Source organism: Euphorbia lathyris, chromosome 1 (genome assembly GCF_963576675.1).
Source record: "Euphorbia lathyris chromosome 1, ddEupLath1.1, whole genome shotgun sequence".
Lineage (NCBI taxonomy): Eukaryota > Viridiplantae > Streptophyta > Magnoliopsida > Malpighiales > Euphorbiaceae > Euphorbia > Euphorbia lathyris.
In genome coordinates, this window is record NC_088910.1 from 1,018,707 (window position 1) to 1,125,582 (window position 106,876).

Below are 106,876 nucleotides of genomic sequence, written 5' to 3' on the forward strand. Positions count from 1 at the left end.
ATATCTTCATTATGATCTGCAAGAAACTCTAGAAGTTCCAGAAATTTCCATTGATTACTTGAATAACTAGACTCGCCATCCTTGATGTAAAAGAAATCGAATACAATCTATAGTTGCTATTAGATGTATTTTGTATTCCTTTCAAGTTTGAACTGAATAAGTCTCAAAAGATACTCCAATGTGTTGTTTCTGATTCATCAAGTCTTCACATTGCTTCCAAGCTTGGTTATCAACATTATTCTGCATGCCAACATGAGTTTGAAACCTTTCCTTCCTTTTCCAATTTGTAAATCCTTCAACAATAAAACTGTCACGACCCATCCCACGGACCGTGACCAGCGCTAGGGAACGGGTAAGCTCAAGCTACCGGAACCCGTAGCAAGCCTTAATATAATATACAATCAACCTTACCAATAGTCTTAACAAAATTTAATATTAAAACCTTCAAAAATAAACACACGTTAAGTGATAGGGACGTTTTGTCCCAATCTTTTAGCGTGATTTATGGTTTAATTTTGAGCTAAATAATTAAGTTTAATTACAAAAATAGCGTTTTTTTAAATAAATAATAAAATAAAAATAAATTTTGTGTTTTTAGTGAATTTTATTTAATTTTGATTAATTTCAGAAAAATAAAACATTAAGCTAATTCGGGTCTCGAGAGTTATATTTTCCACGCACAGGTTAAAGAATGAACAATTAACAATCCAGTCGGTACGCGAGGCGTGGAACACTACAGGCGGGTCGTGGAGCAATTCCCACTAAGTCACGATAGTCAACCCACGTGTTCCCACACAGTCAACACCTACCACGCGGGGCATATAAAGCATAGCACGCGGGGCGTGCAAGGTGTGAAATAGTGATATTTGTTCCAGGAGCTCAACCACGCGGGGCGTCCCCAAATACACGCGGGGCGTACACGAGAAATGCTTCAATATTAAGTTCCAAGAGCTCAACCATGCAGGGCATACTCCGGTCTACGCGGAGCATGGATAAGTCAACCCTTCTGAATACGGCCCATGCGTAAGAGAAATTATCAACGGAATGGGAAAAATAACAGACACGCGGGGCATCCTTCCTTCCACGTGGGGCGTGTCATGTGAAACCTGCACAAACAATGTGAATTCTTACTTGTAACTTGTGTATTTACGATTTTACCCCCGAACTTGATGTGTATAAATAAGAGTGATTAACACTCATTCTTGCATTCAGATTTTATGTAACCAAACTCTACCACCTTGAGAGCTTGTTCACTTATTCCGCCACTCCGTCGAAGTTCTGTTCCATCCTCTTCCTCCAAGCTCGAGAGTTCCACCTCCAAGACCTAAGAGACGGCCTTGAGTCCGGTTAGCTAGTTCCAAGGGCCGATTCTTTCCTTTCTACTTGCTAATTAGCTTGTACTCTTTCTATGTACTAGGCTTGGTTATATTCCACATTTTCGCGTTCCATATTTATAATATATGATTTGCAATTTCCGTTTCTCTATACGTGTTGATATTTACTACTTGTTTTGATATTTGTAATTGATTATTGTGTAGGGAGACGCGATTACCGGCGCCCTTTTACGAGTTATTTTTAGGGAACCATATAGGTGTTGCCCTACCAGAAGTGACACACCGGAAATTGTAGGAATTGTCAAGCCACAGAACTTACGGGCCCTAGTTTCTGATCCCCAGCATTAGACACGCCTTTAGGAGGAATCACGTAGTCTAAGCACTTCACAGGTCGGTCGGTCTACACGTAGTCGTCTTTGCAAGAGTAAATCATCAATCGTATATATTCGGAGTCTTTGTTTGTTATATTTATAACTTATCGCCACCCGTAGAGTTTCGATTATATAAGTCTGTCTCACCATAGTTTAGGAGTAGTTTGTAGTCATCACCCAAACCAACCTAAAGTATTCACCGCTTAGATAACGAATAGAACTGAGTAGTTTAATACTTGTGGTTATAAATCTCATGGATTCGATACCCGGGCTTAACTGGATTATTACTTGATACGGCGGGGTACACTTGCCCTTATGTAGTAGCATCTAGTAGAGTTTAAGCACACACACGTAACATCTTATACTTATAATATTCTCATCCACATATCCACATATACACCTACTAGGTGCCGCACATCATTAAGCCCAGCCTAACTCAACCCATCTATTAAAGAGTATACAAACCCAAAACTCAAAAGCGGATGGAATGTTCATTGAAGAGTTTTAAATCAAGGATTTAGTGTTTTATGATGGAATAAAGTAAAAGTCGACATTTTATCAAAAAAAAAAGTAAAAGTCGACATTTGAGCCATACGAGTTAGAATCCTTTGTGATTCATTCTAATTCAAAAAAAAGCTTCACGGCTTGGCAAATAGGTATTTGTAACTGATTGAGAATTTTTCTTTTTCAATTAGGAGATCACTGAAGTTTTTTGCTTTTGCTAAAAACAATAACCTCAAAATTGAAAAATTTGAAGACTTAATAATAGTTTAAAGGCAAAAAGCATCATTAAGCTCCTGATCTTTCATTTTTTAGTTCATTAAGCTCTTGATCTTTTATTTGGATACATTAAGCCCTTGATCATTTATTTTTGATCTCATTAAGCCATTCATGATCAAATTAGTAAGTTGTGCGCATCTAATTCTGTTAAAAATATGTTATTAACTTCATCTGTATTTGAAATTATTGAATAAAATATTTTTTACAGTTTGAATCAAGGTTTTTACAGTTCTCCTATAACCACGTTATATATCAAAAACTGCTTTCAAATAGTGAAAAAATACAAATTTCGAATGCAGGTACAATGAATAACAGTCTGATAACCAAATTTTATGTTCAAAATTAATTTTTTTGGTCATGAAGGGTTTGATGAGACCAAAAAAGTTGTTGTATTGACAATAAAATCTTCCATCCAAGTTGGTGGCTTGCTACATCTTCTAGAACATCTAGTAGAAGAAACAACTGATGATGTTGGTAAGACGTAATGGACTTTGTAATGGAATGCCCATTACGTTGGAGGGTCATTACCATGTTTGGTTGCACATTAAAATTATGTTGTAATGGAATGAGAAATCCATAGACTAAATTTTGTTTAACAACTATTGTAATCCCCATTACATAAACAAATGGTTTGAATTCTCATTACATCCAAAGCATGTAATCCTAATTTCTATCTTTAAAGTTTTATCTAACATCTCATTTGTCAAATCTCACTTCTCATCATTCTCAAAAACGTAAAAACTAGAAAAACTGAAAACGAAAAAAAGCAAAAAAAAAAGTGAAAAATGAAAAAGTAAGAAAATGAGAAAATAAGAAAAACGGTGAAAATGGAAAACGAGAAATATATATAAAAAAAATACTACGAAAACACGGAAGACTATATACTAAATTCACATTTTCATGTTTTTTTTTGTTGATTTTAATTATGTAAATAAAATTTGCGATTACATTTAACTAAGCAAACATAAGTATTGTAATTGTAATTACATTTCATCGTATTTTTTTTATTTGTCAACCAAACATGATAATGAAATCACTATTCCATTCCATTACATTACAACTTTGATTACATTACATTGCATTACGGCATACCAAACAGACCCTTAGTTGTTTATATGCAATATCATACCCCTTATAACTTTTTTATCGCATTGATCCTCCTGCCTAAACACTTGTAATTGTTCTAGTAGTAAATTTTATCCTTTTGTGGCACATGGTTAGTAAATAAACTTGCATAACCAAACACTTTTAGTTGATCATAATTTGGCAATTTGTTATAAATCAATTTCATAAGGAAACTTCACCAAGTTAATATCTCAGTAGGATACATGAATTAAAGCATCTCCCTGGAAAAAAAAGTTGTAAACTTGCTTGATGTAACGAGTAAATTACACTAATGGTATCTAAACTTTACTTTAATTCACACTTTGGTACCTAAATTACATTTTGTCTTAAAAATATACCTTAAGTAACGATGACTGGACAATTTGGTATACTTTACGGGTCAACGGCCGGTACATGCGAGTTTGATGAGTAAATTACACTAATGGTACCTGAACTTTATCCTATTCATATTTTGATACCTAGATTTTATTTTGTCCAAAAAATACACCTCAAGTAAAGATGACTCAATATTTTAGTACATTTGACCGATCAGTGATCGGTAAACGAGTTTAAGCATTTTAGATTAAAAAATGAGACTCGTCATACACTCAATTAACATAAAATTACAATACTGTCTACAGTATTGTAATTTTATGTTAATTGAGTGTATGGTGAGTCCCAATATTTATTTCACGATATCCGGTCACTAACCGATCAAATGAACTAAAATTTTCAGACAAACTCGCATTGACTGGTCATTAACCGGTAAAACATACTAAATTGTCCAGTCATCGTTACTTCAGGTATATTTTTGGGACAAAATGTAATGTAGGTATCAAAGTGTAAACTAGATAAAGTTCAGATACCATTGGTGTAATTTACCCTTGATGTAACAAAGCCTTAGAAATAGTTACCAAACTTTTGTGCCTTCTCTCCACCACCCTATTTTGTTGGGGAGTATGTGCACAAGTTTTCTAGTAAACACTTTTGTGCCTTCTATCCACACCTTTTTAATCATAACTTCAAACTGAGTAAACACTAATTTGGTGAATTGATCTTTATACTTGAATAGAATAGTCCAAGTTATTCTTGTAAAATCATCAACCAATGTTAACATAAATATGTCTCTTGTTCATGATTTTCTTTTATAAGGGCCCAACAATCCACATGAAGTAATTCAAAATTTTCCATTAATGAAATTGCACTAATATAGAAGGTTTTAGATAAATAATTATAAAGTCCTTATGTTTTTACATAACACACTAATAAATCCATCATATTATTATAAAGTCCTTATGTTTTGTTTTAATCAACTCTTTAATCCTTTCATTTGTTTTTGTGGATGTGGCCCAGATTGTCATTGTTTATCGAGTTGGGGGAGTGTATCGCTTAAAGGCCCTTACTGGTGAATTCTTATTCGTGATCAAATGAACCCAACTACCATATTCCTTCATCAAACATATCTTCTTATCATGATTTGATCCATGTTTTACTAAAAAGGAAAGACAAAGACACCCTTTTATGCTCCAATTGCCTTACATCTCCACATTTCAAATCAATAGATGCTGGTAATTGAGTGTTTCAAATATCTCTTTGCCTTAATCAAAAGCTAAAGTTTCACAATGACCGTCAGTTGATGGTACCACAAGCCAATGGAATACTCCATTTAAGACTATTGCAAGGGTATTCCAAGACAAGATAACATGTAACAAATGTTGACTTATACGGTAACATTAAAAAAACCAATAGGGAGAAAAGAATTACATACCCTATTACTTTTGAATGTTACCATATAGGTTAGCATTCGTTACATGTTATCCTTCCTTGGAATTCCCTTGCAATAGTTTTAAATAAAATATTCAATTGGCTTGTGGATGGTTGTTGTGAAATTGTAGCTTTTGATGAAAGCAATAAGACATTTAAGAAGCTACAGTTACCAGCATATGTGGATTTGAAATGCGGATATGTAAGAATATTGGAGCATGGATAGTGTATTTGTCTTTCCTTTTCAGCAAAATATATGGATCAACTCGACTCATGATAAGGAGATATGGTTGATGAAGAAATACGATAATTGGGTTCATTTGATTAGAATTAAGAATTCACCATCATATGATTTCATTGATTGGCCATTTTATGCATTTCTACGAGGGTTGAAGTCGTATTTTAGGAATAAAGAGAGAAAAAAATGCATGTTTGATCCTGTGAATTCTATGCCATTATCAATCCTCACCTTTTTAATCATAACTTCAAACGGAGTAAACACTAATTTGGTGAACTGATCAAGCAATATTGGTACTTGATCTTTATACTTGAATAGAATAGTCCAAGTTGTTCTTGTAAAATCATCAACCAATGTTAACATAAATATGTCTCTTGTTAATGATTTTATTTTATAAGGGCCCAACAATCCACATGAAATAATTCAAAATTTTCCATTGATGAAATTGCACTAATATAGAAAGGTTTTGGATAAATAATTATAAAGTCCTTATGTTTTTACATAACACACTAATAAGTCCATGATATTATTATAAGGTCCTTATCTTTTGTTTTAACCAACTCTTTAGTCCTTTCATTTGTTTTTGTGGATGTGGCCCAGATTGCCATTGTTTATCGAGTTGGAGGAGAGTATCGCCTAGAGCCCCCTTACCGGTGAATTCTTAATTATAATCAAATGAACTCAACTAATGTATATTCATCAAACATATCTCCTTATCATGATTTGATACATGTTTTACTAAAAAGGAAAGACAAAGACACCTTCTATGCTCCAATAGTCTTACATCTCCGCATTTCAAATCAATTGATGCTGGTAATTGCAGTTTTTCAAATATCTCTTTATCTTTATCAAAAGCTAAAGTTTCACAATGACCGTCAGTTGATGGTACCACAAGCCAATGGAATACTTTATTTATGACTATTGCAAGAGTATTCCAAGACAGGACAACATGTAACGAATGATGACCCATATTATAACATTCAAAAAACCAATAAGGAGAAAAGAATTACACGCCCTATTGCTTTTGACTGTTACCATATAGGTTAGCATTCGTTACATGTTATACTACCTTGGAATTCCCTCGCAATAGTTTTAAATGAAATATTCCATTGGCTTGTGGACGGTTGTTGTGAAATTGTAGCTTTTGATGAAGGCAATAAGACATTTGAGAAGCTACAGTTACCAGCATATGTGGATTTGAAATGCAGAGATGTAAGAATATTAGAGCATGGATAGTATATTTGTCTTTCCTTTTCAGCAAAATATGGATCAACTCAACTCATGATAAGGCGATATATGGTTGATGAAGAAATATGGTAATTGGTTCATTTGATTAGAATTAAGAATATTCACCGCATTTGATTTTCATTGATTGCCCATTTTATGCATTTCTACGAAGGATGGAGTCCTATTTTAGGAATAAAAAGAGAAAATTTCAGATGAATTGTCTATTTGTTTCGAATGAGCCGAAAATCACTTTTAGAGGCAGACTATTAGAATGTTTTTTCTCAATTAATTTAAAAATTAATTCACTTAATTAGGAACTAATCTTATTCAATTCATTCATGTTACAATTAAAAAAAAACCGCTACAACTATTAAAACATTTTACGAAATTAATAATGAACATTAAATCCATTTGATTCCATTCATGATTTAATTCTTTAATGATGGTTACTATGAATTAAATCATAAATTGAATTAAATAGAATTAATGTTCATTAGTAAGCATATTCAAATTTTATGTATTGGTTTTTAAGTTTTTTTTTTTACACATCAAAAATTTGCAATAACTAAACATGTCGAACGAATTTAATGGGTGAGTGGTGAAAAAAATAGTAAAAAATCTTTAGCTTGCTACGTTATCGATTGCTGATGTCCTATCATGTTGGAAGGTTCAAAAAGTTATGCTTTCATATAGATATATAGATTTATCCCTCCAAAATTTCAAAAACTACCTAGCTACTGCCACTTGGTGTAAACTTCCATATATCCACATCATTTTTGTTAGGGTAAAGTAAATTTTTTTTACGGTTTTCGCCATTTGCAAACAAATCTTCGACGTTTAAAACTGTATAAACAAGGGTATGTGATAAATGTCGTTACTAAATAATAAATCTTTCGTATTTTTTTTACTTTTTTGTAATCTTTTTTTAAAACAACTTAAAAATTCGAAAAATCCTACCACAAACCCTTGTTTGTACAGTTTTAAATTTCAGGAACATGTTTGCAAATGACGAAAACTACAGTTTTTTTATAGCTTACCCTTTTTTTTATTAGTATCTGTTTTGTGTTGCGAGTGTCTAGAGATGGCAACAGAAAGGGTACCCACGCATAGTTTCAATCCCAAACTCTTGCACATTTATTTTTTCATTAACCGTACCCATCTAATTACCCTAACGAGTATACTTCATGAATCTCATGTCTGTCCCATTTAAATCGAGGGTACCCTTATCCGTTAAGGATCAATATATAAAACAAAAATACTACAAATTTAACAAAAAAAATAAATTTATTAAACTATGCATAAATAATTTATCTACAAATTTAATAAAAATATCATATTCAAAACTTATAAATCAACCTTAATCAATCAATTGACTTAGTGGTAAAAATCAATAGATGAAAGTCAAATGTATGGTAGGTACTCGTGTATTCTCATACCCATCATGGGTACTTTTTTTGAGTCATACCCGTTTCTTACCTTTTTTATATAAGGTAAGAATAATCATATTAGAGTCAAGTAATACCGGATACCTATAGATAGCGTACACGTTGCCATCCCTACCAGGGTCGCCCTGCAACTGTGTAGGAAGTGCAATGATACATGATTTTAAATAATGAGAATAAAAAATGATTAAATATTTTACAAGAGTATAATTAGTGATTTTTTTACTTAATTTTTGGTAATTATATTTTAAAAATTTTAATTTTTAATTTTATTTTATTTTATTAGTTGGGCATTTTTTGAACAGGGCATTTATGTGTTTTCAACTATTTTCATTAAAATAAATACTCGTAATTTACAAATAATATATAAATTAATTTTAGTAATAGAAATATATCAATAAAAAAAATATTACATTTTAAAAGAAAAATAAATTCATTTTGAGAAATACGCTGAAATTGGGACGTGATTTCTCAAAACACAAAATAGTTTAATTGGTCTTGTAACAATTGCAAAACATTTTGTGAAGGGATATCGTAAAAATGCCCCTAACATTTAAGGTTATGAGCAATTTTACTTCTAACGTTTAAAATATACAATTTTACCACTAATATTGGCAGTTAAGAGCAATTTTATCACTAACGTTCAGATATTATTATAAACACAAATTTTTTGTTTTTTATTTCGCACCAATTACATATCAATTGGTTCTAAAAAAAAGATTTCAATATTTTTTTGGGACTTAATAATAAAATTGGAGATTAATATTTATAAATTCGATGAAATATTTGAATTTTTTTCCAACTCGTACAAAAGACAGTATATTTTTATAGTTTTTCTTTATAATAGTCTTCACGTCTAATCATATGTTTGTGATCTATTACTAATTAGTGATAAAATGACGTACATGTAAAGTTTAAATGACAAAATTAATGGCCTAAAAAACAATTTGATGAATTATTTCTCTTACAACACAATATTAAAACTCATTAAAGATTTATACTTGACTAGGCTAAGACCTTGTTTGGTAAAAAGCTTTTTTTGAGTAAAATTAGAGGTTTTGACTAGTCAAAACTCTAATAGTGGTATTTGGTGAAGAGATGTTTGAAATAACTTATTAGGTTCAAAAAAACTAATTTTGAAAAAATTGGTTTTAGGAGCTCTTTCAAATAGCTTATTGCTTCATCTCATTTGAATAACATTTTTATTTTAACCCCAAATAAATGATTTATCATGTTCTTATTTGTCATTTTACACAAACAGTTATTACCAATCAGCTAAATTTTACCAAATAAGTTTACACAATCCGTTAGTCAAATCAGCTAACGAAAAAAGTATTTAGTTAACAACTAATGTAATCAGCTAACATCTATTTGCCAAACATTGCTTAAGCTCACCTCCATCCTAGCCCATATGGATTTAGCTCGTGATTGAGCTAAAACATGTGAGCACCATGTGAATGGAATTAGGGAAACTCATGATCAAATATATTAAAATTAAAATCTTAGAAATGGAAGAAGATGGAGATGAAAGAAAATAAGAACTTCAATATAATAGTACTTGAGCACTAAGGTGAATACAAATCAAAGTTTAGCTTTGCAAGGTCTAAACTATGGATTAGGTTAGCCCTTGCTACACTAAGAAAGAACTAAAAATGAAATAAAGAAAATAACTTCTAAGCACAACCGAAACTGAAATCTAAAGAGAATGAAAAAGAGCTAGAAATGGTGTGTAAAAACGGTGTGTGGAACTAAGTAGCAAAGGTCCCTATTTATAGGAGTTTTGGGACTCCTATTTTCTAAAAAACTACCTAAAATGTCTCCATAGTCTTTAATGTTATTGCCTTATCTTGCCTTAATTGATTTGGAATTGAGTAAGGAAGGTTTTGAAGATTTTTTAGGTAGATTTGTGCTTTCCTTTTAATTCTTGAATCACATGTAGCTGATCGAGCTAGCCTTGACTTGGGGAGTTGGCCTTCCCCTGGTGACCATCTCGTGGAGCTTGCCTCCAAGTGGAGAAGGGTTAGCTCCCTGATGGCCAACTCATCGAGCTGGCCTTCCTAGCTTGCCGAGCTGGCTTGCAGCAAAGGCTGACTTGTATTGGCTGGTCAACTGTGCTCAGGTTTTGAATTACCTGAAAATCTCCACCAAATCTCAAACAAAATCACATTAAATGATAACCAATATCCAATTAATTAATTTACCAAAAATCTCGTAAATACTAAGTCAAATTGATTAGTTCTTAGTAAATCAATTAAGTGGAAATTGGATTAAAATAAACTTCAATTTAATTTGGTAATATTTTATTAAAAGTGATATAAATTAAGCAGAAAACAAATGCTATAAAAAAGAATAAAAACTAAAAGTAGACGAAAGTAAGATAAAAACTACAGAATTGACACTAATTGACTCTAAACGATACGAAATAATCCTAAAAATCGTACCAAAAGATAAGGGTAAAATACCTCTATCAAAGAACTTATATGGAAAAAGGTTCATGTAAACCTTATGAACAAGATTTTCCAGAAGGAAGAATAGAAGAAATATTAAGACAAATTTTTCCTATTTGATTTAAGGAGTATAACACTTGGTTGGAATATAGCATTTCTAAAGATGCAACTTTTTGCTTGTGTTGTTATCTTTGTAGATCAGATATTGGAGAGCAAGCAAATAAAGATAGTTTTATTGTTGAAGGACTTACAAATTCGAAAAAGAAGGAAAGGTTCAAACTCATGTTGAGCCCACAATAGTACTCATAACCAAGCTTGGAAGCAATGTGGAGACTTGATGAATCAGAAACAGCACATTGAAGTATCTTTTGAGACTCATTCAGTTCAAACTCGAAAGAAATACAAAGTACATCCAACAAGAACTATAGATTGTATTCGATTTCTTTTACATCAAGGACTAGCATTTCGAGGAAATGACGAGTCTAGTGATTCAAGTAATCAAGGGAATTTTCTGGAACTTCTAGAGTTTCTTGCAGATTATAATGAAGACATCAAAAAGTCAGTTTAGAGAATTCTCTAGGTAACTCTAAACTTGTTGCTCCTGACATCCAAAAGGATGTTGGGTGAACCCACTAAAGTTATCAACAATGATCTTCATGGTGAACTGTTTGCTATTTTAGTTGATGAATCTCGGGATATATCTGTGAAAGAGCAAATGGCAATTATATTGCATTATGTGAACCCAAAAGGATGTGTGATCGAGCATTTTCTTGGTATTTTGCATATCAGTGCTACAATTGCTTTATCACTTAAGTTAGCCATGGAAGGATTATTTTCCAAACATGGTTTAAGTATATAAAGTTTACGTGGGCAAGGTTATGATGGAGCTAGAAATACGAATGGTGAGTTTAATGGCCTAAAGACATTGATCTTGAAAGAAAATCTTTTTTCTTATTATGTCCACTGTTTTGCTCATCAATTGCAGTTAGATGTAGTTGTTGTGGTGAAAAAACATGTCCATATTGCTTTACTGTTTAATGTTGTTTCTAACTTATCAAATATTGTGGGAGTTTCATGCAAGAGAAGAGATATTCTTTGTGAGAAGCAATACGGTAAAGTTATTGAAGCATTATAAAATGGAGAGATACAAAGTGGTACATGATTATATCAAGAAACTTCTCTTCAACAAGATGATGATACACGATGGATTTTACATTATAATTCATTGGTAAGCTTAATCACCATGTTTCCCTCTATGATTGATGTGTTTAATGTGATTCATGAAGATAGGATAAATTCAGAGCAAAAAGCTCAAGTTTGTGCTTTACTTGCTTTGACACAATCATTTGTGTTTGTTTTAACTTGCATTTGATGAAAAAGATATTGGGATTTACAAATGAATTGTCCTAAGAATTACAAAGAAAAGATCAAGACATTTTTTGTGTACTTAATGTTTGAATTAAATTTGAATTAAAAAATAAACTTACAAGTTACAATGTGTTTGTTTTATTTTTATGAGCTGTTTTTTTTTATTGAAATACGGACCTAGCCCAACAGACATGCCAACCAGGTTGGCACCCCCGAAGAGGCAAAGATCCAAGATATATAAATGAAGAGATGAAAAAATATGAATCTAGTATAAAGAATGCTTTAAGAAAGTCTAAACATATCCCTACCAAGGGCATTATCTCTAGCTAAAAGGGAGCAGAAGTCCGGAAGTGTGTTTCACATTTGTAAATCCGAGGCCAGACGTCTGTAATTAGCAAGAGCATCTGCCACCTGATTTCCTTCACGTAACACATGGGAGACAACCACCTGTATATGCATCATTGAATCCAAACAATTTAACCAATCCACTCGCATTGTCTAGGGAATGATCTGCGCACGGGTACGGAAAATTTGAATAGTGTAAGTCGAGTCACTTTCAATCTAGAGACGAGTCTAACCATATGACCTCGCAATCGAAACTGCAAAAATAGCAGCTTGCAATTCCACCATGTGTACCAAAGCACAATCAAGGGGGAAGGCAAATGACCCAAGAGGACGCCCCGTACTATTTCGAAAAACCACACCGCAACCAGCTCTACCCGAGCATCAGTGTTCGCTTTAATCCAAACAGATGGAGGGGGCTGCCATTTAACTTCAATGATTCAAGGGGCCCTATGATGATGAGCGCTTAACCCGAGATTATAGAGAATTGATAACTCCACAACAGCATTCCATACCAAACCCTTACCGATTCTATCAGAGCTACGAATAGCAGACCAAAGAAAGTGTAATGTCTCATGAATGTTTGGAGGCTTGTTCTCAAAAATAGCATCATTTCTTATAGACCAGATCATCCAAACAGCATTGAGAAGTGCGGCCTGCCAAAGGGAAAGGACTTGCGAGCTGAACTTGTGGGAGAAGGTGTGTTGTAAGAGGGTCTGTAGAGAAGAATCAAGTATAAGTCTTCTACCAAATAAAGCCGATATGCTGAACCAGATTTGGGAAGCAAAGGGGCAATGAACAAGCAAGTGGTCACTCGTCTCATAAGCCGTTAAACAAATCGGACAGCGAGAAATTAGAAGTAGACCTTTAGCACGGAGCGTAACATGAGTTGGTAAAGAGCCCCAGTAAGCACGCCAGCAGATCATGGAGTGTGACGGCTGAATGAAAGGTTTCCAAATTGACTGAAAAACCAAAGGCAATGCCGGAGGAGCACATAGCCAGTGATATAATAACTTTACCGTGAAGAGGCCATTGCTTGCAGGTCTCCAAAAACATAAATCATGTTCAGAGCCATTTCCATGCATATTCCGGATGCGTTGGTGCAACGGACTAGCCAGCATTGGAAGATCCCGCCAGTTGCCATTTTCATACAAATCTGAGATTCTATCAGTGAGCTTCAAACGGTCTGACATAGAAATCCCAAGCTGTTCAACCAGGGGCGGAAAAATCCATTCTGAATTCTAGAATGACAACTCCGAAGATGATCCAAATGACCAAAAACAATTCTCCCGTAACTTGAGATAGGCAGACTTGACAGACCACTAAACAGACGATCGTTGCAACCGAATCCTTGGCAAACCAGTCCTGTTTAGAAAACGCGACCTCAATAAATTAAAGCATAAAGAGTTAGAGGAAAGAAAGCCCCATGCTAATTTACCACTCATAGCCAAGTTAAAGGTCGAGAGGTGTTTAATACCCAACCCTCCTTCCTTTAAGGACTTCAAACAAACCTTCCAGGGGACAGTAACAAGCTTTTTGGACAAAACTGAACCCGTCCAAATGAAATTCCTCATGTGTCTATGGAGTCGATTTAGCAAACTCACAGGCCATTTGTAAACCATAAAGGTGTGGATCAGAGAAATAGTGATAACTGAATTAACAAGTGTCAACATACCAGCTATAGAGAGAGACGTCTCCGCCCAGCACGAGAAAGAGAGAATAATTATCAGCACCCGATGTAAGGTATTTAGCTCTAGGGATCCCTTGAAAAAGAGGAACGCCCAAGTAATTAAACGGGAGAGATCCAATTTTGATTCCGATTAGACCCGCTAGTCGGTTCCAACGTCTGAGTAAAACCGAGTCCCCGAAAAAAATCTCAGACTTTTGCCAATTCATCAATTTTCCAGATAGAGAGTCATATAAATCAAAAATACCCATGAGAGCTTGGATATTCGAGATGCTCGCCCTGCAAAAAAACTAAAATATCATCCGCATACAACAAGTGTGAAGGCATTACAGAAAAAGTAGAATAACCCATCGGAGATAGCGACCCATGCAAGGCTTGAGCATTGATAAAACGGCGAAGGAAGTCCTCCGTTAAGCCAAACAGAAGAGGAGAAAGCGGATCTCCCTGTCTTACCCCTCGAGAACAAGAGAAATACTCAGCAGATCCATTAGTAGTGAGAATCGAGATACAAGCCGATGAGTATCGCATGAATCCAATCAATGAATTGAGAGGAAAAACCAAACGACTTTAGAACTTATAGCAGAAATTGCCAGTTTAACGTATCAAAAGCTTTCCTAATGTCCACCTTCAGGCACATGTTACCTCCAAAACATTTTTTATTCAAGAGATTGACACCTTCTAAAGCAATTGCAATGCACTGATGGATTTGATGCCGTTTGATGAATCCAAATTGATTCTCTGTAACAATTCAGTTAGCAATAATGGCAAGCCTATCAACTAAGATCTTTGAGATAATTTTGAATGTGAAATTGCTCATAACAATCGGCCTATACTGCTCAATTATCGAGGCTCCAGGGACTTTGGGGATAAGTGCCATCAAGCTTGAGTTCAGCCCACTAGAGATTTCCCCATGCTGAAAGAACCATTGAACAAGAGCAATACCCAGCAGATCCATTAGTAGTGAGAATCGAGATACGAGCCGATGAGAGTATCGTATGAATCCAATCAATGAATTGAGAGGAAAAACCAAACTAGAACTTATAGCAGAAATTGTCAGTTTAACGTATCAAAAGCTTTCCTAATGTCCACCTTCAGGCACATGTTACCTCCAAAACATTTTTTATTCAAGAGATTGACACCTTCTGAAGCAATTGCAATGCACTGATGGATTTGACGCCCTTTGATAAATCCAAATTGATTCTCTGTAACAATTCGGTTAGCAATAATGGCAAGCCTGTCAGCTAAGATCTTTGAGATAATTTTGAATGTGAAATTGCTCATAACAATCGGCCTATACTGCTCAATTATCGAGGCTCCAGGGACTTTGGGGATAAGTGCCATCAACCATTGGACCATTTTACACGTAAAAAGCCATTGAGCTTGCAGCGTGCACAACACAGATTTATCCCGCCATGTGTTTTTAATTCTACAATTAATGAGGTTGCCAGTTGTTAGACGAGGTGCCGCGGCCTAATCTCCCGGGCGGACCGGGGGGTGGACAACCTCATGGCGATGTAAGCGGTGATTGGCACCGAAAGCAACCAATCGTGGAATCAAGCTGCTCGGCAGGACCGGAGCTCGGAGATATGGAAGAGTCGCCACCCACGAATGGGAAAATGAACACCGATCCCTTGCGGGAGACCGGTGTGGGTTCGGGAAACTTGGGTACGAGCCGAGAAGGCTAGCTCCTTTTCGGAGAAAGGCTACTAGGCACCCCGACATCGCCCGGTTATGAACCACCGGCCTCCTACTCAGCATGTTAGGCGATAACGGACTAATCGCATATTTCTTTAAGTTTAAAATTCATTTGAAACCTTTTCTTTCTCATTTTGGAAACCGTTTTGAGCATATATTATTGAAAAGCCACAGAAGTAAAGAATCACCCATTTACGTTATACATACACAGAAAAAGGGGGAAGAAAGAAGTGATTTATTTACAACTTTAAATGTCATGTTGCGAGTTAATTCTACCCTAACTTATTTCCCCAAAACGAGTTTATTTACATGGTTCGCACCTTAATCGCCGTTGGAACGATTTAGGTGCGTTTTAAAACCCCGTTAGATGAAGTTCACCCGAATCGCCGTTGGAACGACTCGAGTGTTCGAAAGCGTTAAGATAAAAACCTTTAATAAGAAAACGTGATTAAGTCATACAAGTCAATTTATTTTATACAAATCATTTAAGAACATGATTCAAAAACTCTATTATTCACAAAGAAAACGATTTTAATTACGATGTTCACTTAATCCGCCTTTGGAACGGATTAAGGTTTTAAAACGTGGTGTTTTGAAAACGATTTGAAATATTGCAAACAAACAATCCTATTTATTTACATTAGGAACCTCTAAAAATTCATTAGTTTAAATGATTAAGTTGAGAAACTCTCTTTTTGTGTTTTGTTTTCCCCTTTTATTTAATGGACTCTTTACCTATTATAATTACAATAATAAACTCATTTAAACCAAGACTCATACTCAAATAAAACCCATTTGAAACATGGACCCATGAATAGTCCAAAAGAATAAAGAAAATGACTTGAACATATATATATACCTTTAAATCAAAAAGAGAATATGAAAATAAAAGTTAATAAAAGGAAACTATATAATACATATATGAAAATACTATATATAATACATTTTTACTTAAAAGATGTTAAAATAGTAAATAAATCTCATAAATAAAAGAAATAACGTTTATCCAAAATAGTCTCAATTAATAATAACATAATCCAAATATCCCAAAACTATACATACACATAACTAATATAGTTTTTATATATTAAAAATAACATATATCTATATACTAATATCTACTAATTATTTCCCAAAATACCCAAATAAATAACCTTTAAAATAGAATCTAATTTAACTCAAATGAATAACAAAAAGAATATATATATACATATACTTATACTTAAAATTGAATACAAAATGATATACAAACATCCAAAATAATTATATGTACTAAATGTCTAAAATAGTTTGAAAATACATATTACATAACTATATATACATATATTAAGGATTAAAAGCTTAAAAGTTAAAAAAAAGGGGACTGAAATGGCATTTTTTACGTTTTGGCAGATTTACCGACGGAAAATCCGTCGGTAAACAGCAATTAGTGACAGAAATGGCAAATTACAGCAGCACTCCAATTATTTCCAGATTTATTCAAAAGCTTTAAATTAAATCTAATTCAATCGTTTTGGATTTCCGAACTACCAAATATGGATCATAGTCAACAACGGAAATTCCTAAAACGATGTTTTTATTTTAAAACATTATTTGGAAATTACTTTTTAAATCAAAAGCTTATAATTACAACGTTTTCAACACCCGAACTACCTTTTTATAGGATCACGGTTCGTATTGGGATATTAAAACGAGGTTTTTTATTTTAAAATAAAACCGAATTTTATTCAACACGGAACGAAAATCAAATAAATACGCTAATTAAATAAAACGTGATAAAATAGATGAATAACTAAATAAATAAATAAACTATAACATAAAAATAAATAAAAGAAGAGAATAAATAAAATAAAATAAAGAGTCTAGTCCTCGGATAATACCTTAAATTCGGTATCTGACAGTCGAAGCCGATTGATCCCACGAGTTGCGATCTCCCGTTTTTTTTATATTTTTTTAGTAAAAATTCAACTTTAGGAACTTTGGAATTTTTGAGAAAAAAAATATTTTTCTCAAAAAAAAATTCACTTTCTCTCTCTAAAAATGTTTAGAGTGAGAAAGGCTCCAAAGAAAATCCTCCCCTTTTGCATTGGGATCCGTGCCCCTTATATAGGAAACGGGTCCCGGAGACTTTGGGCGACGCCCAAGCAAAATTGGGCGGTCGCCCAACAACGTTGGGCGAGCGCCCAACACGAGGTTGGGCGCGCGCGCCCAACTGCCGTTGGGCGTCCGCCCGACGCGGTTGGGCGCGCGCACCCAACTGCCGTTGGGCGTCCGCCCGACGCGGTTGGGCGCTCGCGCCCGCCTACCGTTGGGCTTCCGCCCGACGCGGTCGGACGCTCGCTCAGAGGCCGCCGGGGCGCGTCTCACGTCGTCGGGCGTGCACGCCCCGCGGCCGTCGAGCTCGCACTCCATGCCGTCGGGCGTTCACGCGTCGTGACCGCCGAACGCACGTTTCGCGCTGCCGGGCGCACGCGTCCCGTGCCGCCAAGCTCGTGTCTTGCTCGGACACCGAGCGCGTTCAACTCATGGTTGGATACGTGCGTCCGACAGACGTCGAGCGCGCGTTTTGCATCGTTGAGCGGGCGTCCGACTGTTAAGCCTTCACGAGCTATCCGATCGACAACTGCGACCAGCCGTAACTTATTTATTTTATTTTTTTGAAACTTTCGGAATCAATCGCTTCAACCGTCTTGTTTCCAGATTTTCGTCACAGGTCCTCTGACTCAGTGTCTACACCAGTGTTGGTCCCTTGTAAGGTTGCAAGTATAGTTCCAAGGGGGGGTTAGGAACTATTTAAACTTTTTCGCAATCAGGGCAGACTTCTTTTTCTAAGGAAAAAGGTTTTAACAGCGGTGCTGAGTAAACAGCAAGATATTGGCTTAGTCAACTGGTGACTAGGTCAGTTTCTTAGCTTGAGTTAGGAGATAGCACTTAGAGTCTATTCTTGAGCTCAGACGTTTAACGCGCACAACTCAACTTGACCTCTTTACTTGGTCAGTTTTTGGTTATTTTAAGCAAGCAATATAAATAAGGAGTTAAAGGTAAGAAATACTTTACTCAGCAGATTTATCCAGGTTCGGCTTCTTCTAAGCATACGTCCTGTCCCCGGAACACGTTCTGAGATTTCAAATCCTCTACTGAGCTCTTTAAAGGTAGAGCCTCAAACCTTTTACAATCTTAGCAACTGAGTATGACAAGAGTACCTTCCTCTATACGTCTACTGTAGACACCGAGTCGGAGGACTTGTGACGAAAACCTGTAAACAAGATGGTCGAAGCGGTTGATTCCGGAAGTTTTAAAATAAAAATATATAATAAGAAAAGAAAAATTAATGTGAGTCGCGGTCGTCAAGTGGATGGCTCGCGAGTGCTCAGCGACGCGGTGCGAGCGCCTAGCGGCAGCCGACGACAGTTGGACGCGCGCCTGGCAGCGCGGGGCGCACGCTCGACGTCAGTTGGGCGCGCATGCCCGGCAGCGCGGAGCGCGCACTCGACGACCGTGGGGGCGCACGTCCGACGGCCGTTGGGCGAGCGCCCAGCGACGTTGGGCGGACGCCCGGTGATTGTCGGGCGAACGCCCAACGTTAGTTGGGCGTTCGCCCAACCATGTTGGGCGTTCGCCCAACCAATGTTGGGCGTCCGCCCAACGAAAGTTGGGCGTTCGCCCAACTAATGTTGGGCGTTCGCCCAACTAATGTTGGGCGTCCGCCCAACGAAAGTTGGGCGTTCGCCCAACATAAATTGGGCGTCCGCCCAACTGACTTTGGGCGACGCCCAATTTTCTTCGGGCGTCGCCCAAAGTTCCGGGGATCCGTTTGCCTATATAAGGCACGGATCCCCATGCATTCATGGGAGGACTTTTTGGGAGGAGCTTCTCACTCTAAACATTTTTAGAGAGAGAAAATCTTTTTTTTGGGAAAAAACATTTTTTTTCCTAAAAATTCCAAATTTCCTAAAAGTTAAAATTTTACCAAAAATACAAAAACACCGAAAAAGCACAATTTGTGGAATCAACCGACTTCAACCGTCAATACCGAACTTGAGGTATTATCCGAGGACTAGACTCGTTTTATTTATTTCATTTATTTTATTTTCTTTATTTATTTTTATGTTATAATTTTATTTATTTAGTTATTCATTTATTTATCGCGTTTTATTTAATTCTTCGTATTTATTTATCCCGTGTTAAATAAAAATTCGGTTTTGTTTTAAAATAAAAAACCTCGTTTTAATATCCCAATACGAACCGTGATCCGATTAAAAGGTAGTTCGGGTATTAAAAACGTTGTAATTATAAGTTTTGAAAAGATATTTCCGAAAAACGCTTTAAAATAAAAACGTCGTTTTAGGAAACTCCGTTATAGACTATGATCCATTTTTGGTAGTTCGGAGATCCAAAACGATTGAATTAGATTTAATTTAAAGCTTTTGAACGAATTTGGAAAGTTTTGGAGTGCTGCTGTAATTCTACCTTTTCTGTCACTAACAGCAGATTGGCGACGGATTTTCCGAAGGTCTTGTACGCTTTGTCGAGACTACTCAGCAGCTTCATCTTGAAGTTGTTCCCGAAGGTCTTCTAGATCCTTCTTTTGCTGAGTTGCGTTTTGTTCAAAACCGCAACGTCTTGACAAACGCGGGCCGAGTTGTACTGAGTTGTTTGACTTGGGCCTTGACTTCCGTATTGGGCTTGGGCCATTTAATTCTTGTGTCTTATAAATAATTTTAACTCAACATTGAACAAACACATTAGTAGAATAAATCAAAGCATTTAAACTTAGTGTGTTTAGAATATGTATCTCAATTATACTTAAACAATTTTGTCAAATCAAAATTATGTGGAAAGGTGTTTCAACAAACTCCCCCATTTTGATGTTGGCAAAACTATTCAGCAAGGAACTCAGTATGAGCTCCCCCATGATAGTTGACCTAGTATAATTTAGCAAACTCCCCCGTAAGGGTTGAGCTACTGACTTAGTTTTACTCTTAAACATTTAAAGGATTAATTGAGTAAGTCTAAGGTCAGTTTTTAGATATAGGTCAGCTTTTTAAACATATTCTATTTACTCAGTATAAAGCGGAAGGTTTAATCATATAGAGTGCGCTGATAATTTGTTGTTCAATGGATTCTTGACAAGCAATGTTTTATAAGCACATAGGACAATGTCAAACATGTTATCAGCATTCGATTCAGTCAATAAGATTTATAAGTATATTACATAGCTGATTTAATTGAAGATACGTAATGACTCAGTACACAGTAACATGTATTAACATATATCATAACTCAGGAATAAGAATAAAAGATGCAGATATGATATATTGATGGAAGTCAGTGTTTACACAGCAAAACTTATAGATAAGGCATAAAGATTACATCTGACTTAGTCTATACTGAGCTAGCCTATCTATTTCTTTTTCTTGTGTTGCGACTGACTTCGCTCATGCTGAGCTCTAGCTGCTTGTTCTTTCTCCCCCGTTTTGTCAGCATCAGGAGGAGGAAGTCTGAAGGCATCAGTTAAGGCAGCGCGAGTCAGTTCTTGAGACAGCTCCTTAAGTTTCTCAGCGCTTTCATTGACGTCGTCAAAAATTGCAACTCCATCAGTTGATACCTCTGCGGGTATGTTGAGGTCAGCTGCACTGAGCATATTGACGCTAAACGCTTGAGCTTTGCCTTGCCAGATGAGAGCGTTAGTAAGACCAGCAAAGATTTGGTGAAACGTCTTCAAAAGGGTTGTGTCGTAATACTGACGTTGAATATTGTTATGACGAATGTGGTTGAAAGTTTGTTGGATGATCGTCTGCATCTCATGCTGTTTCAGCGCGTCAATATCCATCTCTTGCTTATTCAGATTAAGCAAGCGAATAGCCTCACCTATTTGCTCGATTGAGCACTGATTGTAAGAGACCATTTGCTCATTTGTCTTAAGTTGCTCGGTGTGAAGCTGAGCAAGAAGCATCTTTACTTCAGATGAGGTGGCATAGTCGGTGTTCACAGCTGACAATTTCTGAACTTGTTCTTGTAAGGAGTTCAAGTGTTGCACGGTTGTCAGCTGAATCTCAGCCAGCTTGGCTATTGAATCCTGTTTAGCTTGCTGTGCTTGAAAAGATATGATGACGTTCAGCAAGTCCTTGAGTCCCTTAACTTCGTTGAGAAGCTGAGTGACCTGGGAGAGCTTAGTGGTCTCAATAGATGAAGACCCAGCAGCAGGAGGAGTAGAATGTTGAAGGTCTCTGATTAATGCTTGAATTGAGTCAATGAGCTTTTTGCCGGACTCAGTGGCATGCACATAGCTTTGAGAGCCTTCAGGGACATCAGTGTGACCGGAAGGAAGAGGAGTGAAAGGAGTAACCTGGTCAGTGACTGGCATAGTATTCTCAATCTGCACTTAAGTTTCTGGGATAGTGGATCGATCGGCAGAGAGTTTAGTTGGAGAAGTAGTAATCCGAATACTATCAGTGCTGACGGCAGAAGTGTGTGGAGTCAGCACCATGCTTGAAGAAGTAGCATGAACAGTAATCGGCTCAACCTGACTAGTTGAGGTGGCAGAAGCATTTTGTTCGGCATGTTCCTGTTGAGAAGAAACAGAGGCTTGCTTTTCTAATGGCGCCGATGTAGTGGAAGTTGGTTGACGTTTGAAAAACTTCAGCTTTACTGAGGAAGGGTCCTTAGTTGTCTTTGAAATGGTAAAGTCAGGAAGAGTTGGTGGGGCACAAAATCTTCACTGACAAGCTTTTCACTGGCCTTAACCAACTTTCTTCTCCTACGAGGTGGAGTGATAGTCTGAGTAGGATCTCCTGAGTGAGAAGGAGAGGATTCGTGTTGCTCATCAGCAGGTTGGTCAGTTTGCACTTGGACTTCATCAACATTGTGTTGGTCAAGTACTTGCTCATCTTCAGCATCCAACTCAGTATTAGCCTGCTCAGTTCCATGCTCACTGGCTGTCTCCTCAGAGTCCTCAGCGTCATCCTGACTGCTGACTTCTTCTTCTTCTTCTAACTCAGTACTATCACCATCAAGTTCTTCCTCAACTTGAGAGATGAAGTGGTCATCCAGTTGTACCTCATGTTCGTCAAGCTCAGCTTCTGTACCTTGACACTGGGTGAAGTGAGAGTCACCCGGTACAACGAAGTCTGTAGGTATGGCGTTCAGTGGAGTCAGTGTAGAAGGTTTCTGCTTCTTCTGGGGTTGCTCAGCAGCTTCCTTAGTTCCAGGCTCACCTTGCCTATTTCGTTTCTGAGCTGACTTACCAGCTAACTTTTGTCTTTTTGCTGGAGACTCAACGTTTTGGGAAGGAGCCTCAACAGTTTTTCTTTTGCGGGAAGCTGGGGCCTTAGTCCTTCGCCCTTTCTTTGGCTCAGCAGTTCCCTCAGCTTGGCCAGCAGCAGCAGCAACTTTTCCTTTCTTCAAAGGATGTCCAAATTTTAGAGCTCTCAGCGAGGCCGCTGTGATCTCAGATCCTCGAGTCTTCTCCTCACCTTCGAGATCAACCTTATGGTCAATGAGGATTCTGGTGATGAGTGATCCAAGCCGCATTGTGCCAGTGCTTCGAAGGAAACCAGCAATGAGAAAGACTGGCATGTTGATGGGAGTGTACGTCAGCATATGCCATATAAAGCATTGCTCGAAGTTGGTTGCTGATGTAGTGCAGTTGATCTTTGGGTAGATGAAGTAGGTCAGCAAATAATGAGCCATCTTCTGGTGCTGACCCATTGATGAAGCTGAGACTTCTCCTGAGTGACCCTCGGGTTTGCAGAAGTTTTGTTCATACCCAGTGCCATCCTGATCTCCAGATCTCCTCAGCCTTGCTCCCTCAGTTTTCAACTTGAGCAGATTTCCTATGTAGAGATGGTTGATGAAGATGGTTTTCTCTTTAACCACAGTGCACAGGTAGTCAGTGTTGTCATTTGCAACTTTGAGGTTGTGGTAGAATTCCCTCACAAGGTCAGGATAGGTTTCATCCCTAACCGAAAACAGCTCCGTCCAGCCATTTTTTGAAATCCACTCGCAGAACGGTTGTTCATTTTGCACGAAGTTTTCAGAGACCCATCTTGAGGGCTCAACTTTCCATTCGCGGACATTCTCAAAGGCCTTGGAGTAGGTCCTGACCTTTACGGGTTTTCCCTGACCAGAGGTTTGGCCAGCTTGTCCTTTGCTGGGTGTTGGAGGATTCCTTATAGGTTCATCGGAGCTGGACTTTTGGTGGCCGGCACCGGAGACATTGTAGGAAACCTTAGTCATGGTTTTAGGATGGGAAAACTTAGATGGATTTTTAGAGAGAAGGAATTTTCTTTTCTTGAGAGTTCGATAAGCGTAAAGAATAAAAATGGGGAATTTCCCATTATTTATAGAGGTAATGTGTGGTGTGGATCTTAATCGAATCCATGTGTCAGTTTTGCCTCGGGATTTTGAACCGACAAAGATCCTGGCATTTATGACACATACGGCGTATACGTCATCCTAGGGCTATACGCGTGCTATTGCATTTATTCTAACGGATATAACACTCAGCGTTTAGAATACTAATCGTTTGATATTCTGAGTGGTCAGTATTGCATAAAGGGATGATTTCTAAGTTTAAGTTTAAACTAATTTACTCAGTGTGCAAGTTTACTCAGTATTTGATGCTCAGTCAGTTTCGATGAGTTACTCAGCAAACAATCAATCATTCAGCATAATAATTCACTCAGCATGCATATTCATTTAGTTCAGGAATTTACTGAAGAGGATTGAACATACCAATAACTTCTCTCAGTATGCTGAACTGCTCACGAGCCAATGGCTTCGTGAAGATATCTGCAAGTTGTTCGTCCGTTGGGACAAAGGTCAGCTTGATCTCACCCTTGAGTACATGGTCTCTAATGAAGTGATGTCTGATGCTGACATGCTTCATTCTGCTGTGTTGAATTGGGTTCTTTGAAAGATCAATTGCACTTTTGTTGTCACATTTGACTTCAATTGTCTTCGTTTGAACACCATAGTCTTCAAGCTGTTGCTTAATCCATAGGACTTGAGCAACACAATGACCAGCAGCAATGTACTCAGCTTCAGTGGTAGACAAGGCTACTGACGCCTGCTTTTTGCTGAACCAGGATACAAGACAGCTTCCTAAGAAGTGACATCCTCTAGAGGTGCTTTTACATTCCAGCTTATCCCGTCCATAGTCAGCGTCAGTGTATCCGATGAGTGTAAAATCATGAGTATTTGGATACCATAGACCTGCGTTCACTGAGCTTTGCAAATATCTAAGGATTCTTTTTACAGCAATGTAATGAGATTCCTTAGGGTTAGATTGATATCTAGCACAGTAGCATACTGAGAACTGAATGTCCGGTCTACTGGCTGTTAAGTAAAGTAGAGAGTCTATCATATCTCGATATAATTTGCTGTCTACTGACTTACTATTCTCGTCAGCGCAGAGGACAGTGTCAGTGCCCATAGGAGTGGATATTGGCTTGCAATTTTCCAAATCATATTTCTTTAATATCTCCTTGGCATATTTGGCTTGACTGATGAAGATGCCATTCTTTCCTTGTTTAATTTGAAGACCGAGGAAGAAATTAAGTTCTCCCATCATGGACATTTCAAACTCAGTCTGCATTTGTTTGCTAAACTCCTTGCACATTGATTCGTTAGTTGCACCAAATATTATATCATCAACATAAATTTGGGCCAGCAGGGTATCTTTACCCTTTCTCTTAATGAATAAGGTTGTATCAGCTTTGCCCCTGACGTAATTTCTAGTCAGCAGGCAACTGGTCAGCCTCTCATACCAAGCACGTGGTGCTTGCTTGAGGCCGTACAGAGCCTTTTTGAGTTTGTAAACATGGTTTGGGAACTTAGGGTCCTCAAAACCTGGAGGTTGATTTACATAAACCTCCTCGTTTATAACTCCATTAAGAAATGCACTTTTGACATCCATTTGGAATAATTTAAAGTTCATGTAAGATGCATATGCACATAGAATTCTAATTGCCTCTAGCCTTGCCACTGGGGCAAAGGTCTCACCGTAGTCAATACCTTCTTGCTGACTGTAGCCCTGAGCTACGAGCCTTGCTTTGTTCCTGACTACATTCCCTTGTTCATCCATCTTGTTTCTGAAGACCCATCTTATTCCAATGGTCTTTTGACTCTTTGGATGAGGCACCAGCTCCCATACATCATTTCTTCTGAATTGATCGAGCTCCTCTTGCATTGCGTTCATCCAGAATTCATCGTACTTAGCTTCAGCGAAATTCTTCGGTTCTTGAACTGAGACGAAAGCAACATTGCTGAGGTACTTCCTGAGTTGATTCCTCGTCATCAGGGTATTCCCAGTAGAATCAAGGATCGCACTCTCTGAGTGCCCTCTTGGGATCCTTATCTCTTTAGGTAGATTCATGTCTTGTGTTGTTTCTGTTTCAACAATCTCTGCAGAAGTAGATGGGTCAGTAAAAGTAATCTTAGGTTCACTCTTACTCTTGGTCAGCCTTTTAGTGAATGACTCAGTAGCTGGTTCTTGGTCAGCGGTGGTTACTAAGTGTGGATCATCTTTGGTCAGCGGCTGGTATCTACCTGCAGGGTCAGTTTTGTCGAACTCTACATGTACTGACTCTTCTAAAACTTGAGTTCGCTTATTAAAAACTCTGTATGCTTTGCTGTTTGTTGAGTAGCCCAAAAAGATAGCCTCATCAGCTTTTGAATCAAACTTTGCTAAGCTATCTTTGGTATTTAAAATAAAACATCTACAGCCAAAGGCACGAAAGTATCCAATATTGGGCTTTCGTCCTTTCCAAAGTTCATAGGGGGTTTTCTTTAATATAGGTCTAACTAGAGCCCTATTAAGAATGTAGCATGCTGTGTTAACAGCCTCTCCCCAAAAGTACTTTGGAAGCCTATGCTCATCCAGCATTGTCCTGGCTATTTCAACCAGAGTTCTGTTCTTCCTTTCTACAACCCCATTTTGCTGAGGTGTTCTAGGAGCAGAAAAATTGTGGTCAATGCCGCTGGCTTCACAGAATTCAACAAACTTTTGGTTTTTGAATTCTCCACCATTATCACTACGGATGTGAGCTAATTTTAGGTCTTTTTCATTTTCAATTTTTCTAACCAAATTTGAAAATGTCTCAAAGGTTTCATCCTTGCTAGTCAGTAAGATGACCCACGTATACCGAGAGAAGTCATCTACAATGACCAAGGAAAATCTTCTTCCACCCAGACTCAGCGGCTGGACTGGACCAAAAAGATCCAAGTGTAGTAACTTTAACGGATGCTTAGTTGAGACAACATTTTTGCTGTGAAAAGATTGTTTGGTTTGTTTTCCAGCTTGGCAAGCGTGGCATAATTGATCTTTTTCAAATTTAAGTTCGGGCAGTCCCTCAACCAATTGCTTTCTTGCTAATTTGGCCAGGAGGTCCATGCTTACATGACCAAGTCTCCTGTGCCATAGCCAGGAATTCTCTTCCTTTGATACTAAACACACAGTTTTTGAAAACTTTTTCTCTAAGTCTAGCATAAAGACATTATCTATGCGAGGGGCAGTTAAAATTAACTCATTTGTATTACCCTCGTATATTTTACATCCAGTAGCATCAAATATAACTTTTCTCCCATTGTCACATAGCTGAGCTACGCTGAGTAAGTTATATTTGAGTCCGCTGACTAGGGAGACAGATTCAATAGTAGGATTACCTCCAATGGTTCATGACCCTACTATCTTACCCTTCTTGTTGTCTCCAAAACTTACACTTCCTCCTCGTTTACGCTCAAACGTGATGAACTGAGTTTCATCACCCGTCATATGCCTTGAGCATGCGCTGTCAATATACCACATCTTTGACTTCTCGGCACATCTCAGGCTTACCTGCATTGTAACTAGTTACTTTTAGGTACCCAATTCTTTTTGGGTCCTTGCTTGTTAGGTGCAACAGGTAAAGCATCATATTTTATTTTATGGCGACATACATGGACAGTATGGCCATTCTTTCCACATAAGTCACAACTGACCTTCTGTTTAGGATGTCTCACTGACTTGTCAGCACCCCAGTGCTGAGCGTGCCAGCACACCTTAGTGGTGTGTCCTAACTTCCCACAAAAGTCACACTGGACTTTTCGCTGGGGATTCCATCTCTGCTGAGTACCTTGGTACTGAGTTCTCAGAGGACTGTTTCTTTTATTTGGAACCTTTAGTTGGTTCTTGATAGTTGTGACGTCCTTTCTCAGTTTCTTTGAAACTGACTGGACTTCAGAGACAGACTCATGTATGATCTTCATGTTATCATGCAGAGTTGAATTGTCCTGAAGAAGGAATCTGAGGTCACTCAGTTTGACCTCTTCCACTTCGTCACAGCGCCTGCTGAGTGCTCTAACTTTCTTATTACACTTCTTGACAAGTGTATAGAGATCACTCAGGGCATTAACCATATCGTTTCTGAGCTGGGGAAGAGAGATTACCTCATTTGATTGCTCCTCATCATCTGATAGGTCAGCATGCTCAGAGACGCATGGCTCAGCAAGTTCGTCAGCCATGAAGCATATCTTCGCTGACTCGGTGGCCTCAATTTCTGTAGATGAAGACTCATCACTGTCGCTCCAAGTAGCCACCATTGCCTTTTTCCCACTCTTCTTGTCTTTCCTCAGTGTGGGGCAGTTTGACTTAATATGGCCAGTTTGATGGCACCCAAAGCATGTAATGGGCTTTGAGCTGTCCTTTTTGTATTTGCTGTCACTTGAGTCAGCCTTATACTTATCAAACTTTCTGTAAGGCTTTTTAGAGTATTTGTCATTCTTCCTGAATAGCCTTTTCATCTTCCTTGTGAACATAGCCATCTCCTCATCGTCAGTTGAGCTCCCGTCAGTGGAGTCAGCTTTCATGACAAGGGATTTCTGCTTCTTGTCTTCAGATTTTTCCTTCACCTCAAAGTTTTTCATGGATATCTCATGGGTCAGCAAAGAACCGATGAGTTCGTCATATTTGTAGGTGGTTAAATCCTGAGCTTCCTCAACTGCTGTCTTCTTTGCTTGCCAGTCTTTAGGAAAGACTCCTGGGTATCTTTTTGACTTGTTCTTCCTCAGTGAAGATTTTCCCAAGTCTCTTGAGCTCATTAATGATGTTGGTAAACCTTGCATTCATGTCTGAGATGCCTTCATCATTGTTCATCTCGAACAGCTCGTACAGTCTCATCTGCTGATTCACCTTGGACTCCTTTACTTTATTGGTTCCCTCGTAGGTGACTTCCAGCTTTTTCCAGATCTCTTGTGCCGACTCACAACCTGAGATTTTATTATATTCTGCAGCATCGAGCGCACAGTGAAGCATATTGATAGCCGAAGCGTGATTTTGAAGCTTCTTAAGATCATCCTCTGTCCATTTGGCCTCAGCTTTTACAACTGTTAGGCCAGCCACAACTTCGACAGGTACAAATGGGCCTTGGACTATAGATAGCCAGGCACTCATGTTTGTAGCCTGAATGAAATTTTTCATCCTATTCTTCTAGAAGGTATAGTTTGACCCGAAGAATAGGGGAGGCCTAGTAATGGACAGCCCCTCAGGCAGTATCTGAGTTGTTTGGTTTCCAGGAGAAACCGAGTGTTGTTTTCGCCCATAGTAGGGATCAGCTCAAGGTTGTTAGACCTTTTACAGTGAGCTTTTAAGCTCTGATACCACTTGTTGGTCCCTTGTAAGGTTGCAAGTATAGTTCCAAGGGGGGGGTTAGGAACTATTTAAACTTTTTCGCAATTAGGGCAGACTTCTTTTTCTAAGGAAAAAGGTTTTAACAGCGGCGCTGAGTAAACAGCAAGATACTGGCTTAGTCAACTGGTGACTAGGTCAGTTTCTTAGCTTGAGTCAGGAGATAGCACTTAGAGTCTATTCCTGAGCTCAGACGTTTAACGCGCACAACTCAACTTGACCTCTTTACTTGGTCAGTTTTTGGTTATTTTAAGCAAGCAATATAAATAAGGAGTTAAAGGTAATAAATACTTTACTCAGCAGATTTATCCAGGTTCGGCTTCTTCTAAGCCCACGTCCTGTCCCCGGAACACGTTCCGAGATTTCAAATCCTCTACTGAGCTCTTTAAAGGTAGAGCCTCAAACCTTTTACAATCTTAGCAACTGAGTATGACAAGAGTACCTTCCTCTATACCTCTACTCAATCCTAATCTCACGCTGAGTACTAAAACCGAGTACTCAGCCTCTCCTTTCTATCTCTAGAAATGATAAGTATTTTGTCCTATACAAAGATTTGCTAAGACACTTTAGACGATTGAAATAATCACTCTAGACTTTTACACAGATATAAGAATTGTAGTGTAAGATTTTGCTTTGCTTCTTGCTTGCAGAACTTGTGTAGAAATTTGGTCAGCGTAATGGCTTGATCAAGTTCTGTGTTGAGTGAAGCTTCTGATGGCACTATTTATAGAGACGTCTGGGCATCGGTCATTTCGAATTTCGAAATAACCGTTGGAGGGAAACGGCTACATGTCGTTGTCATCCTGACTTGCTCAGAGCTCTCGGCCAATCAGAATTGTGTATCTTCTGTCCTCGGTCAGCTCAACAGACTGTCTCTCCTTTTATGGTAAAGTCAACTGGACAGCATACTGTGTCGTCTGAACTTTACCCAAAGTAGAAATACTTTGTCTGGAAGTTTTCATTTGCCAGCTGCTGTCTTCTACGCTTTGTCGAGACTACTCAGCAGCTTCATCTTGAAGTTGTTCCCGAAGGTCTTCTAGATCCTTCTTTTGCTGAGTTGCGTTTTGTTCAAAACGGCAACGTCTTGACAAACGCGGGCCGAGTTGTACTGAGTTGTTTGACTTGGGCCTTGACTTCCGTATTGGGCTTGGGCCATTTAATTCTTGTGTCTTATAAACAATTTTAACTCAACATTGAACAAACACATTAGTAGAATAAATCAAAGCATTTAAACTTAGTGTGTTTAGAATATGTATCTCAATTATACTTAAACAATTTTGTCAAATCAAAATTATGTGGAAAGGTGTTTCAATAGCCAGGACTTAATCTCTCGACCCTTTGGTCCAAAAGGCTCTAATACTATGTCATGGAACCGATTTAACCTACAGCTCAAACTCATAGTTAAGTCCCTACCATATATCCTATATTAATCTCTAGGGGCTAAATACAAAAATACCCCTAACATTGGCAGCCAAGAGCAATTTTACCGCTAACGTTTAAAATGGTGCAATTTTTCCCTTAATGTTGGCAGCGAAGAGCAATTTTACCTCTAAGGTTAGTAAGTTGGATCAATTTTAGATATTATTATAAAACACAGATATTTTGTTCCTTATTCTGCACCAATTACATATATGTTGGTTCTAAAAAAAGTTTTCATAATTTCTATCATTTAATAATAGAATTGGAGATTAATATTTATAAATTCGGCAAAATATATGATTTTTTATCCAATTCGTACAAAAGACAGTATATTTTTTTTAAAAAAAACTTCACTTTTTTTATCTGTCACTAATAGGTGGCATACACACATGTGAAGTATAGATGACAAGGTTCATGACCGATAAGACGTATTGATGAATTACTTCTCAAATTTACCCAATTTATCAACGTTAAGGATAAAATTGCTCCTGGCTGACAATGTTAAGGGTAAAATTGTACCATTTTAAACGTTAAGGTTAAAATTGTTCATGACTATAAACATTAAGGATATTTTTTCACCTTATCCCTTAATCAGAGGTTCGCGTTTCAGCCCCGTGCTCACAATAACATAATTGGTGTTATTACAATTGAATTAGTGATAATGACACATAAAAGTATTGTGAACTAGTTACAAAATGGTATACATCATTATTAGGGCCCAAATTCCACAATGTTAAGAAAAAATATGAAACATTTCAATTAATTTTAATAACTCATAAATGTATGGACAACATGGATTTATAAAGAAAAGGGTGAGCTAACATGTGAAGTGGAGAATGGGGAATTTCTCAAAGGCCAAATACAAAAATTACTCATGGACCGTACAATGGGTCAACCCCTTGTCCAATCTTTAGGTGTCCCTAGTTATTAATTACATAATTACATCCTAATCCTAATGTTTCATTAATTTTAAAAGGCAAAAAGCAATCTTTCACTGTTTGGTGCATTAAGCCATCGATTTTTCGTTTAGATACATTGAGTCTCTGATCTTTCATTGTTTAGTATATTAAATATGAATGAACTTGTTTACCTCGAGTTAAACTTACTCTATTTGTATTATGTTAAGATGTAGAAGACGATTATAGATTGTGGAGCAGGGTAGGCCATGTGTCTCTTGTTGATATGAGGGAGTGAGCCCATATATCAGAGCCTGCTATCCCTCAAGGTCATTTGACAGTGATTCCCGGAATCAGGAGTGATTATGGTAACACGTGGATTCTTGATTGGGTTTAGCAAGGCTTCCCGAATCAAGTTTCTAGTACGCCGTTGTTTGCCGTTGTTTTAGATGAGGAGAAGCTACACATTATATCTTGTAGAAGGTAAGTTCGAGCGTCTGTGGTTCCACGTGGCAAAGTTATATTTGTCTGATATCATATGTCCCCCACATGTCTAATTTATCGTTCTTTAGATGAAAAATCCTTTGGCTTTGGAAAGCTTGTACATGTCATTTCTTGATAAGTTGTAGTTATGCAGACTCCCGATGGTTGTTTGCCCTTTATCCAGCCTCATAAATGCACCTATTTGGGGTTGTTTCTTTATATACTTTAGCGTCTTTTCGGTTGACTGCAGTTCCCATTTGTCTTGCCATCTACCATTATTTTTATATTTTTGAAGAGGTATTAATATCCCTCAAGATCATTTGGCCCGTGATTCCTGTGATCGTGAGTGATTATGGCAACAGCTGGATTCTTCACTGGTGTAGTGAGACTTCTTGAATTAAGCTTCTAACTCGGTGTCATTTGGTTATGTTTTACATGAGGAGAAGCTACACATTTTATCTTTTAGTGTGTATGTTCGAACGTGTGGTTCCATGTGACTAAATTATATTTGTCTAATATCAATATGAAATAGTATGAATTTAATCCTAATGTTTTCAAGCAAGATCAATTTTAACTCTATATTACTTAATATTTGAAAAGACTAGTTTGATTATTATTTAACTGTCATATCCAACATTCTAAACAAATTTTTTAATAAACTGAAATAGTTTTTATATATATTTTAATTGATTAGAGTTAAAGGGAAAATTATAAAACTGGTCAAATAGGATGCCCATTTACATATTTAACCCATTTACTCAACCTACTACATATCTAGACTGTTTTTGTGTGACTTTTCCATAATACCCTCAATATTTACGGCGCGGCTATCTCCCTCACGTCTGACTTTGCAGATTCCATCATATGCGAATCCTGCGAAGCTAATGTTTGGTTTAGTTGATGATTTTAATTAGCATATGCGAAGTCTGAATGTGTTTTGAACAAAATTCGCTAAGTGGTATATAACAAAAAATGCCAAACAACAATGGATTCTAATATTAAAATCATAACATTATCAAAATTTACAACAAGATTGCCACAATAACAACATTAAAATCATAACATTATCAAAATTTACAACAAGATTGCCACAATAAACTCCTAACAAATCACTTCAAAGTGAACCTGATTAATCTGGACAGAAATTTCTCCCTTTACAGGAAGTCCAGACTTTTTGGGATGAGAAATAAAAGTCCAAACTTTTTGGGATGGACATGTCCAATGGTGCACACCAAGATTGGCACAATCTCTCCTAACGAATCACTTTAAAGTGAATGTGGCAATCTTGAGGGAAGTTAATTCCTATGAAGGAAGGAAAGTCATCTCCTCTACATCCAATACGTCGCCTTCCAGAAAGGGATGTTATGTATTCAACCACCTTCAGGAAAAATTAATCGTGTTAGGCAGGAAAAATGACGATTTGGCTTCACGAAATGAGGATTAGTGAAGCATGTGAATGTAAATGTGCAGGGAAGATGATGATTTTACTTAGCGAATCGATGTTTTCGCGAAGTTTGCGAGGTTTGAAACGTGACGATCTATGTCACATATCGATCCTTTCGCGAAGTCTGCGAGTGAAATCATGAACTTTTCTACTCGCAGACTTCGCAAAATAATCGATTCGCGAAGTAGATCGTCACGTTTTAGGCTCTTTCTCATCGCAAATCTTTATTACGCGAAGTGATTTCATGGAAAAATATAGAGAAAACAGTAGATACTTACATTTTTCGCGCCTTTCACCCTTAAAAGCAATAATAATAATATGATAAACTAGGAAAAACGATGGAAATAACGTAGAATAACCATTTCTTTGATGGTAACAAGAAGAAAGAAACCAAGTAACGAGCAGGAACAGGAAGATGAAGAACCATGGCTTCTTTTTCTAGGATTATGAAGATGAAGAATCAAGAGATGAAGAGAGGAAGAAGAGAAATACATTGTGATTTGAAGAAATGGTGCAGATTTCGTTAAAGGAAGATAGGAAGATCAAAAGTCTGGGAATCATTAATGGAGGAGCTGCCAACCGTTTCGCGTAACCAAGGAGAAGGGGGGCGTGACCGTTCGCGTAAGGGGAAAGAGGAAATGTTAGGGGTATTATGGGAAAGTCACACAAAAACAGTCTAAATATGTAGAAGGTTGAATTGAGCTTTGATTTGTTCATACTTAGCTTAGTAGAAAATGGACAAGTTCGAGCTCAATATTCGATTCATTAAAAAAAGTATTTGATCATGAGCTGCTCGCGAGCACCTCATTGATTATGTTTGTAAATTTTGCTTACGAACAACTCATTAATTATGTTCGTAACTACGTAGTTTTAAACCTGCAAAACTACTTAATTTTATTTTCACATTTTATAGAAATAATATTATTAAAAAAATAATTGAACCAATCTTACTCTTGAGCCTGTTTAATGAACATTATTATCGAAATTATTTACGAACAAATAACCGAGCATGCTCGCGAGTTTCACCGTGTTAAAGTTCGACCTGTTTACTAATCGAGCCTCAAAATCATACTCAAACTCAGTTCGTTTATAAATCGAGTCAAACACAATCGAGCTTTTATGTAGCCGACCTTTCTCTATGACTAAAATGAAAAATGCATATCCAAAATTCTTAATTACAAGCATTGATTATAATTAGGAGTTTGATTGATTTAGTTACTAAAAAAAAGTATAATCCAAAAAATTGCATTGAAAATCTCATTCACTTGAGTACTTGAGAATTTGTTATCGAAGAGTAGACATGTTTATGAGTTTGTTAGTTTGCTTAGTCCGCTCAAACCTGTTTTTTATGGGTTGGATTTGGATATGTAAATTTAAGAATTGATATTATGTCCCAATCCATTCACTTCCACATATAGAATGAGTTGGGTTTAAAATTGGGTCAAATACATGAATATCAATAATTAAGTACAAAATTACAACTAAATCATATCACCAAACTTAATTCTTAATATGTCATTATTCTCTATATATTATGATTTTACATCATAGTTTAAAAATTCTAAACTCTAATTCATAAATCATAAACCCTAGAAAATATATTCTAGGCTTCTAATTTATAAATTCTAATCCTTAAAATATATTAAAAGTACTGAATTTACTGGTTTGATATAATCCGAAATTATAATTTGACATACTTGTAAATAGTTATTAAAAGATGAATTTATGTGTAATTTTCCCTTTAAAATTTGTTTAAAAGTCCAAACTCAACTCAGCCCAACCGGCTCTTGTATTATATATATTTTTTATTTTTTCATTTTTTTCTCACTTTGTTAAATATTTTTTGGTATATGAAATTATTTTTATTGAGTTTCAGTTAATTAGTTAACTAAAATTTTGGGTAAATTACACTCATGGCCACTGAACTTTATCCATTTTCACATTATGGCCACTCAACTTCATTTCTTCCCGGTATGACCATTGAACTTTACACTTCTTAACACCGGTAGCCACTCAATTTTAACTAACTTCTCTAAATGACCGTTAATGATCGTTAACGATCTCAAAATGAAAATATTCAAGAATTAAAGTTGTTCAGAACGACATTTATCACGAAACCACATTTTTTATTTTCAAAAATCACAATTTTTGGAGCTTTCTCTCTCTTAAAATTCATTTTCTCTCTCATAACAAAACAATACCTGAATGATCTCAAAACGAAAATTTTCAAGAATTAAAGTTCTTTAGAATATTATTAACGTTTTGGATTTTTTATTTTTAGCCGTCAATGGTCGTTTTGAGGCGTTAAGTGGCACCGGTGTTAAAAAGTATAAAGTTGAGTGGCCATACCGAGAAGAAATGAAGTTGAGTGGCCATAATATGAAAATGGGTAAAGTTCACTGGCCATGGGTGTAATTTACCCCTAAAATTTTAATTTGTTGTATTTTTATTGTTCATATCTATAGTTTAATATATTTTTAAATATAAATATATATTAATTAAATAGGCTGATCAGTTTATCTTGACTCAGCTTGATCCAGGCCCAATATAATACTAGCTGTGTTGAACTTGGATAATATAGTTTTGTGTAAAATCCGATTAAACTAAGCCCAGCCTAACCCAGCCCGTCTATTAAAGAGTATACAAACCCAAAACTCAGAAGAGGATGGAATGTTCATTGAAGAGTTTTAAAAAGAGGATTAGCGTTTTATGCTGGAATTAGGGGTGGGCAAAAAAAACCGGACAAACCGGTCAACGAACCAAAAACCGATTAAATGAACCGGAAAAGGCAGTTAACAAACCAGCGATTTTGCTATAGGATTGAAAAAATAGTCTAAGTTCGGTTTTAGTTTTGGTTTCAGTTTCAGTTTGGAGTGTACAAAAACCACGGTTGACCGAACCGTTTAATATATATGTATTTAATATATATTTATTTACTTTGTAATTACATATAAAATAAATATTAATTATATACTTTAATTTAATTGTATGTTTGAAATAAATATTAATTATATACTTTATTTTAAAATAAATATTTACTTTGCATTTTTGAAATTATCTGTATTTTAATATTATTTAAAAATTTAAGTTTGGATAAAAAAAATATGGTTAACCATTGACTTTTGGTTAACCAGTAAGAATTGATTAAAAATCGTTAGCCGAAATTAATGGTTAACCATTCATAAGATTAACCGATATGCATGGATCGCTTTCAGTTTCAATGGTTAAAAAACTAATAGTTTTAGTTCGATTAATTTTTTTCACCTCATGGATCGGTTAACCGAACAGGGTCCACCCCTAGTTAGAATAAAGTTAAAGATAGACATTTGAGTCATACAGACCATGAATATTTCATCTTTGACCGTCCTACATCGATCAGAGTTTGATTTTTTTTAATTATTATATATATTATTGAATTTTTATTTTATATATATTTTTGATCCATCCACAAATGAAACTAAAAAAAAGTACTAAAAGAGTTTTTGACCTTTAACTAGAAGATTAAGTTTTCATGAAAAAAAATAAATAAATAAATTTTATAGCACTAGAACCTCAACCACACAGACAATAAAGTTAACACCTGTGAATTTATTGATTTCATCATAAGTAACATCAAATACTTTTAAATCCACAATAACATAACATGTTATATATATTTTTTTACTAGGATCAACCATTTATCTCTCAATAGGATTCGAACCCAGATAAAGTTCTGACAATCTATCAAAGAAAAAAGAACGAATGGATCTTGTAGGATTCCCAAGAAATTCTTCAATTTCTTAACCATGTATAATAAATTCGATTAAAACTCGATTTGAAATACTAACGAGCCAATATTGATCCTACATAGGCTCGGTCTCGGCTCATTAACAAACCCACCTGCAAACCACATGGATCAAACAAATATATCTATCCATTTGCTTAAAATTAAAATAAAGGATTAAACCCATATTGACTATGTGGTATCTAAAATTTTGTCATTTCCTCTTTATGGTATCATTTGGTAATATTTGTCTCTTGAAGTATTCTCATAAGTGACATTTCACCTATTTTGGATAGGAAATTAACAGATTTGTTAAAAAAAATTGTCACATGTCAAAAATTGTGTCATGTAGCAACAAATTTAACAAATCAGTTAATTTTCATTCAAAACGAGTTAATTTTCACCCATGAAAAGCTCCAGGGACAAACTTTATCAAATAATACCACATCGATTAAAATGATAAAATTTTGAATACCACGTGGACTAAACAAGGGTTTAATCCTAGAACAAATATAGTGTTATTTACGTCTAATACAAATGACCTTTTTATTTTTTATTTTTGGTAAGAAATGAAAGGAAAAAAACAAAACCAACAAAAAACCTACACCGGGATCAGTCTAGGAAGGCTGACCCCAATCCTATCCTCTAGGAGAGAAGGCAAAAGAAAAGAAGGAGGAACAGAGAGGGTAGAAACACCTAACATTCTCCCATGCCCAGCAGCTGCTAAGCGATCCGTCACGCGGTTTTGCTCCCTAAAAATATGGGAGAAATTAAGATACTCAAAGGCAGGACGAAGCCTCAAAATAGCTTTGATGAGATTCTGGCTCTTCAGACAAACAGCTTGGCTATCTGAAATCCTGTTAATAGCCTCCAGATTATCAGATTCCACCGAGCGCTTTTTAACACCCATGCGAATGGCGAGTTTAATACCTGACAAGATACCCCAGAGCTCCGCAAAAAAGGAGGAGCCCGTCCCCAAGTTATGGGTAAACCCCGCCATCCAATTGCCACCAGCATCCCGAAGAACTCCTCCAGCAGCAATTCTGCCATTGCTAAGGCAGGAGCCATCAGTATTCAACTTAGCAAACCCTTCTCTAGGCTTACTCCAGCCAACTAGCAGGATCTCTTTATCCGGGGAGGGGCGAACAAATGACCTTTTTATGATACACAAACACTAGGAAACTATTATTCCTCTCCCATCAATAAACTTGTAAGCAAATTCATCATCATTTTTATCCAGCATATCTTTTAAACTACATTCCTCATTCATTCTCTTCGGTACCCAGAATCTCGGCTTTATCTTCTTCTCCAATGAATAGCTGAAATACAGCAGATATTCGACTATTTCCTTCACCGGATTTTCCATTGTATTCATCGAGAATTCATGCTTCGGTCTCAAACCTCATCAATACTGTAGCCTAGTAAAGGCAAGAACTTACGCACCATGAATGCAATCTCATTCTTTAACAGTCCTAGATCCATCGAGTTTGAATATTTTTAATTCCTATATATATTTCATTAAATTTTTATTTTACATATATATATTTTTCATCCAACATGAAAAGGTACTAAAAAAGTTTTAGCTGGAAATTCAAGTTTTGATAAAAAAATAAATAAATATAAAATACATTACAAACCTATATGAAAGTTTAGCAATCTCAACTCACACATAAACCTTTCCATCTACACCCGCTAAACCACACCGACAACAAAGTTATCACATTCTATGAATTTATATTTTCCAACCATAAATAGCATTTACTATTTTTGAATCTCGACAATAACATAATTTTTATTTAAGACACTTTAAACTCATGTAGAGATGTTATAATGTTTTTTTTTCTTCTACTACGCTACTTATTATATATTATATGCATGTATAATGAATCTGGTTAAAGTTCAATCAAAGCTCAATTCGAGAAGGTTCGAATCGAAATACTAATGAGCCAATACTAAACCTACTTAGGCTCGGACTCTGCTCGTTAACACACCCACTTTGCAAACCACACGGATCAAGCAAATATATCTACCCATTACCTTAAAACAAAGGATTAAACCCGTATTGGCCCATATAATATCCAAAATTTTATCTTTTGCCTTTTGTGGTATCATTTGGTAACATTTGCCCATTGAAGTATTCTCGTAAGTATCATTTAATCCATTTTAAATGGAAAATTAACCGACTTGTTAAAATTTTTGTCACATTAAATCAATTTTCACGTGTATATGTCACGTATCAAAAATTGTGTCACATGGCAAAAAATTTAACCAATGGGCTTAATTCCCATCCAGAATGGGTTAAAAGTCACCTATCAGAAACTCCAGGGACAAACGTTATCAAATAAAACCACATCGATTAAATGATAAAATTTTGGATACCACGTGACCAAACACGGGTTTAATCCTAAAACAAATAGTGCTATTTACATCAAATACAAATGACATTTTATGACCTATCAGTAAATTTGCAAGCAAATTCATCATCATTTTTATCCAGCATTTCTTTCAAACTACATTCCTCATTCATTCTCTTCAGTACCCAGAATCTCGGCTTTATCTTCTTCTCCAATGAATAACTGAAATACCGTGGGTATTCGACTACTTCTTTCACTGGTTTTTCCATTGTATTCACCAAGAATTCGTACTTCGGTCTCAACACCTCATCAATGCTGTAGCCTAGTAAAGGCGAGAACTTACGGACCATGAATGCAATCTCGTTCTTTGATAGTCCTACTTCCATTAAGTACTTCATCCTGCCATCATATACCAACATTACGTTAGAAACACAAATTAAAACAATGCTGTACCCTCTGCACAGTCAAGTTCAACACGAAATGTTTTCGGTTCCAACTTAGGCGTTACTATACACATAAACAGCAATATACTTCATCCTGCTGTCATATACCCACATTATGTCAAAAACACGAATCAAAACAATGCTGGTACCTTTTCCACAGTCAAGTTCAACACGAAATGTTTTGTTTCGATCCAAACTTACGTGTTACTTAGGGATGTAAATGAGCCAAGCCGCTCAGTGTTCGGCTAGATAAAAGCTCGATCATGTTCGGCTCGGTTTATAAACGAGCCGAGCTTGATCATGGTGAAGCACGGCTCGAAAGCTCCATATAAGCTCGATTATAGGTTCATAAACAAGCTTGATTATAATGTTTATGAACAGGCTCGTAAACAAACTTGGTTCGCTTATTTTTTTAATAATAATTTTCTATAAAAGGGAAGTGTAAAACAACATAGTTTTGTGTAAATTTTAGTTTTGTAGATTTCAAAACTATGTAGTTTTGTGTTAAATAAATTTCAAATCAATATAATTAATGAACATAATTAACGAGTTGTTTGCGAGCGAAGTTCATTAAATGAATTAATGAGCTTCTCACGAGTAAAGCTCATTAATGAATGCTCGCGGGCAGCTCACGAATAAAATGTTGAGCTCGAGCTCGTCAATTTTCTAACGAGCCGAGCATGAGCAAGTCAACGCTACGCCCGGCTCGATTACGGCCCTACTATACACATAAACAGCAATACTTGGTCTCTCTTATCTTTGGAGATGAAAAAGAAATCTAGATTTTTGGTTCTCAAGTTACTTCAAAGCAATTCTTCTGAAGTTTTTTACTTTATGGCTTGAGGGCATTCAAAAGGTTAATTCTTTTTGATATATCTAAACCTTGTTTTTCCCTAAAATCTCACTTTTCGTATTATCTAACTTATAAACACTTCGATATGTGCATGGGTAAAACGCACCCACGGTCATTAAAGTGGAGGGTATTTACGCTGATGGTCACTCAAGTAGGTTTTGAGAGAATAAAGTCACTAAGTAGCACATCTTCATCAATAAAGTCACTACCTCGAATCCGGCTGACTTGCTCCACCAGAATGCTTAGTTCAGTGACACCTCATCGACACGCCATAAACATGATTGGAGCAGCCGTCATGTGGCAGCCATGTGTTGTGCATGTGGCTGCCAAGTATCAGTTAGTGTGATTTTCTTTTCGTTTTTGGACAGTTAGTAGCCGCCAATGTGGACCAGGACCACACGTGAATGACACGTGGCTACTCCTCTAATCATGTTTATGACATGTCGTTGACGTCAGCATTCGGGTGGAGCAAGTCGCCTGATTCGGTCGTAGTGACCTTATTGACGGAGATGTGCTAGTTTAGAGACTTTTTTAACAAAAGAATCTACCTTAGTGACCACCAGTGTAAATACCCTCTACTTTAGCTGGTACCTTCTGCACAGTCAAGTTCAACACGAAATGTTTTGTTTCAGTCCAAATTTAGGCATTACTATACACGTCAACAGCAATGCTTGGTACATCTATCAAGATGAAAAAGAAATCTAGATTTTTGGTTCTCAAGTTATTTCAAAGTAATTCTTCTGAAGTTTTTACTTTATGGATTGAGGGCATTCAAAAGGTTAATTCTTTCTATATCTAACGCTTGTTTATCTCTAAAGTCTCATTTTTCGTATTATCTAACTTATAGACACTTGATCTGGCATGGGTAAAAAGCACCCACAGTCATTAAAGTAGAGGGTATTTACGCCGATGGTCACTCAAGAAGATTTTGAGACAATAAAGTCACTGAAGTAGCACATCTCCATCAATAAAGTCACTACCTCGAATCCGGCCGACTTGCTCCACCAGAATGCTTAAGTGACACATCATCGATACGTCATAAACATGATTGGAGCAGCAGTCATGTGGCAGCCAAATGTTGTGCACGTGGCTGCCAAGTGTCAGTTAGTGTGATTTTCTTTTCATTTTTTGACACGTGGCAGCCATGTGGACGGCACATGAATGACGCGTGGCTACTCCTCTAATCATGTTTATGACATGCCGTTGACATCAGCATTCGGGTGGAGCAAGTCACCTGATTCGGTCGTGGAGGAGATGTGCTAGTTTAGTGACTTCATTGACATAGAATCTACTTTAGTGACCACTGGTGTAAATATCCTCTACTTTAGCTAGTACCTTCTGCACAGTCAAGTTCAACAGGAAATGTTTTGTTTCGGTCCAAGCTTAGGCGTTACTATATACATAAACAGGAATTACTTGCTATCTCTATCTTTGGAGATGACAAAGAAATATAGATTTTTGGTTCTCAAGTTACTTCAAACCAATTCTTCTGAAGTTTTTTATTATATGGCTTAAGGACATTCAAAAGGTTAATTCTTTCAATATCTAAATGTAGCCTAGTAAAGGCGAGAACCTATGGACCATGAATGCAATTTTGTTCTTTGACAGCCCTACCTACCTCCATTAAGTACTTCATCCTGGCGTCATATACCCACATTATGTTAGAAACACACCTGTACCCTACGTTGCATGGAAACTCTTCTTCATTAGCATTTCATATCCGTTTCAGTTTCTTTTCCGTTTCCATCACCGTCTCCTAGCTATATTTATTTAGAAAGAACATTTCCTCGCTGTCCATTTCCTTTTCTGTTTCTGTGCAACATAGCTGGTACCTTATACACAGTCAAGTTCAACACGAAATGTTTTGTTTCGGTCCCAAAGTAGGCGTTACTATACACATAAACAGCAACACTTGCTATCTCTATCTTTGGAGAAGGAAAAGAAATCTAGACTATTGGTTCTCAAGTTACTTCAAAACAATTCTTCTGAAGTTTTTACTTTATGGCTTGAGGCACTGTTATTAGAATGTTACAATTCGATTCGATTCAGCTCTATTTCGAGCGAGGTCTATAAGGCGAATCTAAATTATAACAGAATCTTATGATTCGATTCTATTCAGCTCTATTTCGAACCGGATCTTCATCACCGTTCATCAAAAACTTCAACAACACTAACTACTAAACTCACTCTACTCTAATCAGATTGTTATTTATCAAGTTATCAACTCAAAGCAGATCCATTCCATCATTATCAGATTGACATAAAGGCAAAAAAACAAAGTCAGAAACTCAAATTCTCCATCTCCATTAAGTTATTAAACAGAGTTCGATTTGTGAATTAGTTTATTAGGATTTCATTTGCATTAGATTTGAATTTTCAGTACTGGGTTGATTTCTTTTTTGACATTAAAATTGCATTTCTAGACGACTAATATTTGATAATATTTTGAGTTCAACGCAGTAAATATTTTATTTTTTATAATTTTATGAATTTAACATAATCTTACTATTCGATTCACGAGTCGAATCTTGATTTGACAACTATGCTTTGGAGATGAAAACAAAATCTAGATTTTTGGTTCTCAAGTTACTTCAAAGCAAAATGGTACCTGGACTAATGTTTAGACCTTGTTTTTCAGTAAAATTTCATTTTCTGTATTATCTAACTTATAAGCACTTGATCTGGCTGGGTATAAAACAATTTTACCAAATTTCTTAGGATGAATGAAAATCAAAAGCTAAACACACACGTCGGCTATATTTTAGCACATTTGTCAAAGTTTCAAAATTGATAGTACCAATTAAGCAATTATGTAAGTGAATAAAAATATTACCGAGGACTTAGCGTTCTGTTGATGTCAGTTAGAAGAAGCTCTGGATACTTTTTAATAGTCCGAGGGAGATGGTCTTCGGAAACACCAATAGAAGCAAGAAACTCGACTTTTCTCCGGAGTGTTTTCTCTACACTTGCGCCAAATATCTGAGGACACCTGAGAAGTATCTTCCCAACGGTTTCTTCATCGAATCCTAGTTCCCTCAGAAATGAAACCACCTGCAAATTTGTCCATTAGCAATTTCTGTTATGCACACTGTTATTAGAATGTTATGATTCACGATTGGAGTTGATTCAGCTCTATTTCGAGCCGGATCATAGGGCGAATCTAAATTATCACAGAATCTTACAATTCACGTGAATCATACTATTCAAGTCGATTCAGCTTTATTTCAAGCCCGATCTATAGGGCGAATCTAAATTATCACAGATTCCAGATTATTATTTAGGAAAACTATAACTTTAATTGAGGAAGGAGATAAATTAGTGGAAAAAGAACCAATAAGAAATTTAAAGAATAAGAAATAAGATTATTATAATTAATTAATAAATCAAAACTTAACATGATTTTCCAATTTCAATACGCAAGTCCCATCCCATCTAGGGATAACAACGGGTACTTTACCCGTGGGTACCCGGCACTACCCGTGCCCTGTATAAAAGGGTATGGGGTGGGTATGAGAATACCCCAGGGCACCCGTTACCTGTCATAAATCTTTTATATATTAAAAATATTATTGTTTTTTAGATATAAGATGTGGGATTCAAACCCCAACCTTTTGTTACCATTGGGTGATACCATTAACCTATGTTATTCTTATCGATTAAGGTTCAAATTTTAGATGGATGATATATTAAATTTATACTTTGTTAAATTTGTAATATTTTTTGTTTTATGTATTAATTCTTAACGGGTAAGGGTACCTGCGGGTACCCGTGAATTAAATGGGACGGGGATGGGATGCTAAAAGTATACCTGTTAGAGTAGTGAGACGGGTACAATTAATTAAAAAATAAACGCTAAGGGTTTGGGATTGGCACTACCCGCGGGTACCCTACCTCTCACCATCCCTAATCCCATCCCATTTAGAAAACGTCTTATACTTTGTCCTGGTGTAACAACAGCTGATCAGAACCAAATTATCTTCATCGTCACTCATCAAAAACTTCAACAACAGAAACTACTAAGCTCACTCTAGACTAATATTTGATAATATTTTAAGTTCAACATGGTAAATGTTTTAACTTTTATAATATTCTGAATTTGATTAAATTCATGAGTCTCGATTCACAAAATGAGGATATTGATTGATGAGTCGAATCTCGATTTGACAACTATGGTTATGCATAACAAAAACTTTAAGAAAACAAAGAGATTTGGGTTGCCATTAATGAAAAAAAAATCTTGTCAAAATAGGCTACATACATTACATACCTGGAAGAATTCTTGAGGTTTTCTTAGCAGCAATTGAGGGCTCCTGGAAATTACGCGTCCCAACTTCTTGTTTTTTATACCTAAAGCTCCAAAATTTTCTACCATTACCTTCAGCTTGCTAGTTGAGCATCCCAGTAAATGAGGCCAACTTCTGATTGCTTTGTCAATCATCACTTTCGGAATCTGACAAACAAAATAACCCGTTTCATATATAAAACCGACATAATTAGAGGAGAAAAGTAAGAACAAATCAAAAATTTGTTAAGCTCCACTTTAGCTCAAACCAAAATGAAATCAATTTCATGTGTGAATACTGAAGTAAAACAAGGTCAAGCTATATTGCACGGAAACTCTTCTTCATTAGAATTTCCATTTCAGTTTCTTTTCCGTTTCCACTACCGTTTCCTAGTTATGTTTTTTTAGAAATAAACCGGTGTCCGTTTCCATTTCCGTGCAAGCATAGAAGTCAAGCATATAACATAACCATTGGAAATAGTTACCTTCTCCACATGACACATGGAAAGAATCTCCTTGTAATTATCTTGAATGCTCGCCGAGAGAATCCAAGGATATTTTAGTAGCATTTTCGCAAAATCTTCATCAACAACACCTATCTAAAACAAATGCAAGGCAACATATGTCACAGGCCGATATAATAACAACATCAAATCCACTTGCACAACCTGAGAAAGAAAAGGGAAAACACAACCATAGTTGTTAAAGGCGGTAAGGGGTCCTAGAGCCAAAGCGCCAAGTGAACATGAGGCGCAGGAAAAAAAAAATTACAAAATCTAGATCAAGATCTTCCTCAAAAATGATATCGTCCTATCCAAAGTCTCCACTATCATTTTCATCTCCAATTTCCTCCCACTCTTCATATTCTTTTTCTTTTTTTACACTTTTACTTAGATTAGATCAAGGGTTAAAATTAAGTTAACTTAGATTAGATTAGATCAGTGGTTGAGATTAAGCAATCGTTAAAAAAAACCCTAATCAAAACACCAAATGTTACTGAGGCGTGCCTTGATGAGAGGCTCTGAAGCCCGGGCAAGGCGCACAAGGCGAGAGCCTTTTAAATTGTGCCTCGCCTAGAGGAATTAAGGCTCACTACCTTGAGCCTTGCTTTAGGCGCGCCTTTAACAACTATGAACACAACAAGTACAAAAATAGAGTTCCATTGTTTCATAATTGAGAAGTACCTTCTCAAGAGCCAGGAGGTTTCTTTTAATACTGTTGATGCCACCCAAGATAATAGGAGGGAATAATAGGAATATACTACCCATACGTTCTCGGGGCACTCCAATAGTTTCAAGAAGTTCCACCATAGGCTTCAAATGTGCATCTAATGGCAGGGCAAGTACATGTGGAAATGATTCAACTATATACCTAAAAGAGGCATCTGAAACGCCAAGCATATCTAAACCTCCACGTCTTGCTTCCATCTATAAAACAGAACAAGGTTCCTCTTATGACATTTAAAAAGATTTGAATAAAAATAAAATAGCAATTGCATTTCCAATGGAAAAAAGTCGTAAAAAAGGGAAATGCACGCTAAACCTTTTCAAACAGTGACAGAGTCTGTTGCAAATCATCATCGATAGGTATAGATAAGTGCAACATCATACGGCGAGCACTTTTTCCAATGATTCCTTTATCAGCACTGCCAGAAAAGAACAGGTCCTTCATAAACTTGACCTAGAAGCCAGATATAAAATAAGGAACTGTTCGAAACAAAGATCATACGCAAAGAAGAACTGCGTAAGCAATAAGCAGCTTTGATTGCTCCTTTATTATATCAATGAGTTAGATTTCTTAACAGAACTATGATGAGCATAATCCATTAGGCCGAAGCAAGAAGATACCAAAGATAAGAACAAGAGTACAGCGACAAGTGACATCTTATCTTACGGCATGTAGTTTACAAATACAGTAGTACTTTCCCCCCTTTCAACTAGTAACTACAAAGATAAGCATCTAACTTTGATTTAGAATTCCAACTAGCCCGTGTTTAATTGACTACTTCCAGTATCAAGATGTTAAGTTTAAGTACTTGAAAAGTGAGTTTGAGTCGTATACTCGTCAAAGCTTTTGAGTAGAGCTGTAAATGAGCCGAGCGGCTCGGCATTTGGGTCGATAAAAGGTCGACCGTGTTTGGCTCGACTTATAAACAACTCGAGCTTCAGCATGTTTTTGAGGCTCAATTTGTAAACGAGCTGAGCTTGAGTGCCGCAAAATTCGGCTCGAAAGCTCTCTAGGAGGATCAGTTATAGATTCGTGAACAAGCTCGATTAAATGTTCATGAACAGGCTCATGAAGAAGCTCAGTTCGATTATAATATTATTTCTTGGATGATGGAGGGACAAACTTAGGATTTTGTCAAAGTTTAGGATTTGGAGATCATTGATGAATTAAAACATTTACGTTTTTTTATGTATTAAAAATCTAAACTTGACATTATTTCATTTGCTATTAGGTGAGCTCGTTCACAAACACAACAAACGAACTGTTTGTTCGTGAGTAGCATGTTTATTTGTTCACAAGCTTTGCTCGAGAGCTTGCTTATGATTATGAGTTGTTTGCGAACGAAGTTCATAAACAGAATTAACTAGATGCACTCGTTCACAAACACAATAAACAAACTGTTCGCAAGTAGCATGTTTATTCGTTCACAAGCTTTGCTAGTGAGCTTGCTTGTGAACATAATTAATGAGTTGTTTGGCAACAAAGTTCATAAACATAATTAAGGAGATGCTAGTGAGTAGCTCACGAATACGTCATTTCCTTCACAAGTTGAGCTCGAACCAAGCTATCAACTCGAGCTCGAAACTCGTTAATTTTATGCAGAGGCCAGGATCAAAGCTCTGCTCGATTACAGCCTACTTTTGAGTTTATTATATTCATCCACTAATCCAGCAATTACTTTCTCCTACTTCTAATGCTTCCATCCCCCAAAAACGATTAAATTCGTTATCATAAACTATTCATTTCAGAAAAGAAGTTGAATTAATAAATTAATGAATAGAACAGAGGCAGACAACAAAAAATTACGCATAAACGCAAACCTTTTGAACGAGACTCGGAAGTGACTCAGTAGAGAGGTACCGAGCAACATTGATAGCAGAAGACAAACTGAGTCCAAGATTCTCCAGAAGAGCAATCTTACCACAATCACCTTTGTCCTTAGCCATATAAATCACCTTATCCTTAAAACTCAATTGACCAAACTCCTCAGCCGGAGTATCTTTCGTACACGCATTCCACTCCTCCAAATCTTTAACACTATCAATCAACATGAGAGCGTACTTGGGACAATTTGACGAAATCGAATCGGAATCGTCAGCGGAGATTCCGAAATCGAGAAGGAACTTGGAAATGGCTTCTTGTGTATCTTTGAGGTGGCGATTTTGTTGAGGTTGAGGTTGAGGTTGCGGGGCGGGTGGTGATGGATTGCTAGGGTTTTGGCATTGGGGGATTTGGGTTCTGAGGAATTGAGGTCTGCGGTGGGGTGTAGAGGAAGGGAATTTGAGAGAGAATAGGAATTGAAGGTGAGATTGGGGGAAATGAGAAGATTTTGGGGAAGAGAGTGGAAGATTTGGGGGAATTGAGAGGGTTTTGGTGATCATTGTTGAAGAAGGAAGATGAACTTGCTAAAACCCCAGCTAATTCCTGATAACCTAAAACCCTGAAATCCTTTTTCCATGTCAATTTTAGAATTAAAGTTCAAAATGGTACCTGAAGTTAGCATGGAGATTCGATTTAGCCCAAAATCGAAATTTAGTATCAATTCAGTTCTGAAATTGGTAAAAATTAACGAATTAGTCCAAAAACAATGGGATAAAGATCAAATTTAACCCTAACGTTTGGGATAAGGTACCAAAATAGGTCTATCGTCTTTGAGAAAGTATCAATTGAGGTTCCACATGCAAAATAACACCAATATATGCTTAACATTTAAAAAATGGTATCAATTTAGACCTCGAGAATGGAACGTGACACGTCATTCATATTACTCCGTTAAGTTAAGTTCAACTTAACGGAGTAATATGAATGACGTGTCATGTTCTGTTTTCAATGCCTAAATCATTTTTTAAACGTTAAGCATATGTTGGTGCTATTTTGTACGTCGAGCTTAAATTGATACTTTCGTAAGAACCATAGGCCTGTTTGGTACCTTATCCCCCCTAACATTTTAAGAAAAGTGCAAATTTAACCTTAACGTATGAAATTGTTCAAATTTAACCCTGATATTTCCAAACAAGGGCAATTTTAGCCTTACATTATCGAAAATTAAAAAAACCCGATTTGACTCGTATTTAACCGTCAGTTCATACCTTCCAAATATCAATTATATCTAAAATATTGAGTGCATTACTAATAAAATTACAAAAACTCTGTTAAAATCCTAAAAACTAAATCTGCTACAGTTAATCTTTTTTTTGTCAAATTATCTAAAATATTTACTGTGTTATTAATATAGTTAACAAAAGTGCGAAACTGCTTCAATTTATTGATAAATTTGTTTGGAAAATCTGATGTAACTGTTAAATAATAGTCAAATCAGTCTTTCCAAATTTTCGATAGCCCATGCCTAAAATTGATTTTGCTTGGAAACGATATGGTTAAATTTGCACAATACGTTAGCGCTAAATTTGCATTTCGCTTGAAACGTTAGTGTTAAATTTGACCATTATCACAAAAACAATCCGTTTTTTTATACCCAAAAGTTTATCAAATTTGGGTTAGTTTGTCAAATTTTGCCAACTTCTAGATAAAATTGATACATAAACTTTGATTTGGATAAGCTGGTCCTAACTATCAATTTTAGAAATCATTTTAACCCTTTATTCATCAATTTTAATACAAGCTCTAAATTGTACCGTTTTAATATATCCGCTCAGTGAAAAAATAAAAAGCATGTCACTTCATTAGAAAATGATCGATAAAAAAAAATGGATGAAGACTAAATTTGACAATAACGTTTATTTGAGCCTAACGTATGAAATTGAATAAATTTATTTTTAATATTTTCAAACAAGATTAATCTAACGTTATAAAAATTTTGAAAAAGTTGGTTTAACTGTTATTCAACTGGCATATCGAACCTTAAAAATATCAATTATGTTTAAGATATTTAGTGGGTTACTAACATAGTTAAAAAAAATATTTGTTAAAATGTTAAGAACTAAGTTCGTCATATATAAATTAATCACAATTGTTTTTATCAAATTGTCTAAAATATTTACTGTGTTGCTAATATAGGTATAAACTAGTTTTTGACCCGTGCGATGCATGGATTCATCTTAATATATAAATATTAACAAAAATATAATTAATAATTACAATTAATGATATAAAAAAAGGAAGAAGTGACACCTCAGCTCCATCGTTACTGTTTTATATTATATATAGATATGCAAATAAATAGAGAGATTTTAGGGACTAATTTAAATTATGTAGAACTTTTAGATATAGATATGAAGAGAATTAGAGAGATTTTAGGGATTAATTTAAATTCTGTAGAACTCTTAGATATAGTACGGATAAAATAATCTTTTTATAAATAAATATAATAATATAACTAAAGTTAATATATTATATTTTTTATTATATTTTTTATCAGTAAAAAATGAGGAAGTAACACCTCAGCTCCATCGTTACTGTTTTATATTATATATAGATAGATATGTAGAGAATTAGATGGATTTTAGGGACTAATTTAAATTATGTAGAACTTTTAGATATAGATATGAAGAGAATTAGAGAGATTTTAGGGATTAATTTAAATTCTGTAGAACTCTTAGATATAGTACGGATAAAATAATCTTTTTATAAATAAATATAATAATATAACTAAAGTTAATATATTATATTTTTTTATTAATTATTTTAACATTGTAAAATAAATATATTTTCATGTAATCATTAATTAATTTATACTTATAATATGCTAAAAATATTATTTCAGTATCCAATAATTATTTAATTAATTCCAAAAATTAATGATATAATTCTGAAACTTATTTTAATAGTTATAAAAATTAATTAAAATAACTCTAAAAATTAACTAAAAATAAATATTTTTTCCAATTTATTTTATCACTATAAAAAATATAAATTTAAAATCTATCCTTTAATAACCAATCTTGACAGGTGAATAATTTTATATCAAAATACTTCATACTACTCTAGGTTTTGATATTTGATATTTGATATTTAAAATAAAACAAACTTTGATTTATTTGATATTTGTTTTTATTCATTATTAATTAACTTAAATATTTTTTTAATTTAAATATTTGTTGTTATACATTATTAATTAATTTAAATATTTTTTCTCTTTTTGAATTCAATTTTTTCAAAATTAGTTTTTTTAGTTTTAAGACTATAAAGATAAGATATTAAAATAGACCTTTGGTTTTTGGACAGCATCAATTTAGGCTTCATTTACAAAATAGCACCAATATAGGCTTAAACGTTTAAAAAAAGTTTAGGTCTAAATAACAAAACATGACACATTATTTATATTACGCCGTCTGTGGGAATCGAACCCACGACCACATGGTTAAAAGCCATGCGCTCTACCAGCTGAGCTAAGACGGCTACACATTATAATAACATTCAAAACATATACGACGAATTTAATAAATAACATATTAATTTATTAGCATCATCAGCAACAAAAACAAAAACAAAATGGTTGGTGTGTTGTGTCCTAATAGATTCCATTGCTAAGACCACTACACATTATAATAGAATTCAACAAAGTTTTTCATATTCCGAATTTTTTAGTATTTAAATCAACGTTAAGAACAATGTATAACCTCTTCTTATTATCTCTACTCATACGATCATTCATCAACTTGATCTTCATTTCATGGAAAAATCCAAACAAAGTAAATCGCAAATAAAGATGGGCAAGACCATCAGTGACCTATAATCAGATTGAAAATAGATAGATTAAGTTAGTGTATATGTAAGTAATCAACCTATAAATTCATCATATGAGTAGTTGGATAGATCTTTAGTTTCGTTAATTGTTGTGAGATTTGAATCTCATATATAGTTGGCATGCTTCTCATAAATATTTTTATGAATTCTTCATATTTATATTATCTTCCAAGATTCTTTAGACTATTCACTAGAGTCGTGAAGCTTGAATTCATATCTAATATGGATTCATTTAGCTCCATCTTGAATAACTCATATTCTCCTATAAGAATATTGACTTTAATATTCTTCAGTTTTGTGTTCCTTCATAGCTTATCTCATATTTCTTTTGCATTATCACAGTTTGAAATACAATTATATTCACTAGAATTTAAAGCACAATGCAATATGTTTATAACTTTAGCATTTAAAGAAATTTATCCCAGTTAAATCAAAATCATTTTGTGATTTTAAAACAATTTTTCCATCAATAAAAATTGATGGAATATAATGTCCATCTTTGATTAATCTCGTACACGTAATAGATACAACAATTCATCCTAGTTTTCCATAAATATAAATTGCCCCACAAAACAAATAAGGTTTTGCAATAGATTGACCATTTGGAAAAACACTAGGAACGCAACCTGAAATATTGTCCATATTTGGATCTATCTTTTAGGTGGTCAAAGATTTGGGTAATGGACAAGCTTTATTGGTCTCAAATTTTGTAACTGGTCTTTCAATAAGCGTGAACCAAGCCTCTTTTAAGTTTATGGATGCTTCACAAACCTTATTTTACTTTTTACAAGTTTAATTCTGAAATTTAGTTTAATAATTATAAAAATTAATTAAAATAATTCCAAAAACTAATTAAATTAATTTTTTTTGTTTTCGATTTATTTTAGGGGTTTTCATGAAAACTATAATTAGTTATAAAATTACAATTAAATCATACTACTAAAAATTAATTCTTAATATGTTGCTAATTTTTATATATCACAAATAAAGTATGCTTGATACCCTAATTTAAACCATATATCCTAAATTAATTCTAAACCCTAAAAAGTATACCCTAAACTCTTAATTTATAAACTCTATTCCTTAAACTATATTTAAAATATTAATTTACTCATTTTGACATAATTCAAACTATTATTTAAGATAATTGTAAATAATTTTTTAAACTGAATTTCCATGTAATTTTCCTATATTTTATGTGTGTAAAAAAAATATAACTTTACTAACAAACCTTTAATAATAAATCTTGATAGAGGGATCAAAATACCAAATGTACAACCTTATAGGAAAATGACCAATGCGACAATGATTAAAATACCCCTAAATGATTTTCACGCATAAATAATGTAATTTACTCGATATTTGTTGCTATAAATATAGTAAAAGAGTAAATAAACACCGTCTGTGGGAATCAAACCCAATTTGATAAATCACGTATTGATTTACTGGCATCATCAGCAACAATAAAACAAGGCTTGGTATGTTGTATCCTAATAGATTTCATTGTTAAGACGACTACCTATTATAATAGCATTGAAGAGAGCTTTTTCATATTTCGATTTTGTAGTATTTGAATGAATTTTAAGGGGATGTTTGGTTAGCTAAAATTAAACTATGGAATGGGAATGAGATTGAATTATTCCATTTGTTAATGTTTTTTTTTTGTGAATGGAAGGGCTAGACGCCCCAAGACATCCGAAAGGCAGAACAAAAGAAAACAAAAAACTCAGCTAGTTTCTAGTAGGACGGACGACCCCAATGGCGCCTTTATCCGCAAGTAAGATGTCATGAAGGCCTGCAGGCGGCGCATCACACTCGTGATGACCCAGAGGAAACGTTCCTGCGAAATTCGCCAACCAGTCAGCTGCTATATTCCCCTCACGAAGGGTATGAACAACTCTGACTTCCCACTCTTGCTTAATTAAGCGCTGACACTCCTCAATCAGCCAATAATACCCGTGATAAGATCTTCCTTTATTATGTATCAGCTTGACTAAGGAGAGGGAATCCACTTCAAGTTCAACCTTTCTGATGCCAAGCTTCCAAGCCAAAACTAACCCATAATACAGACCCCAACACTCCGCCAGGAGGGCGGTGCTTATTCCCAAGTTACAGACAAAACCACCTGCCCAGTCTCTCGTACTATTTCGTATCAGCCCACCGCACGTCGCGGCTCCCGGATCCCCTTTGCTTCCTCCGTCGCAATTAACTTTCATCCAGCAATCAACTGGTTTAATCCAGATCACGATCTTTTCCCCGGTCTCCCTTGCGTCTCCTCGTCTCCTACCAGTTCCTACCCCCGCAAGCGAGGTCTCCTTAGCTTGACTGATAACGAGATCCCATTTATCCGAAGCCCTCGTATCTGTTCCGTTGAAGATTCTCTCATTTCTCCAGCGCCAGAGCCACCAGCACCTAGTGATGAAGATTATTGGCCACCTAATCCCCTTCCAAGATTTCCGGACGGTAAGGTTCATTTGAATCCACTCCCGAGCATTCCCTGCATAAAAATTACTCCTCCACTGCGTTGGAACGAAGAAATTCCAGAAAACCTGTGCCTCCTGACAGTCGCGGAGCAGATGTATTGCTGTCTCCGGCAGTTTACACGAGGGACACTCGTCACTCTGGCTGATATGTCGCCTCATCCTATTCTTATTAGTGAGGATTGCATCATGGTAAACAAGCCATATAAAAACCCGCATTCGTTCAGATCCCATGGCTTTCCAGATCTCCTTCCAATCCTTCATCTCGTTTTCTTCGACATCTCCCTCATCCATTCGGATCTTCTCATACGCAGAGCGAACCGAGAACTGGCCTGTATCAGAAAGGCTCCACGACCAAACATCCTCCTCGTCATCCTTCGGAAAAAGTACAACCGCCGCTAGCTTCATCATCTCTTCTGTACGAAGGAACTGATTCAGGCACAGCCAATCCCATCCGCCTTGGTCTAGCCAGTAATCTGCTACCGTTTTCTTAAGCTCCGCCTCAGGAACCACAGACCTCGTCTTATCACAAAGTTTTATGTTATCTAACCAGCAATCCTTCCAAAATAAAGTTTCCTTACCGTTCTTCACCAGTCGGTTCAGCCCGACTTTTAGCACCTTCACTCATTGCATTATACTCCGCCAACCATAACTCTTCTTACTTCTATTCCTAAACATCTCCAGCCCCTTCCTGCCGCTCGAATATCTACTTTTGAGGATCTGGACCCATTTCGTTTGCGGTTCACTTAGCATCCGCCACCCGAGCTTTGCAATATTCGCCAGATTAGCCTGCCGTGCTCGTCGAATTCCGAGACCTCCCTGAGCTTTTGTTCGACAGATCACATCCCACCTGACCAGGTGCATCTTCCGCCCCCTATCCGAGCTGCCCCATAGGAAGTTTCTGCTAATGGAGTCGAGCCTGCGGCAAATGCTAACCGGAAACACAGTGGTTTGCATTAAGTAGCTAGGCATGGCTGAAAGGACCGATTTGATCAGCGTTGTTCGTCCTGCAAGTGATAAGCTACGTTCTTTCCATCCTGCTAGCCTTTCCTTCGTGCGATCAATAACATACCCATAAGTGTCTTTATTAACTTTCTCATGAATGAGCCTGACCCCAAGGTACTTCCCAAGGTTTGTTGTGCTTTTGATTCCTAGCTCCCTTTCAATTATGCCTTTCTCTCTTGTGCTGGTATTAGCTGAGAAAAAAACACAAGATTTATCCAAACTGACCTTCTGGCCAGAGCAATCACAGAAGTATGTAAGGATTTCTTTTATTAGTGCCGCTTGTTGCCAGAAAGCCTCAGCTAAGAGAACAATATCGTCTGCGAAAAAGCAGTGAGAAACCTCCGATCCATTTCTAGATAAAACAATCGGCTTCCATGAGCCCCTCTCAAATGCATCAAGGATGAGGTGACTGAGCCGTTCAAGACAGAGAATGAACAGATAGGGGGATAGGGGATCCCCTTGTCGAAGCCCACGTGAGGGCTTAAAGCCAGAATCCTTCTCTCCATTCCACAAGACATGCATGAAGGTAGTGGAAACACATGCCATAATAACCGATATCATCCCTGGGGGTAGCCCTAGCACTTTCAAAGTGTCATGTAAGAAACTCCAGCTGATGCGATCATAGGCTTTTTCTAAGTCTAATTTAAGCAGCATAAGCTTCTTCTTCCCTTTTTGCTGACTAAAAGAGAACACAGCTTCCTGAATAAGAATAACATTGTCCGTGATCTGCCTTCCTGGTACAAAGCTGCATTGCATTGGGCTCACAAGAGAGGAGCGGTTTCAGCCGACCAACTATGCACTTCGTAATCATTTTGTAGCTGACGTTGCATAAACTGATAGGCCTGAATTGGGATAAGTTCTCGGGGTTCTTGACCTTTGGAATAAGGGTGATGAGAGTCGTGTTCAGCTCTTCCTCTAGGATCCCTTCATTAAGCCCTTGTAAGACATGTTTGCAAATGCTCGGCTCAACTATTTCCCAAAAATTCTGATAGAATCCCGCTTGAAGACCATTCGGTCCCGGTGCTTTCCAGGGGGACATGGTTTTGATTGCCTCTCTCACCTCCTCAGAGCAGTATGGTTTCCCTAGATCCTCCAAATCCACATCACTAATCGACGGGAACCCATGCACAGTTTGGAGCTGAATACGGGTGGGCATGTCCTCCTGATACAGATTCCTAAAGAATTCAGTGGCCATGTCTTTCAGTTGGTCCGTGTTCCAAATCCAAACTCCATCTTTATCCCGTAAGCCTGCAATTTTATTCCTTCTGGTTCTGATAACCGTTGAGGTGTGAAAAAAGGACGTGTTCCGGTCACCTTCTTGTAACCACTGGACCCGAGACTTCTATTTCCAGTACAGCTCCTCCTGGGCAAGAGTCCTAGTCAGTTCTGCAGATAGTTTCCTTTCGAGCCGTAGCAATCCCTTATTGCAATTGATAGCCAAAGCCCTCTGCACTCCGCCCAACCTGGCATAAAGGCGATTTTTCCTACCAAAAATGTTCCCAAACTCATTCTTATTCCAAGTAGTCAGAGCCTTCGTTAGAGCCTTAATGGAAGTATTGAGCGAGTCTGACTGTTGCCATCCTTCTCTAACCTGGTCTCGGATTGCGTCATTTTCTAGCCACGCTGTCATGAATCTGAACGGTACCTTAGGTTTCCTTCCGACGTCCATGAGGTCAATAAGAATCGGAACATGGTCTGACTGATGGCGTTGAAGGTGCTTCACAATGTCTTCGGGAAACTGAATTCTCCAATCCATTGAACACAGACCCCTGTCCAGCCTGCACGCTACCCTTGTGCGAGGAGCGAATCCCCGATACCAGGTAAAACGAGGGCCCACGAACCCCAAGTCCACTAAACTCAGCTGATTAATCCAATCTGCAAACAGAGCACACCTGTCTAAGGTCCTGGCCGAGCCTCCCTGCTTCTCATCCATTGATCTAATGCAGTTGAAGTCCCCATAAATTAACCATGGGCTGTTGATACTGTCACTCAACTGTCTCATATCAGCGAAGAAGGTTCTCTTAAATTGCATCTGTGGCCTGACATAAACAGCAGTGAAAAGGAAGGAGCTGTCCTGTCCAATACCATTCGTGAAATTCACTTGACAGTGAATGAATTGAGGATTTTTTAGAATCACCTCAACCTTAACTAGGTTCTCATCCCAGAAAACCCAAATTCCCCCACTATAACCATCCGCATCCACCAATTCTACATTCGGTAAACCAACCTGCTTGCCAATCGCCATAGCTCGAGACCCGGGGATTCTAGTCTCAAGAAGGCAAAGGATAGTAGGCTGATGAGTTCGAACCATATGCCTGAGCGATCTCTGAAAAGCAGTGCCACCGGCACCGAAGCAATTCCAAGTTATTATCTTCATAGGAGAAAACAGTACCAGGATACACACCCTTTAGGACTACTGCGCTCTAGACTTGGGGTTGTTGCACCCCCTCCTTCGCACCCTTTGTCAAGTCTCTAGCAGTTCTTTCTCGTAGCAATTTGATGAGTCTATCATTCCCTTTTGGTTTCGAGGTTCCCAATGGAGCTCTGTTGGTATCCAACGTGCTCAGAACCACTCGACTATCGGGTTCTAGGCGAGTTCTCTTGCCTCTCCCAGCAGCCATTCCCGAGCTCTCAACATCTCTGGACCCTTCCAATTCCACCTCCATGTCTTCCATCATTAAACCAGCAAACCTGTTAGTATTCGAGGCCCTAGAGTCGCCCCGATTCTCCTTTCCCCAAGCGTTCTGACGGACGATTGATTTCCCCTTCCTTGCATTACCAGTACACACAGCTCTTGTCGATATTACAGAAGCATTCTCAGCTTGAGCCCCGAAACCACTAAATTCAACTCCCTGTGGGCCAACCTGTTTTTGGACTTTGGTAGTGTCGAAAGGGTTCGCCACATTAGGTTTCCAGCCCTCCTCCTTTTCAGGTCTGGTAATAGTTCGCCCTGGAGTCCGCGGATTGAACTTCCTCTTTGGCACAATCATCCATGGACCATACGTATCCAAATCCCATTCATGTGCAATTCCGGCTTTTGGCTCTACGACTTTGGTTATCTCCTCTATGTTCCCTTCTGCAATTGTTGTGTTGGCCTCTTACATTGGAGTGATATTCATAGTTTCCGCCTCTCTCTCAGGTATCGCACTCGGCCATGTGCAATTGGCACGAGTATGTCCATATCTGCCACAATGATTATAAGCAATATGCAGTCCCTCATACTCAACCCGCTGCGTATCTCCTTCTAGATCAAACTGAGCAACCAGTGGCTTCAATAGATGAATTTCAATACACACACGAGCAAAACGGCCCCTCGTTCTCATAGCTGTGTTCTCATCCACACGAATCGGTTTTCCTATGGCAGTTGCCAGACCTAGCAGGACGTCTTCATCATAGTAAAGGAGCGGAAGCTGGGGAAAGCGAACCCAGACCATGGACTTCTCCACACAGGCATCAATTGGATTGAAGGAAGCTGACCAGGTGCGTACCGTTAAATAGTGGCATTGAATCAACCATGGCCCGTCGTTAATTACATGATTCCTGTCCATATCATCGTCAAATTGAACTAGGTGAAATCCTTCCCCCAAGTCCATCATGTTATATTACGCCGTCTGTGGGAATCGAACCCACGACCACATGGTTAAAAGCCATGCGCTCTACCAGCTGAGCTAAGACGGCTACACATTATAATAACATTCAAAACATATACGAGGAATTTAATAAATAACATATTAATTTATCGGCATCATCACCAACAAAAACAAAAGGATTGGTGTGTTGTGTCCTAATAGATTCCATTGCTAAGACGACTACATATAATAGAATTCAAGAGAGCTTTTTCATATTCAAAGTTTTTAGTATTTAAATCAACTTTAAGAACAATGTATTTGATCTTCATCTCATATGTAAGTAATCAACCTATAAATTCATCATATGAATAGTTGGATAGATCTTTAGTTTCGTCAATTGTTGTAAACTTTGAATCTTATATAGTTGGCATGCTTCTCATAAATGTTTTTACGAATTCTTCACCTTTGTATGACCTTCCAAGATTCTTTAGATTATTCACTAGAGTCTTGAAACTTGAATTCATATCTAATATAGATTCATTTGGGTCCATCTTGAATAAATCGTATTTTTCTATGAGAATATTGATTTTAACATCCTTCAGTTTCGTGTTCTTTCATAGGTAGTTTCAAGTTTATCCCATCTTTCTTTTACATTATCATAGCTTGAAATACAATTATATTTATTAGAATCTAAAGCACATGTACAATATGTTTATAGCTTTAACATTTAAAGAAATTTTATCTTGGTTAAATCAAAATCATTTTGTGATTTTAAAACAACTTTTCCATCAATAAAAGTTGAGGGAATATAATGTCCATCTTTGATTAATCTCGTACATGTATATTAAATGAATAGATACAAAAATTCATCTTAATTTTCTAAAAAAAATATATAATTTGTCCCAAAGAACAAAGAAGGTTTTGCAATGGATTGACCATTTGGAAAAACACTAGGAATGCAATCTCAAATATTGTCCATATTTAGATCTATGTGTTGAGTCGTTTATAGAGGTTCAGTAAATAATTTGTAAATAATTTTTTTTAAGTTTATTGATGTTTAAGAAACTTCACCTTACTTTTTACAAGTTACTTAACATAATTGTAAATAATTTTTTTTAAACTGGATTTCTATGTAAATTTCCTTTATTTTATGTCTTCCCATGGTGTGTAAATATAGTAAAAGAGTAAATAAACACCGTCTGTGGGAATCGAACCCACGACCACATGGTTAAAAGCCATGCGCTCTACCAGCTGAGCTAAGACGGCTACACATTATAATAACATTCAAAACATATACGATCAATTTAATAAATCACGTATTGATTTACTGGCATCATCATAAATAATAAAACAAGGATTGGTATGTTGTGTCCTTATAGATTCCATTGCTAAGACGACTACCCATTATAATAACATTGAAGAGAGCTTTTTCATATTTCGATTTTTCAGTATTTGAATAAACTTTAAGAACAATGCATTTTCTCTTCTTGTCTCTAGTCGTGCGATGATTCATCAACTAAATTCATCATATGAGTAGTTGGATAAATCTTTAATTTCGTCGATTGCTGTGAGCTTTGAATCTCATAATCTTTAGTTCGTCAATTACCATGAGATTTGAATCTCGTATAGTTGGTATAGTTCTTATAAGTTTCTTTATGAATTCTTCATCTTTGTACGACCTTTTAAGATTCTCTAGATTATTCACTAGAGTACTAAATCTTGAATTCATCTCTACTATGGATTTATTTGGCTCCATATTGAATAGCTCATATTCTTCTATAAGAATATTGATTTTAATATCCTTTACTTTCTGTGTTTTCTCCAATATAAAAAAAGACTTTTAGGTACAAATAGTTAGGAAATAAAAAGGGGCTGAGTCCTTTCTCTTCCCTTCTAAATACAGTAAAAATACATGAAACAAAGAGAAAGTCTACATTATTATACAGTAAAACCTCTATATAGGAATATACTTGGGATCCGGCTATTTGTATAACAATTGAGAGGTTATTACTAAATGGAGTTTGGTCATAGAGGTTATTACCAAGTTGGGACCGAGTTTTTTTGTATAACAAAATAGAGGTTTTTCCTATACAGAGTATTTCTATATAGAGGCTTTACTGTATTTATATTTTCTTATAATTATTTTTTAGCATAATACCCATTTGGCTCCTCAAAGTAAGGCTTTAAAGTCAATTAGAAATTTAAACTATCAAAATCATCAATTAGGTCATTCAACTAAGGAAAAATCATCAATGAGTCCTTATTTGAAACAAAACCCATTAATTGAGGCCTAATCGAAAATCATTCAGTTCAACAGTTTCAGACTCTATTCCTCAAACCCATTTTGAACCAACATAGAGATTATTACAGTCTATATCAAATAATCACGGTTTCTGATTTTAGGATAGAATGAGGACTCAATTGATGATTTTTATTTAGTTTAAGAGCTTGATTGATGATTTTAATAGTTTAATGTCCTAAATGACTTTGGAGATTTAGTTTAGGAAGCTAAATAGGTGTAATGCCTTATTTTTTTCATAAAATAATTATATTTCCGGAAGATAATATATATATATATGTATTTTGAATCAAAAGAGCAATGAATTAATGAGTCAAATCATAGCAAAATTGTAACAATAAATCAGAAACAGAACTCAGTAATAAATTAAAAAAAGAAGGGCAAGTGGATAAACGAGAAGACTGTGCTAACACATGTGTCATCTCATTCGTTTGCCGCCATATCCATTTGACTGAGTAAGAGTCATTTGATGTTAAAGTCGATCGTATTTGAATAATTCTATCCCCAAATTCAGAATCATCCATAGAACTAGAATTTATTGCATCAATCATTTGTTTAGCATCAGATTCGAAAACAACATTCCTTATTCCTTATTTCAGCCTCACATTCTCGTGTTGCCGAACAACATAACAGACTCGCACATCTCCCCATTACAAACTGTCCATTTGCATCTCGTACTGTTGCTCCCATCCCTGCACGACCATCAGCGTTAAAACATGCTACATCAACACAACACGAGAAAAATATAATAAATAATTAATATATACTTAAAATAAAACTAAAATTATTATTTACAATATAAAAAAATTATTTAATCAAATTCTGAGAAGTAATTATATAATCTCAACTTTGGTTTAATAATTTTGTAGATATTTTGTCTGTAAAAATATTAATTTTGAAAGCAGATTTTTTATTTATATTTTTAACTTTTTTAGAACTTAATTTTCTCGAAATTAAAAAAATATTAATTTTGAAAGCAGATTTTTTATTTATATTTTTAACTTTTTTAGAACTTAATTTTCTCGAAATTAAATTCATGACTGGAAAAAAATGAAATATATATATATATACACATATATATTTAAAATTAAGGGTCAAATACAGGAATACCATAGTTAAGTACAAAATTACAACTAAGTCCTAACACTCAACTTAATTCTTAATATGTCATTATTCTTTATATATTATGATTTTACACCATAATTTAAAAATTATAGACTCCAATTCATAAATCATAAACCCTAAAAAATATATTATAGACTTCTAATTTATAAACTCTAATCCTTAAAATATATTAAAAGTACTGATTTTACTAGTTTAACATAATCTAATAATCCAAAATTATAACTTGACATAGTTGTAAATAGTTTTTGAAATATGAATTTCTATGTAATTTTCCCTAAAATTAATAGCTAAAAATAAATTATAATTTTCAAAACTTAAGTCCAGAAAATAATGTTTTTAACTTAAAATAGAGGGCTGGTAAAATGGGCCGGAGTGGCCTGTGATAGTAATAATAACGAAAAACAGTTAGAAAATGGAAAATTACGCCGTCTGTGGGAATCGAACCCACGACCACATGGTTAAAAGCCATGCGCTCTACCAGCTGAGCTAAGACGGCTGTGCGACATAAAAATCATTCAAATTATATAGAATAAAATAGGAAAGTCATTCCTGCACAAACATGTCCAAGTCAGGATGAAAATAGCACGCCGTCTGTGGGAATCGAACCCACGACCACATGGTTAAAAGCCATGCGCTCTACCAGCTGAGCTAAGACGGCTATTGATTAGGTTAACATTATAAACTGAAATATCTTGTAAGACTCATTCATCCAATAAATAAACAAAAGAACGATAATTCATCAACAACACCAGAAAAAGAAAAAGGGAAATATATTGGTAGAAATCTACGAAGCACTGACTCGGAGGCGGACATGGGTGCAGGTGTAAAAAATGGTATTTCTAAAAATATAACACATGGATATGACGGGACACGACAAATTTTATATAATTAATTTTATATATATTACATATAAAAATATATAAAAAAAAAACTTAGATTAATCACAAATTACTTATAAACCATAAAAATACATCCATAAACAAGTCTGAAATTACATAATAACAAATCATAATTGAACCTATTGTATCATTAAAAAAAATTGATCATTTGTATTATAATTTATAAGCCTGATTTATCATAAACCTAATTTGTATTATAATTTAAAAACCTAATTAATAATTTGTAAAACATAAAGTACCTAATAGATGAAACGCAAACGAAAGAGAGGAATACTTCACAGATGAATAAAACCACAAGGAGTAAGGGAGAGGAAGACATCGCAGATAAAACACAAGGAGCAAGGGAGATGAAATCGCAGACAAGAGCAGCAAAAGAATCACAAACAAGAGCAGCAAAAGAATTGCAAAAGAAAAAGATAGGAAAAGTCGCGATAAAACGCAGGTGCAAATTAGATATATATTAGGGTATTTTGTAAAAATTTTGTAAGTGAACCATTGTTTCTAAATTTTTAGAAAAAGCCCTAAATTTTTATATTTTCCCCCATCAGTCGTGTCTCACCGTGTCCTTGCTGTATTCCTACCTTATCCGAAATCACAAACAAAAAAAGCGCATGGGACACATTTTTGTCGTGTCCCCGACGAGTCCGGCACCTGAGTGGACTCGCTACTCCGACCCCGGGAAAGAGTCTGTGTTTCATAGGTAGAAACATTTCCAAGTGAGATTTTTTTTTACTGTAGAACAAAACCCGTACTGGTCCCACAGGTTGAATGATGCACATCCACCGATAAATAAATGAAGGAAATTTTCTATCAAGAACCACCACTCACATAATGCCACATGTCTCATCATCTGAGTGACGAGTTCTATTAAACCCATGTCCCTCGAAAGAGTGGCTTAGTAGGCAACACTTCTCCCAACATCTATCTATATCATACTTAAAGCAGCTAACATTTTGCTGACATGGCAGCCTCTCAATATTTTGGATTTATTTTCCATTTTTCCAATTATTTTAATTTTATTTTACGCTTTGCTGCAAGTGCTGCTCCATACTCCCTCAAATTGCGCCTCTCTTAGGCTTAACGTGCTTCCTCAACTTCAACTTCAACTTCTCTAACCATTCTCACAACTGCTTATCTATGAAAATCGATTCTAATTCTTATCTCTTCTTTTCTCACCCAAACACTTCATCTCCACCCTCAACCGTTTGCATTTCTTACTCTAAGTCCTTTCTTTTTTCTAGGAAATGGCTTACCCTATTCCTTTGCATGTCAGATGGTTTTCCTCTCCTTCTATTCTCTTTTGGAGCGATTCATCATTGGTTCCTTTCAATCTTTCCTTGCTACCTCTCTTTTCCCAGTGATTTTGTTTTCCCTTTTGTCATGGATTTTTCTGGTTTGCAGCAGGTTTCACTTTTTATGTGCGATTCCTCTTTCTATTCCCTCGCTGCATTATTAATTTATAAATTAGATTCTGATTTAGATTATGAAATTGATTTGTTCAAGGTGCATTTTTTATTGGATTTGGGTTACTCCTACAAGGTAATTTGATGGGTTACTCATTTTCTTTCCTTTTCTTTTCAGTGCGTACATGAATTTCATCTTCTTCTTCAAAGTTATTTGTACCAGTAAAAGCAATTGATGTTGGGGTTTGATCCTGATTTGTTTTGGATTCAATTTTTGTTTCTGGTATTTATATTTTTAATAAATCCATGTTTGGTAATATGATGATGGTTATGGTGTTGGCAAAATTTAGCAGAGGAAGACAAACATTACAGAGAGCCGCAGGTCGGAGTGCCATTTTCAACAATTCCAAGGTGCACTTCTTGCTTTTGCAGATTTAGTTTTCCTTATATAAACAATTCTTTGCAACTGTAAGATATATTGTTTACTCGATCTTATTTCCAAGGTTTGTTTTCACCTAATTAACTCTGAAATTTTTTAATTTTCTGTAAATGTTCTTTTGATTGGGTTTGTTTACCTTCTCTTCCCACTGAGTTTGGCAAATTTCCATGGAGAAGACTTTGTGGATCACAGTGAACCCTAACTGCTCGAATATGATGTCCTCATTTCATCAACTTTTGCTTTAGTTATAGGTTAGATAAATTGCCTTTCCTTGCAAATTTCTATTTGCCAATTTGGTTTTTTTTTTTTATTTATATTCTTTGGCATTTTCTCCTGCTACCTCACATTTTCTCTTTCTATTACTTACAAATCTAGATTTCTCTTTTCTCAGTTTCTAATTTGGATTATGTGTTTGTCATTGAATCTAGCTCTTTCAAGGTAAATGATTATGTTTTATCAAGTTCTTTTTCATTTTACTACTGCGCTTTAGACTCATATTTTTTATTGCTTTCAATCAGTGTGGTGTGTTTCAGGCATTGCTTATCTGCCTATTTCGTGATCGAGCATGTTTAAAGCATCAGGTAATGCTTATCTGCTTGAGTTTCTCCGGTTTTTCCTGTCTCAACATTTCATCGAACAGCTCTCCTGAGTTTGGGCGATTTTTCCTTTCACTGTATGGTATGAGTTCTCATTTTTCGTAGTCTCATTCTGATTTTGTTCAATTAGGATTCTGATTGCTTTTTTTCTTTGTTTTAGAAAATTCTAAATTGCAAAATCTGATGACTTTATTTTATAGTTAGTTGATTTTTATATCTTTGAGTTTGAATGGACTTCTCGGTAGTTGATTTGGTAATGAAACTGATTCAAATAGCCTATATCTCTTACATGTAATTTTAAACTGCCTGCTTAATCATCACTGACTCATCTGCACTTTCTTTGACAAACAAGAACTACTAACCAGTTTCTCTCTCATCCGTTCACCTCCAACCTTTTCACCTCAACTTCTCATCACTGGGTTTCTCATCTTTTATGGTGACCGGTTACCAACTTGCCTCTTATGCAGTGGATCATAGTGTATTAATGATGAATTTTCTCAATCGATTCCACATTCGGTAAGCAATTCTATTCCTCCAAGAAAATACATGTGAATCTTCCATATGTGTCAAATGTTGATTTGCTACAATTTTAGCTATTCTTTTTCTTTTCTTTATCCCATAGATTGGAAGCAAACTCACCAGTGAGGAATCACTCCAAAAGGGAGTAGAGGGAGATGGAACCCGTGACATGGAGGCAGAGGGTAAGAGGTTTTCTATATTAGATAGCGAATATGATTAATCTTTGTTCATAGGTCTTTTAAACGTTAATGTGCATATGGCTTGAATGGTTATCCATGCTCTACGAAATGCTTTTCTCCAGTATCAATTTTGATTTACCCCTTTTGGTTTTTTGTGTTGTGTGTTGGTTTGCATTTACTAATGCTTTGAAATTCAATTTTGTTTCTGCTATTTTCATTACTTTCTCTGAGTTTTTTTTCAATTATTTTATTTTAATGTATGAGTTTCTTCTATTGCCATACATATAATGCACTAAGTTTTTCTTGAGCGTTTCAAAATAGAATATAACCTAACTGATTGTTGATGTTTTTGGACCATACATGTGCAGCTCTCTTTGTACTGCAATACGTTTACTTATCCTTTTCTTCTAGCTTTGAAGCCATGGTTCTTCTTCAATTCGATCAGCAACAACCTGCAGTAGCATGCTGATCTGGCTTTCTACAACAGTTTTGTGGTTTTTCATTGTAACCTCTATTGCTGCAATCCGATACTGGTAGTCAAACTTGGAAAGAAAAAAGGAACCCAAAACTTAGGTTAACTGATATGCAATTGATAAAGAGTTTGGATGTACAACTGATTGAGGGATGAATTTATTTGGTGGAACTATGTAGACATTTTTGGAACTCCTATAAATGAAGTTATGGAATCATATATAGAAACTAATATATATGGATGTGGATTCTCTTCCCTGCTTCTGTTTTTTTTCGTGCTTCACGTATGTTTTCTTTGGGTATATATTTGAATTTGAATTGATACTTTCTTCTATGGTACATTGATCTTATAGGATGGTTCTTTCTCCTGTTTATAGAAGTGCATTTTAAGTCGTTATGTTCTATATTGTATTTTGTAATGTTAATTATTGAGTTGTATTTTGTCATTTTAATTACTGAGTTAGTACATGAATTATTGACAACTATAGATTTTTTTAGGTATTTGAAGGATTAAAAAGGTTTCTTTTCTTATGATTTTACAAGATCACATTTGATTAATAGGTATCATGCTGATAGGCATGAATTCTTATTCAACCGGCCATGAGGAAATTATAAGTTATAACTAAAAGACTTTCTTAAGGCAAGCAATATCTAAAATGGAAATGATTCTTCTCCATTTTTAGCAAAATGGCATGTAAGATATTTAATGTTCTGTGGGTGAAGTTGGAGAAGAATATTCTTACGGTGTAATTGATGAAAAGAAATGACAAATCAATGTATAAAGAATTAGAATTTCAGTTAAAATGGTTATCACATCCATTCCAAAGGTAATTGGAAAAAATATATATGTATACAATAGAATTGATTTCTTTATCAATCAACATTTCTGCAATTTTTTGGAATAAAAAGTTATTTGAGATAACTTCATAACTCTACCCATCAATTACAATTTAGCTTATTTTTCAAAGAAATAATAATAATCATTTTATTTATTTATTTTCAAATAATAGATTCATAAAGAAAGAACTAAAGCTATGTAAATTTCTTAAAAAAACCAGAAATTTTAAATGTTTGTTTTTATATTATTTTATATTACATTTGAACTAGCGATTTCATAAATGAAGTTTATATACGTTCCTTATCATGATTAGAATAATTTATTTTTCGATTTAAAACGTAATATAAGCTGAGATAATTAGTTGTAAATAACAAAAACATTTTTTTTATTTCTGCCTTGCTTTAACACCATCAAGAAGGTTACATTTATAATTATCAATAATATAAAAAAATTAACTTTCATATGTGATAGTCAAATACAATTAGAAAGAAAATTGTTTGTCAAATAATTTTAATTTTTATACATTTACTGGTCAAATTTAATTAAAAGAAAAATTGGTATTCAAATTGTTATTTGCCATAATAAAGATAAACTATATAGTTATCTTTATGTGACAAGCTCGGATATAAGCTTTTAAATATTAAAATTCTATTGATTAACCTAGCGTATGTTTTAATTGGGAAATGATCCACCTAAAGGATGTCTGACAATCTTCGACCAAGAAATCAGATAAACTATCTAAAAAACATATTAAACTTTAATTGTATTTTATTATTTATTTATATTTGAACCAATAAAATTAAATTTATGGATGAAAAGAATTTTCAAATATCACGTGCATTGCACGGGTGTTCATGCTAGTTTTTACTAAACCAGAACAAGATGATTTTATCTTCACTTCTAACACCAATCCTTCTTCTATATCATCCGCACCGCCAATATCAACAACAATTCGCACTTTTCATAATTAAGAAAATCCAACGGATCAACAGACCGGAACCATTTCTATCCGAGCAGCTATTCTATTTGCACCGGAAATGTTGCTTTACGCTTATTTCCAAGTCCTCTAAACCTATAATCTATATCCAATTCCAAAATAAAAAATACCAATTTCGGAAATTGAACCCACAACTACATGATTAAAAGGGGTTAAATGCATCATTGGTCACTGAATTTATATGGTTGTCTCAAAATTGTCACTCAATTTCAATTTGTCTCAATAAAATAATTTAACTTTGAGTTTTGTCTCAATTAGGTCACTCTGTCGATTTTAGTGGTTAAAACGCGTCGAAATAATGACATGAGTGACACATCAATATGAGTTAACTCAAAATTTTGACCGAAAAAAATGTGACAGTCACCTATCGGGTATTTTTATGAAAAAGACTAAATTTTAGTTTTTTTCATAAAAATAATCGACACGTGATAGCCAGGTGGCGCATATGTGTATGTCATGTGTCATTTCGGTTAGAAATATAAGTTGTCTCATTTGACGTATCACTTATGTCATCATTCCGATGTTTTTTAATCATTGAAATCGTCATAGTGGCCTAATTGTGACAAAACTCAAAGTTGAATGATTTTATTGAGACAAATTGAAATTGAGTGATCTTTTTAAGATAACCATTTAAATTCAGTGACTAATAATGCATTTAACCCTGATTAAAAGCCATTAAGTACAAAACCATTCCAATCATATTCAACAAAATATAAAATCTCCTAAAACACATTCATAGAAAATATAAACAAAACCTATTAATTTACATATTTTATTAGCAAAAAGAATTATATACTTCATCAGCAACCCCCCAAATAATAAAAAAAAAAATTAGCCTAATTGTCTGATAATAACACTTCTAGATAGACCGAGTCCAATATCACTCGGAGAATGCCACATCAATATTTAAACAAGTGAAAGAGATTCAAATATGTAAACAAGTGAAAAGATTTTCTACTATAAACCCGAACCAATATTCTGCTATAGACCCGAAACAATACTAATCACATCAATCGTATATTTTCTATTATAGATCTGAAAAGAAAAAGATTAAAAAATAAAACAAATTATCGAATCAAAGATTCAAAATTAGAATGACGTAACGACGTCCTTCTTAACCGTATTCAAAAGAAAAGAAAAAGAATAAAAAGATTTGGAAAGAATAAAAAATTTCAGAATTAAAACCAAAAAATTCACAACTAATTTACATATTAATTTACATACGTAACACAAAAAAACCCCCCCAAAAATGGTTAATTTACATATTATAATAACACTAAAAAAACAGAACATGAAAATTGTGTCTTAATATCCTAGTAGAAATATTTCCATATCTGAACTTTTCTACCGTAAAGAAAAACCAAACCAAACCGGTATTACTGATCATATGATACACATCAAAAGTCAAACATAAGTGACACAAAATTTCTATTACAGACCAAAATCAGTACTAATCCCACCACTCAGATAATACCTCGTGTCTGATATGTCATCATCTAAGTGACGGATTCCTTAAACCCATGCCCCTTCAAAGAGTGGCTTAGTAGGTAACGCTTCTCCAAACGTCTCCACCAAATCCGAACAAGACGACGATTCAACCTTCACCTCCAACCCCAACTCTTCTTCTATATCATCCGCAGCAGCTATCAACAACAATTCACACCCTTCGTAATTAAGAAAATCCGGCGGATCAGCAGGCCCAAATCGTCTCTGCCCAAACAACCCTTGTAAGTGCGCCGGAAACATTGCTTTACGCTTATTTCCGAGTCCTCGAAACCTACCGGAGTCAGTGTCGGTAGTAGCTTCCGGGTTCTTAATTTGGATTAGAAATGAAGCTTCGCGTTCAATGTTGAGCGACTCTTGGGGCTCGTTTTGAGCATCTTCGACAGGTAATTCTAGCTTGTAGATCAAGTGAGTGTGCATTCGTTTATTCGGGTTGTGTTTTAGGATGCGGTATACACCTTCGCCTAATGCTCTTGCTGGATCTACGTGTCTGTGTCCTCTTGTGCTTGTTTCGTATTCCTCTGCACGATTTATCATAAATACCAACTTTATTATTAACTAAATATACTAAGAAAAAGATTCACCAAATTATTGTAAAATCAAAGAAAAAGTTTCAAAACTGAAGCTAATAAAAAAGAACAAAATATCTAGAAAAAAATATTCCGAATTGGAATGAATTTTAGATTTTTTGTTTTAAAAATCAAAATTTGACTTTTTATTTATTTATTTTTACTGAACCAAATTTCCAAAAACAAATTCGAAATTGTTCAGTAGCATATTAAAGGGTATGTGTAAATATCCAAAAACAAATTCGAAATTGGTTAGTAGCATATTAAAGGGTAATTACACATATGGCCACTAAACTTTATAATGAATTTCGCATTTTGATACACTCGTGACCACTAAACTTTAATTCACTTCTCAAGATAATCTTTCACGAACTCGAAATGAAAAGTTTCAAGAATTAAAATTGTTCAGAATGACACCATAAAACTATGAAACTATATTTTTTATTTTCCAAAACGTAAATGACGTAAATGGTCTCAAAACAAAAAAAAATCAAGAAATAAATTTGATTAAAAATACCATTAATTCTTGATTTTTTTTTTATTTTGAAATCGTCAACGGTTATTTTGAAACGTTGATTAAAGATTAATGACACAAGTGTAACAAAGTGTAAAGTTGAATAATTTTAATGTTAAATTTTAAAATTCAATGGTCATATACCGTAAAAATTGATAAAGTTCAGTGCTTATAAATGTAACTTAACCACATTAAATAACACATATTTCTTTCTACATGCTTTTAAAGAAAATCTATTATGTACCAGACGGGACCTAGTAGTAGTCGACTTAAGATATTACTTTGTGGCCCTATTTGATAAAGAGTATTTTGAGAAAAAATAGCACTTTAGAAGTTTTGACTAGTCAAACTTCTAATAATGGTATGCGGTGAATAGAGATTTGAAAGAGCTTATTGGATCTAAATAACTAATTTTATGAGTTTTTTAATTAGCTTATTGTTCCATATCTTTTGCCTCTAATTATTAGAGGCTAACACTAAATAACGACTTTATCATATTCTTATTTGTCATTTTACACTAAGAGCTATTAACAATCAACTAAGTTTTAAACAAATTTACACAATCGGTTAGTCAAATCAATTAACCAAAAAGGTAATCAGTTAACAAGAACCTCTTTTCACTTATCTAAGCGAAAAGACCACAAGTGGTACTGGTCTGTATTAAAAGTAGTGATATACTTACGTTGTCCAAGAGCATCTTTGATATCATCAATCTTAGTGGTGACCATATCTACAAAACCCCAATAAGGTTGGGGTCTCTTACTTGGATCCGGAAGGCTTTTCCGTCCCATCACTATCAATCTCAACAACGTCTCCTTCTCGATGTTCACTTCCTGTATTATTAGTTATCCTTTATTAATTAATCCATCCATTTCATATTACATGTCTTTCTAGAGATTTTTTTTATTTCATAATAAATGTTATGTTAATAGGATGAATACACATAAAGTCATTTTCTTTCTGCTATAAAACGTAGATTTATGAAGATTAATTAAAATAATAGACTTATTATAAAAATAAATAAACAGTGAAATTAATAAATAATAGATAACAAAGTTTTTTTCTTTTAATATTTTTAATTTCTATGCAACTTTTTAGAAAGATACGTAATATGAAACGGAATGAGTATTTAATTAATCAATCGGTTGGAGGTTGATTAATATATAAATATACCCGAGTGCCGTGTCCACCGCTAGAAGAACTTGAACCGCCGCCTCCGGCATCATCCTGATTGTGTTTGGCGCCTTCCTTACCAGAGCAAGGGTCTTGCTTCTGCTCGACTGACCGTTCACCAGACTCCGGGCGTAGAACAACGTACAAGCGTTGAACATCTTCGGGACCATAAACTTGTTCTTTCCCAACTTTTGGTCTGTAGAAGAAGAATATCTCCCCCCTTTCCTGTATTAATTAATTACTTATAATTAATTATAGATGTAAATATAATTGTATATATTTATAAAAAGATAGGATTAAAATCAACATATCTCACATTGTCATTCGACTCCTATGATATTACTTGATAAGATTTTTCCTAACAGAACATTTAACTCATTTTTCTCATTTTTAATAAAAAAAATAGCCGATTTAATGTTTTTTTGTCAAATAAACATAATTTTTGCATGTAAAAAGTATAAGAAGTATCATCTAGAATATTTTATTAAAAAAAAAATTTAAATATTGACAAAACACAGATTTCAAAATCGAATTTTAACAATATAAAATAAACTTAAATATCAAATTTAATTCATAAACTATCAAATTAGTAAAAAACATAAAATTTATATTATTTAATTTATGATTTCGATTTAGAAAATCATATTTTGAAGGATTGTGTTTTATCGATGTGTAAAAATAATTTTTTTTAATAAAAATACTATTGTTTGTAATCGGAAATTAATAGTAAAATTTGAAATAATTTGACTTTATTTACAAACTTTTAAAGCACATGTCATAAAATTTTAAATGCATTTCTTTTACTATGAAAAAGAAAATCAATTACAGTGTACATGGATTTTTTTTTAACAAATGGATTATAGAAATACTTCAAAAATTAAAAAGATAGGTTGTAAAAATATCTTAAACGTTTAGAAAAAAACAATTAACATTAGATCAATTTCCAACATTATTGTAAAACACAAAATAAAAAATTATTTCTTATTCTATAAGTTTTATTTTAAAAAGATTTCATATAAGTTTTTTACTAAAAAAGAAGCTATTAATGTTAGATTAATTTCCAACATTATTATATAAAACACACTTAAAAAAAATTTATTTCTTATTCTGTACCAATCATAAAAGATTTCATATAAGTTTATTCTAAATAAATTTCATATATTTTGTGATTTGGAAATGAAATATTTGAATTTTTTTATAACTAGTACAAAAAATACAGTATATGTTTTTTTAATTTTTCACATTTTATCATATAATTATAATTTATGACTGGTAACTGATAAAATGATGAAACTAGATAAAAACACTAGAAAATAGTTTTACACTTCCTAAAATTAAATATTAGGATATAATATCAAAAAAACAACAAATGATAAAATTTCGGCTTAAAACATTATTTGGCCTCTAATTTATCCAAAATTGTATCATTTTACAATTAACCTATTATTTGATTACATTTGACTATTTGGCTCTTGACCTATTCTATTTGGTGAAATTTCACCCAATTTGTATGAATACATAACGAAATCTTTATCTTATTAATAAGTAACGATATTTTAACACTTAAATTTGAAACGTGATATTCCTTAAGGTCTTTTTTCCATATTATATAAAAATAATTAATTAGATTAAAAAACAAAAAACAAAAAAATAAATTCTAAACTAAAATCTATCAAAATTCAAATGCCAAAATATTATTATTTATCAATAAAATAATGATTCGGTAAAAAAAAATCAAAATTTGAGATAGAATGCTTTTAAGCCTGAAATTTCGAATACTTCAAAAATCAAATAGAGGATTAATCCTAAGGAGAGAGATGTAGAGTAGATAACCTGAATCTCAACCTCAGGCTGGCTTCGAGTCTTCACTTCTTCACCTTGTCCCATATTTTCCTGGATTCTAAATTAACCTCTAATGGAAATTATAATAAGATTGTAAATATATAAAAAGCGTACAGGTGGAATATAAAGCTTCAACTAAGCAAATAAATTTACTGACACGTGTCACTACTACAACTTCTCTGCTATACACGTAAGTAACTCTCCCTACGCACGACACGTACTCCAACATAATACTTCTTCCTTTGAGAAAATATACTCTTATCTAAACGGTGTGGTTATGCGAAATTTTTGAGTCATAAAACCAATTCAAGGTTCAACTAATGGTTAAAAATTAGATTTTTTGGTTGGTAAGTGTTTCCACCGCTGATAGCAGTGACCAGTAGTAAATATATGATTATTCGGTCGGGGGGCCGATTTTACATGTATGTTTGGAAAAAAAATTAGAAATTTAGATTTCAACAGACCTAACAAATCTAAAAAAATTAGAAATTTTGATTTAGACAGACCTAACAAGTTTAAAAAAATTAAAAATTTGGATTTATGAATTACCTAATAGGTCTAAAATATTGAAAATTTGAATTTTGGACAAACTTAATACGTAATGAGATATATTTAATTTTTTTTATTAGTTCAATGCTAGTTTCTAAAAAAATTATAACATTTTTACTTTTTTTTTATTTTTATTTTTAAAATTTTAAAATTTAATTAGAAATTCAGTTGTTTGAGTCGCAAAAATAAGAAATTATTTTTTTAATGGAAAAGACATAATAAAAATGAGTTCAAAAGTGTTATGAAAATAAATAAATTAATTAATAATGGTAACATAGTTTTATAATTATGGAAAAATAAAATTTAAATAAATAAAGTAAGTGTTTTTAACCATCTCATCTACCTTTAAACAATGAAATATTACTACATAGAGTCTACATAGACTATTACTAATATTAGGGGGGCCGAAACTACTCATAACCACGGACGTTCCGGCGGGTGGAGGGGCCTGAGCCCCCTGTATCCGCCCATGACAGTGACTATTCACTTTTGCATATGGTTTGCACCTTCAGGACCGATCCTGAGATTTTAGAGGTCCAGGAGCGATTTACCAAGTGGGCCCTTAATAAATAAATACAAGTAAAAAATAAAGTAGAAAAATGAATTGCATAAAAGAAGATTACTTAAAAATGACTTTTTTTTTTGTTATCTAATAAAAACATTTCATATGAAAAAAACATTTTATATTCATTTAAATACCCAATTTCTTATACAAAATTATGTCTATGAGCATTTCTAGATAAAATTCTCAAATTTAATAAATTATGAAATAGTTCTAATGGATTTTATGTTTTTCAGGACACAAAGCATGATAACAGAAAAATAAAAAACCAAATCTGAAAATCATATCAGTTAACGGGCTTTAGCGATTAAGTTCTTGAAATTGGAAGATCTTGATGCGTTTCTCCCAAATTGTTTTTGAAGACCAAGTAAATCAGAATCTGATAGAATTTCTCAAAGACAAAAAAAAGTATTAGCAATTGGAAGTTTCACAGTGAGGTGATTAAAGAACATAATTGATTATATAGCTGATGAATTGATGATGCACCGAAGATGAAGGATGATATTACCGTTTAATATATTTGAGATTGGAGTGTGATTAAAGAAGAGAGTGATAAATTAGAAATTTTATTAGGATTAATGGTGGGAGAGATAATTATAGAAAGACTCTCAGGTAAATTAGAGAATTGATGTCCAATATTTTATTAGGAAATTTAAAAAGAATACGAGGTAAATTAGAGAATTTGGCAACACTACTTAGTAACTGATGCTCATATCTTTAATCAAGTATAATTTTTTTTAATTTAATTTATTATCAACGGTTTTTTTATAATAATAATGCCAACGTTTTTAATTTGGAAAGAATATGATGACAATGTTGTTAATCAAAATATAATTTTTTTTGAATTTAATCAAGTATATTTTAAGGGGAAAAGTACAAAAATAAACCTTGTGGTTACATCCATTAACACACATGTGGTTTAAAAGTTTGCAAAGTGGTACCATGTACTTCATTCCGTTAGCAAACACATACCAAATTGACTAACGGTGTTAAAAGTTAAAGGAAAAAAAGTTAATTTGGTACTTATATTTATTTATTTTTATAAATTAAACCCCCTTATTATTTAATTATCACAAACAAATCAAAAATAAAAAATAAAAATCAAATATACTATATTCTCTGTCTCTTTAATAGATCAGTCTATTAAGACCTGTAACAAGTTATAAATAAATTATTTGATCAGTGAAATCATTTGAAATTAACTGAAACCATTTAAATTAGGTGAAAGCCACAAGTGAAACTAGCTGAGGAAGATACCAGCAAGCTTAGGGAGGGCTCTCCAGCTGCTATGACTATGTTTTTGAATATATTTGACGAGTTTTTTATCTTCTTCAATCAAAGCGAAACGTACCTTAATTTCAATGGAATTCCATCTTAAAAAAGTTCAAAGCAAACATTTTTAAATTTAATTGATTTTAGAGAGAGAAATTAACAAAGATAAGAGAGAAAAGAGAGAAAGAAGACAAAAAAAAAAAAAAAAATTAAAGAGAGGCACAAAAGATGGTATATTTGATTTTTATTTTTTATTTTGAGATTTGTTTGTGATAATTATATATAAGGAAGTCAATTTATAAAAATAAATATATATAAGAACCAAATTAACTCTTTTTCCTTTGACTTTTAACATCGTTAGTCAATTTGGTATGTGTTTGCTAACGGAATGACATGGTACCACTTTGCAAACTTTTAAACCACATGTGTGGTGTTCGAAAATGGGTGTAACCACAATGTTTATTTTTATACTTTTCCCTAGTTTAAAAACCTACAATAGTATTATACATTATTATAATTGGGGCCCTTCTCATACCTGGGCCATGGGCAGACGCCCCTCCTACCCAGGCTCAGAGACGAGTTTGTACACCTTTATGGGTGGGACTGCTGGTCACAAATTTTTTCCATTCCCAAAATTAAAAATTAGATTCTATCTCTGTTAATGTTAATTTCAAATAAATATTCTGTAATTTTATGTTTACTTATGATTTTTTTTTCTTGTTACAAACCTTGTTTAAAAATTTGGATTTTATTTTTATTTGAGGTCTTTATGAGAATTTATTCCTCATAAAGGTCATAATTTAACATATTTTTTTTATTATAAGTCTTTGTTAATTAAGGATCAAACCAGTAATTTTTTTATTAGTTTCATTTTGTAAAAAAAATCGGTAGATAACTACCAGTTTCAAAATTACCAAAAAAAAAAAAATTAAAATCCACTGAAACTGGTAGATAGAGTACCGGTTTCAGTTTTATATCTATATATATATATATATATATATATATATATATATATATAATATAAAACAATAACGATGGAGCTGAGGTGTCAACATCTTAATTTTTGTTGACTAAAAATAATATTCTTCATTTATCTTTTTATCTTTCCATTTTTTGTTGATATTAATTAAACATATTGATTAAAAATAGCATATGTAAAATATTGGATCACGGAAATATTAGATGTAAAATATGATGATGAATATCCAATATCCAATAACCTAAGAGTAAATATAGCCACAAACTCCTTCTCCTACTTTCTCTCCAAATAAATACAAAATGAATATCCAATAACACGATTAATCTCTGTTTATTAAGTTTGAAAAAAGATTAATATGATTCTTCACTTTATCCCTTTCAGCGAGAATTACTCATAACTGATCATCCCTCATTTTCTCAATCTCCACCCTAACGGAATCAATCAATCTATCTTCCTCTTTACAATTTCTTTTCCAATATCTTTTATAATTTCTAATTAATATTATTCTTCAAGTTATCTCTTTCAGCGAAAAGTACTCATAACTGATCCTGAGGTACCGTAAGATTAACATTTGACAAGGAGTACTGTATGGGAAATATGATGATCTGGTAGGAGTAGTGATTTTACATGGTTGGTGACATATAAGAAGTCATTGCAAAGGCAGAGAAAACTATCAAGGAAAATGCTTAAGGACTTGACAGAATTTAAAAAATATATATTATTTTTGAGATGAAAAAATCACTGATTTTATCAATTTAAAAGTTGTTGAACTCTTTGTAGGTTACACTTAGGATAGAAAAATAATGTTATTTCATACTCTCTTCAAACTTCTTTTATTTTTTTGTGCAATAAGAAATGGGTATTCATTTTCTTAATATATTTTCTCATCTTTTATTAACTAAAATTAGCTCTATCTACGTACAAAACAATAAAATTTTAATTTTAAAGCTTACCAAATGGTTCAATTTTAAATCTCATTAACAAAATTGATTTTTTATGTGTAATTTCATGTTTTCGCCACTCTGCAATCTCCAACGCACTGACCAGAGATGAAATACTTTAAATTATATATCTTTTGTTAAAAGAATCATCATTACATGTTTAGTAATTGTATCTCCAGTATGCAAGAATTCATAGAAATACTTTAAATTATATATCTTTTGTCAAAAGAATCATCATTACATGTTTAGTAATTGTATCTCCAGTATGCAAGAATTCATAGAGCTAATTTGTATGTAATTTATAGTATAGAAATATATAATCTTGATAAAACTCCAACCTTAAATCTTCCATAAAGACAAAAGTTGGATGTATTATGTTTTGTTACATATCATAATTTTGGGATTGAGTTTTTGTATCTATTCATCTATAAGCAGTTTTTTTACAAATAACAATAAAGACAAAGTTTCACTTTTTCATTGCAACTTGGTAGAACAAGTAATTAAAATTAACAAACGTTTCAAAACTGAAGGTAAGAAATTTCAATACCCAATTTATATAAGAGCAATCAAAGAGCATGAAATTAAGAAAATATAGTTTAGGGGTGATTTTTAGCAACAATCTTGATTATTACTATTGTAGGTCGATTTAGATAATCCATATTGAATGAGATTAGCTCTGTATTTACCTTTGGGATATTTAACAAAGCAATGTTTGGTTTGAAATAATTTCTCCAAAAGAAACCAATAACATATTACCAATGATATCAGTTAATATTTTAATATTTGATTTGTATTTTAATATTTGATTTGTATTTGAATATTTCAAGATTCTAATATTTCATATTGTAATGGTTTTATGCATTGATATATTCATTTGTGGGAATTCTGTTTCAAGAGAATAATCTTCACATGTCAATAATGAATGAATATTAAAGGAGTGTTTGCTTTCCTAATATGTATCAAATTCAAATGGTTGTTTGCTTTCCTAATATGTACCAACTGCAAATTATATGGTTAAATAGAAAAAATGAAACATGGACATCAAATGAGCATCAAATGAAAGATTTGGCCAGAGCATAAGTATGATCAGTTCACTTTATTCTATAAATCCACATGTATCACATTTATTTATTTTTATTCAATCTGCAAAAACTTTTGTATTCAGACAGACATCTTTAAATTTGAAACACTAAAGAAAAAGCTTATGGTAATTTGTGTACTTTTCCTAATTGCTTACAAAAGAAATGAGTAGTTAGTTGAAGAAGGTTTTTCTACTAGATGTCAAATGGTTGTAACCTGTTATGGTTAGCAATATGCTATTATTTTTTGGGTCTTCAGTGTAGTAGTTTTGAAAGTATTAAATAATATAATTAAATATGAATTTATGTAGAGATATTTATAAGAACTATAAAAAAGGTAGATGAAAACAAATATTAAACTATATCATCATAAAGCTGGGCAAAGATAACGAAAAGATATTATGTGATAATTTGCCTTAATAATTGATATTATATTCCTAGATTATACAACTCTTAATTTTTTAGTTTTTTTAAGGTGAAAATTTGTTCTAAAAGTTGTAGAAAATATTTTAATTCCTTTTTTTAAAAAATTATTTTATTTCTTATTATGAAAAACTCCATTTGTAATTATCAACTCCAATTGCATATATTTACTGGAAAAGACAAAATTAAAGCAAAAGAAAAACAATGAGAAAAATATTATACTTTCATTTTCCAGTACGACTAACTCAAAAAAATATAATAATAATTCATACATTATTTTTTATTGAAGGCCGGTTAGCGAGAAAGTGCAAAAAACAGACATCCCATATATGCTGACACCTCTGAAAATCACAGCAAACCCGAACCAATATTATTAAAGAAAAAAAGAAAAGTTACAAAGAACCAAATACAAAAGTTCAAAACAAAATCATGTCAAGCGAAGCGATAAGAACCACGCCCCACAAGATCATGCAAAAAATTCGGGCAAAAAAAATCAGGAATTAAATCCCACCAATGCAAGCTATCAACCATACGACCAAAAGAGGTAAGAGAATCAGCAACTGCATTTCCTTCACGATAAATGTGAGAAATGACAAATTGCATGGAATCTAATTTTGATAAACAATCAATCCAACTCTGACGAACCACCCAAGGAACAGTAGTCGACTTACTACGCAACAACTGAACAACATAAATGTGACGCTAAAATTGATCCTACTTGAAAACGTTAATTCAAACTGTAATGTGACTATAAAGAAATGGTAAAAGTTTTAATTTAAATTGTAAAAAATATAATCTCAAACTCGCATTTAAAAGAATAAAATATCTTTAACCGAACTAGATGTTCACTATTAACTAATTTGACAAAAAAAAGTTTAATTAATGAGTTTAAAAATAAATAGTTATAGATTGAAGTTAAATTAAAATTTTATAAAACATAAAGAGACTGTTGTACCCCAAAAGGTGTGACTCTAGCAAGTGCACTAGGTACAAGTAATAAAGTGATAGTAAATTATCGTCTCCACAAAGATAGAACAAGCAAAAGTCACTGATATTTAAATAGAACAGACAGATTCTTAGAACGGAGAGTTGGGTGACTTAAAATTGGAGATTGAGTAATTAAAATTAAACGCAGAAAATATAATACACGAATCAGAGTTAATAACAAACATGCAAAGTAATTCTAGGGTAGGTCAGGATAATAGAGAACATGCTGGAAGCACAACCAGACAGCTAGTGAACAAGCAGATTTCTCCCTAATGAACAATATCATGCATATAGATCCAAGGTAACTTTCACTATTCTCACTAAGGTCAGGTCTCCCATGTTCCAGAGATTCTTCTAAAAGCATGCAAACTAGTGTAAAATGTAGGCTCATAAAGACTCTTATGCATTAAGAACAAGAAAGCTTTTTAATGGTGAAGCTAAAAACCCTTGGCACATTAGTTAATCGTGTCTCCATCCTTAAATAATGTGTGTTAGATGGTATTTTATGTCGTCTAACTCGAGTCTCCTCCGCAATTATTCGACTAAAGTATAGGCTAACTAGACCTATAATGAATTAAGCATCCAATCTAACATTCATCTAAAGATATTCTTGCACATAATAAGGAAGAAAACCCACTTACTTCCACCAGCCTAAGACTGACTTCAACCCGTATAGTGACTACTCACTCTTTGTCACCATGTAATACAAGAAGAAATGAAGCTTAAGTTTGGTATATATTAGACCTGCTCTAATTGATGATTCTAAAATTGGATTTCTGATCTTACAATGATAATTGATCAGTACAACAGCCCAAAGTGGGTTTAAATACACAAGAAAACTAATAAAATACTAAAATAAAGACAAACCTATAGAAATTAGCAGCCGAGAACAGTCTGCCGAACAGACAGAACAGTCTGGCACAAGTAGACAAAACAGCTGTTGCACAGAACAATCTACAGCATAAGAGAAAATAGCCTGCAGTAAAGGACAAAACAGCATAAGCAGGCAAGTCTGCCTACAAAAGGACAATGTTCTCTTTTCAATGATCTATTCAAGATGCATGCAAGGACTTTTTGACTTAGAAACTTGTTGTATCAGCATTGTGACTTCTCATTTCTCCTTCCCAAGCCTGCCTCACGTGACCTCTCTTTCTCTCTCCTAGTTTGACTGTCTTGACTCTTTTCGAACAAGCAGAAGCATCAGAGAACAACCTGCACATATAAGGCAATTTATAAGACTTTATGGATAATAATTGGTTCATCTTAGTTCTAATTCGAGTCTAAGTCCCATAAATATATAGGTATAAATTGCACTTATTAGAGACCAATTTTGATATTTTTCTTTAAAATTTTGAAAACCCACAAAGCTCCACGAGTTGAGAGCTTTAATTTACTATATAAAAATGAAACCGGTACTCTAACTACCGGTTTCAGTTGAATTAAAAAAATTAATTATGAAACTGGTTTTTACAAAATGAAACCGGTAGAAAAATTACCGGTTTTGTCCTTAGTTAGCAGAGACCCACAGTAGGAAATATGTTAAATTAGGACCCTTATAAGGAATAAATTCTCATAAAGACCCCAAATGGGATAAAATCCTAAATTTTTCATTTTTTATTGATTTTGTCAAATTTAACTGATAACGATCTTAAAATGAAAATTTTCAAGAATTAAAATCGTTTAGTATCATATTTACTATGGAACCGCATTTTTAATTTTTCAAAATCATCATTTTTGGAATTTTCTGTCTCTAAACATTAACTTCCTCTCTCATAAAAAAACGTCACCTAACTGACCTTAAAACTAAAAAATTGAAGAATTAAATTTACTTAAAATTAATATCATTTAATTTTTGAAAATTTCATTTTGAGGCCGTTATTGGTCAAATTTGGCAAAGTCAACAAAAAAATGAAAATTTTGCAAACAACATATACCAATCTATAAAAACGTGAAACCACATTACATTTATTTGAAATTAACCCTTCTGTTTATTGTTGTTATTAACTATGTTTTTTTATTGTTGCTGATATGTAATAGGTGTTAGTTGATTGTTCTACTGAAAAGAGTTGTTTCGAAATTTTATCAAACATTTATTTTATTTTATTTTTAGACTAAATAGGCAAAAAACACTTCAAAAAATAAAATGGAAACAAACAATTACTCAATTTATATTAATATCTGACACATTCCTACAATTTAATTAATAAAGGCAAAAAACATAATTAAGCCTCTGATGTTTACATGTTTTAAGGATCAAGTCCGGTCCTTATTTAACTTTTCCGTCTAGTTTAGGCAACATGAGCCTTTGAGGGATTCAGCCTATTAACATAGAACATTTTCACTTCCGTGTAGACAAATAAAAAAATAACTTTCTTAACTATAGGGGAGAGAAAGTAAAAAGTAAAAAGAAATTACAGAAATTGATTTCTACTAGGTTCTTTTAAATTGGAAATCGGGTTTGGAAGAACTTGCTAAAACTGGATTTTGGTATTAGGGGAAAAGATCAATTTGGCGTATCTAATGCTGGATATCGCGAAATGATAGAGAGGACGATCGAGCTTGGAAGAACCTACTGGAAATTGATTTATGTAATTTCATTTTACTTTTTACTCTCTATCTATCATAGTCAATAAACTCTTAGTTTTATTTGTCTACGTCAATCAGGCTGAATCCCCTAACAATGTGTGCCGTCAAACTCGATGGAAAACATAAATAAGGGTTGAATCCATAACAAAATCAATGATCAATGACTCAATGTGGAAAAATAATTGATCAGAAGCTTGGCCTTTAAAATAGGTAAAGTTCAGGAGCTTAATTATATTTTTTGCCATTAATACATAAAGTTGTCAGAAATTGAACTTTTAATCAATTGGTAAAAGAAATTTGATACCATGTCATTAAAGTAATTGAACTAAAAGTTTAAACTCATAGTTAAATGTCTATTTCATATTAATATCTGATACACAATCGCTTGAAACGTTCACAATAGAGACCATATTACCATGTCCTGCAATTTAATCAACAAACAAAGTTGTCAAGAATTGAACCCGTATCACTTGGTCAAAATGGGTCTGATACCATATTATGGAATCAATTGAACTTATTAGTGATTTTTTTGTAATTAGTTAAATACACCATTGGTCACTAAACTTTAATGGTTGTCTCAAATCAACTTCAATTGTCTCAATAAAATCATTCAACTTTAAATTTTATCTCAATTAAATCACTATGACGATTTCAAAAGTAAAAAGACACTAGAAAATCGACGTGGATTCATATAAGCAGTAGTGGGCTTTTATCACTAACTTAAAATACACGTTCAACAAGTTTGCCATATTTGGAGGTCAATAAGTCACATTTAGCAGGTTTAGTAGATAAATATGATGTTTTTAAAATATAAGACAATAATTAATTTAAAGGTTGAGGCATCAAGTTTAATGGATAGACATGACTAGATAAACATGATGTTTTTAAAGTATAGTGTATGATTAGGTTAGGATTGACCTTTTCAAACTGTACGATTAAGTTAGGATTGACCTTTTCAAACTGTACGATTAGGTTAGGGCAGCAAGTTTAGAGGGTTAGGGTAGCAAGTTTAGTGGGTAATTATGATTGGGTAAACATGACGCTTTTAAAGTATAATGTACGGTGAGTAAATATGACACTTGTAAAGTATATTGTATGGTTAGGTTGGCTTTGACTTTTAGTGAAAAATGTGCGAGGGTTGTTAGGTCGTTGTTTCGAAGCGGCGCGCCACTCCGGTGCCCGGGGGTGGTTTCAAATGTGTAAGGGCCCCACATAATGGATGGGGTGCAGGTAAATAAGTAAGTCCATGGTAACGGTAATGGTATGGGTAGTAGGTTATGCTTTGGGACATGGAACATATGCTCTTTGACAAGAAGATTAGTTGAAATTGTAGATGCTATGAAGAGGAGGAGAATACATATAATATCCCTACAATGGTAGAAATGGAGTAGGTATTCTCATTGATCAAGAGTATATTGATGAGCCAAGGTTAGAGAGAGAGCTCATTGGGGTTATAAGCTTTGGTACTCAGGAAAGGATAATGGTAGAAATGGAGTAGGTATTTGTTGGTCCCGTGTGATTAGTTCCAAAGGGGGGGGGGGTTAGGAACTAATCTAACTTTTTTCAAATTTAATTTTGCTGACTTAATATAATTTCTTGAGTTTATTAACTCAGGTTTGGTCAGCATGGCCAATTGTAGCGTAAGACAGCTTTAGTCAGATGTTGACTAGAACTGTTTTACATATGAGTTGAGAATTTTTAGTTTTGTGGTCAGCTTCCAACTCAGCACTCTTATTTACTCAGTGTTAGTTTAAACAATTTATATGCCGAGTAAATATAACAAACAACACATACATACATACATATATATATATATATATATATATATATATATATATATATATATATATATATTGAGAGAGAGTTAGAGATTACTCAGCACGACTTATCCTGGTTCGGCCTCTCCGCCTACGTCCAGTCCCCCAAAGTCCCTCCGGGCTTTTTAAATCCAATACTGAGCTCTTTAAAGGTAGAGCACAAACCGTTTACAAGGCATTTGAATATGCAAGAGTACCTTCCTCTATTCGTTTATTCAACTCCTACTAAGTGCTATAACCACACTTAGATTTCTCTACCACTGAGTATTTAAAACCAAACACTCAGCACAACACTCTCAATTTACAATTGATACAAGTTTGTTCTTTTCAGATGAAGAACACCTTAGATGATTACAAAAATCAATCTAGCTTTCACACAAGTATAGAAAATTGGTGTAAGATCTCTTTTTGTTTTGATGTGCTTTGTTTGTATATTTTTCTCTCTTGTTGTATTCAGCTACTGATCCAAGAATGATCATGTCCTTTTATAGTTGAGGTCTGAAGCAGAAATGATTTGAATCTTGGATTTGTCCGTTGATCCAAACGGCTCCTTTTTAAGACAAGTTCTGGTCAGCTTCAGTTTTGCAGGCCAATCCTATCGTCTGAATTCAGCAGTCGTCAGGTTTGTCTTCTTCTCGCAGGTTTCGTCTTTTTGTGCCAGCTTGTCTTTTAGCAAAAGAACAGTTGACCCATGCATCTTGAAATTGGCTTTTGCTTAATTCCAAGGTTTCAATTATTGGTGCAGACACTTGTCGGATCTTGTCTTTTAGCAAACGGATCATTCGTGCTGTCCTGAAGATTACTCAGCTTGACTTTGATAACCGATGTCTTTGATTGTTGCTAAAACAAATACTGAGTTCTCTTTTACTTAGCTTCCATGGTCAGCTTCGTTCTGCAAGACAGTTCTCAAAAGGACTTTTCTACTTTTGATACTGAGTTGCATTCCACTCAGCTTCGTTGATTTGTTTGATCTTTAGGCTTTTATTCTGAAGATCTTCTATCATGCCGAGTTACACTCCACTCAGCTTGTGCTGTATTCTCATGCTGACTTCGTCCTGCCTTACTTTTTATTTCCATTTGTATTTATATTTATACTCAACATTGAACAAACATATTAGTACAATTAAATCAAAGCACTTAAATTTAATTGTCCCTTAATCATGGATTAACTTAAATAATTTTTTCAAATCAAAATCTCGTGGAAGCATTGATCCAATGTTCGTCATGCTCAGCTTCTGAGAAGTTCTTTGGCTCCTGCATTGAGACGAATGCAACATTTCCGAGATACTTTCTAAGCTGATCTCTTGTCATCAGCTTGTTGTTAGCGGCATCAAGAATGGACTTCTCCGAATGTCCTCTTGGAATTTTTATTTCTTTGGGTAATGTTGAGTTGTCTGAATAGGTGTTTCTTCAATATCTGCAGGAGTAGATTGGTCAGCAAAGGTAATTTCGGTTTCGTTTTTACCTTTGGTCAGCCCTTGTACTGATGACTCGGTGGCTCTTGTTTGGTCAGCGGAAGCTGAGCTTGGTTCATCCACGGCGGGCTGAGTTGTCTTTCCTACAGGGTCAGTTTCATCGAACTCTATATGGACAGACTCTTCTACAACTTGAGTTCGTTTATTATACACCCTATATGCTTTACTGTTAGTTGAGTACCCTAAAAAGATCGCTTCGCCAGCTTTAGCATCAAATTTAGCAAGGTTATCTTTTGTATTGAGTATAAAACACTTACACCCAGAAGCACGAAAGTAGCCAATGTTGGGCTTTCTTCCTTTCCAAAGTTCATAACGGGTTTTCTTGAGTATAGGTCTGACTAAAGCCCTATTTAGTATGTAGCAAGCTGTGTGGACAGCTTCACCCCAGAAATACTTTGGAAGCCTATTTTCGCTCAGCATTGTCCTAGCAATTTCAACTATGGTTCTGTTCTTCCTTTCAACAACCCCATTTTGTTGAGGTGTCCTAGGAGCAGAAAAGTTATGGTCAATGCCACTGACTTCGCAGAATTCATCAAACTGTTGGTTTTTGAATTCTCCCTCATTGTCACTTCTAATATGAGCTACTTTTAGGTCTTTGTCATTTTCAAGCTTCCTAATCAATGTTGTGAACATCTCAAAAGTTTCATCCTTGCTACTCAGCAAGATGATCCAAGTATACCGAGAGAAATCATCTACAATGACTAAGGAGAATTTCTTACCGCCCAAGCTGAGTGGCTGGACAGGTTCGAAAAGGTCCAAATGTAGTAATTCCAATGGTCTCTTGGTTGAGACAATGTTTTTACTTTGAAAAGACTTTTTCTTTTGTTTACCTTGCTGACAAGCATTACATAATTGATCTTTTTCAAATTTCAATTTGCGCAATCCCTCAACTAATGGCTTTCTAGCTAATTTGGCAAGGAGGTCCACGCTTACATGACCAAGTCTCCTATGCCATAGCCAGGAGTTATCCTCTTTAGATACTAAGCATATATTTTTGGAAAACTGTTTTTCTAAACTCAACATATATACGTTGTCAACACGAGGGGCAGTTAAAATCAAATTATTTGTTTTTCCCTCGAGTATTCGACACTGAGTAGCATCAAATATAACCTGTCGATCGCTATCACAAAGTTGAGCTACGCTCAATAGGTTATATTTGAGACCCTTAACTAAGGAGACTGACTCAATGGTGGGGTTACCTCCGATAGTACCTGACCCTACTATCTTACCCTTCTTATTGTCTCCAAAGCTTACATTTCCACCTCGTTTAAGCTCAAGTGTGATGAATTGAGTTTCATCACCAGTCATATGCCTCGAGCATGCGCTGTCAATATACAAAAGCTTTGACTTCTCCACGCACCTCAGGCTCACCTGCATTTTGAATCATTCATCTTTAGGTACCCAATTCTTTTTGGGTCCTCGTTTGTTAGCATAAACAGGTGCAAAGTCATGTTTTAATTTGTGACGGCATACTTTTGTAGTGTGGCCTTGTTTACCACAAAAGTCACAATGAGTTACCCTTTTAGGGTGACTTTGTTTTTGGTCAGCACCATGGTGCTGAGCATGCCAACATACCCTAGTGGTATGTCCTTTTTTCCGCAGAAGTCACATTGGACAGTCCGCTTGTTATACCAACACACATCTGTTGTGTGTCCTCTTTTCCCACAACAGTCACACTGAGTGAACTGTCTGCGCTGACCAGTACCTGAGTACTCAGCATGGGATTTGTTTGAACCTTTTATTTGGTTCTTAAGGTTTGTGACATCCTTTCTCAGTTTCTTTGAATCTGATTGGACCTCCGAGACAAACTTGTGCATAATTTCCATGTTGATATGCAAAGTTGAATTGTCTTGGAGAAGATATCGAAGGTCACTAAGTTTGACCTCTTCGATCTCATCACATCGCCTGCCGAGTGCCTTTATTTTCTTGTTACACTTTTTAGTCAGTGTACATACATCACTCAGGGCGTTAATCATTTCATTTCTAAGCAAGTTTAAGGATGTTACCTCATTTGAGTATTCCTCCTGTTCAGATTCTTTAGAGAGGTCAGCTTGCTCAGATCGAGTGTGGTCAGCAGCGTCATCGGCCATGAAGCATATGTTTGCCGACTCAGTGGCTTCAGCTTCTGACGATGTTGAGTCATCGTTGTCACTCCATGTGGCCACCATTGCCTTTTTGCTTCCCTTCTTGTCTTTCTTTAGATTAGGGCAGCTTGACTTAATGTGCCCAGTTTGATGGCACTCAAAGCACGTGACAGGCTTGGAGCTGTCCTTTTTGTATTTGTCACTGGACTCAACTTTGTACCTATCACCTCTTCTGAATGGCCTCTTGCTGTTCTTTTCATTCTTTCTGAACAGCTTCTTCATCTTCCTCGTGAACATGGCCATTTCCTCATCATCTGATGAGTCAGCTTCAGTTGAGTCAGCTTTCATGACAAGTGATTTTTGTTTCTTGTCTTCTGACTTTTCTTTTGCTTCAAAATTTTTCATAGAGATTTCATGAGTCAGCAGAGATCCGATCAGCTCGTCGTATTTACATGTGGTCAAGTCTTGAGCTTCCTCCACGGCAGTTTTCTTAGCTTGCCAGCTCTTGGGTAAGCTGATAGGGGTATTTTACCCCTATCTTTTAGCGTGATTTACGGATTAATTTTAGAAGAAATAAATAAGTTTAATTACAAAAATAGAGTATTTTGAATAAAATAACGAAATAATAATAAATTCCGTATTTGCGGATAAATTCCCTTGTTTTTGATATATTTAGGAAATAAAAACATCAAGCTAACTCGGCCCCGAGATTTGTATTTTAGGTACGAGCAAGGAGTGAAAATCCACTCAAATACGCGAGGCGCATCATCCCATACGCGGGGTGTGAAACATAAAGTCAGAAATGATTGCCCTATCCACAGACGCCGCGTGGTATCGTACGCCAACTTACGCGAGGCGTATAAACATATGTCAGAAATGATTGCCTAATCCTGAAAGTCAGACTGCATTGTCTCCTGAGTCAACGATCCATACGCGAGGCGTACCACCTTACACGCGGGGCGTGTAAGGGAGTTCGTCAATACAAAAAGTTCAGAGACTCATTTACGCAGGGCGTGCCTCAAGCTACGCGCGGCGTAAAAAGCTCAATTCAAGCAATAAAATCTCAGAGACTCAAACATGCGAGGCGTATCCCAATCAACACGGGGCGTGTTTGAGACAACAAGATCCGAATTGGTCCACATGCAGGAGATTTCTGACGGAATGGGCATACACGCAGGGCGTACACCACCATACGCGGGGCGTATCATGGGATTTCTGCACAAAATAATGTTCCTCCATGCTTTCACCTTGTGGAATTACAATCTTGCCCCTAGCTTAATCTATAAATAAGAGTGTCTAAGCACTCATTTGGGATACCATATTGTAGAGAGAGCAAAAACTATACTTGTTTTGAGTGTTTGTAGTTTAGATTTGTGTTTAGGCTTTGTGTAACTAAACTCTTCCATCTCGAGAGCTTGCCCGTTGCTCCCGACATTTCATCAAAGTCCCGCTCCATCTCTGCACACCAAGCTCGAGAGCTCCACCATTCAAGTCTTTAGAGACGGCTTTTGAGTCCAGTTAGCTAGTTCCGAGGGTGGATTCTTCCCTTTACACTTGCTAATTAGCTTGATCTCATCCTATGTACTAGGCTTGTTTGTAATCCATATTTACACTTTCCATATTTATAATTTATGATTCATAATCTTCTTTTCTATATATGTGTTGATGTTTGTTACTTGTTTTGATATTTATAATTGATTGTTGTGTAGGAGAACACGACTACCGACGCCATTCAGGCTATTTTTAGGGATTCATATGGGTGTTGCCTTACCGGAAGTGACAAACCGGAAACCGTAGGAATTGACAAGCCACGGAACTTACGGGCCCTAATTTCTGGTCCCAAGCATTAGACACGCCTTGACTAGGAACCACGTAGTCTAAGTACTTCACGGGTCGGTTACTCTACACGTAGTCGTCTTTGCAAGAACAAACCATTAACCGTATAAACATTAGAAGTCATTATTTATCATAATTATAACTTATCGCATCCATCTCGCTTCATAGAGTTTCGTTACATAAATTCGCCTCACACGTAGTTAGGAATAGTTTGTAGTTGGTTACCACATCAACCCCAAAGTATTCACCGCTTAAATAACGTATAAAACTGAGTCGTTTAATACTTGCAGTTATAAATCTCGTGGATTCGATACCCGGTCTTAACCGGATAATTACTTGATACGACGGGGTACACTTGCCCCTAAGTAGTGACATCTAGTAGATACAAAGCACTTAGAAAGACCACATTCATAGTCATAGCGCAATCATCGTAATATACATTTCGTCGTTAAAAAGAACACTACTAGGTGACACGCATCAACTTTTTGGCGTCGTTGCCGGGGATTTATAACATCTTGCAATATTAGACAAAAACGTTTTATTGTTAGTTTAATCATTCTTTTTGTATAAATTGTTTATATATACTTTTACTAACATCATTCTTTCTTGTTGATATTATATTTTATTTCACTTATTTTATGCATACCCGATCTCGGAGTGATTCTCTTATTCCTATTGATCTCGAAATTGAACGTACTCTTTGTAGGATTCGAAAAGAGAAGATGGCAAACCCCAACGCTGAGGTCAACCAACCCGAAGGAAACCAAAGGCCACACGCGAACAACATTCGCGGGGGCAACGACACACGTTCGATGATGGAGATCCTTGCTCCGCACCGTCCCCAAAACCGTAACGGAATTGTCGCCCCCACAATACCGGCCAACACGTACGAGATAAAGACCGGCATGAATGATAGGGGTATTTTACCCCTATCTTTTAGCGTGATTTACAGGTTGATTTTGGATAAAATAAATAAGTTTAATTACAAAAATAAAGTGTTTTGATAAAATAAAGAAATAAAAATAAATCTCGTACTATCAGTTAATTTTCCTCGTTTTTGATTAGTTTAGGAAATAAAAACGTCAAGCTAACTCGGCTCTCAAGTTTTGTATTTCAGGTACGAGAAAGGAGCAAAAATCCATTCCATACGCGGGGCGTATAATCCTCTACGCGGGGCGTGAAACATGGTGTCGGTAATGATTGCCTTATCCGCAGACGCCATGTGGAACTGACTCAGCATACGCGGGGCGTATGCCACTCTACGCGGGGCGTATGACACATGTCGGCAATAATTGGCCTAATCCTGAAAGTCAGACTGCATTGTCTCCAGGAGTCAACTCTCCATACGCGGGGCGTATCACCATATACGCGGGGCGTAAAAGGCAGTTTTTCAACATAAAAAGATCAGAGACTCATTTACGCGGGGCGTACTTCAGCTACGCACGGCGTAAAAGCACCAATTCAAGCAATAAAACTTCATAGACTCAAACACGCGGGGCGTACAACCCTTTACGCAGGGCGTGCTTGAGATAATTAGACACGGAATTGGTCCACATGCAGGAGATTTCTGACGGAATGGGCATTTACGCGGGGCGTAGACCACTTCACGCGGGGCGTATCATGGAATTTCTGCACTAAATAATGTTGCTCCATACTTGTGCTTTGTGAAATTACAAGCTTGCCCTTTGCTTGATGTCTATAAATAGAAAGCTCTTGAACTTCATTTGATACCAAGAAATAATTACACACTAGAGAGCAAACTATACTTGTTTTGTTACTTATTGTATAGGTTTAGTTGTTGTAGCTAAACTCTCCACCTCGAGAGCTTGTTCGGTTGTTCCGGCATTCCATCGAAGTTCCGCTCCACCACTCGTCACCAAGCTCGAGAGTTCCACCTCCATGACCTAGGAGAAGGCTTTGAGTCCGGTTAGCTAGTTTCAAGGGCAGATTCTCCCCTTTTACGTGCTAATTAGCTTGTACTCTTCCTATGTACTAGGCTTGGTTGTATCCCATTTATATACATTTCATATTTATAATTTCATGATTTATAATCTCTATTTCCCTTTACGTGTTAGTATTTGCTACTTGTTTTGATATTGATAATTGACTATTGTGTAGGAGAACGCGATTTCCGACGCCATTCGGGCTATCTTTAGGGAGTTATATAGGTGTTGCCCTACCGGAAGTGACAAATCGGAAACCGTAGGAATTGACAAGCCACGGAACTTACGGGCCCTAGTTTCTAATTCCCCCGCATTAGACATGCCTTGACTAGGAATTACGTAGTCTAAGTGCTTCGCGGGTCGGTCCTACTATACTTAGTCGTCCTTGCAAGAGTAAATTATTATCAGTATACATTTAAAGTCATTATTTATCGTGGTTATAACTTATCGATATTCATCCCACTTCATAGGGTTTTTAGCTACACGAATCTGAGTCGCCAATAGTTAGGATAGTGTGTAGTTGTATCTTACTTCACCCCCAAAGTAATCGCCGCTTAAATAACATACGAAACCGAGTCGTCTAATACTTGTACTTATAAATCCCATGGATTCGATACCCGGTCTTAACCGGATTATTACTTGATACGACGGGGTACACTTGCCCCTAAGTAGTCGTTGTGTCTAGTGGAGTTAGAGCGTTTAGAAAGATCACATCCACATTCGTAGCACATCCACCGCAATATACATTTAAGTCATCATAGAAGCTCTACCACTAGGCGCCGCGCTATCAAGTTTTTGGCGCCGTTGCCGGGGATTTATAATCTCCTACAATATTGGACAAAAACGTTTCATTGTTAGTTTAAGCATTCTTTTTGTACAAATTGAGTATATATACTTTGACTAACATTTTTCTTTCTTGTGGATAATTCTTTTATACTTGTTTTACTTTATGCACACCCGATCTAAAAGTGATTCTCTTATTCCTATTGATCTTGAAATTGAACGTACTCTTTATAGGATTCGAAAAGAGAAGATGGCAAACACCAACGTCGAGGTCAACCAACCCAACGGAAACCCAAGGCCACAAGTGAACAACATCCGCGGGGGCAATGATACGCGTTCGATGATGGAGATCCTTGCTCCGCATCGTCCCCAAAATCGTAATGGCATTGTCGCCCCCACGATCCCGGCCAATACATACGAGATCAAGACCGGAATGATCCAATTGATACAACAATGTGGTCAATTCGGAGGAGAACTCCATGAGAACCCCAACGAACATTTGGATAAATTTCTTATGTGTGCCGATACCTCTCGGCAAAATGGTGTTCCCGTTGAGGCTGTAAGACTGAAATTGTTTCCTTTTTCATTGACAGGACAGGCGTTGGAATGGCTACACTCATTGGAGGCGGGATCCATCACGTCATGGGAAGAGCTCGAAAAGGAGTTCCTTTCCTACTATTTTCCGCCGTCCAAAACAGTCAAGTTACGGACCGATATTACATCCTTCAGGCAGTTGGAATGTGAGGCCCTTCACGCAGCTTGGGCTAGGTTCCGGAAGTTGCTCCGAAATTGCCCCCACCATGACATCCCAAAGCACGACTTGGTAAGCACTTTTTACCACGGGTTAACCCCCACTAACCGTGCGACTGTTGATTCTGCTGCAGGTGGGGATCTATTTCGGAAGTCAGCTAGTGAGGCCTACGAGCTCATTCATGAGCTCGCGAGGAAAAGTGTGTAATGGCAAGAGGATCGGCTTGCCGGCCCGTCGCGACACCAGACGTTCGCTGTGGAGAAAGAGGCTCCGAAAAGCTCCATAGCAGAAATGAACAAGAAGCTGGACTCGTTGATCGCCCAATTAAGCCTCAATAAAAGTGTACAGGTCCTGATGTGTACTCACTGTGGTGGAGACCATGATGCGTTTAATTGCCAAACCGGTAGCCCCTTTGCCGGCGATACCGAAAACGTAAGTTATATAGGAGGCAACCAAAGGTATAATTCCCATCCGAACTCCTATTCTCACCACAATAATAATAATAATAACGGTGGATGGAGGCCTCAGTACCAACACCCGAACTTATCATATGGAAATAATAATAACGTGTTGAGGCCCCCATCCGGCTTTGAGCAAGAATTTCGGGAAAACGGGCTCGGGCAATCACAAGTCGCGCCCGGTAATCGAAACGCTCCACCTTCCAACAATGTACACGACCAATCGGTCACGTCCTTGTTGAAGGGCATATTGACCCGTCTTTCCGATAGCGAAGTGTTTTGTAGGGATCTTATCTGCTAGGTGGCCCACCTAAACCGTCAACAACAAGAAAGGCCACTAGGAACCCTCCCAGGCGAACACTGAATAAAATCCACGGGGTAAGAATAGGGAATCCGGACAAGTGATAACGCTCCTCAACAATAGGAGTTCGGACCCGTCAAGCTCCAACGCGGACATTTTACAATAAGCCGCCATATAAGAAAGTCGAGCTACTTCGACTCAAAACGTAGCATCGGTTTGAATTCCTCGAACCACTTGTCTATATGTATTATAAACGTTATTTCTTTTCTTTATTTTGCATTATTGTGATTTTATTTTCATCTTCATTTTTTGCTTTATTTTATTTTCTCCCATTTTCTTTTATTTTCATAAAATCAAAAGAAAAACAAATCCCACATTAATCCAAAACTCTTAAAATACGCGGGGCGTACAACCCCTTGTGCCCCGCGTAGTTGTGTGTCTGCCCCTTTTTACTTAATAAAGGACACACTACGCGCGGCGTACCTGAATTTGCGCCCCGCGTACGTTTTTCCTAAAAAACGCTCTTGTTTAATAAATGCCACATAGAGGACACGCGGGGCGTACCCTAGGGTACGCCGCGCGTATCCTCAGGGAGTTGTGAATCACAACTCCCCATGGCAACTCCCTCTCTCTCTAACTTCCCATCACTCCTCTTCCCTATACAACTTTCCCACTTCCACACTCCACCTCATCTTCCACCCAATCAATTCCCATCCTTTCAAATTCAAATTTCCAACTTCCCTCCATAATAAATTTTCATTAACTACCCCCCTTAATTACAAATTAATAAAAATTAAAAAGAGTCATAAATAAAACATAAACATCATAAAAACAATTAAAAAATCATTAAACACTCATAAATCCAAAAATCAAAAAAATCAGAAAATTACCAAAAACCACAAAATTCCTTCATCTCCCGTCCGCTTACGCGGGGTGTAACCCCATTTATGCCCCGCGTCTCCGCCCTTTTTGTCATAAAAAAGGAGCAGGAGGTCTGATACGCGTGGCGTAACCCTGTTTACGCCGCGCGTATCTCACCGATCTTGCGTAAAATAACATCAGGGGGAGGGATACGCGTGGCGTAGCCCCTTTACGCCCCCCGTACCCCTCTGGGAATCCGAGCTTTGCTTGGATTCCCCACTTCTCCCCTATATATATCTTCTCTTTTTCCCCTTTCCTTCCTCACAACTACCCCAACTCTTCACAACACTCATCTCCCACTCCCTCTTCATTCCTTCTCCCTTCTTCCTCATACAATCATGACCCGAAGCAAACGAGCAGCCGTTAACACTCCCCTTGACCAACAAATGCAAGCTCGTCGAGCTCGCACCACTCGCTCCTCCCGCTCCACCCAAAATCAGCAACCTCCACCTCCCGAACGGGAGGAAACTCCACCACTCACCCGCTAATACCGGGCCCCCTTTCATCTCCTCATCGAGGAGGAGGCCTAAAGGTATGAAGATCTTTGTGCCGCCACTATCATGGAGCTTCCCTATATCCAACGAAGCGTGCTTGATCAATATGATTTAGGCATTCCCTTCGAAGCTCACCTCCGTGCCCTCGGTTGGTACGACATCTACTCTACGCATCGGCGGGTGTACCCGTCACTAGTGGTGGAATTCTACACCACCTTCACCTCCAACAACGTCCCCGGAGCCGCCCTCTTCGACTTTCGCCTCCACAACCGCCCCTTTTCCATTGACACTCAATGGCTCCAACACCATTTCACTTTCCAAACGGAGGGAGGCAGATCCAGTTGGCCCGACAGCGTTGTGGCTCATGAGTTTTGGGCCTCCATTACGGGGTCCGATGACTATCACGTCTCTAACCTCCACCCATCTCTCATCCGTGACCCCATCCTCCAACTTCTCCACCGCTTCATTTCATTTTACTTCTCGGGGAAGTCCGAGGCATCTAAGGTCAACAAACATGAACTGTTGGCCCTCTACTGTTGTGTCAATAGGCTCACCTATGACCTTGCCTATCACGTGGATGTCCACCTCCATGCCACACCCGTCTGGAAGCGGGCCAAGCTCGGTTTTGGTCACCTCATCACAATCTTCGCCCTCACTGCTCTCGGTGAAGCTGCCCTCGATCGCCTCCCGAGCCTTTTGCCTCGGCCCGTGGATAAGAATGCCTTTAAGTCTCTTAACCGTTCGACCTCCGGCCCGGGCGAGACCTCGGGGGCAGCCAACTCCAATGCGGAAGGTGACTCGGACTCGAGCTTGGGTCTCAATTTTAGTCCTCCACCCCTCCATGATTTTAACTCTCTTTATGCCCGGTTGGATATTTTGGAAGATAACCAACGGCGGGATCGGGCACATTTTGACACCCGCTTCGACACCATTGAGGCACAACAACGTGAGGATCGGGCCCATATCGACTCTCGTTTCGATGCTCTCACCGCTTCCTTCGCTTCCTACTTCAACCTCCATGGCAATCCACCTCCACCTCAACCATAGTTCCATTTCTTTTTGTTTTCCATTTTCTTTTGATGTTTTGATGGTTTGTTGTACTATCTTTTTATTTTCTAATATATTAGTAATTTCCGTTTATGTTTCGTGCTATTTTTGCGTTTGTTTTTGCTGTTTCTAATAAATCCACGCAGAGGGCCCCTGACCACTAAGGGTCTTCTTTTTTCCCTTCCTTAGCTTTATTTTTGTTTTTGTTTTAGTTTCTTTTTGCGACGCCCTTGGAATAGGCGTCATTTTAAATAACGCGGAGGGACGTGCAACCCTGCACTTAACGTTTGTTTTGCACTACCAAAAACAAAAATAAAAATTTAATAACAACAAAATAATTAAACTAATTTATTGACTCTTTTAAATTTTCCCGACACGTTATCCCTCCTTCGGAAATTAATTAAAGTTCCGTTATTTGTCATCAAAAATAAAAGTGTCGGAACATAAAGGAATGATTCGATTAAGAAATTTTAGTCTTGATCTTAAAGTTAGGGAATTTGCGCAAAACTTAGGATTAGTACTAAACTAAGGCATTGAGTCTTAACCCAAATGTTACCTCCATAATAAACTTTAAAAAGGCAATAAAAACGGGATAGTTGAGAATTTAGCGAAAACTTGATAGTACACAATTGAAACCCGAATCTTTGTGCGGTATTTTTGAGCCTAAAAGAGTTCGTACGAGAACTCTAATTCTTTCACATTTTTTCGAGAACTTTGACTTCACTCGACTCATAGAATTTGCATCCAATACCGGGTTAAGTACACTTATTTGTGGTAAAAAGGCAATAAATGATAAAGCGAACCCACTTAGGCTAATTTTTCTTGATTTATTTTTCTCATTTTCATTGAACATTAGGAAACCCCTTCGAGCCTATTAACCAACTTTTTTTTTGTTAATACCCCCTTAACATTTAACCCTTTTTCCTCTTGTTCAATTACCGACATAATCAAAGTGCACCCGAATTACCCAAAATAAGTCACGGCCTTAGCAAATGAGCACCATAAGTTTTCAAAATATTGTTTTTGTGCCTCTACCAAAACAAAGGATACGATAAAAAGGCATTCTCAAGCTCCACCCGAGCAATTTTGAAGTACGTCTTGTAAAATTCGCCAAGGCCGAAATAAGTAATGATACGGTGCAATCACAAAACGGTATTTTTGAACTCGAGTTTCTTTAAACAAACCACTAAAGAAGCCACCCACATTACAACCCCCTTCGGGTTCATTTTTAATATTGCCTAACCATATTTTAGGAGGAAAAACCCGGATAAAAATGCAAATTCAACATGATCTTGAGTAAGTGCAAAGAAGAGTGCTAAAACACCGACCCACCTAAAATTGAGCGTAAGAGCGAAATCCCTTGGTGAGGTACTATCGGGTTCTCAAAAGATAATCAACCCCCGTTAATATTCCCTATTAAATCTTGATCATGGAGGTTTCAAACAAGTTTCGTACTCAATTGTTTGCGTAGGTACTTACCGAAACCTTTGCACAAAACCATAACTTTGAAATCACGCACTTGGCAAAACCAACCTTCGGTTTGTTTCTTAGTTTTCTCAATCCCTTGTCTTTCGATTTCTTTTACTTGAGGACAAGTAAAACTTTAAAGTCCGAGGAGGTTTGATAGGGGTATTTTACCCCTATCTTTTAGCGTGATTTACGGGTTGATTTTGGATAAAATAAATAAGTTTAATTACAAAAATAAAGTGTTTTGATAAAATAAAGAAATAAAAATAAATCTCGTACTATCAGTTAATTTTCCTCGTTTTTGATTAGTTTAGGAAATAAAAACGTCAAGCTAACTCGGTTCTCAAGTTTTGTATTTCAGGTACGAGAAAGGAGCAAAAATCCACTCCATACGCGGGGCGTATAATCCTCTACGCGGGGCGTGAAACATGGTGTCGGTAATGATTGCCTTATCCGCAGACGCCATGTGGAACTGACTCAGCATACGCGGGGCGTATGCCACTCTACGCGGGGCGTATGACACACGTCGGCAATAATTGGCCTAATCCTGAAAGTCAGACTGCATTGTCTCCCGGAGTCAACTCTCCATATGCGGGGCGTAAAAGGCAGTTCTTCAACATAAAAAGATCAGAGACCCATTTACGTGGGGCGTACTTTAGCTACGCACGGCGTAAAAGCACCAATTCAAGCAATAAAACTTCAGAGACTCAAACACGCGGGGCGTACAACCATTTACGCAGGGCGTGCTTGAGACAATTAGACACGGAATTGGTCCACATGTAGGAGATTTCTAATGGAATGGGCATTTACGCGGGGCGTAGACCACTTCACGCGGGGCGTATCATGGAATTTCTGCACCAAATAATGTTGCTCCATGCTTGTGCTTTGTGAAATTACAAGCTTGCCCTTTGCTTGATGTCTATAAATAGAAAGCTCTTGAACTTCATTTGATACCAAGAAATAATTACACACTAGAGAGCAAACTATACTTGTTTTGTTACTTGTTGTATAAGTTTAGTTGTTGTAGCTAAACTCTCCACCTCGAGAGCTTGTTCGGTTGTTCCGGCATTCCATCGAAGTTCCGCTCCACCACTCGTCACCAAGCTCGAGAGTTCCACCTCCACGACCTAGGAGACGGCTTTGAGTCCGGTTAGCTAGTTTCAAGGGCGGATTCTCCCCTTTTACGTGCTAATTAGCTTGTACTCTTCCTATGTACTAGGCTTGGTTGTATTCCATTTATATACATTTCATATTTATAATTTCATGATTTATAATCTCTATTTCCCTTTACGTGTTAGTATTTGCTACTTGTTTTGATATTGATAATTGACTATTGTGTAGGAGAACGCGATTTTCGACGCCATTCAGGCTATCTTTAGGGAGTTATATAGGTGTTGCCCTACCGGAAGTGACAAACCGGAAACCGTAGGAATTGACAAGCCACGGAACTTACGGGCCCTGGTTTCGAATTCCCCCGCATTAGACACGCCTTGACTAGGAATTACGTAGTCTAAGTGCTTCACGGGTCGGTCCTACTATACTTAGTCGTCCTTGCAAGAGTAAATTATTATCAGTATACATTTAGAGTCATTATTTATCGTGGTTATAACTTATCGATATTCATCCCACTTCATAGGGTTTTTAGCTACACAAATCTGAGTCGCCAATAGTTAGGATAGTGTGTAGTTGTATCTTACTTCACCCCCAAAGTAATTGCCGTTTAAATAACATACGAAACCGAGTCGTCTAATACTTGTAATTATAAATCCCGTGGATTCGATACCCGGTCTTAACCGGATTATTACTTGATACGATGGGGTACACTTACCCCTAAGTAGTTGTTGTGTCTAGTGGAGTTAGAGCGTTTAGAAAGATCACATCCACATTCGTAGCACATCCACCGCAATATACATTTATGTCATCATAGAAGCTCTACCACTAGGCGCCGCGCTATCAATGAACCAGCTGATCCAACAATGCGGTCAATTCGGAGGGGAACTCCACGAGAACCCTAACGAACATCTCGATAAATTCCTTATGTGTGCCGACACCTCTCGGCAAAATGGTGTTCCGGTTGAGGCTGTTAGACTAAAGCTGTTTCCTTTTTCTTTGACAGGGCAAGCGTTGGAATGGCTACACTCTTTGGAGGCGGGATCCATCACGTCATGGGAGGAGCTCGAGAAGGAGTTCCTTTCCTACTATTTTCCGCCGTCCAAAACAGTCAAGTTACGGACCGATATCACGTCCTTTAGGCAGTTGGAATACGAGGCCCTTCATGCAGCTTGGGCTAGGTTCCGGAAGTTGCTCCGAAACTGCCCGCACTTTGACATCCCGAAGCACAACTTGGTAAGCACTTTTTACCACGGGTTAACCCCCACTAACCGTGCGACTGTTGATTCCGCTGCAGGTGGGGATCTATTTCGGAAGTCAGCTAGTGAGGCCTACGAGCTCATTCATGAGCTCACGAGGAAAAGCGTGCAATGGCAAGAGGATCGGCTTGCCGGCCCGTCGCGACACCAAATGTTTGCTGTGGAGAAAGAGGCTCCGAAAAGCTCCATAGCAGAAATGCATAAGAAACTCTACTCATTAATTGCCCAGCTAAGCCTCAACAAAAGTGCACAGGTCCTGATGTGCAATCACTGTGGTGGAGACCACGACGGACTCAACTGCCAAGCCGGTAGCCCTTTCGCCGGCGACATCGAGAGTGTAAGTTACGTAGGAGGAAATCCAAGGTATAATCCTAATCCGAACTCCTATCACCACCATAGTAATAATAACAACGGTTGGCGGCCTCGATACCAACACCCGAACTTGTCATATGGCAATAATAATAACGTGTTAAGGCCCCCATCCGGCTTTGAGCAAGAATATCGGGAAAACAGGCTCGGGCAAGCACAAGCCGCGCCCGGTAATCGGAACGCTCCACCTCCCAACAATGTACACGACCAATCGGTCACGTCTTTGTTGAAGGATATATTAACTCGTATTTCCGATAGCGAGGTGTTTTGCAGGGATCTTAGCCGCCAAGTAGCCCATCTGAACCGTCAACAACAAGAAAGGCCACTAGGAACCCTACCGGTGAACACCGAACAAAATCCGCGGGGCAAAAATCGGGAATCTGAACAGGCGATAATGCTCATGAATAATGGAGGTTCGGACCCGTCAAGTTCCAACTCGGGCAACTTACATTGAGCCGCCGCACGAGAAAGTCGAGCTACTTCCACTCTAAACGTAGCAACGGTTTGAATTTCTCAAACCCTTTGTTTATATGTATTATAAACTTATTTTTATTTCTTTTCTCTTTTATTTATTTTTTCCTTGAAATGTTGCTATTCTATTTTCATTTCTATCTTTTGCTCTATTTCTCTTCTTTCCTGCTCTTCATTTTTATTTTTTATTTTATCCTATTTTCTTTTATTTTCATAAAATCAAAAGAAAAACAAATCCCATATAAATCCAAAAAATTTTATAACACGCGGGGCGTATACACCTGTACGTCCCGCGTATCTACGTGTCTGACCCTAATCCCTAATAAAAAGACACGGTATGCGGGGCGCCCCTCCTATCACGCCCCTCGTACACTTTAATTTTTGGCACTCTCTAATAAACGCCACGTGGGAAGACACGCGGGACGTGCCCCAGGGCACGCCTCGCGTATCTTCGGGAGTTGTGAATCACAACTCCCCATGGCAACTCCTATCACTCCTTTTCCCTATACACCTTTTCCACTTCCACACTCTACCTCCTCTTCCATCCAATCAATTTCCATCCTTTCAAATTCAAATTTTCAACTTCCCTCCACAATAAATTTTGCATTAACTACCTCCCTTAATTACAAATTAATAACACATAAAAATTAAAAAGAGTAATAAATAAAACATAAAAATCATAAAATCAATTAAGAACTCATTAAAAACCCATAAATCACAAAATAAAAAAAAATCAGAAAACTGCTAAAAACCGAAAAAATCCTTCATCTTCTATCTTCTACGCGGGGCGTAACCCCATTTACGTCCCGCGTCCTCGCCCTTTTTGTCATAAAAAAGGAGCAGGAGGTGCGATACGCGAGGCGTGCCCCCTTTCACGCCCCGCGTATCACACCATTCTTGCGCAAAATAACATCAGGGGGAGGGATACGCGTGGCGTGGCCCCTTCACGCCCCGCGTACCCCTCTGGGAATCCGAGCTTTGCTTGGATTCCCCACTTTTCCCCTATATATACCTCCCCTTCTCTCCCTTTTCTTCCTCACAACTCACACCAAATTTCCCCTATTTTTCTTCTACTCCTTCTCTCTTGCTCCCATCATGACACGAAGCAAACGCCCCGCTGCCGAGTGTCCCCCACGGGCCACTCGTGCTTGCACCCAAAACCAACACCAATCACCACCACCTCCTGAAAGGGAGGCAACACCACCACTAACCCGCCGATACCGAGCCCCCTTTCACCTCCTCACCGAGGTAGAGGCTCAATTCTATCAAACGCTTTCTGCCGCCCATATAATGGAGCTCCCATATATTGATCGTAGCATTCTTGATCGCTACAGCGTTGGAGGTGCCTTCGAGGACCGCCTCCGTTCTCTCAATTGGCTCGATCATTATCGGGCACGACACCACGTCTACTCTTCGTTAGTCGTGGAATTCTACACCTCCCTAGAATCCAACAACGTCCCGGGAGCCACCCTCTTCAACTTCCGCCTTCACAACCGCCCCTTCACCATTGACACCCAATGGATCCGCCATCATTTCACCAAACAAGCGGAAGATGGCATTGCTCATTGGCCCGATGGTGTCTCCCCCCGGGAATTTTGGGCCTCCATCACCGGGTCCGATGATTACGACATATCCAACCTCTGCCCATCTCTCATCCGCGACCCTATCCTCCAACTTCTCCACCGCTTCATCTCATTCTACTTCTCGGGGAAGTCCGAGTCCACAAAGGTCAACAAGCATGAGCTTTTGGCCCTTTACTGTTGTGCCAATGGGATCGCTTACGATCTTTCCTACCTAGTGGCCGTCCAACTCCACCACATGCCTACCCGAAAGCGTGGCAAGATCGGGTTAGGCCATCTCATCACCATCTTCGCCACTTCCGCCCTCAATCGCCTTCCAAGCCTTGAACCCCGACCTTTGGAGAAAAACGCTTTCAAAGCGCTCAAACGTCCTACCTCCGGCCCGGGTGAGACTTCGGGGGCGGCCCACTCCAATGAGAAGGAAGGCAACTCGGACTCGAGCATGGGTCTCAATTTTAGTCCTCCACCCCTCCACGACTTCAAATCTCTCTATGCTCGGTTGGATATTTTGGAGGATAACCAACGTTGTTATCGGGCCCATTTCGACTCCTGCTTCGGCGCCCTAGACGCTCGCTTCGACGCCTCCGAGGCTCAAAGGCAAGCGGATAGGGCTAGCTTTGACGCATTCACCACCGCCTTCTACACCCACTTCAACATCCACGGAAACCCTCCTCCACCACAACCATAGTTCCTTTTCTTTTATTATTTTGTATTTTCTTTCTTTATGTTTGTTTTAGTTATTCGTTGTTTTTCATGTTTGCTTGTAATTTCCTTCTAATATATTAACTTTCTTTATGTTTCGTGTTTAGTCGGTTTCTTTTCATGGTTATTTTTGTACATTCCATAATATTCACGCAGGGCGTACCCCCTGGTACGCCCCGCGTGCCCTTTATTTTCTTGCATAAAAATACTCAGAAACTCAAACACGTAGGGCGCCCCACTTCATGCGCCCCGCGTATTTGAGTCTCTACCCAAAAATAACATAAAACGCAACGTCTACGCGGGGCGCCCCTTTGGGCACGCCTCGCGTAGCAGCTGACCCCCAAGGGTCTCACTTTTAATTCACCATTTGTTTTTGTTTTTGTTTTTGTTTTTGTTTTTGTTTTTGTTTTTGCGACGTCCTTGGAATAGACGTCATTTTAATAACGCAGAGGGCCGTGCAACCCCGCACTTTCAGTTTGTTTTGCACTAACAAAAACAAAAATAAATAAAAATCAAATAAACAAAAAAATAATTAAACTAATTTATCGATTCTTAAATTTTTCCCGACACACTAACCTCCCTCGGAACTAATCTAAATGTTCAGTTATTTGTCCTTAAATGTAAATACCGTCGGAGCACAAAGGATCGGTTTTAATAAGAAATTTTAGTCGTAATTTTGAAGTTGTAGAATTTATGTAAAGACTAGGTGATACTAAACAAAAAGCATTGAGCCCTAACCCACATGTCGTCTCCATAATGAAACTTAAAAAGGCAATAAAGACGGGATGTTTGAAAATTTAGCGACAATTCGATAGTACACAATCTAAACCCGAATTTTTGTGAGGTATTTTTGAGCCTAAAAGAGTTCGTACGAGAACTATATTTCTTTCACAATTCTTCGAGAGCTTTGACTTCATTCGAATCATAGAGTTTGCATCTAATACCGGATTAAGTACACATATTTTGATTAGAATGGCAATAAATGATAAAACGAACCCACTTAGTCTAATTCTTTTCTTAATTTATTTTTCTCGTTTTTATCAACCTCTAGGAAACCCCCTCGAGCCTACTAACCGACTTTTCTTGTCAACACCCTTTTAACAATTAACCCTCTTTTTCCTCTTGTTTAAATACCAACGAAATCAATTTGCACCCGAAATAAGTCAAGGCCTTACTAAGTAAACATCTTAAACCCTCGAAATCGTTTTTGTGCCGCTCTCAAAAAAAAAATACAATAAAGAGAAAAAGGCATTTTCAAGCTCCACCCGAGCAATTTCGAGTATATCTTATGAACTCGCTAAGGCCAAAATAAAAATATGGTGCGACCACCAAAATGGTATTTAAACTCGAGCTTCCAAAAATTAACCACTAAAAAGCCACCCACATTACAACCCCCCTCCGGGTTCATTTTTAATATTTTCTAAACCATAACTTAGGAGGAAAAACCCGGATGAAAATGCAAACTCAAAGTGATCTCGGGTAAGTGCAAAGAAGAGTGCTAAAACACCGACCCACCAAAGTTTGAGCGTAAGAGTGAAATCCATTGGTGAGGTACTATCGGGTTCTCAAAAGATAATCAACCCCCGTTATTATTGCCTATTAATTTTAATTATGGAGGTTTCAAACAAGTTTTGGTCGCTCGATTGTTTGCGTAGGTACTCGCCGAAAACTTTGCATAAAACTTTAACTTTGAAATCACGCACTTGGTAAAACCAACCGTCGGTTTGTTTCTTAATAATCTCAACCCCTTGTCTTTCGATTTCTTTTACTTGAGGACAAGTAAAACTTTAAAGTCCGAGGAGGTTTGATAGGGGTATTTTACCCCTATCTTTTAGCGTGATTTACGGATTAATTTTAGAAGAAATAAATAAGTTT

At 36.1% G+C, this 106,876-nt stretch overlaps 2 protein-coding genes, 1 long non-coding RNA gene, 5 other non-coding genes and 1 pseudogene across 31 annotated transcripts; 2 read left to right on the forward strand and 7 right to left on the reverse strand.

The window, feature by feature from the left end:
• The first annotated feature begins 3,959 nt into the window (after window positions 1-3,959).
• LOC136219963 (uncharacterized) lies at window positions 3,960-11,842 on the forward strand (annotated as a pseudogene).
• A 27,424-nt stretch (window positions 11,843-39,266) lies between these two features.
• Window positions 39,267-49,049, reverse strand: LOC136220026 (transcription termination factor MTERF6, chloroplastic/mitochondrial). 4 transcript variants are annotated; one of them, XM_066007683.1, is made up of 7 exons: window positions 48,450-49,049; window positions 46,945-47,082; window positions 46,587-46,829; window positions 45,888-46,001; window positions 45,379-45,570; window positions 43,954-44,171; window positions 39,272-40,223 (listed from the first exon to the last, which is right to left on the reverse strand). In XM_066007683.1, the coding sequence occupies exons 1-7, from the start codon at window positions 49,008-49,010 to the stop codon at window positions 39,917-39,919; spliced, it is 1,773 nt and encodes a 590-aa protein (XP_065863755.1). In that variant the 5' UTR covers window positions 49,011-49,049; the 3' UTR covers window positions 39,272-39,916. The 4 variants fall into 4 exon arrangements, with proteins under 4 accessions (XP_065863780.1, XP_065863772.1, XP_065863755.1 ...); XM_066007692.1 differs by having other exon boundaries at window positions 39,279-40,223; window positions 45,388-45,570; XM_066007708.1 differs by lacking the exon at window positions 46,587-46,829 and having other exon boundaries at window positions 39,267-40,223.
• Window positions 49,050-51,914: 2,865 nt separating this feature from the next.
• Window positions 51,915-51,987, reverse strand: TRNAK-UUU (transfer RNA lysine (anticodon UUU)). Its single transcript has one exon. It is a non-coding gene; the product is annotated as a tRNA-Lys (tRNA).
• Window positions 51,988-59,425: 7,438 nt separating this feature from the next.
• On the reverse strand, window positions 59,426-59,498 carry TRNAK-UUU (transfer RNA lysine (anticodon UUU)). The gene has a single exon. It is a non-coding gene; the product is annotated as a tRNA-Lys (tRNA).
• A 1,084-nt stretch (window positions 59,499-60,582) lies between these two features.
• On the reverse strand, window positions 60,583-60,655 carry TRNAK-UUU (transfer RNA lysine (anticodon UUU)). The gene has a single exon. It is a non-coding gene; the product is annotated as a tRNA-Lys (tRNA).
• Window positions 60,656-63,236: 2,581 nt separating this feature from the next.
• TRNAK-UUU (transfer RNA lysine (anticodon UUU)) lies at window positions 63,237-63,309 on the reverse strand. Its single transcript has one exon. It is a non-coding gene; the product is annotated as a tRNA-Lys (tRNA).
• An 89-nt stretch (window positions 63,310-63,398) lies between these two features.
• TRNAK-UUU (transfer RNA lysine (anticodon UUU)) lies at window positions 63,399-63,471 on the reverse strand. Its single transcript has one exon. It is a non-coding gene; the product is annotated as a tRNA-Lys (tRNA).
• A 1,181-nt stretch (window positions 63,472-64,652) lies between these two features.
• LOC136220048 (uncharacterized) lies at window positions 64,653-67,581 on the forward strand. 21 transcript variants are annotated; one of them, XR_010684374.1, is made up of 8 exons: window positions 64,657-65,215; window positions 65,294-65,358; window positions 65,466-65,805; window positions 65,946-65,992; window positions 66,073-66,232; window positions 66,503-66,666; window positions 66,773-66,851; window positions 67,217-67,581. It is a non-coding gene; the product is annotated as an uncharacterized lncRNA (long non-coding RNA). The 21 variants fall into 21 exon arrangements; XR_010684375.1 differs by having other exon boundaries at window positions 64,657-65,130; window positions 65,294-65,352; XR_010684382.1 differs by having other exon boundaries at window positions 64,657-65,130; window positions 65,294-65,352; window positions 65,469-65,805.
• A 2,751-nt stretch (window positions 67,582-70,332) lies between these two features.
• On the reverse strand, window positions 70,333-74,833 carry LOC136216941 (uncharacterized). Its single transcript, XM_066003806.1, has 4 exons — window positions 74,747-74,833; window positions 72,914-73,138; window positions 72,423-72,573; window positions 70,333-71,178 (listed from the first exon to the last, which is right to left on the reverse strand). The coding sequence occupies exons 1-4, from the start codon at window positions 74,798-74,800 to the stop codon at window positions 70,667-70,669; spliced, it is 942 nt and encodes a 313-aa protein (XP_065859878.1). The 5' UTR covers window positions 74,801-74,833; the 3' UTR covers window positions 70,333-70,666.
• Window positions 74,834-106,876: the final 32,043 nt, after the last annotated feature.

Excerpts from the sequence above, each read along its gene's own strand:
- LOC136220026 (XM_066007683.1), bottom strand. The coding sequence starts at position 49,010 with ATGATCACCAAAACCCTCTCAATTCCCCCAAATCTTCCACTCTCTTCC. Across the intron at positions 47,083-48,449 it reads TTCCGAGTCTCGTTCAAAAG|GTCAAGTTTATGAAGGACCT; the intron begins GTTTGCGTTTAT and ends TCTGGCTTCTAG. Across the intron at positions 45,571-45,887 it reads CCATGTGTCATGTGGAGAAG|ATTCCGAAAGTGATGATTGA; the intron begins GTAACTATTTCC and ends TTTGTTTGTCAG.
- LOC136216941 (XM_066003806.1), bottom strand. The coding sequence starts at position 74,800 with ATGGGACAAGGTGAAGAAGTGAAGACTCGAAGCCAGCCTGAGGTTGAG. Across the intron at positions 73,139-74,746 it reads AGCCTGAGGTTGAGATTCAG|GAAAGGGGGGAGATATTCTT; the intron begins GTTATCTACTCT and ends TAATTAATACAG. Across the intron at positions 72,574-72,913 it reads GCGGTGGACACGGCACTCGG|GAAGTGAACATCGAGAAGGA; the intron begins GTATATTTATAT and ends CTAATAATACAG.